This window comes from Coffea arabica, chromosome 11e (assembly GCF_036785885.1).
Source record: "Coffea arabica cultivar ET-39 chromosome 11e, Coffea Arabica ET-39 HiFi, whole genome shotgun sequence".
Lineage (NCBI taxonomy): Eukaryota > Viridiplantae > Streptophyta > Magnoliopsida > Gentianales > Rubiaceae > Coffea > Coffea arabica.
In genome coordinates, this window is record NC_092331.1 from 20345196 (window position 1) to 20488281 (window position 143086).

Here is a 143086-nt window from a genome sequence, read left to right on the forward strand (position 1 = left end):
TACTACCCAGAGTTGGTGCGCGAGTTTTACGCCAACATTGAAAGTAAGGCGCGCCATAGTGGAGAAATAGTTGAGTCCTGGGTGCGTGGAAGACGAATCACCTTGTCACGGCAAGATTTGGCTGCTATTTTGGGGTGTATGGATGACGGACGTCCAGTAGACTTGAAGAAGGAGTTTGTTCCCCCGAATAGGAGGTGGGATCCCTCATTGGCCATGGCTAGGTTTGGTCTCGAGTACCAACCTTTTCGCTCTACCAGAAAGGAGACCATATTGGCGAATGTATTCGAACCTCGTCATCGTCTTATCATTTACATGATGGCTCACAATGTCATCCCAAAGAAGACGGGGCACACGGAGGTCCGCAAGAACGATATCTACTTCTTGGATTACATGTTCCATAACCGGACATCTCCATATGCTCGGATTTCATTGCCTAACATCATCATCAGCCACATTAGGTCTACGGCGAGGCGTAAGACAACTTCCTTCAAACTATCATTTCCTCGTCTACTGACTTTAATCTTTCCCCGTTTTGAGGTTCCCTTGGAAGGCATGCGGCGGGAGTATGTTCCACCACGTGCTGAGATGACTATCACTACTCTTCGCCGCCTTGGTATTGGCACGGGAGACATTCCACGCCCTGTTCAGGAGCGGAGACAAAAGGCTAGACATGGTCGGGATGAAGCTGGACCTTCTACTGCAGCACCACCTCCTCCTCCACCACAAACTAATTGGCAGCGACTTTTTGATCATATGGAGGACTTTGCATTCCAGTTCGCTGACGTTAGGAATCGTCTAAGCCGAATTGAAGATCATTTGGGCATTCATCCACCGCCCAATCGTGATGCACAGGATGACGATGATGCTGAGGGGGATAACTGACTTGGCACACTGCAGAAGCTATCTTTAGTTGATGAACTTGCTTGCCTAATTATCTTAACTTGTGGAACTTAAGATGTTTAACTTCATTTTATTTTCTATGTGGTAGGTACTTGTATTTTGACAGTGGTTCGTGATTAGTGGCTGATAAGGATCTCAGCCATTGACTTGGGGAGTACTTCTTTCTTTTCTTTTCTTCTTTTGTTTCATTTCTTCCCTACACATTGAGGACAATGTGTAATTTAAGTGTGGGGGGAGAAATATGTGTGATACTTGTGGTTTTAGTTGTGTTTGATATAATTCTTGTGCTTAAATGGTGTTTCTTGTGGTTGCTGGCAGGGAGATTTAGTCCACTTTTAAGGGGAGACTCTGTCAAAATTTTTCCAAAACCTTATATATATATATATGTTATTAACTATAATAAATAAATAAAATTTTGTCACTTATCCTTTTGAAATAAATATATGCGGTTTTGATACTTCTTTTCTCATGAAATTTGGAAATGATTTTTATGTGATTATAATTTTTACATCTATAGGAAAGTATATCTAGTAAAGTGGAGAAAATTATGCCTACATTTTGTATATTTGATGAAAATTCTTCTTTTTATCTAATTTTATAAGATAAGAAATTAATATGGTTAATAAGTGTCATACTCTTCTCATGATTACTCTTAGAGGGAATTTTATTATATATTGTTAAAAAAAAAAAAGAAAAAAAAAATTGGTTATTCTACTCCAATGATTCTCGTACCGAGTAACCGGGGGTTGGCATCTACAAATGTCGACATTCGCGTAAAAAGGTACTTGAATTAAGAGTATGCAAAGCAACTTGAGTATGTGAAATGTTGAGTAACCGGGGATCTGCATCTAAAAATGTTGATCTTCGCGTCAAAAGGCATTTTTCACAACTTAAGCAATATTTAACCCTTAAAATATCAAAAAAAAAAAAAAAAAAAGAAGTAAATTAAATCCCTCTTTAAGAAAAATAAGAAGTTGATCATGAGATTAGTTAGCATCTTTATTGACTATAGGAGTTGCTTGCTTGCGAAATTAGATAAAAATAAGAAGTTGAGTTGAATTGGTAAAATTATGGTATACTTGGCTCTTCTTTGCTTGATATTATGAGTACTTGAACTTAATGGAAAGATCACATAAGGGTTATTTACCTTGATTCAAGGAAATGGAGTTGAAATACTACATATGTTTATTTTCAATTTTTGGATCATTGATGGTTGGAATTTTATATTGCTTGAGGACAAGCAATGATTCAAGTGTGGGGGTATTTGATAAGAGTTTATTTTACGTATTTTTAAGTGCATTTTATTAGTTAATTTTGAGTTGATTATTTAGTTTTATAATTAAAATAAAGAGGTTTTTGGTAAAATTATATATTTTTGGTAAAAGTGGATAATATTGCATTTCTATTGATTTTAATGGTAAAAACTTCATTTTTATGCAGGAATGATGATTCAATCACCAAAGGATGTCAAATGAGGTAAAAAATAGAGATTTGGTGATAAATTCAAGTGGCAACAAGAAGAATGAAGTGAAAAACGTTCAAGTGAGGAAATGCAATACAAGTCAGTTTTGACACTCTTCAGTATTTCGATCATATCTCAGGCTACAAAGCTCCGATTTGGATGATTCTTGAAGCATTGGAAAGCTAACTCAAAGGGCTACAACTTTTGTGTTTTGCACAAAAGCTAGTTCGGCCTTTATGATAGAGAAAATCGCAGATGAAGTAAGGCCAAAGTGAATACGCGAGTACACAAAACGTGACTTGTAACCGCGTTTTGTGTAGGCGCGTTTTATAGCCGAAATTCTGCAATTTGACTCAGCCAATTCTCTTGTGTTCACACCACTTTCCAGCTATAAGATGCAAGGGAATTCGGTGCACATGCTTCAGAAGACAAAAGGGCAAGAAAAGTGGCTTATTTTCAAGTCAAAAATATTGGTTTTTGACTATGCTAACAAAGTGGAGATTTGGGAATCAAAGGATAGAATTTGACTTGGAAAAATGGAGCCTTTGAGTACTTTTTATGCAGAAATATGGGGAGAGATCTGAGATCCATTCGTAGCTTAGTTTCTTACAGAAAAACATATTCTCTCTACCTAGGACTTGCAAGGGGCAATTGGGATTTCATCTTGTAATCATCTAAGTTCAAGACAAAGGAGATTTTTGGAAGGCTTCACCATATCTTGGCTAAGACTTTCTTTACTCTGTTTGTATTTGTAATTCATGATGATTTACATTAATGAAGTTATGAGTGTTTTATCATTCATGAGTAGCTAATTTTCTTTATCTAGGGAGTAGATGAGGCTTATGGCCAAATGATATGAAGTGATTGTTATTCATTCTTGTTATGTCTTGTATTAACTTATCTACTTGTGTATGTTGGATTACTTGTTGTTGCTTGATCACCAATAGCAGGTTTATAGTTATTTTTATTCATTGAGAAATGGTAAAAATAATGGAATGACACAAGTAGAACTTGAGTTGTATATTCATGAGAATAGAAATACATTCAAGTGGATGAAATCTGCATTTCATGTGTGAATAAGAACAGATTTAGTATTTACCAAGAGATTAGGAAAAACTAATCTGTTTTAACCCATTATTATCATGAGAATGTGATTTCGGTATTTCTGGAAATGAATCCTTGGTTAAACAAGAGCAGTAACAAGTGTTGAATTAATTCATTTTAGATCTTTTGTGTCATAAGTGGAATCTACATCCCTAGATCTTAATATTTAGTGAATTCTACTCCTATTGTGAGATTGCATTTATCTAGTTAAGAACTCTTGTAGTTGAATTAAAATATGAAGTTTCTGCTCAAATTAATTGTGAGTCTAAATAATAGAGTAAATTAGTATCTAATAATTGTTTTAAATTGCTCCTCGTGGGATCGACCCGATACACATCTTGTACTACAATTGCGACCTGTATACTTGCAGTCCAACGGGTGTAAATTCGGAATTAAACTTGCACTTAAAGTAAAAACCCGTCAAGTTTTTGGCGCCGCTGCCGGGGAGCGGCAATATTAGAGCCTAATCATCTTTATTAATTTAGACAGCTTTATTTTTTAGATTATATTTAATCTTATATTGTAATCAGTTTTTTTACCATTGAAGTTGCATAATATCCCTTATTTCTGTTTGTAGTGTATGCACCGGGAGTCTCGAGAAGTCGCACCTTTCAATCCAGAAATTGAGAGGACACTACGTAGACAAAGGAGGCATCCACCACAGCAAGAGGAACACGAGATTTGGCAACCAATAGAGGAAATTTTGATAGAACTACCATTTGAAGAAGAAATGGCTGAAAATGAAGCAAATAGGCGAGTTCTACGAGATTTTGCTCTACCGGGAACACAAGGATCTCAAACAAGCATAGTAAGGCCTACGGTAAATGCTAACAACTTTGAGATTAAACCATCACTTATCCAAATGGTTCAACAATCTCAATTTGGAGGTAATGCAGTAGAAGATCCTAATACACACTTAGCTACATTCTTGGAAATTTGTGATACAATTAAAATGAATGGAGTTAGTGATGATGCTATAAGACTAAGGTTGTTCCCATTTTCATTGAGAGATAAGGCCAAACTTTGGCTACACTCTCATGCTCCTAATACTTTCACTGGATGGGATGAACTATCAAGAGCATTCTTAAATAAGTATTTTCCACCAGGTAAGACTGCTAAGTTTAGAATGGATATCACTAGTTTTAGCCAATTGGAAGGAGAATCATTATATGAGGCATGGGAAAGGTTTAGAGATTTGCTTCGGAAATGTCCACATCATGGACTGCCGGAATGGTTAATCATACAAACCTTCTATAATGGTTTATCTTTCTCCACTAAAACTATTATTGATGCAGCCGCAGGTGGAGCTTTAATGGGTAAATCACCCCAAGAAGCTCAGAATTTGATAGAAGAAATGGCCGCAAATAACTACCAATGGGCCAATGAAAGAGGTAATACGAGACGTCACGCAGGTATGATAGAAATGGACACTCTCAATATGCTGAGTGCTCAAATGAATGATGTGATGAAATTGCTAAGTAGACAAGGTGGAGTTGGTCCAAGTTCATCTAATGCACACGTAGCTTGTTGCTCTTTCTGTGGAGGTGAACATGATATTAATGAGTGTGTTGATTCTGAGCAGGTACAATTTGTCAATAATTACAACCGAAATGCTCCAAATAATCCCTACTCGAATACTTACAATCCGGGGTGGAAAAATCATCCAAACTTTGGATGGAAAGATCAAGGCAATCAACAAAGGCCAACCAATCCGCCGGGATTTCAACCAAGGCAACCACAGGCTGAAACTAAACCAAGTTGGGAGATCGCGGTGGAAAAACTTGCTAAGGTGACTTCGGATAGATTTGAGCGAGTTGAGGGGCGGTTGGACCAATTAGCTGGGATGTACAGAAACTTGGAGGTTCAAATTGGTCAAATTGCCAATGTGATCAACAATAGAAACCCTGGTGAATTACCAAGTAAAACCGAAGTGAATCCGAGAGAGCATGTCAATGCAATCATTCTTAGAAGCGGTAAAACGGTTGAGGGATTCGATTTTGAAAATTCAGGTGGTGAAAAAGACAAGAAGCAAGCAATTGAAGGGGAGCAAGAAAGTCAAAATGATCATGTTATCATTGATATTGATGCACTTCATCCCAAATTAAATTCTAATGTGATACCTTTTCCTCACAGGTTGAAGAAAGATGGACAGGATCGGGAGTTTGAAAAGTTCTTCAAAATGTTTAAACAATTGCACATTAACATTCCTTTCATTGATGCTATAACACAAATTCCCTCTTATGCACGTTTCTTGAAAGACATCATGTCAAAGAAGAGGAAAATTGTAGATAATGAGATGATAGCATTAACGGAAGAGTGTAGTGCATTGATTAAGAATAAACTCCCTCCTAAATTGAAAGATCCGGGAAGTTTTTCTATTCCTTGCACTATTGGTCAATTACATTTTTCTAATGCTTTATGTGATTTAGGTGCAAGTGTGTCACTTATGCCGTTATCGGTTGCCCGGAGATTGGGACTTCAAGAGCTAAAAGCTACCAATATTACATTGCAATTGGCGGATCGGTCAATCACACGTCCCATGGGTATTTTGGAAAATGTGCTCATAAAGGTAAGACAATCTATAATACCTGTGGATTTTGTTGTCTTAGATATTGAAGAAGATGTGAGAATGCCAATTATTCTAGGACGACCGTTTTTAGCCACTGCACGAACTATAATTGATGTAGAAAAAGGTAAGCTTATATTACGGGTTAATGGTGAGGAATTGGAATTCAATTTGGATAATAAAGAAGGGAATATAGAGCCTACTGCTCTTGTTTCTAATATGCCATATGATGAAAAGGTTAACCAAGAAAGGACCGAAGAAGTTAAATTTATAAATGTCCTTGGTACTAACTTTCATGGTGTAGGAACAAAGGAGGAGAAGATAAGGATGGAAGTTGGCTTAATAAATTCTCCATTCCATGAAGAAAATGGTGAAAAGTTGAGCCAATTCAGAAAAGACAAGCAAAATCCACTCCAAGGTGAAGTTGAGCCTCTCTATGACAAGTCTAATATCCCTCCTTGGCATTTGAGGAAATTGGACTATGAAGATCAATGCATGGTTCACCACATGGTGGATTGGCTCGGGAGTTTCGACCCATGGGGAGAAAATCTCTCTCTAATGCTCTAAAGTGATTCAACTTTTTCAGTCGAGCCAACGACTATAAACAAAAGCGCTAATTGGGAGGCAACCCAATATTTAGGTTATATTTGTTAACTTGGTGTGATTTTGTGGTTTGAATCAATGTTTTAGCTAAATTGTTGTTTTTGTAATGTAGGGTTGGCAATTGAAGGCAAGGATGACCAATTGAGTACAAAAAAGGCGAACTTTGATCAAACAACTCAACCCCTCGATTTGCGTTAAAGGTGTTTTTGATTCATTATAAAGGGGTAAAATGCATGTTTTTAATGTTTTACATTTGTTCCAGCCATTAAAATTGGCAAACAAATGATCTATGATGCATTTTGAGTCATTGGGGTACCTTTTGTAATTTTTCAAAAGTTGAAATTCTGCTAAAAATCGAAGCAGAAAACGCGTTTTCAAAGTAAACGCGACTACAAGTCGCGTTTCTAGGAATCGCGTTTTCAATCCTGCACCTGCAGAACAGAAAACGCGCCTTCAAAACGCGACCCAAAGTCGCGTTTTAATGGAATTCGCGTTTTCAAGCCCGGATCAAGACTCAAAAACGCGACTTCAGAAACGCGACTCGAAGTCGCGTTTTCCATCACAGTCGCGTTTTCAGTCCTGCAAGATTTGTGCAGGAAACGCGACTTCAAAAACGCGAGTTGAAGGCGCGTTTTTAGTCGCGTTTTATGTGTCTGAATATAACCCTCAGAAACGCGATTTCAGCTTCAAATTTTTTTCCTCTCTTCCCAATTTTTCCAGCCGCGTTTTTCCCTCTTCCTTCTACCCAACTCACAAATTTTCATTTATACTCCATAATCTTGCTAGAAATCATCACCCCAACACCTTTTGAGCTTCATACAACCTTTTTAACCGATTAAAATCCAAGAAAAACACCTAAAATCAGGTTTTTGAGGGATTGAAGGTTAGGGTTCTTAAACTCTAATTTCTTCAATTGGAGGTCAATTGGAGGTTGTTTCATAGGGCTTTTTGCATTTTTAGCATCACCAAACATCCTTCTACGTGATTGAGGTAAGTTTCTTCATCAAATCTTTTGATTTTAGAAGTTCATATTTTTTATCCTGAGCTATCTGACATCTTTTAATTTCGAAAATTTGATGAGGTTCATGGCTATTTTTTATTTTATTCATGATTATTATGATTGTTTAAGCATGTTTAAATGTTTAAATGTAGCAATTTATTGGTTTTCAAGTACTTTAAAATTCACAATTGCTATATTTAGATGAAATTGGAAAAAGGAACTAGGATGTTTTTGAGTCATTGGTGATGTTAAATTATGGTTAAAAATGGTTAGTTGATGATGTTTAAGCATGTGCATTGTGTATAGTGAGTAATTTGGTTGATTTGGTGAGTTAATTAGTTTAATTTTTGCCTAAACATGATTATAGCTAAAAGCATATTATTATTGTTAATTCTAAATAGTTATAATCATAATTGTTCCTATTTTCACTAATTAAAGTATAATTGATACATATCTTGTGTAATTTGGTGATTTTGGGCAACTTTAGGCAGAAAATATGTCTTGTACGATCATTGAATGATTAGAACTTGAGCAATTGTATTTGACGTTATTTGGATTAATGCTGAACTTTTGTTGCCAAATAATGAGTTGTAGTACATGTGGATAATTGAAATATTTTTTAGGTACTATGCCAAGGGGAAGAAGAGCGGTACTTTCATCCTCTAGTAGTGAGGAGAGGGAGGTTAATGAAGAGATGGAGGTGACTGAAGAGGAGAATTCACCTTCTCCTCCACCAGTTAACCGTCGACCTGGTGAGGGCACCTCCCGTGGAGCGGGAAAATCGGTATTTGACAGTGCTAGGTTCAACACTCGCAGGAATCAGGAGTGGCATGAGGCGCGTGCTAATTTGGAGTTTTTGTTTGAGATGCACGTCAGTCCACCAGTTGAGATGATGTACAACATCTCAGAAGCTTTTGCTCAGCTAGGATGGGCTCCGATTCTCACCCTTCCAAACCATTACTACCCAGAGTTGGTGCGCGAGTTTTACGCCAACATTGAAAGTAAGGCGCGCCATAGTGGAGAAATAGTTGAGTCCTGGGTGCGTGGAAGACGAATCACCTTGTCACGGCAAGATTTGGCTGCTATTTTGGGGTGTATGGATGACGGACGTCCAGTAGACTTGAAGAAGGAGTTTGTTCCCCCGAATAGGAGGTGGGATCCCTCATTGGCCATGGCTAGGTTTGGTCTCGAGTACCAACCTTTTCGCTCTACCAGAAAGGAGACCATATTGGCGAATGTATTCGAACCTCGTCATCGTCTTATCATTTACATGATGGCTCACAATGTCATCCCAAAGAAGACGGGGCACACGGAGGTCCGCAAGAACGATATCTACTTCTTGGATTACATGTTCCATAACCGGACATCTCCATATGCTCGGATTTCATTGCCTAACATCATCATCAGCCACATTAGGTCTACGGCGAGGCGTAAGACAACTTCCTTCAAACTATCATTTCCTCGTCTACTGACTTTAATCTTTCCCCGTTTTGAGGTTCCCTTGGAAGGCATGCGGCGGGAGTATGTTCCACCACGTGCTGAGATGACTATCACTACTCTTCGCCGCCTTGGTATTGGCACGGGAGACATTCCACGCCCTGTTCAGGAGCGGAGACAAAAGGCTAGACATGGTCGGGATGAAGCTGGACCTTCTACTGCAGCACCACCTCCTCCTCCACCACAAACTAATTGGCAGCGACTTTTTGATCATATGGAGGACTTTGCATTCCAGTTCGCTGACGTTAGGAATCGTCTAAGCCGAATTGAAGATCATTTGGGCATTCATCCACCGCCCAATCGTGATGCACAGGATGACGATGATGCTGAGGGGGATAACTGACTTGGCACACTGCAGAAGCTATCTTTAGTTGATGAACTTGCTTGCCTAATTATCTTAACTTGTGGAACTTAAGATGTTTAACTTCATTTTATTTTCTATGTGGTAGGTACTTGTATTTTGACAGTGGTTCGTGATTAGTGGCTGATAAGGATCTCAGCCATTGACTTGGGGAGTACTTCTTTCTTTTCTTTTCTTCTTTTGTTTCATTTCTTCCCTACACATTGAGGACAATGTGTAATTTAAGTGTGGGGGGAGAAATATGTGTGATACTTGTGGTTTTAGTTGTGTTTGATATAATTCTTGTGCTTAAATGGTGTTTCTTGTGGTTGCTGGCAGGGAGATTTAGTCCACTTTTAAGGGGAGACTCTGTCAAAATTTTTCCAAAACCTTATATATATATATATGTTATTAACTATAATAAATAAATAAAATTTTGTCACTTATCCTTTTGAAATAAATATATGCGGTTTTGATACTTCTTTTCTCATGAAATTTGGAAATGATTTTTATGTGATTATAATTTTTACATCTATAGGAAAGTATATCTAGTAAAGTGGAGAAAATTATGCCTACATTTTGTATATTTGATGAAAATTCTTCTTTTTATCTAATTTTATAAGATAAGAAATTAATATGGTTAATAAGTGTCATACTCTTCTCATGATTACTCTTAGAGGGAATTTTATTATATATTGTTAAAAAAAAAAAAGAAAAAAAAAATTGGTTATTCTACTCCAATGATTCTCGTACCGAGTAACCGGGGGTTGGCATCTACAAATGTCGACATTCGCGTAAAAAGGTACTTGAATTAAGAGTATGCAAAGCAACTTGAGTATGTGAAATGTTGAGTAACCGGGGATCTGCATCTAAAAATGTTGATCTTCGCGTCAAAAGGCATTTTTCACAACTTAAGCAATATTTAACCCTTAAAATATCAAAAAAAAAAAAAAAAAAAAGAAGTAAATTAAATCCCTCTTTAAGAAAAATAAGAAGTTGATCATGAGATTAGTTAGCATCTTTATTGACTATAGGAGTTGCTTGCTTGCGAAATTAGATAAAAATAAGAAGTTGAGTTGAATTGGTAAAATTATGGTATACTTGGCTCTTCTTTGCTTGATATTATGAGTACTTGAACTTAATGGAAAGATCACATAAGGGTTATTTACCTTGATTCAAGGAAATGGAGTTGAAATACTACATATGTTTATTTTCAATTTTTGGATCATTGATGGTTGGAATTTTATATTGCTTGAGGACAAGCAATGATTCAAGTGTGGGGGTATTTGATAAGAGTTTATTTTACGTATTTTTAAGTGCATTTTATTAGTTAATTTTGAGTTGATTATTTAGTTTTATAATTAAAATAAAGAGGTTTTTGGTAAAATTATATATTTTTGGTAAAAGTGGATAATATTGCATTTCTATTGATTTTAATGGTAAAAACTTCATTTTTATGCAGGAATGATGATTCAATCACCAAAGGATGTCAAATGAGGTAAAAAATAGAGATTTGGTGATAAATTCAAGTGGCAACAAGAAGAATGAAGTGAAAAACGTTCAAGTGAGGAAATGCAATACAAGTCAGTTTTGACACTCTTCAGTATTTCGATCATATCTCAGGCTACAAAGCTCCGATTTGGATGATTCTTGAAGCATTGGAAAGCTAACTCAAAGGGCTACAACTTTTGTGTTTTGCACAAAAGCTAGTTCGGCCTTTATGATAGAGAAAATCGCAGATGAAGTAAGGCCAAAGTGAATACGCGAGTACACAAAACGTGACTTGTAACCGCGTTTTGTGTAGGCGCGTTTTATAGCCGAAATTCTGCAATTTGACTCAGCCAATTCTCTTGTGTTCACACCACTTTCCAGCTATAAGATGCAAGGGAATTCGGTGCACATGCTTCAGAAGACAAAAGGGCAAGAAAAGTGGCTTATTTTCAAGTCAAAAATATTGGTTTTTGACTATGCTAACAAAGTGGAGATTTGGGAATCAAAGGATAGAATTTGACTTGGAAAAATGGAGCCTTTGAGTACTTTTTATGCAGAAATATGGGGAGAGATCTGAGATCCATTCGTAGCTTAGTTTCTTACAGAAAAACATATTCTCTCTACCTAGGACTTGCAAGGGGCAATTGGGATTTCATCTTGTAATCATCTAAGTTCAAGACAAAGGAGATTTTTGGAAGGCTTCACCATATCTTGGCTAAGACTTTCTTTACTCTGTTTGTATTTGTAATTCATGATGATTTACATTAATGAAGTTATGAGTGTTTTATCATTCATGAGTAGCTAATTTTCTTTATCTAGGGAGTAGATGAGGCTTATGGCCAAATGATATGAAGTGATTGTTATTCATTCTTGTTATGTCTTGTATTAACTTATCTACTTGTGTATGTTGGATTACTTGTTGTTGCTTGATCACCAATAGCAGGTTTATAGTTATTTTTATTCATTGAGAAATGGTAAAAATAATGGAATGACACAAGTAGAACTTGAGTTGTATATTCATGAGAATAGAAATACATTCAAGTGGATGAAATCTGCATTTCATGTGTGAATAAGAACAGATTTAGTATTTACCAAGAGATTAGGAAAAACTAATCTGTTTTAACCCATTATTATCATGAGAATGTGATTTTGGTATTTCTGGAAATGAATCCTTGGTTAAACAAGAGCAGTAACAAGTGTTGAATTAATTCATTTTAGATCTTTTGTGTCATAAGTGGAATCTACATCCCTAGATCTTAATATTTAGTGAATTCTACTCCTATTGTGAGATTGCATTTATCTAGTTAAGAACTCTTGTAGTTGAATTAAAATATGAAGTTTCTGCTCAAATTAATTGTGAGTCTAAATAATAGAGTAAATTAGTATCTAATAATTGTTTTAAATTGCTCCTCGTGGGATCGACCCGATACACATCTTGTACTACAATTGCGACCTGTATACTTGCAGTCCAACGGGTGTAAATTCGGAATTAAACTTGCACTTAAAGTAAAAACCCGTCAAGTTTTTGGCGCCGCTGCCGGGGAGCGGCAATATTAGAGCCTAATCATCTTTATTAATTTAGACAGCTTTATTTTTTAGATTATATTTAATCTTATATTGTAAATAAGGGATATTATGCAACTTCAATGGTAAAAAAACTGATTACAATATAAGATTAAATATAATCTAAAAAATAAAGCTGTCTAAATTAATAAAGATGATTAGGCTCTAATATTGCCGCTCCCCGGCAGCGGCGCCAAAAACTTGACGGGTTTTTACTTTAAGTGCAAGTTTAATTCCGAATTTACACCCGTTGGACTGCAAGTATACAGGTCGCAATTGTAGTACAAGATGTGTATCGGGTCGATCCCACGAGGAGCAATTTAAAACAATTATTAGATACTAATTTACTCTATTATTTAGACTCACAATTAATTTGAGCAGAAACTTCATATTTTAATTCAACTACAAGAGTTCTTAACTAGATAAATGCAATCTCACAATAGGAGTAGAATTCACTAAATATTAAGATCTAGGGATGTAGATTCCACTTATGACACAAAAGATCTAAAATGAATTAATTCAACACTTGTTACTGCTCTTGTTTAACCAAGGATTCATTTCCAGAAATACCAAAATCACATTCTCATCAAGTTCTACTTGTGTCATTCCATTATTTTTACCATTTCTCAATGAATAAAAATAACTATAAACCTGCTATTGGTGATCAAGCAACAACAAGTAATCCAACATACACAAGTAGATAAGTTAATACAAGACATAACAAGAATGAATAACAATCACTTCATATCATTTGGCCATAAGCCTCATCTACTCCCTAGATAAAGAAAATTAGCTACTCATGAATGATAAAACACTCATAACTTCATTAATGTAAATCATCATGAATTACAAATACAAACAGAGTAAAGAAAGTCTTAGCCAAGATATGGTGAAGCCTTCCAAAAATCTCCTTTGTCTTGAACTTAGATGATTACAAGATGAAATCCCAATTGCCCCTTGCAAGTCCTAGGTAGAGAGAATATGTTTTTCTGTAAGAAACTAAGCTACGAATGGATCTCAGATCTCTCCCCATATTTCTGCATAAAAAGTACTCAAAGGCTCCATTTTTCCAAGTCAAATTCTATCCTTTGATTCCCAAATCTCCACTTTGTTAGCATAGTCAAAAACCAATATTTTTGACTTGAAAATAAGCCACTTTTCTTGCCCTTTTGTCTTCTGAAGCATGTGCACCGAATTCCCTTGCATCTTATAGCTGGAAAGTGGTGTGAACACAAGAGAATTGGCTGAGTCAAATTGCAGAATTTCGGCTATAAAACGCGCCTACACAAAACGCGGTTACAAGTCACGTTTTGTGTACTCGCGTATTCACTTTGGCCTTACTTCATCTGCGATTTTCTCTATCATAAAGGCCGAACTAGCTTTTGTGCAAAACACAAAAGTTGTAGCCCTTTGAGTTAGCTTTCCAATGCTTCAAGAATCATCCAAATCGGAGCTTTGTAGCCTGAGATATGATCGAAATACTGAAGAGTGTCAAAACTGACTTGTATTGCATTTCCTCACTTGAACGTTTTTCACTTCATTCTTCTTGTTGCCACTTGAATTTATCACCAAATCTCTATTTTTTACCTCATTTGACATCCTTTGGTGATTGAATCATCATTCCTGCATAAAAATGAAGTTTTTACCATTAAAATCAATAGAAATGCAATATTATCCACTTTTACCAAAAATATATAATTTTACCAAAAACCTCTTTATTTTAATTATAAAACTAAATAATCAACTCAAAATTAACTAATAAAATGCACTTAAAAATACGTAAAATAAACTCTTATCAAATACCCCCACACTTGAATCATTGCTTGTCCTCAAGCAATATAAAATTCCAACCATCAATGATCCAAAAATTGAAAATAAACATATGTAGTATTTCAACTCCATTTCCTTGAATCAAGGTAAATAACCCTTATGTGATCTTTCCATTAAGTTCAAGTACTCATAATATCAAGCAAAGAAGAGCCAAGTATACCATAATTTTACCAATTCAACTCAACTTCTTATTTTTATCTAATTTCGCAAGCAAGCAACTCCTATAGTCAATAAAGATGCTAACTAATCTCATGATCAACTTCTTATTTTTCTTAAAGAGGGATTTAATTTACTTCTTTTTTTTTTTTTTTTTTTTGATATTTTAAGGGTTAAATATTGCTTAAGTTGTGAAAAATGCCTTTTGACGCGAAGATCAACATTTTTAGATGCAGATCCCCGGTTACTCAACATTTCACATACTCAAGTTGCTTTGCATACTCTTAATTCAAGTACCTTTTTACGCGAATGTCGACATTTGTAGATGCCAACCCCCGGTTACTCGGTACGAGAATCATTGGAGTAGAATAACCAATTTTTTTTTTCTTTTTTTTTTTTAACAATATATAATAAAATTCCCTCTAAGAGTAATCATGAGAAGAGTATGACACTTATTAACCATATTAATTTCTTATCTTATAAAATTAGATAAAAAGAAGAATTTTCATCAAATATACAAAATGTAGGCATAATTTTCTCCACTTTACTAGATATACTTTCCTATAGATGTAAAAATTATAATCACATAAAAATCATTTCCAAATTTCATGAGAAAAGAAGTATCAAAACCGCATATATTTATTTCAAAAGGATAAGTGACAAAATTTTATTTATTTATTATAGTTAATAACATATATATATATATAAGGTTTTGGAAAAATTTTGACAGAGTCTCCCCTTAAAAGTGGACTAAATCTCCCTGCCAGCAACCACAAGAAACACCATTTAAGCACAAGAATTATATCAAACACAACTAAAACCACAAGTATCACACATATTTCTCCCCCCACACTTAAATTACACATTGTCCTCAATGTGTAGGGAAGAAATGAAACAAAAGAAGAAAAGAAAAGAAAGAAGTACTCCCCAAGTCAATGGCTGAGATCCTTATCAGCCACTAATCACGAACCACTGTCAAAATACAAGTACCTACCACATAGAAAATAAAATGAAGTTAAACATCTTAAGTTCCACAAGTTAAGATAATTAGGCAAGCAAGTTCATCAACTAAAGATAGCTTCTGCAGTGTGCCAAGTCAGTTATCCCCCTCAGCATCATCGTCATCCTGTGCATCACGATTGGGCGGTGGATGAATGCCCAAATGATCTTCAATTCGGCTTAGACGATTCCTAACGTCAGCGAACTGGAATGCAAAGTCCTCCATATGATCAAAAAGTCGCTGCCAATTAGTTTGTGGTGGAGGAGGAGGTGGTGCTGCAGTAGAAGGTCCAGCTTCATCCCGACCATGTCTAGCCTTTTGTCTCCGCTCCTGAACAGGGCGTGGAATGTCTCCCGTGCCAATACCAAGGCGGCGAAGAGTAGTGATAGTCATCTCAGCACGTGGTGGAACATACTCCCGCCGCATGCCTTCCAAGGGAACCTCAAAACGGGGAAAGATTAAAGTCAGTAGACGAGGAAATGATAGTTTGAAGGAAGTTGTCTTACGCCTCGCCGTAGACCTAATGTGGCTGATGATGATGTTAGGCAATGAAATCCGAGCATATGGAGATGTCCGGTTATGGAACATGTAATCCAAGAAGTAGATATCGTTCTTGCGGACCTCCGTGTGCCCCGTCTTCTTTGGGATGACATTGTGAGCCATCATGTAAATGATAAGACGATGACGAGGTTCGAATACATTCGCCAATATGGTCTCCTTTCTGGTAGAGCGAAAAGGTTGGTACTCGAGACCAAACCTAGCCATGGCCAATGAGGGATCCCACCTCCTATTCGGGGGAACAAACTCCTTCTTCAAGTCTACTGGACGTCCGTCATCCATACACCCCAAAATAGCAGCCAAATCTTGCCGTGACAAGGTGATTCGTCTTCCACGCACCCAGGACTCAACTATTTCTCCACTATGGCGCGCCTTACTTTCAATGTTGGCGTAAAACTCGCGCACCAACTCTGGGTAGTAATGGTTTGGAAGGGTGAGAATCGGAGCCCATCCTAGCTGAGCAAAAGCTTCTGAGATGTTGTACATCATCTCAACTGGTGGACTGACGTGCATCTCAAACAAAAACTCCAAATTAGCACGCGCCTCATGCCACTCCTGATTCCTGCGAGTGTTGAACCTAGCACTGTCAAATACCGATTTTCCCGCTCCACGGGAGGTGCCCTCACCAGGTCGACGGTTAACTGGTGGAGGAGAAGGTGAATTCTCCTCTTCAGTCACCTCCATCTCTTCATTAACCTCCCTCTCCTCACTACTAGAGGATGAAAGTACCGCTCTTCTTCCCCTTGGCATAGTACCTAAAAAATATTTCAATTATCCACATGTACTACAACTCATTATTTGGCAACAAAAGTTCAGCATTAATCCAAATAACGTCAAATACAATTGCTCAAGTTCTAATCATTCAATGATCGTACAAGACATATTTTCTGCCTAAAGTTGCCCAAAATCACCAAATTACACAAGATATGTATCAATTATACTTTAATTAGTGAAAATAGGAACAATTATGATTATAACTATTTAGAATTAACAATAATAATATGCTTTTAGCTATAATCATGTTTAGGCAAAAATTAAACTAATTAACTCACCAAATCAACCAAATTACTCACTATACACAATGCACATGCTTAAACATCATCAACTAACCATTTTTAACCATAATTTAACATCACCAATGACTCAAAAACATCCTAGTTCCTTTTTCCAATTTCATCTAAATATAGCAATTGTGAATTTTAAAGTACTTGAAAACCAATAAATTGCTACATTTAAACATTTAAACATGCTTAAACAATCATAATAATCATGAATAAAATAAAAAATAGCCATGAACCTCATCAAATTTTCGAAATTAAAAGATGTCAGATAGCTCAGGATAAAAAATATGAACTTCTAAAATCAAAAGATTTGATGAAGAAACTTACCTCAATCACGTAGAAGGATGTTTGGTGATGCTAAAAATGCAAAAAGCCCTATGAAACAACCTCCAATTGACCTCCAATTGAAGAAATTAGAGTTTAAGAACCCTAACCTTCAATCCCTCAAAAACCTGATTTTAGGTGTTTTTCTTGGATTTTAATCGGTTAAAAAGGTTGTATGAAGCTCAAAAGGTGTTGGGGTGATGATTTCTAGCAAGATTATGGAGTATAAATGAAAATTTGTGAGTTGGGTAGAAGGAAGAGGGAAAAACGCGGCTGGAAAAATTGGGAAGAGAGGAAAAAAATTTGAAGCTGAAATCGCGTTTCTGAGGGTTATATTCAGACACATAAAACGCGACTAAAAACGCGCCTTCAACTCGCGTTTTTGAAGTCGCGTTTCCTGCACAAATCTTGCAGGACTGAAAACGCGACTGTGATGGAAAACGCGACTTCGAGTCGCGTTTCTGAAGTCGCGTTTTTGAGTCTTGATCCGGGCTTGAAAACGCGAATTCCATTAAAACGCGACTTTGGGTCGCGTTTTGAAGGCGCGTTTTCTGTTCTGCAGGTGCAGGATTGAAAACGCGATTCCTAGAAACGCGACTTGTAGTCGCGTTTACTTTGAAAACGCGTTTTCTGCTTCGATTTTTAGCAGAATTTCAACTTTTGAAAAATTACAAAAGGTACCCCAATGACTCAAAATGCATCATAGATCATTTGTTTGCCAATTTTAATGGCTGGAACAAATGTAAAACATTAAAAACATGCATTTTACCCCTTTATAATGAATCAAAAACACCTTTAACGCAAATCGAGGGGTTGAGTTGTTTGATCAAAGTTCGCCTTTTTTGTACTCAATTGGTCATCCTTGCCTTCAATTGCCAACCCTACATTACAAAAACAACAATTTAGCTAAAACATTGATTCAAACCACAAAATCACACCAAGTTAACAAATATAACCTAAATATTGGGTTGCCTCCCAATTAGCGCTTTTGTTTATAGTCGTTGGCTCGACTGAAAAAGTTGAATCACTTTAGAGCATTAGAGAGAGATTTTCTCCCCATGGGTCGAAACTCCCGAGCCAATCCACCATGTGGTGAACCATGCATTGATCTTCATAGTCCAATTTCCTCAAATGCCAAGGAGGGATATTAGACTTGTCATAGAGAGGCTCAACTTCACCTTGGAGTGGATTTTGCTTGTCTTTTCTGAATTGGCTCAACTTTTCACCATTTTCTTCATGGAATGGAGAATTTATTAAGCCAACTTCCATCCTTATCTTCTCCTCCTTTGTTCCTACACCATGAAAGTTAGTACCAAGGACATTTATAAATTTAACTTCTTCGGTCCTTTCTTGGTTAACCTTTTCATCATATGGCATATTAGAAACAAGAGCAGTAGGCTCTATATTCCCTTCTTTATTATCCAAATTGAATTCCAATTCCTCACCATTAACCCGTAATATAAGCTTACCTTTTTCTACATCAATTATAGTTCGTGCAGTGGCTAAAAACGGTCGTCCTAGAATAATTGGCATTCTCACATCTTCTTCAATATCTAAGACAACAAAATCCACAGGTATTATAGATTGTCTTACCTTTATGAGCACATTTTCCAAAATACCCATGGGACGTGTGATTGACCGATCCGCCAATTGCAATGTAATATTGGTAGCTTTTAGCTCTTGAAGTCCCAATCTCCGGGCAACCGATAACGGCATAAGTGACACACTTGCACCTAAATCACATAAAGCATTAGAAAAATGTAATTGACCAATAGTGCAAGGAATAGAAAAACTTCCCGGATCTTTCAATTTAGGAGGGAGTTTATTCTTAATCAATGCACTACACTCTTCCGTTAATGCTATCATCTCATTATCTACAATTTTCCTCTTCTTTGACATGATGTCTTTCAAGAAACGTGCATAAGAGGGAATTTGTGTTATAGCATCAATGAAAGGAATGTTAATGTGCAATTGTTTAAACATTTTGAAGAACTTTTCAAACTCCCGATCCTGTCCATCTTTCTTCAACCTGTGAGGAAAAGGTATCACATTAGAATTTAATTTGGGATGAAGTGCATCAATATCAATGATAACATGATCATTTTGACTTTCTTGCTCCCCTTCAATTGCTTGCTTCTTGTCTTTTTCACCACCTGAATTTTCAAAATCGAATCCCTCAACCGTTTTACCGCTTCTAAGAATGATTGCATTGACATGCTCTCTCGGATTCACTTCGGTTTTACTTGGTAATTCACCAGGGTTTCTATTGTTGATCACATTGGCAATTTGACCAATTTGAACCTCCAAGTTTCTGTACATCCCAGCTAATTGGTCCAACCGCCCCTCAACTCGCTCAAATCTATCCGAAGTCACCTTAGCAAGTTTTTCCACCGCGATCTCCCAACTTGGTTTAGTTTCAGCCTGTGGTTGCCTTGGTTGAAATCCCGGCGGATTGGTTGGCCTTTGTTGATTGCCTTGATCTTTCCATCCAAAGTTTGGATGATTTTTCCACCCCGGATTGTAAGTATTCGAGTAGGGATTATTTGGAGCATTTCGGTTGTAATTATTGACAAATTGTACCTGCTCAGAATCAACACACTCATTAATATCATGTTCACCTCCACAGAAAGAGCAACAAGCTACGTGTGCATTAGATGAACTTGGACCAACTCCACCTTGTCTACTTAGCAATTTCATCACATCATTCATTTGAGCACTCAGCATATTGAGAGTGTCCATTTCTATCATACCTGCGTGACGTCTCGTATTACCTCTTTCATTGGCCCATTGGTAGTTATTTGCGGCCATTTCTTCTATCAAATTCTGAGCTTCTTGGGGTGATTTACCCATTAAAGCTCCACCTGCGGCTGCATCAATAATAGTTTTAGTGGAGAAAGATAAACCATTATAGAAGGTTTGTATGATTAACCATTCCGGCAGTCCATGATGTGGACATTTCCGAAGCAAATCTCTAAACCTTTCCCATGCCTCATATAATGATTCTCCTTCCAATTGGCTAAAACTAGTGATATCCATTCTAAACTTAGCAGTCTTACCTGGTGGAAAATACTTATTTAAGAATGCTCTTGATAGTTCATCCCATCCAGTGAAAGTATTAGGAGCATGAGAGTGTAGCCAAAGTTTGGCCTTATCTCTCAATGAAAATGGGAACAACCTTAGTCTTATAGCATCATCACTAACTCCATTCATTTTAATTGTATCACAAATTTCCAAGAATGTAGCTAAGTGTGTATTAGGATCTTCTACTGCATTACCTCCAAATTGAGATTGTTGAACCATTTGGATAAGTGATGGTTTAATCTCAAAGTTGTTAGCATTTACCGTAGGCCTTACTATGCTTGTTTGAGATCCTTGTGTTCCCGGTAGAGCAAAATCTCGTAGAACTCGCCTATTTGCTTCATTTTCAGCCATTTCTTCTTCAAATGGTAGTTCTATCAAAATTTCCTCTATTGGTTGCCAAATCTCGTGTTCCTCTTGCTGTGGTGGATGCCTCCTTTGTCTACGTAGTGTCCTCTCAATTTCTGGATTGAAAGGTGCGACTTCTCGAGACTCCCGGTGCATACACTACAAACAGAAATAAGGGATATTATGCAACTTCAATGGTAAAAAAACTGATTACAATATAAGATTAAATATAATCTAAAAAATAAAGCTGTCTAAATTAATAAAGATGATTAGGCTCTAATATTGCCGCTCCCCGGCAGCGGCGCCAAAAACTTGACGGGTTTTTACTTTAAGTGCAAGTTTAATTCCGAATTTACACCCGTTGGACTGCAAGTATACAGGTCGCAATTGTAGTACAAGATGTGTATCGGGTCGATCCCACGAGGAGCAATTTAAAACAATTATTAGATACTAATTTACTCTATTATTTAGACTCACAATTAATTTGAGCAGAAACTTCATATTTTAATTCAACTACAAGAGTTCTTAACTAGATAAATGCAATCTCACAATAGGAGTAGAATTCACTAAATATTAAGATCTAGGGATGTAGATTCCACTTATGACACAAAAGATCTAAAATGAATTAATTCAACACTTGTTACTGCTCTTGTTTAACCAAGGATTCATTTCCAGAAATACCGAAATCACATTCTCATGATAATAATGGGTTAAAACAGATTAGTTTTTCCTAATCTCTTGGTAAATACTAAATCTGTTCTTATTCACACATGAAATGCAGATTTCATCCACTTGAATGTATTTCTATTCTCATGAATATACAACTCAAGTTCTACTTGTGTCATTCCATTATTTTTACCATTTCTCAATGAATAAAAATAACTATAAACCTGCTATTGGTGATCAAGCAACAACAAGTAATCCAACATACACAAGTAGATAAGTTAATACAAGACATAACAAGAATGAATAACAATCACTTCATATCATTTGGCCATAAGCCTCATCTACTCCCTAGATAAAGAAAATTAGCTACTCATGAATGATAAAACACTCATAACTTCATTAATGTAAATCATCATGAATTACAAATACAAACAGAGTAAAGAAAGTCTTAGCCAAGATATGGTGAAGCCTTCCAAAAATCTCCTTTGTCTTGAACTTAGATGATTACAAGATGAAATCCCAATTGCCCCTTGCAAGTCCTAGGTAGAGAGAATATGTTTTTCTGTAAGAAACTAAGCTACGAATGGATCTCAGATCTCTCCCCATATTTCTGCATAAAAAGTACTCAAAGGCTCCATTTTTCCAAGTCAAATTCTATCCTTTGATTCCCAAATCTCCACTTTGTTAGCATAGTCAAAAACCAATATTTTTGACTTGAAAATAAGCCACTTTTCTTGCCCTTTTGTCTTCTGAAGCATGTGCACCGAATTCCCTTGCATCTTATAGCTGGAAAGTGGTGTGAACACAAGAGAATTGGCTGAGTCAAATTGCAGAATTTCGGCTATAAAACGCGCCTACACAAAACGCGGTTACAAGTCACGTTTTGTGTACTCGCGTATTCACTTTGGCCTTACTTCATCTGCGATTTTCTCTATCATAAAGGCCGAACTAGCTTTTGTGCAAAACACAAAAGTTGTAGCCCTTTGAGTTAGCTTTCCAATGCTTCAAGAATCATCCAAATCGGAGCTTTGTAGCCTGAGATATGATCGAAATACTGAAGAGTGTCAAAACTGACTTGTATTGCATTTCCTCACTTGAACGTTTTTCACTTCATTCTTCTTGTTGCCACTTGAATTTATCACCAAATCTCTATTTTTTACCTCATTTGACATCCTTTGGTGATTGAATCATCATTCCTGCATAAAAATGAAGTTTTTACCATTAAAATCAATAGAAATGCAATATTATCCACTTTTACCAAAAATATATAATTTTACCAAAAACCTCTTTATTTTAATTATAAAACTAAATAATCAACTCAAAATTAACTAATAAAATGCACTTAAAAATACGTAAAATAAACTCTTATCAAATACCCCCACACTTGAATCATTGCTTGTCCTCAAGCAATATAAAATTCCAACCATCAATGATCCAAAAATTGAAAATAAACATATGTAGTATTTCAACTCCATTTCCTTGAATCAAGGTAAATAACCCTTATGTGATCTTTCCATTAAGTTCAAGTACTCATAATATCAAGCAAAGAAGAGCCAAGTATACCATAATTTTACCAATTCAACTCAACTTCTTATTTTTATCTAATTTCGCAAGCAAGCAACTCCTATAGTCAATAAAGATGCTAACTAATCTCATGATCAACTTCTTATTTTTCTTAAAGAGGGATTTAATTTACTTCTTTTTTTTTTTTTTTTTTTGATATTTTAAGGGTTAAATATTGCTTAAGTTGTGAAAAATGCCTTTTGACGCGAAGATCAACATTTTTAGATGCAGATCCCCGGTTACTCAACATTTCACATACTCAAGTTGCTTTGCATACTCTTAATTCAAGTACCTTTTTACGCGAATGTCGACATTTGTAGATGCCAACCCCCGGTTACTCGGTACGAGAATCATTGGAGTAGAATAACCAATTTTTTTTTTCTTTTTTTTTTTTAACAATATATAATAAAATTCCCTCTAAGAGTAATCATGAGAAGAGTATGACACTTATTAACCATATTAATTTCTTATCTTATAAAATTAGATAAAAAGAAGAATTTTCATCAAATATACAAAATGTAGGCATAATTTTCTCCACTTTACTAGATATACTTTCCTATAGATGTAAAAATTATAATCACATAAAAATCATTTCCAAATTTCATGAGAAAAGAAGTATCAAAACCGCATATATTTATTTCAAAAGGATAAGTGACAAAATTTTATTTATTTATTATAGTTAATAACATATATATATATATAAGGTTTTGGAAAAATTTTGACAGAGTCTCCCCTTAAAAGTGGACTAAATCTCCCTGCCAGCAACCACAAGAAACACCATTTAAGCACAAGAATTATATCAAACACAACTAAAACCACAAGTATCACACATATTTCTCCCCCCACACTTAAATTACACATTGTCCTCAATGTGTAGGGAAGAAATGAAACAAAAGAAGAAAAGAAAAGAAAGAAGTACTCCCCAAGTCAATGGCTGAGATCCTTATCAGCCACTAATCACGAACCACTGTCAAAATACAAGTACCTACCACATAGAAAATAAAATGAAGTTAAACATCTTAAGTTCCACAAGTTAAGATAATTAGGCAAGCAAGTTCATCAACTAAAGATAGCTTCTGCAGTGTGCCAAGTCAGTTATCCCCCTCAGCATCATCGTCATCCTGTGCATCACGATTGGGCGGTGGATGAATGCCCAAATGATCTTCAATTCGGCTTAGACGATTCCTAACGTCAGCGAACTGGAATGCAAAGTCCTCCATATGATCAAAAAGTCGCTGCCAATTAGTTTGTGGTGGAGGAGGAGGTGGTGCTGCAGTAGAAGGTCCAGCTTCATCCCGACCATGTCTAGCCTTTTGTCTCCGCTCCTGAACAGGGCGTGGAATGTCTCCCGTGCCAATACCAAGGCGGCGAAGAGTAGTGATAGTCATCTCAGCACGTGGTGGAACATACTCCCGCCGCATGCCTTCCAAGGGAACCTCAAAACGGGGAAAGATTAAAGTCAGTAGACGAGGAAATGATAGTTTGAAGGAAGTTGTCTTACGCCTCGCCGTAGACCTAATGTGGCTGATGATGATGTTAGGCAATGAAATCCGAGCATATGGAGATGTCCGGTTATGGAACATGTAATCCAAGAAGTAGATATCGTTCTTGCGGACCTCCGTGTGCCCCGTCTTCTTTGGGATGACATTGTGAGCCATCATGTAAATGATAAGACGATGACGAGGTTCGAATACATTCGCCAATATGGTCTCCTTTCTGGTAGAGCGAAAAGGTTGGTACTCGAGACCAAACCTAGCCATGGCCAATGAGGGATCCCACCTCCTATTCGGGGGAACAAACTCCTTCTTCAAGTCTACTGGACGTCCGTCATCCATACACCCCAAAATAGCAGCCAAATCTTGCCGTGACAAGGTGATTCGTCTTCCACGCACCCAGGACTCAACTATTTCTCCACTATGGCGCGCCTTACTTTCAATGTTGGCGTAAAACTCGCGCACCAACTCTGGGTAGTAATGGTTTGGAAGGGTGAGAATCGGAGCCCATCCTAGCTGAGCAAAAGCTTCTGAGATGTTGTACATCATCTCAACTGGTGGACTGACGTGCATCTCAAACAAAAACTCCAAATTAGCACGCGCCTCATGCCACTCCTGATTCCTGCGAGTGTTGAACCTAGCACTGTCAAATACCGATTTTCCCGCTCCACGGGAGGTGCCCTCACCAGGTCGACGGTTAACTGGTGGAGGAGAAGGTGAATTCTCCTCTTCAGTCACCTCCATCTCTTCATTAACCTCCCTCTCCTCACTACTAGAGGATGAAAGTACCGCTCTTCTTCCCCTTGGCATAGTACCTAAAAAATATTTCAATTATCCACATGTACTACAACTCATTATTTGGCAACAAAAGTTCAGCATTAATCCAAATAACGTCAAATACAATTGCTCAAGTTCTAATCATTCAATGATCGTACAAGACATATTTTCTGCCTAAAGTTGCCCAAAATCACCAAATTACACAAGATATGTATCAATTATACTTTAATTAGTGAAAATAGGAACAATTATGATTATAACTATTTAGAATTAACAATAATAATATGCTTTTAGCTATAATCATGTTTAGGCAAAAATTAAACTAATTAACTCACCAAATCAACCAAATTACTCACTATACACAATGCACATGCTTAAACATCATCAACTAACCATTTTTAACCATAATTTAACATCACCAATGACTCAAAAACATCCTAGTTCCTTTTTCCAATTTCATCTAAATATAGCAATTGTGAATTTTAAAGTACTTGAAAACCAATAAATTGCTACATTTAAACATTTAAACATGCTTAAACAATCATAATAATCATGAATAAAATAAAAAATAGCCATGAACCTCATCAAATTTTCGAAATTAAAAGATGTCAGATAGCTCAGGATAAAAAATATGAACTTCTAAAATCAAAAGATTTGATGAAGAAACTTACCTCAATCACGTAGAAGGATGTTTGGTGATGCTAAAAATGCAAAAAGCCCTATGAAACAACCTCCAATTGACCTCCAATTGAAGAAATTAGAGTTTAAGAACCCTAACCTTCAATCCCTCAAAAACCTGATTTTAGGTGTTTTTCTTGGATTTTAATCGGTTAAAAAGGTTGTATGAAGCTCAAAAGGTGTTGGGGTGATGATTTCTAGCAAGATTATGGAGTATAAATGAAAATTTGTGAGTTGGGTAGAAGGAAGAGGGAAAAACGCGGCTGGAAAAATTGGGAAGAGAGGAAAAAAATTTGAAGCTGAAATCGCGTTTCTGAGGGTTATATTCAGACACATAAAACGCGACTAAAAACGCGCCTTCAACTCGCGTTTTTGAAGTCGCGTTTCCTGCACAAATCTTGCAGGACTGAAAACGCGACTGTGATGGAAAACGCGACTTCGAGTCGCGTTTCTGAAGTCGCGTTTTTGAGTCTTGATCCGGGCTTGAAAACGCGAATTCCATTAAAACGCGACTTTGGGTCGCGTTTTGAAGGCGCGTTTTCTGTTCTGCAGGTGCAGGATTGAAAACGCGATTCCTAGAAACGCGACTTGTAGTCGCGTTTACTTTGAAAACGCGTTTTCTGCTTCGATTTTTAGCAGAATTTCAACTTTTGAAAAATTACAAAAGGTACCCCAATGACTCAAAATGCATCATAGATCATTTGTTTGCCAATTTTAATGGCTGGAACAAATGTAAAACATTAAAAACATGCATTTTACCCCTTTATAATGAATCAAAAACACCTTTAACGCAAATCGAGGGGTTGAGTTGTTTGATCAAAGTTCGCCTTTTTTGTACTCAATTGGTCATCCTTGCCTTCAATTGCCAACCCTACATTACAAAAACAACAATTTAGCTAAAACATTGATTCAAACCACAAAATCACACCAAGTTAACAAATATAACCTAAATATTGGGTTGCCTCCCAATTAGCGCTTTTGTTTATAGTCGTTGGCTCGACTGAAAAAGTTGAATCACTTTAGAGCATTAGAGAGAGATTTTCTCCCCATGGGTCGAAACTCCCGAGCCAATCCACCATGTGGTGAACCATGCATTGATCTTCATAGTCCAATTTCCTCAAATGCCAAGGAGGGATATTAGACTTGTCATAGAGAGGCTCAACTTCACCTTGGAGTGGATTTTGCTTGTCTTTTCTGAATTGGCTCAACTTTTCACCATTTTCTTCATGGAATGGAGAATTTATTAAGCCAACTTCCATCCTTATCTTCTCCTCCTTTGTTCCTACACCATGAAAGTTAGTACCAAGGACATTTATAAATTTAACTTCTTCGGTCCTTTCTTGGTTAACCTTTTCATCATATGGCATATTAGAAACAAGAGCAGTAGGCTCTATATTCCCTTCTTTATTATCCAAATTGAATTCCAATTCCTCACCATTAACCCGTAATATAAGCTTACCTTTTTCTACATCAATTATAGTTCGTGCAGTGGCTAAAAACGGTCGTCCTAGAATAATTGGCATTCTCACATCTTCTTCAATATCTAAGACAACAAAATCCACAGGTATTATAGATTGTCTTACCTTTATGAGCACATTTTCCAAAATACCCATGGGACGTGTGATTGACCGATCCGCCAATTGCAATGTAATATTGGTAGCTTTTAGCTCTTGAAGTCCCAATCTCCGGGCAACCGATAACGGCATAAGTGACACACTTGCACCTAAATCACATAAAGCATTAGAAAAATGTAATTGACCAATAGTGCAAGGAATAGAAAAACTTCCCGGATCTTTCAATTTAGGAGGGAGTTTATTCTTAATCAATGCACTACACTCTTCCGTTAATGCTATCATCTCATTATCTACAATTTTCCTCTTCTTTGACATGATGTCTTTCAAGAAACGTGCATAAGAGGGAATTTGTGTTATAGCATCAATGAAAGGAATGTTAATGTGCAATTGTTTAAACATTTTGAAGAACTTTTCAAACTCCCGATCCTGTCCATCTTTCTTCAACCTGTGAGGAAAAGGTATCACATTAGAATTTAATTTGGGATGAAGTGCATCAATATCAATGATAACATGATCATTTTGACTTTCTTGCTCCCCTTCAATTGCTTGCTTCTTGTCTTTTTCACCACCTGAATTTTCAAAATCGAATCCCTCAACCGTTTTACCGCTTCTAAGAATGATTGCATTGACATGCTCTCTCGGATTCACTTCGGTTTTACTTGGTAATTCACCAGGGTTTCTATTGTTGATCACATTGGCAATTTGACCAATTTGAACCTCCAAGTTTCTGTACATCCCAGCTAATTGGTCCAACCGCCCCTCAACTCGCTCAAATCTATCCGAAGTCACCTTAGCAAGTTTTTCCACCGCGATCTCCCAACTTGGTTTAGTTTCAGCCTGTGGTTGCCTTGGTTGAAATCCCGGCGGATTGGTTGGCCTTTGTTGATTGCCTTGATCTTTCCATCCAAAGTTTGGATGATTTTTCCACCCCGGATTGTAAGTATTCGAGTAGGGATTATTTGGAGCATTTCGGTTGTAATTATTGACAAATTGTACCTGCTCAGAATCAACACACTCATTAATATCATGTTCACCTCCACAGAAAGAGCAACAAGCTACGTGTGCATTAGATGAACTTGGACCAACTCCACCTTGTCTACTTAGCAATTTCATCACATCATTCATTTGAGCACTCAGCATATTGAGAGTGTCCATTTCTATCATACCTGCGTGACGTCTCGTATTACCTCTTTCATTGGCCCATTGGTAGTTATTTGCGGCCATTTCTTCTATCAAATTCTGAGCTTCTTGGGGTGATTTACCCATTAAAGCTCCACCTGCGGCTGCATCAATAATAGTTTTAGTGGAGAAAGATAAACCATTATAGAAGGTTTGTATGATTAACCATTCCGGCAGTCCATGATGTGGACATTTCCGAAGCAAATCTCTAAACCTTTCCCATGCCTCATATAATGATTCTCCTTCCAATTGGCTAAAACTAGTGATATCCATTCTAAACTTAGCAGTCTTACCTGGTGGAAAATACTTATTTAAGAATGCTCTTGATAGTTCATCCCATCCAGTGAAAGTATTAGGAGCATGAGAGTGTAGCCAAAGTTTGGCCTTATCTCTCAATGAAAATGGGAACAACCTTAGTCTTATAGCATCATCACTAACTCCATTCATTTTAATTGTATCACAAATTTCCAAGAATGTAGCTAAGTGTGTATTAGGATCTTCTACTGCATTACCTCCAAATTGAGATTGTTGAACCATTTGGATAAGTGATGGTTTAATCTCAAAGTTGTTAGCATTTACCGTAGGCCTTACTATGCTTGTTTGAGATCCTTGTGTTCCCGGTAGAGCAAAATCTCGTAGAACTCGCCTATTTGCTTCATTTTCAGCCATTTCTTCTTCAAATGGTAGTTCTATCAAAATTTCCTCTATTGGTTGCCAAATCTCGTGTTCCTCTTGCTGTGGTGGATGCCTCCTTTGTCTACGTAGTGTCCTCTCAATTTCTGGATTGAAAGGTGCGACTTCTCGAGACTCCCGGTGCATACACTACAAACAGAAATAAGGGATATTATGCAACTTCAATGGTAAAAAAACTGATTACAATATAAGATTAAATATAATCTAAAAAATAAAGCTGTCTAAATTAATAAAGATGATTAGGCTCTAATATTGCCGCTCCCCGGCAGCGGCGCCAAAAACTTGACGGGTTTTTACTTTAAGTGCAAGTTTAATTCCGAATTTACACCCGTTGGACTGCAAGTATACAGGTCGCAATTGTAGTACAAGATGTGTATCGGGTCGATCCCACGAGGAGCAATTTAAAACAATTATTAGATACTAATTTACTCTATTATTTAGACTCACAATTAATTTGAGCAGAAACTTCATATTTTAATTCAACTACAAGAGTTCTTAACTAGATAAATGCAATCTCACAATAGGAGTAGAATTCACTAAATATTAAGATCTAGGGATGTAGATTCCACTTATGACACAAAAGATCTAAAATGAATTAATTCAACACTTGTTACTGCTCTTGTTTAACCAAGGATTCATTTCCAGAAATACCGAAATCACATTCTCATGATAATAATGGGTTAAAACAGATTAGTTTTTCCTAATCTCTTGGTAAATACTAAATCTGTTCTTATTCACACATGAAATGCAGATTTCATCCACTTGAATGTATTTCTATTCTCATGAATATACAACTCAAGTTCTACTTGTGTCATTCCATTATTTTTACCATTTCTCAATGAATAAAAATAACTATAAACCTGCTATTGGTGATCAAGCAACAACAAGTAATCCAACATACACAAGTAGATAAGTTAATACAAGACATAACAAGAATGAATAACAATCACTTCATATCATTTGGCCATAAGCCTCATCTACTCCCTAGATAAAGAAAATTAGCTACTCATGAATGATAAAACACTCATAACTTCATTAATGTAAATCATCATGAATTACAAATACAAACAGAGTAAAGAAAGTCTTAGCCAAGATATGGTGAAGCCTTCCAAAAATCTCCTTTGTCTTGAACTTAGATGATTACAAGATGAAATCCCAATTGCCCCTTGCAAGTCCTAGGTAGAGAGAATATGTTTTTCTGTAAGAAACTAAGCTACGAATGGATCTCAGATCTCTCCCCATATTTCTGCATAAAAAGTACTCAAAGGCTCCATTTTTCCAAGTCAAATTCTATCCTTTGATTCCCAAATCTCCACTTTGTTAGCATAGTCAAAAACCAATATTTTTGACTTGAAAATAAGCCACTTTTCTTGCCCTTTTGTCTTCTGAAGCATGTGCACCGAATTCCCTTGCATCTTATAGCTGGAAAGTGGTGTGAACACAAGAGAATTGGCTGAGTCAAATTGCAGAATTTCGGCTATAAAACGCGCCTACACAAAACGCGGTTACAAGTCACGTTTTGTGTACTCGCGTATTCACTTTGGCCTTACTTCATCTGCGATTTTCTCTATCATAAAGGCCGAACTAGCTTTTGTGCAAAACACAAAAGTTGTAGCCCTTTGAGTTAGCTTTCCAATGCTTCAAGAATCATCCAAATCGGAGCTTTGTAGCCTGAGATATGATCGAAATACTGAAGAGTGTCAAAACTGACTTGTATTGCATTTCCTCACTTGAACGTTTTTCACTTCATTCTTCTTGTTGCCACTTGAATTTATCACCAAATCTCTATTTTTTACCTCATTTGACATCCTTTGGTGATTGAATCATCATTCCTGCATAAAAATGAAGTTTTTACCATTAAAATCAATAGAAATGCAATATTATCCACTTTTACCAAAAATATATAATTTTACCAAAAACCTCTTTATTTTAATTATAAAACTAAATAATCAACTCAAAATTAACTAATAAAATGCACTTAAAAATACGTAAAATAAACTCTTATCAAATACCCCCACACTTGAATCATTGCTTGTCCTCAAGCAATATAAAATTCCAACCATCAATGATCCAAAAATTGAAAATAAACATATGTAGTATTTCAACTCCATTTCCTTGAATCAAGGTAAATAACCCTTATGTGATCTTTCCATTAAGTTCAAGTACTCATAATATCAAGCAAAGAAGAGCCAAGTATACCATAATTTTACCAATTCAACTCAACTTCTTATTTTTATCTAATTTCGCAAGCAAGCAACTCCTATAGTCAATAAAGATGCTAACTAATCTCATGATCAACTTCTTATTTTTCTTAAAGAGGGATTTAATTTACTTCTTTTTTTTTTTTTTTTTTTGATATTTTAAGGGTTAAATATTGCTTAAGTTGTGAAAAATGCCTTTTGACGCGAAGATCAACATTTTTAGATGCAGATCCCCGGTTACTCAACATTTCACATACTCAAGTTGCTTTGCATACTCTTAATTCAAGTACCTTTTTACGCGAATGTCGACATTTGTAGATGCCAACCCCCGGTTACTCGGTACGAGAATCATTGGAGTAGAATAACCAATTTTTTTTTTCTTTTTTTTTTTTAACAATATATAATAAAATTCCCTCTAAGAGTAATCATGAGAAGAGTATGACACTTATTAACCATATTAATTTCTTATCTTATAAAATTAGATAAAAAGAAGAATTTTCATCAAATATACAAAATGTAGGCATAATTTTCTCCACTTTACTAGATATACTTTCCTATAGATGTAAAAATTATAATCACATAAAAATCATTTCCAAATTTCATGAGAAAAGAAGTATCAAAACCGCATATATTTATTTCAAAAGGATAAGTGACAAAATTTTATTTATTTATTATAGTTAATAACATATATATATATATAAGGTTTTGGAAAAATTTTGACAGAGTCTCCCCTTAAAAGTGGACTAAATCTCCCTGCCAGCAACCACAAGAAACACCATTTAAGCACAAGAATTATATCAAACACAACTAAAACCACAAGTATCACACATATTTCTCCCCCCACACTTAAATTACACATTGTCCTCAATGTGTAGGGAAGAAATGAAACAAAAGAAGAAAAGAAAAGAAAGAAGTACTCCCCAAGTCAATGGCTGAGATCCTTATCAGCCACTAATCACGAACCACTGTCAAAATACAAGTACCTACCACATAGAAAATAAAATGAAGTTAAACATCTTAAGTTCCACAAGTTAAGATAATTAGGCAAGCAAGTTCATCAACTAAAGATAGCTTCTGCAGTGTGCCAAGTCAGTTATCCCCCTCAGCATCATCGTCATCCTGTGCATCACGATTGGGCGGTGGATGAATGCCCAAATGATCTTCAATTCGGCTTAGACGATTCCTAACGTCAGCGAACTGGAATGCAAAGTCCTCCATATGATCAAAAAGTCGCTGCCAATTAGTTTGTGGTGGAGGAGGAGGTGGTGCTGCAGTAGAAGGTCCAGCTTCATCCCGACCATGTCTAGCCTTTTGTCTCCGCTCCTGAACAGGGCGTGGAATGTCTCCCGTGCCAATACCAAGGCGGCGAAGAGTAGTGATAGTCATCTCAGCACGTGGTGGAACATACTCCCGCCGCATGCCTTCCAAGGGAACCTCAAAACGGGGAAAGATTAAAGTCAGTAGACGAGGAAATGATAGTTTGAAGGAAGTTGTCTTACGCCTCGCCGTAGACCTAATGTGGCTGATGATGATGTTAGGCAATGAAATCCGAGCATATGGAGATGTCCGGTTATGGAACATGTAATCCAAGAAGTAGATATCGTTCTTGCGGACCTCCGTGTGCCCCGTCTTCTTTGGGATGACATTGTGAGCCATCATGTAAATGATAAGACGATGACGAGGTTCGAATACATTCGCCAATATGGTCTCCTTTCTGGTAGAGCGAAAAGGTTGGTACTCGAGACCAAACCTAGCCATGGCCAATGAGGGATCCCACCTCCTATTCGGGGGAACAAACTCCTTCTTCAAGTCTACTGGACGTCCGTCATCCATACACCCCAAAATAGCAGCCAAATCTTGCCGTGACAAGGTGATTCGTCTTCCACGCACCCAGGACTCAACTATTTCTCCACTATGGCGCGCCTTACTTTCAATGTTGGCGTAAAACTCGCGCACCAACTCTGGGTAGTAATGGTTTGGAAGGGTGAGAATCGGAGCCCATCCTAGCTGAGCAAAAGCTTCTGAGATGTTGTACATCATCTCAACTGGTGGACTGACGTGCATCTCAAACAAAAACTCCAAATTAGCACGCGCCTCATGCCACTCCTGATTCCTGCGAGTGTTGAACCTAGCACTGTCAAATACCGATTTTCCCGCTCCACGGGAGGTGCCCTCACCAGGTCGACGGTTAACTGGTGGAGGAGAAGGTGAATTCTCCTCTTCAGTCACCTCCATCTCTTCATTAACCTCCCTCTCCTCACTACTAGAGGATGAAAGTACCGCTCTTCTTCCCCTTGGCATAGTACCTAAAAAATATTTCAATTATCCACATGTACTACAACTCATTATTTGGCAACAAAAGTTCAGCATTAATCCAAATAACGTCAAATACAATTGCTCAAGTTCTAATCATTCAATGATCGTACAAGACATATTTTCTGCCTAAAGTTGCCCAAAATCACCAAATTACACAAGATATGTATCAATTATACTTTAATTAGTGAAAATAGGAACAATTATGATTATAACTATTTAGAATTAACAATAATAATATGCTTTTAGCTATAATCATGTTTAGGCAAAAATTAAACTAATTAACTCACCAAATCAACCAAATTACTCACTATACACAATGCACATGCTTAAACATCATCAACTAACCATTTTTAACCATAATTTAACATCACCAATGACTCAAAAACATCCTAGTTCCTTTTTCCAATTTCATCTAAATATAGCAATTGTGAATTTTAAAGTACTTGAAAACCAATAAATTGCTACATTTAAACATTTAAACATGCTTAAACAATCATAATAATCATGAATAAAATAAAAAATAGCCATGAACCTCATCAAATTTTCGAAATTAAAAGATGTCAGATAGCTCAGGATAAAAAATATGAACTTCTAAAATCAAAAGATTTGATGAAGAAACTTACCTCAATCACGTAGAAGGATGTTTGGTGATGCTAAAAATGCAAAAAGCCCTATGAAACAACCTCCAATTGACCTCCAATTGAAGAAATTAGAGTTTAAGAACCCTAACCTTCAATCCCTCAAAAACCTGATTTTAGGTGTTTTTCTTGGATTTTAATCGGTTAAAAAGGTTGTATGAAGCTCAAAAGGTGTTGGGGTGATGATTTCTAGCAAGATTATGGAGTATAAATGAAAATTTGTGAGTTGGGTAGAAGGAAGAGGGAAAAACGCGGCTGGAAAAATTGGGAAGAGAGGAAAAAAATTTGAAGCTGAAATCGCGTTTCTGAGGGTTATATTCAGACACATAAAACGCGACTAAAAACGCGCCTTCAACTCGCGTTTTTGAAGTCGCGTTTCCTGCACAAATCTTGCAGGACTGAAAACGCGACTGTGATGGAAAACGCGACTTCGAGTCGCGTTTCTGAAGTCGCGTTTTTGAGTCTTGATCCGGGCTTGAAAACGCGAATTCCATTAAAACGCGACTTTGGGTCGCGTTTTGAAGGCGCGTTTTCTGTTCTGCAGGTGCAGGATTGAAAACGCGATTCCTAGAAACGCGACTTGTAGTCGCGTTTACTTTGAAAACGCGTTTTCTGCTTCGATTTTTAGCAGAATTTCAACTTTTGAAAAATTACAAAAGGTACCCCAATGACTCAAAATGCATCATAGATCATTTGTTTGCCAATTTTAATGGCTGGAACAAATGTAAAACATTAAAAACATGCATTTTACCCCTTTATAATGAATCAAAAACACCTTTAACGCAAATCGAGGGGTTGAGTTGTTTGATCAAAGTTCGCCTTTTTTGTACTCAATTGGTCATCCTTGCCTTCAATTGCCAACCCTACATTACAAAAACAACAATTTAGCTAAAACATTGATTCAAACCACAAAATCACACCAAGTTAACAAATATAACCTAAATATTGGGTTGCCTCCCAATTAGCGCTTTTGTTTATAGTCGTTGGCTCGACTGAAAAAGTTGAATCACTTTAGAGCATTAGAGAGAGATTTTCTCCCCATGGGTCGAAACTCCCGAGCCAATCCACCATGTGGTGAACCATGCATTGATCTTCATAGTCCAATTTCCTCAAATGCCAAGGAGGGATATTAGACTTGTCATAGAGAGGCTCAACTTCACCTTGGAGTGGATTTTGCTTGTCTTTTCTGAATTGGCTCAACTTTTCACCATTTTCTTCATGGAATGGAGAATTTATTAAGCCAACTTCCATCCTTATCTTCTCCTCCTTTGTTCCTACACCATGAAAGTTAGTACCAAGGACATTTATAAATTTAACTTCTTCGGTCCTTTCTTGGTTAACCTTTTCATCATATGGCATATTAGAAACAAGAGCAGTAGGCTCTATATTCCCTTCTTTATTATCCAAATTGAATTCCAATTCCTCACCATTAACCCGTAATATAAGCTTACCTTTTTCTACATCAATTATAGTTCGTGCAGTAGCTAAAAACGGTCGTCCTAGAATAATTGGCATTCTCACATCTTCTTCAATATCTAAGACAACAAAATCCACAGGTATTATAGATTGTCTTACCTTTATGAGCACATTTTCCAAAATACCCATGGGACGTGTGATTGACCGATCCGCCAATTGCAATGTAATATTGGTAGCTTTTAGCTCTTGAAGTCCCAATCTCCGGGCAACCGATAACGGCATAAGTGACACACTTGCACCTAAATCACATAAAGCATTAGAAAAATGTAATTGACCAATAGTGCAAGGAATAGAAAAACTTCCCGGATCTTTCAATTTAGGAGGGAGTTTATTCTTAATCAATGCACTACACTCTTCCGTTAATGCTATCATCTCATTATCTACAATTTTCCTCTTCTTTGACATGATGTCTTTCAAGAAACGTGCATAAGAGGGAATTTGTGTTATAGCATCAATGAAAGGAATGTTAATGTGCAATTGTTTAAACATTTTGAAGAACTTTTCAAACTCCCGATCCTGTCCATCTTTCTTCAACCTGTGAGGAAAAGGTATCACATTAGAATTTAATTTGGGATGAAGTGCATCAATATCAATGATAACATGATCATTTTGACTTTCTTGCTCCCCTTCAATTGCTTGCTTCTTGTCTTTTTCACCACCTGAATTTTCAAAATCGAATCCCTCAACCGTTTTACCGCTTCTAAGAATGATTGCATTGACATGCTCTCTCGGATTCACTTCGGTTTTACTTGGTAATTCACCAGGGTTTCTATTGTTGATCACATTGGCAATTTGACCAATTTGAACCTCCAAGTTTCTGTACATCCCAGCTAATTGGTCCAACCGCCCCTCAACTCGCTCAAATCTATCCGAAGTCACCTTAGCAAGTTTTTCCACCGCGATCTCCCAACTTGGTTTAGTTTCAGCCTGTGGTTGCCTTGGTTGAAATCCCGGCGGATTGGTTGGCCTTTGTTGATTGCCTTGATCTTTCCATCCAAAGTTTGGATGATTTTTCCACCCCGGATTGTAAGTATTCGAGTAGGGATTATTTGGAGCATTTCGGTTGTAATTATTGACAAATTGTACCTGCTCAGAATCAACACACTCATTAATATCATGTTCACCTCCACAGAAAGAGCAACAAGCTACGTGTGCATTAGATGAACTTGGACCAACTCCACCTTGTCTACTTAGCAATTTCATCACATCATTCATTTGAGCACTCAGCATATTGAGAGTGTCCATTTCTATCATACCTGCGTGACGTCTCGTATTACCTCTTTCATTGGCCCATTGGTAGTTATTTGCGGCCATTTCTTCTATCAAATTCTGAGCTTCTTGGGGTGATTTACCCATTAAAGCTCCACCTGCGGCTGCATCAATAATAGTTTTAGTGGAGAAAGATAAACCATTATAGAAGGTTTGTATGATTAACCATTCCGGCAGTCCATGATGTGGACATTTCCGAAGCAAATCTCTAAACCTTTCCCATGCCTCATATAATGATTCTCCTTCCAATTGGCTAAAACTAGTGATATCCATTCTAAACTTAGCAGTCTTACCTGGTGGAAAATACTTATTTAAGAATGCTCTTGATAGTTCATCCCATCCAGTGAAAGTATTAGGAGCATGAGAGTGTAGCCAAAGTTTGGCCTTATCTCTCAATGAAAATGGGAACAACCTTAGTCTTATAGCATCATCACTAACTCCATTCATTTTAATTGTATCACAAATTTCCAAGAATGTAGCTAAGTGTGTATTAGGATCTTCTACTGCATTACCTCCAAATTGAGATTGTTGAACCATTTGGATAAGTGATGGTTTAATCTCAAAGTTGTTAGCATTTACCGTAGGCCTTACTATGCTTGTTTGAGATCCTTGTGTTCCCGGTAGAGCAAAATCTCGTAGAACTCGCCTATTTGCTTCATTTTCAGCCATTTCTTCTTCAAATGGTAGTTCTATCAAAATTTCCTCTATTGGTTGCCAAATCTCGTGTTCCTCTTGCTGTGGTGGATGCCTCCTTTGTCTACGTAGTGTCCTCTCAATTTCTGGATTGAAAGGTGCGACTTCTCGAGACTCCCGGTGCATACACTACAAACAGAAATAAGGGATATTATGCAACTTCAATGGTAAAAAAACTGATTACAATATAAGATTAAATATAATCTAAAAAATAAAGCTGTCTAAATTAATAAAGATGATTAGGCTCTAATATTGCCGCTCCCCGGCAGCGGCGCCAAAAACTTGACGGGTTTTTACTTTAAGTGCAAGTTTAATTCCGAATTTACACCCGTTGGACTGCAAGTATACAGGTCGCAATTGTAGTACAAGATGTGTATCGGGTCGATCCCACGAGGAGCAATTTAAAACAATTATTAGATACTAATTTACTCTATTATTTAGACTCACAATTAATTTGAGCAGAAACTTCATATTTTAATTCAACTACAAGAGTTCTTAACTAGATAAATGCAATCTCACAATAGGAGTAGAATTCACTAAATATTAAGATCTAGGGATGTAGATTCCACTTATGACACAAAAGATCTAAAATGAATTAATTCAACACTTGTTACTGCTCTTGTTTAACCAAGGATTCATTTCCAGAAATACCGAAATCACATTCTCATGATAATAATGGGTTAAAACAGATTAGTTTTTCCTAATCTCTTGGTAAATACTAAATCTGTTCTTATTCACACATGAAATGCAGATTTCATCCACTTGAATGTATTTCTATTCTCATGAATATACAACTCAAGTTCTACTTGTGTCATTCCATTATTTTTACCATTTCTCAATGAATAAAAATAACTATAAACCTGCTATTGGTGATCAAGCAACAACAAGTAATCCAACATACACAAGTAGATAAGTTAATACAAGACATAACAAGAATGAATAACAATCACTTCATATCATTTGGCCATAAGCCTCATCTACTCCCTAGATAAAGAAAATTAGCTACTCATGAATGATAAAACACTCATAACTTCATTAATGTAAATCATCATGAATTACAAATACAAACAGAGTAAAGAAAGTCTTAGCCAAGATATGGTGAAGCCTTCCAAAAATCTCCTTTGTCTTGAACTTAGATGATTACAAGATGAAATCCCAATTGCCCCTTGCAAGTCCTAGGTAGAGAGAATATGTTTTTCTGTAAGAAACTAAGCTACGAATGGATCTCAGATCTCTCCCCATATTTCTGCATAAAAAGTACTCAAAGGCTCCATTTTTCCAAGTCAAATTCTATCCTTTGATTCCCAAATCTCCACTTTGTTAGCATAGTCAAAAACCAATATTTTTGACTTGAAAATAAGCCACTTTTCTTGCCCTTTTGTCTTCTGAAGCATGTGCACCGAATTCCCTTGCATCTTATAGCTGGAAAGTGGTGTGAACACAAGAGAATTGGCTGAGTCAAATTGCAGAATTTCGGCTATAAAACGCGCCTACACAAAACGCGGTTACAAGTCACGTTTTGTGTACAGATTTAGTATTTACCAAGAGATTAGGAAAAACTAATCTGTTTTAACCCATTATTATCATGAGAATGTGATTTCGGTATTTCTGGAAATGAATCCTTGGTTAAACAAGAGCAGTAACAAGTGTTGAATTAATTCATTTTAGATCTTTTGTGTCATAAGTGGAATCTACATCCCTAGATCTTAATATTTAGTGAATTCTACTCCTATTGTGAGATTGCATTTATCTAGTTAAGAACTCTTGTAGTTGAATTAAAATATGAAGTTTCTGCTCAAATTAATTGTGAGTCTAAATAATAGAGTAAATTAGTATCTAATAATTGTTTTAAATTGCTCCTCGTGGGATCGACCCGATACAAGGTAATGCAGTAGAAGATCCTAATACACACTTAGCTACATTCTTGGAAATTTGTGATACAATTAAAATGAATGGAGTTAGTGATGATGCTATAAGACTAAGGTTGTTCCCATTTTCATTGAGAGATAAGGCCAAACTTTGGCTACACTCTCATGCTCCTAATACTTTCACTGGATGGGATGAACTATCAAGAGCATTCTTAAATAAGTATTTTCCACCAGGTAAGACTGCTAAGTTTAGAATGGATATCACTAGTTTTAGCCAATTGGAAGGAGAATCATTATATGAGGCATGGGAAAGGTTTAGAGATTTGCTTCGGAAATGTCCACATCATGGACTGCCGGAATGGTTAATCATACAAACCTTCTATAATGGTTTATCTTTCTCCACTAAAACTATTATTGATGCAGCCGCAGGTGGAGCTTTAATGGGTAAATCACCCCAAGAAGCTCAGAATTTGATAGAAGAAATGGCCGCAAATAACTACCAATGGGCCAATGAAAGAGGTAATACGAGACGTCACGCAGGTATGATAGAAATGGACACTCTCAATATGCTGAGTGCTCAAATGAATGATGTGATGAAATTGCTAAGTAGACAAGGTGGAGTTGGTCCAAGTTCATCTAATGCACACGTAGCTTGTTGCTCTTTCTGTGGAGGTGAACATGATATTAATGAGTGTGTTGATTCTGAGCAGGTACAATTTGTCAATAATTACAACCGAAATGCTCCAAATAATCCCTACTCGAATACTTACAATCCGGGGTGGAAAAATCATCCAAACTTTGGATGGAAAGATCAAGGCAATCAACAAAGGCCAACCAATCCGCCGGGATTTCAACCAAGGCAACCACAGGCTGAAACTAAACCAAGTTGGGAGATCGCGGTGGAAAAACTTGCTAAGGTGACTTCGGATAGATTTGAGCGAGTTGAGGGGCGGTTGGACCAATTAGCTGGGATGTACAGAAACTTGGAGGTTCAAATTGGTCAAATTGCCAATGTGATCAACAATAGAAACCCTGGTGAATTACCAAGTAAAACCGAAGTGAATCCGAGAGAGCATGTCAATGCAATCATTCTTAGAAGCGGTAAAACGGTTGAGGGATTCGATTTTGAAAATTCAGGTGGTGAAAAAGACAAGAAGCAAGCAATTGAAGGGGAGCAAGAAAGTCAAAATGATCATGTTATCATTGATATTGATGCACTTCATCCCAAATTAAATTCTAATGTGATACCTTTTCCTCACAGGTTGAAGAAAGATGGACAGGATCGGGAGTTTGAAAAGTTCTTCAAAATGTTTAAACAATTGCACATTAACATTCCTTTCATTGATGCTATAACACAAATTCCCTCTTATGCACGTTTCTTGAAAGACATCATGTCAAAGAAGAGGAAAATTGTAGATAATGAGATGATAGCATTAACGGAAGAGTGTAGTGCATTGATTAAGAATAAACTCCCTCCTAAATTGAAAGATCCGGGAAGTTTTTCTATTCCTTGCACTATTGGTCAATTACATTTTTCTAATGCTTTATGTGATTTAGGTGCAAGTGTGTCACTTATGCCGTTATCGGTTGCCCGGAGATTGGGACTTCAAGAGCTAAAAGCTACCAATATTACATTGCAATTGGCGGATCGGTCAATCACACGTCCCATGGGTATTTTGGAAAATGTGCTCATAAAGGTAAGACAATCTATAATACCTGTGGATTTTGTTGTCTTAGATATTGAAGAAGATGTGAGAATGCCAATTATTCTAGGACGACCGTTTTTAGCCACTGCACGAACTATAATTGATGTAGAAAAAGGTAAGCTTATATTACGGGTTAATGGTGAGGAATTGGAATTCAATTTGGATAATAAAGAAGGGAATATAGAGCCTACTGCTCTTGTTTCTAATATGCCATATGATGAAAAGGTTAACCAAGAAAGGACCGAAGAAGTTAAATTTATAAATGTCCTTGGTACTAACTTTCATGGTGTAGGAACAAAGGAGGAGAAGATAAGGATGGAAGTTGGCTTAATAAATTCTCCATTCCATGAAGAAAATGGTGAAAAGTTGAGCCAATTCAGAAAAGACAAGCAAAATCCACTCCAAGGTGAAGTTGAGCCTCTCTATGACAAGTCTAATATCCCTCCTTGGCATTTGAGGAAATTGGACTATGAAGATCAATGCATGGTTCACCACATGGTGGATTGGCTCGGGAGTTTCGACCCATGGGGAGAAAATCTCTCTCTAATGCTCTAAAGTGATTCAACTTTTTCAGTCGAGCCAACGACTATAAACAAAAGCGCTAATTGGGAGGCAACCCAATATTTAGGTTATATTTGTTAACTTGGTGTGATTTTGTGGTTTGAATCAATGTTTTAGCTAAATTGTTGTTTTTGTAATGTAGGGTTGGCAATTGAAGGCAAGGATGACCAATTGAGTACAAAAAAGGCGAACTTTGATCAAACAACTCAACCCCTCGATTTGCGTTAAAGGTGTTTTTGATTCATTATAAAGGGGTAAAATGCATGTTTTTAATGTTTTACATTTGTTCCAGCCATTAAAATTGGCAAACAAATGATCTATGATGCATTTTGAGTCATTGGGGTACCTTTTGTAATTTTTCAAAAGTTGAAATTCTGCTAAAAATCGAAGCAGAAAACGCGTTTTCAAAGTAAACGCGACTACAAGTCGCGTTTCTAGGAATCGCGTTTTCAATCCTGCACCTGCAGAACAGAAAACGCGCCTTCAAAACGCGACCCAAAGTCGCGTTTTAATGGAATTCGCGTTTTCAAGCCCGGATCAAGACTCAAAAACGCGACTTCAGAAACGCGACTCGAAGTCGCGTTTTCCATCACAGTCGCGTTTTCAGTCCTGCAAGATTTGTGCAGGAAACGCGACTTCAAAAACGCGAGTTGAAGGCGCGTTTTTAGTCGCGTTTTATGTGTCTGAATATAACCCTCAGAAACGCGATTTCAGCTTCAAATTTTTTTCCTCTCTTCCCAATTTTTCCAGCCGCGTTTTTCCCTCTTCCTTCTACCCAACTCACAAATTTTCATTTATACTCCATAATCTTGCTAGAAATCATCACCCCAACACCTTTTGAGCTTCATACAACCTTTTTAACCGATTAAAATCCAAGAAAAACACCTAAAATCAGGTTTTTGAGGGATTGAAGGTTAGGGTTCTTAAACTCTAATTTCTTCAATTGGAGGTCAATTGGAGGTTGTTTCATAGGGCTTTTTGCATTTTTAGCATCACCAAACATCCTTCTACGTGATTGAGGTAAGTTTCTTCATCAAATCTTTTGATTTTAGAAGTTCATATTTTTTATCCTGAGCTATCTGACATCTTTTAATTTCGAAAATTTGATGAGGTTCATGGCTATTTTTTATTTTATTCATGATTATTATGATTGTTTAAGCATGTTTAAATGTTTAAATGTAGCAATTTATTGGTTTTCAAGTACTTTAAAATTCACAATTGCTATATTTAGATGAAATTGGAAAAAGGAACTAGGATGTTTTTGAGTCATTGGTGATGTTAAATTATGGTTAAAAATGGTTAGTTGATGATGTTTAAGCATGTGCATTGTGTATAGTGAGTAATTTGGTTGATTTGGTGAGTTAATTAGTTTAATTTTTGCCTAAACATGATTATAGCTAAAAGCATATTATTATTGTTAATTCTAAATAGTTATAATCATAATTGTTCCTATTTTCACTAATTAAAGTATAATTGATACATATCTTGTGTAATTTGGTGATTTTGGGCAACTTTAGGCAGAAAATATGTCTTGTACGATCATTGAATGATTAGAACTTGAGCAATTGTATTTGACGTTATTTGGATTAATGCTGAACTTTTGTTGCCAAATAATGAGTTGTAGTACATGTGGATAATTGAAATATTTTTTAGGTACTATGCCAAGGGGAAGAAGAGCGGTACTTTCATCCTCTAGTAGTGAGGAGAGGGAGGTTAATGAAGAGATGGAGGTGACTGAAGAGGAGAATTCACCTTCTCCTCCACCAGTTAACCGTCGACCTGGTGAGGGCACCTCCCGTGGAGCGGGAAAATCGGTATTTGACAGTGCTAGGTTCAACACTCGCAGGAATCAGGAGTGGCATGAGGCGCGTGCTAATTTGGAGTTTTTGTTTGAGATGCACGTCAGTCCACCAGTTGAGATGATGTACAACATCTCAGAAGCTTTTGCTCAGCTAGGATGGGCTCCGATTCTCACCCTTCCAAACCATTACTACCCAGAGTTGGTGCGCGAGTTTTACGCCAACATTGAAAGTAAGGCGCGCCATAGTGGAGAAATAGTTGAGTCCTGGGTGCGTGGAAGACGAATCACCTTGTCACGGCAAGATTTGGCTGCTATTTTGGGGTGTATGGATGACGGACGTCCAGTAGACTTGAAGAAGGAGTTTGTTCCCCCGAATAGGAGGTGGGATCCCTCATTGGCCATGGCTAGGTTTGGTCTCGAGTACCAACCTTTTCGCTCTACCAGAAAGGAGACCATATTGGCGAATGTATTCGAACCTCGTCATCGTCTTATCATTTACATGATGGCTCACAATGTCATCCCAAAGAAGACGGGGCACACGGAGGTCCGCAAGAACGATATCTACTTCTTGGATTACATGTTCCATAACCGGACATCTCCATATGCTCGGATTTCATTGCCTAACATCATCATCAGCCACATTAGGTCTACGGCGAGGCGTAAGACAACTTCCTTCAAACTATCATTTCCTCGTCTACTGACTTTAATCTTTCCCCGTTTTGAGGTTCCCTTGGAAGGCATGCGGCGGGAGTATGTTCCACCACGTGCTGAGATGACTATCACTACTCTTCGCCGCCTTGGTATTGGCACGGGAGACATTCCACGCCCTGTTCAGGAGCGGAGACAAAAGGCTAGACATGGTCGGGATGAAGCTGGACCTTCTACTGCAGCACCACCTCCTCCTCCACCACAAACTAATTGGCAGCGACTTTTTGATCATATGGAGGACTTTGCATTCCAGTTCGCTGACGTTAGGAATCGTCTAAGCCGAATTGAAGATCATTTGGGCATTCATCCACCGCCCAATCGTGATGCACAGGATGACGATGATGCTGAGGGGGATAACTGACTTGGCACACTGCAGAAGCTATCTTTAGTTGATGAACTTGCTTGCCTAATTATCTTAACTTGTGGAACTTAAGATGTTTAACTTCATTTTATTTTCTATGTGGTAGGTACTTGTATTTTGACAGTGGTTCGTGATTAGTGGCTGATAAGGATCTCAGCCATTGACTTGGGGAGTACTTCTTTCTTTTCTTTTCTTCTTTTGTTTCATTTCTTCCCTACACATTGAGGACAATGTGTAATTTAAGTGTGGGGGGAGAAATATGTGTGATACTTGTGGTTTTAGTTGTGTTTGATATAATTCTTGTGCTTAAATGGTGTTTCTTGTGGTTGCTGGCAGGGAGATTTAGTCCACTTTTAAGGGGAGACTCTGTCAAAATTTTTCCAAAACCTTATATATATATATATGTTATTAACTATAATAAATAAATAAAATTTTGTCACTTATCCTTTTGAAATAAATATATGCGGTTTTGATACTTCTTTTCTCATGAAATTTGGAAATGATTTTTATGTGATTATAATTTTTACATCTATAGGAAAGTATATCTAGTAAAGTGGAGAAAATTATGCCTACATTTTGTATATTTGATGAAAATTCTTCTTTTTATCTAATTTTATAAGATAAGAAATTAATATGGTTAATAAGTGTCATACTCTTCTCATGATTACTCTTAGAGGGAATTTTATTATATATTGTTAAAAAAAAAAAAGAAAAAAAAAATTGGTTATTCTACTCCAATGATTCTCGTACCGAGTAACCGGGGGTTGGCATCTACAAATGTCGACATTCGCGTAAAAAGGTACTTGAATTAAGAGTATGCAAAGCAACTTGAGTATGTGAAATGTTGAGTAACCGGGGATCTGCATCTAAAAATGTTGATCTTCGCGTCAAAAGGCATTTTTCACAACTTAAGCAATATTTAACCCTTAAAATATCAAAAAAAAAAAAAAAAAAAAGAAGTAAATTAAATCCCTCTTTAAGAAAAATAAGAAGTTGATCATGAGATTAGTTAGCATCTTTATTGACTATAGGAGTTGCTTGCTTGCGAAATTAGATAAAAATAAGAAGTTGAGTTGAATTGGTAAAATTATGGTATACTTGGCTCTTCTTTGCTTGATATTATGAGTACTTGAACTTAATGGAAAGATCACATAAGGGTTATTTACCTTGATTCAAGGAAATGGAGTTGAAATACTACATATGTTTATTTTCAATTTTTGGATCATTGATGGTTGGAATTTTATATTGCTTGAGGACAAGCAATGATTCAAGTGTGGGGGTATTTGATAAGAGTTTATTTTACGTATTTTTAAGTGCATTTTATTAGTTAATTTTGAGTTGATTATTTAGTTTTATAATTAAAATAAAGAGGTTTTTGGTAAAATTATATATTTTTGGTAAAAGTGGATAATATTGCATTTCTATTGATTTTAATGGTAAAAACTTCATTTTTATGCAGGAATGATGATTCAATCACCAAAGGATGTCAAATGAGGTAAAAAATAGAGATTTGGTGATAAATTCAAGTGGCAACAAGAAGAATGAAGTGAAAAACGTTCAAGTGAGGAAATGCAATACAAGTCAGTTTTGACACTCTTCAGTATTTCGATCATATCTCAGGCTACAAAGCTCCGATTTGGATGATTCTTGAAGCATTGGAAAGCTAACTCAAAGGGCTACAACTTTTGTGTTTTGCACAAAAGCTAGTTCGGCCTTTATGATAGAGAAAATCGCAGATGAAGTAAGGCCAAAGTGAATACGCGAGTACACAAAACGTGACTTGTAACCGCGTTTTGTGTAGGCGCGTTTTATAGCCGAAATTCTGCAATTTGACTCAGCCAATTCTCTTGTGTTCACACCACTTTCCAGCTATAAGATGCAAGGGAATTCGGTGCACATGCTTCAGAAGACAAAAGGGCAAGAAAAGTGGCTTATTTTCAAGTCAAAAATATTGGTTTTTGACTATGCTAACAAAGTGGAGATTTGGGAATCAAAGGATAGAATTTGACTTGGAAAAATGGAGCCTTTGAGTACTTTTTATGCAGAAATATGGGGAGAGATCTGAGATCCATTCGTAGCTTAGTTTCTTACAGAAAAACATATTCTCTCTACCTAGGACTTGCAAGGGGCAATTGGGATTTCATCTTGTAATCATCTAAGTTCAAGACAAAGGAGATTTTTGGAAGGCTTCACCATATCTTGGCTAAGACTTTCTTTACTCTGTTTGTATTTGTAATTCATGATGATTTACATTAATGAAGTTATGAGTGTTTTATCATTCATGAGTAGCTAATTTTCTTTATCTAGGGAGTAGATGAGGCTTATGGCCAAATGATATGAAGTGATTGTTATTCATTCTTGTTATGTCTTGTATTAACTTATCTACTTGTGTATGTTGGATTACTTGTTGTTGCTTGATCACCAATAGCAGGTTTATAGTTATTTTTATTCATTGAGAAATGGTAAAAATAATGGAATGACACAAGTAGAACTTGAGTTGTATATTCATGAGAATAGAAATACATTCAAGTGGATGAAATCTGCATTTCATGTGTGAATAAGAACAGATTTAGTATTTACCAAGAGATTAGGAAAAACTAATCTGTTTTAACCCATTATTATCATGAGAATGTGATTTCGGTATTTCTGGAAATGAATCCTTGGTTAAACAAGAGCAGTAACAAGTGTTGAATTAATTCATTTTAGATCTTTTGTGTCATAAGTGGAATCTACATCCCTAGATCTTAATATTTAGTGAATTCTACTCCTATTGTGAGATTGCATTTATCTAGTTAAGAACTCTTGTAGTTGAATTAAAATATGAAGTTTCTGCTCAAATTAATTGTGAGTCTAAATAATAGAGTAAATTAGTATCTAATAATTGTTTTAAATTGCTCCTCGTGGGATCGACCCGATACACATCTTGTACTACAATTGCGACCTGTATACTTGCAGTCCAACGGGTGTAAATTCGGAATTAAACTTGCACTTAAAGTAAAAACCCGTCAAGTTTTTGGCGCCGCTGCCGGGGAGCGGCAATATTAGAGCCTAATCATCTTTATTAATTTAGACAGCTTTATTTTTTAGATTATATTTAATCTTATATTGTAATCAGTTTTTTTACCATTGAAGTTGCATAATATCCCTTATTTCTGTTTGTAGTGTATGCACCGGGAGTCTCGAGAAGTCGCACCTTTCAATCCAGAAATTGAGAGGACACTACGTAGACAAAGGAGGCATCCACCACAGCAAGAGGAACACGAGATTTGGCAACCAATAGAGGAAATTTTGATAGAACTACCATTTGAAGAAGAAATGGCTGAAAATGAAGCAAATAGGCGAGTTCTACGAGATTTTGCTCTACCGGGAACACAAGGATCTCAAACAAGCATAGTAAGGCCTACGGTAAATGCTAACAACTTTGAGATTAAACCATCACTTATCCAAATGGTTCAACAATCTCAATTTGGAGGTAATGCAGTAGAAGATCCTAATACACACTTAGCTACATTCTTGGAAATTTGTGATACAATTAAAATGAATGGAGTTAGTGATGATGCTATAAGACTAAGGTTGTTCCCATTTTCATTGAGAGATAAGGCCAAACTTTGGCTACACTCTCATGCTCCTAATACTTTCACTGGATGGGATGAACTATCAAGAGCATTCTTAAATAAGTATTTTCCACCAGGTAAGACTGCTAAGTTTAGAATGGATATCACTAGTTTTAGCCAATTGGAAGGAGAATCATTATATGAGGCATGGGAAAGGTTTAGAGATTTGCTTCGGAAATGTCCACATCATGGACTGCCGGAATGGTTAATCATACAAACCTTCTATAATGGTTTATCTTTCTCCACTAAAACTATTATTGATGCAGCCGCAGGTGGAGCTTTAATGGGTAAATCACCCCAAGAAGCTCAGAATTTGATAGAAGAAATGGCCGCAAATAACTACCAATGGGCCAATGAAAGAGGTAATACGAGACGTCACGCAGGTATGATAGAAATGGACACTCTCAATATGCTGAGTGCTCAAATGAATGATGTGATGAAATTGCTAAGTAGACAAGGTGGAGTTGGTCCAAGTTCATCTAATGCACACGTAGCTTGTTGCTCTTTCTGTGGAGGTGAACATGATATTAATGAGTGTGTTGATTCTGAGCAGGTACAATTTGTCAATAATTACAACCGAAATGCTCCAAATAATCCCTACTCGAATACTTACAATCCGGGGTGGAAAAATCATCCAAACTTTGGATGGAAAGATCAAGGCAATCAACAAAGGCCAACCAATCCGCCGGGATTTCAACCAAGGCAACCACAGGCTGAAACTAAACCAAGTTGGGAGATCGCGGTGGAAAAACTTGCTAAGGTGACTTCGGATAGATTTGAGCGAGTTGAGGGGCGGTTGGACCAATTAGCTGGGATGTACAGAAACTTGGAGGTTCAAATTGGTCAAATTGCCAATGTGATCAACAATAGAAACCCTGGTGAATTACCAAGTAAAACCGAAGTGAATCCGAGAGAGCATGTCAATGCAATCATTCTTAGAAGCGGTAAAACGGTTGAGGGATTCGATTTTGAAAATTCAGGTGGTGAAAAAGACAAGAAGCAAGCAATTGAAGGGGAGCAAGAAAGTCAAAATGATCATGTTATCATTGATATTGATGCACTTCATCCCAAATTAAATTCTAATGTGATACCTTTTCCTCACAGGTTGAAGAAAGATGGACAGGATCGGGAGTTTGAAAAGTTCTTCAAAATGTTTAAACAATTGCACATTAACATTCCTTTCATTGATGCTATAACACAAATTCCCTCTTATGCACGTTTCTTGAAAGACATCATGTCAAAGAAGAGGAAAATTGTAGATAATGAGATGATAGCATTAACGGAAGAGTGTAGTGCATTGATTAAGAATAAACTCCCTCCTAAATTGAAAGATCCGGGAAGTTTTTCTATTCCTTGCACTATTGGTCAATTACATTTTTCTAATGCTTTATGTGATTTAGGTGCAAGTGTGTCACTTATGCCGTTATCGGTTGCCCGGAGATTGGGACTTCAAGAGCTAAAAGCTACCAATATTACATTGCAATTGGCGGATCGGTCAATCACACGTCCCATGGGTATTTTGGAAAATGTGCTCATAAAGGTAAGACAATCTATAATACCTGTGGATTTTGTTGTCTTAGATATTGAAGAAGATGTGAGAATGCCAATTATTCTAGGACGACCGTTTTTAGCCACTGCACGAACTATAATTGATGTAGAAAAAGGTAAGCTTATATTACGGGTTAATGGTGAGGAATTGGAATTCAATTTGGATAATAAAGAAGGGAATATAGAGCCTACTGCTCTTGTTTCTAATATGCCATATGATGAAAAGGTTAACCAAGAAAGGACCGAAGAAGTTAAATTTATAAATGTCCTTGGTACTAACTTTCATGGTGTAGGAACAAAGGAGGAGAAGATAAGGATGGAAGTTGGCTTAATAAATTCTCCATTCCATGAAGAAAATGGTGAAAAGTTGAGCCAATTCAGAAAAGACAAGCAAAATCCACTCCAAGGTGAAGTTGAGCCTCTCTATGACAAGTCTAATATCCCTCCTTGGCATTTGAGGAAATTGGACTATGAAGATCAATGCATGGTTCACCACATGGTGGATTGGCTCGGGAGTTTCGACCCATGGGGAGAAAATCTCTCTCTAATGCTCTAAAGTGATTCAACTTTTTCAGTCGAGCCAACGACTATAAACAAAAGCGCTAATTGGGAGGCAACCCAATATTTAGGTTATATTTGTTAACTTGGTGTGATTTTGTGGTTTGAATCAATGTTTTAGCTAAATTGTTGTTTTTGTAATGTAGGGTTGGCAATTGAAGGCAAGGATGACCAATTGAGTACAAAAAAGGCGAACTTTGATCAAACAACTCAACCCCTCGATTTGCGTTAAAGGTGTTTTTGATTCATTATAAAGGGGTAAAATGCATGTTTTTAATGTTTTACATTTGTTCCAGCCATTAAAATTGGCAAACAAATGATCTATGATGCATTTTGAGTCATTGGGGTACCTTTTGTAATTTTTCAAAAGTTGAAATTCTGCTAAAAATCGAAGCAGAAAACGCGTTTTCAAAGTAAACGCGACTACAAGTCGCGTTTCTAGGAATCGCGTTTTCAATCCTGCACCTGCAGAACAGAAAACGCGCCTTCAAAACGCGACCCAAAGTCGCGTTTTAATGGAATTCGCGTTTTCAAGCCCGGATCAAGACTCAAAAACGCGACTTCAGAAACGCGACTCGAAGTCGCGTTTTCCATCACAGTCGCGTTTTCAGTCCTGCAAGATTTGTGCAGGAAACGCGACTTCAAAAACGCGAGTTGAAGGCGCGTTTTTAGTCGCGTTTTATGTGTCTGAATATAACCCTCAGAAACGCGATTTCAGCTTCAAATTTTTTTCCTCTCTTCCCAATTTTTCCAGCCGCGTTTTTCCCTCTTCCTTCTACCCAACTCACAAATTTTCATTTATACTCCATAATCTTGCTAGAAATCATCACCCCAACACCTTTTGAGCTTCATACAACCTTTTTAACCGATTAAAATCCAAGAAAAACACCTAAAATCAGGTTTTTGAGGGATTGAAGGTTAGGGTTCTTAAACTCTAATTTCTTCAATTGGAGGTCAATTGGAGGTTGTTTCATAGGGCTTTTTGCATTTTTAGCATCACCAAACATCCTTCTACGTGATTGAGGTAAGTTTCTTCATCAAATCTTTTGATTTTAGAAGTTCATATTTTTTATCCTGAGCTATCTGACATCTTTTAATTTCGAAAATTTGATGAGGTTCATGGCTATTTTTTATTTTATTCATGATTATTATGATTGTTTAAGCATGTTTAAATGTTTAAATGTAGCAATTTATTGGTTTTCAAGTACTTTAAAATTCACAATTGCTATATTTAGATGAAATTGGAAAAAGGAACTAGGATGTTTTTGAGTCATTGGTGATGTTAAATTATGGTTAAAAATGGTTAGTTGATGATGTTTAAGCATGTGCATTGTGTATAGTGAGTAATTTGGTTGATTTGGTGAGTTAATTAGTTTAATTTTTGCCTAAACATGATTATAGCTAAAAGCATATTATTATTGTTAATTCTAAATAGTTATAATCATAATTGTTCCTATTTTCACTAATTAAAGTATAATTGATACATATCTTGTGTAATTTGGTGATTTTGGGCAACTTTAGGCAGAAAATATGTCTTGTACGATCATTGAATGATTAGAACTTGAGCAATTGTATTTGACGTTATTTGGATTAATGCTGAACTTTTGTTGCCAAATAATGAGTTGTAGTACATGTGGATAATTGAAATATTTTTTAGGTACTATGCCAAGGGGAAGAAGAGCGGTACTTTCATCCTCTAGTAGTGAGGAGAGGGAGGTTAATGAAGAGATGGAGGTGACTGAAGAGGAGAATTCACCTTCTCCTCCACCAGTTAACCGTCGACCTGGTGAGGGCACCTCCCGTGGAGCGGGAAAATCGGTATTTGACAGTGCTAGGTTCAACACTCGCAGGAATCAGGAGTGGCATGAGGCGCGTGCTAATTTGGAGTTTTTGTTTGAGATGCACGTCAGTCCACCAGTTGAGATGATGTACAACATCTCAGAAGCTTTTGCTCAGCTAGGATGGGCTCCGATTCTCACCCTTCCAAACCATTACTACCCAGAGTTGGTGCGCGAGTTTTACGCCAACATTGAAAGTAAGGCGCGCCATAGTGGAGAAATAGTTGAGTCCTGGGTGCGTGGAAGACGAATCACCTTGTCACGGCAAGATTTGGCTGCTATTTTGGGGTGTATGGATGACGGACGTCCAGTAGACTTGAAGAAGGAGTTTGTTCCCCCGAATAGGAGGTGGGATCCCTCATTGGCCATGGCTAGGTTTGGTCTCGAGTACCAACCTTTTCGCTCTACCAGAAAGGAGACCATATTGGCGAATGTATTCGAACCTCGTCATCGTCTTATCATTTACATGATGGCTCACAATGTCATCCCAAAGAAGACGGGGCACACGGAGGTCCGCAAGAACGATATCTACTTCTTGGATTACATGTTCCATAACCGGACATCTCCATATGCTCGGATTTCATTGCCTAACATCATCATCAGCCACATTAGGTCTACGGCGAGGCGTAAGACAACTTCCTTCAAACTATCATTTCCTCGTCTACTGACTTTAATCTTTCCCCGTTTTGAGGTTCCCTTGGAAGGCATGCGGCGGGAGTATGTTCCACCACGTGCTGAGATGACTATCACTACTCTTCGCCGCCTTGGTATTGGCACGGGAGACATTCCACGCCCTGTTCAGGAGCGGAGACAAAAGGCTAGACATGGTCGGGATGAAGCTGGACCTTCTACTGCAGCACCACCTCCTCCTCCACCACAAACTAATTGGCAGCGACTTTTTGATCATATGGAGGACTTTGCATTCCAGTTCGCTGACGTTAGGAATCGTCTAAGCCGAATTGAAGATCATTTGGGCATTCATCCACCGCCCAATCGTGATGCACAGGATGACGATGATGCTGAGGGGGATAACTGACTTGGCACACTGCAGAAGCTATCTTTAGTTGATGAACTTGCTTGCCTAATTATCTTAACTTGTGGAACTTAAGATGTTTAACTTCATTTTATTTTCTATGTGGTAGGTACTTGTATTTTGACAGTGGTTCGTGATTAGTGGCTGATAAGGATCTCAGCCATTGACTTGGGGAGTACTTCTTTCTTTTCTTTTCTTCTTTTGTTTCATTTCTTCCCTACACATTGAGGACAATGTGTAATTTAAGTGTGGGGGGAGAAATATGTGTGATACTTGTGGTTTTAGTTGTGTTTGATATAATTCTTGTGCTTAAATGGTGTTTCTTGTGGTTGCTGGCAGGGAGATTTAGTCCACTTTTAAGGGGAGACTCTGTCAAAATTTTTCCAAAACCTTATATATATATATATGTTATTAACTATAATAAATAAATAAAATTTTGTCACTTATCCTTTTGAAATAAATATATGCGGTTTTGATACTTCTTTTCTCATGAAATTTGGAAATGATTTTTATGTGATTATAATTTTTACATCTATAGGAAAGTATATCTAGTAAAGTGGAGAAAATTATGCCTACATTTTGTATATTTGATGAAAATTCTTCTTTTTATCTAATTTTATAAGATAAGAAATTAATATGGTTAATAAGTGTCATACTCTTCTCATGATTACTCTTAGAGGGAATTTTATTATATATTGTTAAAAAAAAAAAAGAAAAAAAAAATTGGTTATTCTACTCCAATGATTCTCGTACCGAGTAACCGGGGGTTGGCATCTACAAATGTCGACATTCGCGTAAAAAGGTACTTGAATTAAGAGTATGCAAAGCAACTTGAGTATGTGAAATGTTGAGTAACCGGGGATCTGCATCTAAAAATGTTGATCTTCGCGTCAAAAGGCATTTTTCACAACTTAAGCAATATTTAACCCTTAAAATATCAAAAAAAAAAAAAAAAAAAGAAGTAAATTAAATCCCTCTTTAAGAAAAATAAGAAGTTGATCATGAGATTAGTTAGCATCTTTATTGACTATAGGAGTTGCTTGCTTGCGAAATTAGATAAAAATAAGAAGTTGAGTTGAATTGGTAAAATTATGGTATACTTGGCTCTTCTTTGCTTGATATTATGAGTACTTGAACTTAATGGAAAGATCACATAAGGGTTATTTACCTTGATTCAAGGAAATGGAGTTGAAATACTACATATGTTTATTTTCAATTTTTGGATCATTGATGGTTGGAATTTTATATTGCTTGAGGACAAGCAATGATTCAAGTGTGGGGGTATTTGATAAGAGTTTATTTTACGTATTTTTAAGTGCATTTTATTAGTTAATTTTGAGTTGATTATTTAGTTTTATAATTAAAATAAAGAGGTTTTTGGTAAAATTATATATTTTTGGTAAAAGTGGATAATATTGCATTTCTATTGATTTTAATGGTAAAAACTTCATTTTTATGCAGGAATGATGATTCAATCACCAAAGGATGTCAAATGAGGTAAAAAATAGAGATTTGGTGATAAATTCAAGTGGCAACAAGAAGAATGAAGTGAAAAACGTTCAAGTGAGGAAATGCAATACAAGTCAGTTTTGACACTCTTCAGTATTTCGATCATATCTCAGGCTACAAAGCTCCGATTTGGATGATTCTTGAAGCATTGGAAAGCTAACTCAAAGGGCTACAACTTTTGTGTTTTGCACAAAAGCTAGTTCGGCCTTTATGATAGAGAAAATCGCAGATGAAGTAAGGCCAAAGTGAATACGCGAGTACACAAAACGTGACTTGTAACCGCGTTTTGTGTAGGCGCGTTTTATAGCCGAAATTCTGCAATTTGACTCAGCCAATTCTCTTGTGTTCACACCACTTTCCAGCTATAAGATGCAAGGGAATTCGGTGCACATGCTTCAGAAGACAAAAGGGCAAGAAAAGTGGCTTATTTTCAAGTCAAAAATATTGGTTTTTGACTATGCTAACAAAGTGGAGATTTGGGAATCAAAGGATAGAATTTGACTTGGAAAAATGGAGCCTTTGAGTACTTTTTATGCAGAAATATGGGGAGAGATCTGAGATCCATTCGTAGCTTAGTTTCTTACAGAAAAACATATTCTCTCTACCTAGGACTTGCAAGGGGCAATTGGGATTTCATCTTGTAATCATCTAAGTTCAAGACAAAGGAGATTTTTGGAAGGCTTCACCATATCTTGGCTAAGACTTTCTTTACTCTGTTTGTATTTGTAATTCATGATGATTTACATTAATGAAGTTATGAGTGTTTTATCATTCATGAGTAGCTAATTTTCTTTATCTAGGGAGTAGATGAGGCTTATGGCCAAATGATATGAAGTGATTGTTATTCATTCTTGTTATGTCTTGTATTAACTTATCTACTTGTGTATGTTGGATTACTTGTTGTTGCTTGATCACCAATAGCAGGTTTATAGTTATTTTTATTCATTGAGAAATGGTAAAAATAATGGAATGACACAAGTAGAACTTGAGTTGTATATTCATGAGAATAGAAATACATTCAAGTGGATGAAATCTGCATTTCATGTGTGAATAAGAACAGATTTAGTATTTACCAAGAGATTAGGAAAAACTAATCTGTTTTAACCCATTATTATCATGAGAATGTGATTTCGGTATTTCTGGAAATGAATCCTTGGTTAAACAAGAGCAGTAACAAGTGTTGAATTAATTCATTTTAGATCTTTTGTGTCATAAGTGGAATCTACATCCCTAGATCTTAATATTTAGTGAATTCTACTCCTATTGTGAGATTGCATTTATCTAGTTAAGAACTCTTGTAGTTGAATTAAAATATGAAGTTTCTGCTCAAATTAATTGTGAGTCTAAATAATAGAGTAAATTAGTATCTAATAATTGTTTTAAATTGCTCCTCGTGGGATCGACCCGATACACATCTTGTACTACAATTGCGACCTGTATACTTGCAGTCCAACGGGTGTAAATTCGGAATTAAACTTGCACTTAAAGTAAAAACCCGTCAAGTTTTTGGCGCCGCTGCCGGGGAGCGGCAATATTAGAGCCTAATCATCTTTATTAATTTAGACAGCTTTATTTTTTAGATTATATTTAATCTTATATTGTAATCAGTTTTTTTACCATTGAAGTTGCATAATATCCCTTATTTCTGTTTGTAGTGTATGCACCGGGAGTCTCGAGAAGTCGCACCTTTCAATCCAGAAATTGAGAGGACACTACGTAGACAAAGGAGGCATCCACCACAGCAAGAGGAACACGAGATTTGGCAACCAATAGAGGAAATTTTGATAGAACTACCATTTGAAGAAGAAATGGCTGAAAATGAAGCAAATAGGCGAGTTCTACGAGATTTTGCTCTACCGGGAACACAAGGATCTCAAACAAGCATAGTAAGGCCTACGGTAAATGCTAACAACTTTGAGATTAAACCATCACTTATCCAAATGGTTCAACAATCTCAATTTGGAGGTAATGCAGTAGAAGATCCTAATACACACTTAGCTACATTCTTGGAAATTTGTGATACAATTAAAATGAATGGAGTTAGTGATGATGCTATAAGACTAAGGTTGTTCCCATTTTCATTGAGAGATAAGGCCAAACTTTGGCTACACTCTCATGCTCCTAATACTTTCACTGGATGGGATGAACTATCAAGAGCATTCTTAAATAAGTATTTTCCACCAGGTAAGACTGCTAAGTTTAGAATGGATATCACTAGTTTTAGCCAATTGGAAGGAGAATCATTATATGAGGCATGGGAAAGGTTTAGAGATTTGCTTCGGAAATGTCCACATCATGGACTGCCGGAATGGTTAATCATACAAACCTTCTATAATGGTTTATCTTTCTCCACTAAAACTATTATTGATGCAGCCGCAGGTGGAGCTTTAATGGGTAAATCACCCCAAGAAGCTCAGAATTTGATAGAAGAAATGGCCGCAAATAACTACCAATGGGCCAATGAAAGAGGTAATACGAGACGTCACGCAGGTATGATAGAAATGGACACTCTCAATATGCTGAGTGCTCAAATGAATGATGTGATGAAATTGCTAAGTAGACAAGGTGGAGTTGGTCCAAGTTCATCTAATGCACACGTAGCTTGTTGCTCTTTCTGTGGAGGTGAACATGATATTAATGAGTGTGTTGATTCTGAGCAGGTACAATTTGTCAATAATTACAACCGAAATGCTCCAAATAATCCCTACTCGAATACTTACAATCCGGGGTGGAAAAATCATCCAAACTTTGGATGGAAAGATCAAGGCAATCAACAAAGGCCAACCAATCCGCCGGGATTTCAACCAAGGCAACCACAGGCTGAAACTAAACCAAGTTGGGAGATCGCGGTGGAAAAACTTGCTAAGGTGACTTCGGATAGATTTGAGCGAGTTGAGGGGCGGTTGGACCAATTAGCTGGGATGTACAGAAACTTGGAGGTTCAAATTGGTCAAATTGCCAATGTGATCAACAATAGAAACCCTGGTGAATTACCAAGTAAAACCGAAGTGAATCCGAGAGAGCATGTCAATGCAATCATTCTTAGAAGCGGTAAAACGGTTGAGGGATTCGATTTTGAAAATTCAGGTGGTGAAAAAGACAAGAAGCAAGCAATTGAAGGGGAGCAAGAAAGTCAAAATGATCATGTTATCATTGATATTGATGCACTTCATCCCAAATTAAATTCTAATGTGATACCTTTTCCTCACAGGTTGAAGAAAGATGGACAGGATCGGGAGTTTGAAAAGTTCTTCAAAATGTTTAAACAATTGCACATTAACATTCCTTTCATTGATGCTATAACACAAATTCCCTCTTATGCACGTTTCTTGAAAGACATCATGTCAAAGAAGAGGAAAATTGTAGATAATGAGATGATAGCATTAACGGAAGAGTGTAGTGCATTGATTAAGAATAAACTCCCTCCTAAATTGAAAGATCCGGGAAGTTTTTCTATTCCTTGCACTATTGGTCAATTACATTTTTCTAATGCTTTATGTGATTTAGGTGCAAGTGTGTCACTTATGCCGTTATCGGTTGCCCGGAGATTGGGACTTCAAGAGCTAAAAGCTACCAATATTACATTGCAATTGGCGGATCGGTCAATCACACGTCCCATGGGTATTTTGGAAAATGTGCTCATAAAGGTAAGACAATCTATAATACCTGTGGATTTTGTTGTCTTAGATATTGAAGAAGATGTGAGAATGCCAATTATTCTAGGACGACCGTTTTTAGCCACTGCACGAACTATAATTGATGTAGAAAAAGGTAAGCTTATATTACGGGTTAATGGTGAGGAATTGGAATTCAATTTGGATAATAAAGAAGGGAATATAGAGCCTACTGCTCTTGTTTCTAATATGCCATATGATGAAAAGGTTAACCAAGAAAGGACCGAAGAAGTTAAATTTATAAATGTCCTTGGTACTAACTTTCATGGTGTAGGAACAAAGGAGGAGAAGATAAGGATGGAAGTTGGCTTAATAAATTCTCCATTCCATGAAGAAAATGGTGAAAAGTTGAGCCAATTCAGAAAAGACAAGCAAAATCCACTCCAAGGTGAAGTTGAGCCTCTCTATGACAAGTCTAATATCCCTCCTTGGCATTTGAGGAAATTGGACTATGAAGATCAATGCATGGTTCACCACATGGTGGATTGGCTCGGGAGTTTCGACCCATGGGGAGAAAATCTCTCTCTAATGCTCTAAAGTGATTCAACTTTTTCAGTCGAGCCAACGACTATAAACAAAAGCGCTAATTGGGAGGCAACCCAATATTTAGGTTATATTTGTTAACTTGGTGTGATTTTGTGGTTTGAATCAATGTTTTAGCTAAATTGTTGTTTTTGTAATGTAGGGTTGGCAATTGAAGGCAAGGATGACCAATTGAGTACAAAAAAGGCGAACTTTGATCAAACAACTCAACCCCTCGATTTGCGTTAAAGGTGTTTTTGATTCATTATAAAGGGGTAAAATGCATGTTTTTAATGTTTTACATTTGTTCCAGCCATTAAAATTGGCAAACAAATGATCTATGATGCATTTTGAGTCATTGGGGTACCTTTTGTAATTTTTCAAAAGTTGAAATTCTGCTAAAAATCGAAGCAGAAAACGCGTTTTCAAAGTAAACGCGACTACAAGTCGCGTTTCTAGGAATCGCGTTTTCAATCCTGCACCTGCAGAACAGAAAACGCGCCTTCAAAACGCGACCCAAAGTCGCGTTTTAATGGAATTCGCGTTTTCAAGCCCGGATCAAGACTCAAAAACGCGACTTCAGAAACGCGACTCGAAGTCGCGTTTTCCATCACAGTCGCGTTTTCAGTCCTGCAAGATTTGTGCAGGAAACGCGACTTCAAAAACGCGAGTTGAAGGCGCGTTTTTAGTCGCGTTTTATGTGTCTGAATATAACCCTCAGAAACGCGATTTCAGCTTCAAATTTTTTTCCTCTCTTCCCAATTTTTCCAGCCGCGTTTTTCCCTCTTCCTTCTACCCAACTCACAAATTTTCATTTATACTCCATAATCTTGCTAGAAATCATCACCCCAACACCTTTTGAGCTTCATACAACCTTTTTAACCGATTAAAATCCAAGAAAAACACCTAAAATCAGGTTTTTGAGGGATTGAAGGTTAGGGTTCTTAAACTCTAATTTCTTCAATTGGAGGTCAATTGGAGGTTGTTTCATAGGGCTTTTTGCATTTTTAGCATCACCAAACATCCTTCTACGTGATTGAGGTAAGTTTCTTCATCAAATCTTTTGATTTTAGAAGTTCATATTTTTTATCCTGAGCTATCTGACATCTTTTAATTTCGAAAATTTGATGAGGTTCATGGCTATTTTTTATTTTATTCATGATTATTATGATTGTTTAAGCATGTTTAAATGTTTAAATGTAGCAATTTATTGGTTTTCAAGTACTTTAAAATTCACAATTGCTATATTTAGATGAAATTGGAAAAAGGAACTAGGATGTTTTTGAGTCATTGGTGATGTTAAATTATGGTTAAAAATGGTTAGTTGATGATGTTTAAGCATGTGCATTGTGTATAGTGAGTAATTTGGTTGATTTGGTGAGTTAATTAGTTTAATTTTTGCCTAAACATGATTATAGCTAAAAGCATATTATTATTGTTAATTCTAAATAGTTATAATCATAATTGTTCCTATTTTCACTAATTAAAGTATAATTGATACATATCTTGTGTAATTTGGTGATTTTGGGCAACTTTAGGCAGAAAATATGTCTTGTACGATCATTGAATGATTAGAACTTGAGCAATTGTATTTGACGTTATTTGGATTAATGCTGAACTTTTGTTGCCAAATAATGAGTTGTAGTACATGTGGATAATTGAAATATTTTTTAGGTACTATGCCAAGGGGAAGAAGAGCGGTACTTTCATCCTCTAGTAGTGAGGAGAGGGAGGTTAATGAAGAGATGGAGGTGACTGAAGAGGAGAATTCACCTTCTCCTCCACCAGTTAACCGTCGACCTGGTGAGGGCACCTCCCGTGGAGCGGGAAAATCGGTATTTGACAGTGCTAGGTTCAACACTCGCAGGAATCAGGAGTGGCATGAGGCGCGTGCTAATTTGGAGTTTTTGTTTGAGATGCACGTCAGTCCACCAGTTGAGATGATGTACAACATCTCAGAAGCTTTTGCTCAGCTAGGATGGGCTCCGATTCTCACCCTTCCAAACCATTACTACCCAGAGTTGGTGCGCGAGTTTTACGCCAACATTGAAAGTAAGGCGCGCCATAGTGGAGAAATAGTTGAGTCCTGGGTGCGTGGAAGACGAATCACCTTGTCACGGCAAGATTTGGCTGCTATTTTGGGGTGTATGGATGACGGACGTCCAGTAGACTTGAAGAAGGAGTTTGTTCCCCCGAATAGGAGGTGGGATCCCTCATTGGCCATGGCTAGGTTTGGTCTCGAGTACCAACCTTTTCGCTCTACCAGAAAGGAGACCATATTGGCGAATGTATTCGAACCTCGTCATCGTCTTATCATTTACATGATGGCTCACAATGTCATCCCAAAGAAGACGGGGCACACGGAGGTCCGCAAGAACGATATCTACTTCTTGGATTACATGTTCCATAACCGGACATCTCCATATGCTCGGATTTCATTGCCTAACATCATCATCAGCCACATTAGGTCTACGGCGAGGCGTAAGACAACTTCCTTCAAACTATCATTTCCTCGTCTACTGACTTTAATCTTTCCCCGTTTTGAGGTTCCCTTGGAAGGCATGCGGCGGGAGTATGTTCCACCACGTGCTGAGATGACTATCACTACTCTTCGCCGCCTTGGTATTGGCACGGGAGACATTCCACGCCCTGTTCAGGAGCGGAGACAAAAGGCTAGACATGGTCGGGATGAAGCTGGACCTTCTACTGCAGCACCACCTCCTCCTCCACCACAAACTAATTGGCAGCGACTTTTTGATCATATGGAGGACTTTGCATTCCAGTTCGCTGACGTTAGGAATCGTCTAAGCCGAATTGAAGATCATTTGGGCATTCATCCACCGCCCAATCGTGATGCACAGGATGACGATGATGCTGAGGGGGATAACTGACTTGGCACACTGCAGAAGCTATCTTTAGTTGATGAACTTGCTTGCCTAATTATCTTAACTTGTGGAACTTAAGATGTTTAACTTCATTTTATTTTCTATGTGGTAGGTACTTGTATTTTGACAGTGGTTCGTGATTAGTGGCTGATAAGGATCTCAGCCATTGACTTGGGGAGTACTTCTTTCTTTTCTTTTCTTCTTTTGTTTCATTTCTTCCCTACACATTGAGGACAATGTGTAATTTAAGTGTGGGGGGAGAAATATGTGTGATACTTGTGGTTTTAGTTGTGTTTGATATAATTCTTGTGCTTAAATGGTGTTTCTTGTGGTTGCTGGCAGGGAGATTTAGTCCACTTTTAAGGGGAGACTCTGTCAAAATTTTTCCAAAACCTTATATATATATATATGTTATTAACTATAATAAATAAATAAAATTTTGTCACTTATCCTTTTGAAATAAATATATGCGGTTTTGATACTTCTTTTCTCATGAAATTTGGAAATGATTTTTATGTGATTATAATTTTTACATCTATAGGAAAGTATATCTAGTAAAGTGGAGAAAATTATGCCTACATTTTGTATATTTGATGAAAATTCTTCTTTTTATCTAATTTTATAAGATAAGAAATTAATATGGTTAATAAGTGTCATACTCTTCTCATGATTACTCTTAGAGGGAATTTTATTATATATTGTTAAAAAAAAAAAAGAAAAAAAAAATTGGTTATTCTACTCCAATGATTCTCGTACCGAGTAACCGGGGGTTGGCATCTACAAATGTCGACATTCGCGTAAAAAGGTACTTGAATTAAGAGTATGCAAAGCAACTTGAGTATGTGAAATGTTGAGTAACCGGGGATCTGCATCTAAAAATGTTGATCTTCGCGTCAAAAGGCATTTTTCACAACTTAAGCAATATTTAACCCTTAAAATATCAAAAAAAAAAAAAAAAAAAAGAAGTAAATTAAATCCCTCTTTAAGAAAAATAAGAAGTTGATCATGAGATTAGTTAGCATCTTTATTGACTATAGGAGTTGCTTGCTTGCGAAATTAGATAAAAATAAGAAGTTGAGTTGAATTGGTAAAATTATGGTATACTTGGCTCTTCTTTGCTTGATATTATGAGTACTTGAACTTAATGGAAAGATCACATAAGGGTTATTTACCTTGATTCAAGGAAATGGAGTTGAAATACTACATATGTTTATTTTCAATTTTTGGATCATTGATGGTTGGAATTTTATATTGCTTGAGGACAAGCAATGATTCAAGTGTGGGGGTATTTGATAAGAGTTTATTTTACGTATTTTTAAGTGCATTTTATTAGTTAATTTTGAGTTGATTATTTAGTTTTATAATTAAAATAAAGAGGTTTTTGGTAAAATTATATATTTTTGGTAAAAGTGGATAATATTGCATTTCTATTGATTTTAATGGTAAAAACTTCATTTTTATGCAGGAATGATGATTCAATCACCAAAGGATGTCAAATGAGGTAAAAAATAGAGATTTGGTGATAAATTCAAGTGGCAACAAGAAGAATGAAGTGAAAAACGTTCAAGTGAGGAAATGCAATACAAGTCAGTTTTGACACTCTTCAGTATTTCGATCATATCTCAGGCTACAAAGCTCCGATTTGGATGATTCTTGAAGCATTGGAAAGCTAACTCAAAGGGCTACAACTTTTGTGTTTTGCACAAAAGCTAGTTCGGCCTTTATGATAGAGAAAATCGCAGATGAAGTAAGGCCAAAGTGAATACGCGAGTACACAAAACGTGACTTGTAACCGCGTTTTGTGTAGGCGCGTTTTATAGCCGAAATTCTGCAATTTGACTCAGCCAATTCTCTTGTGTTCACACCACTTTCCAGCTATAAGATGCAAGGGAATTCGGTGCACATGCTTCAGAAGACAAAAGGGCAAGAAAAGTGGCTTATTTTCAAGTCAAAAATATTGGTTTTTGACTATGCTAACAAAGTGGAGATTTGGGAATCAAAGGATAGAATTTGACTTGGAAAAATGGAGCCTTTGAGTACTTTTTATGCAGAAATATGGGGAGAGATCTGAGATCCATTCGTAGCTTAGTTTCTTACAGAAAAACATATTCTCTCTACCTAGGACTTGCAAGGGGCAATTGGGATTTCATCTTGTAATCATCTAAGTTCAAGACAAAGGAGATTTTTGGAAGGCTTCACCATATCTTGGCTAAGACTTTCTTTACTCTGTTTGTATTTGTAATTCATGATGATTTACATTAATGAAGTTATGAGTGTTTTATCATTCATGAGTAGCTAATTTTCTTTATCTAGGGAGTAGATGAGGCTTATGGCCAAATGATATGAAGTGATTGTTATTCATTCTTGTTATGTCTTGTATTAACTTATCTACTTGTGTATGTTGGATTACTTGTTGTTGCTTGATCACCAATAGCAGGTTTATAGTTATTTTTATTCATTGAGAAATGGTAAAAATAATGGAATGACACAAGTAGAACTTGAGTTGTATATTCATGAGAATAGAAATACATTCAAGTGGATGAAATCTGCATTTCATGTGTGAATAAGAACAGATTTAGTATTTACCAAGAGATTAGGAAAAACTAATCTGTTTTAACCCATTATTATCATGAGAATGTGATTTCGGTATTTCTGGAAATGAATCCTTGGTTAAACAAGAGCAGTAACAAGTGTTGAATTAATTCATTTTAGATCTTTTGTGTCATAAGTGGAATCTACATCCCTAGATCTTAATATTTAGTGAATTCTACTCCTATTGTGAGATTGCATTTATCTAGTTAAGAACTCTTGTAGTTGAATTAAAATATGAAGTTTCTGCTCAAATTAATTGTGAGTCTAAATAATAGAGTAAATTAGTATCTAATAATTGTTTTAAATTGCTCCTCGTGGGATCGACCCGATACACATCTTGTACTACAATTGCGACCTGTATACTTGCAGTCCAACGGGTGTAAATTCGGAATTAAACTTGCACTTAAAGTAAAAACCCGTCAAGTTTTTGGCGCCGCTGCCGGGGAGCGGCAATATTAGAGCCTAATCATCTTTATTAATTTAGACAGCTTTATTTTTTAGATTATATTTAATCTTATATTGTAATCAGTTTTTTTACCATTGAAGTTGCATAATATCCCTTATTTCTGTTTGTAGTGTATGCACCGGGAGTCTCGAGAAGTCGCACCTTTCAATCCAGAAATTGAGAGGACACTACGTAGACAAAGGAGGCATCCACCACAGCAAGAGGAACACGAGATTTGGCAACCAATAGAGGAAATTTTGATAGAACTACCATTTGAAGAAGAAATGGCTGAAAATGAAGCAAATAGGCGAGTTCTACGAGATTTTGCTCTACCGGGAACACAAGGATCTCAAACAAGCATAGTAAGGCCTACGGTAAATGCTAACAACTTTGAGATTAAACCATCACTTATCCAAATGGTTCAACAATCTCAATTTGGAGGTAATGCAGTAGAAGATCCTAATACACACTTAGCTACATTCTTGGAAATTTGTGATACAATTAAAATGAATGGAGTTAGTGATGATGCTATAAGACTAAGGTTGTTCCCATTTTCATTGAGAGATAAGGCCAAACTTTGGCTACACTCTCATGCTCCTAATACTTTCACTGGATGGGATGAACTATCAAGAGCATTCTTAAATAAGTATTTTCCACCAGGTAAGACTGCTAAGTTTAGAATGGATATCACTAGTTTTAGCCAATTGGAAGGAGAATCATTATATGAGGCATGGGAAAGGTTTAGAGATTTGCTTCGGAAATGTCCACATCATGGACTGCCGGAATGGTTAATCATACAAACCTTCTATAATGGTTTATCTTTCTCCACTAAAACTATTATTGATGCAGCCGCAGGTGGAGCTTTAATGGGTAAATCACCCCAAGAAGCTCAGAATTTGATAGAAGAAATGGCCGCAAATAACTACCAATGGGCCAATGAAAGAGGTAATACGAGACGTCACGCAGGTATGATAGAAATGGACACTCTCAATATGCTGAGTGCTCAAATGAATGATGTGATGAAATTGCTAAGTAGACAAGGTGGAGTTGGTCCAAGTTCATCTAATGCACACGTAGCTTGTTGCTCTTTCTGTGGAGGTGAACATGATATTAATGAGTGTGTTGATTCTGAGCAGGTACAATTTGTCAATAATTACAACCGAAATGCTCCAAATAATCCCTACTCGAATACTTACAATCCGGGGTGGAAAAATCATCCAAACTTTGGATGGAAAGATCAAGGCAATCAACAAAGGCCAACCAATCCGCCGGGATTTCAACCAAGGCAACCACAGGCTGAAACTAAACCAAGTTGGGAGATCGCGGTGGAAAAACTTGCTAAGGTGACTTCGGATAGATTTGAGCGAGTTGAGGGGCGGTTGGACCAATTAGCTGGGATGTACAGAAACTTGGAGGTTCAAATTGGTCAAATTGCCAATGTGATCAACAATAGAAACCCTGGTGAATTACCAAGTAAAACCGAAGTGAATCCGAGAGAGCATGTCAATGCAATCATTCTTAGAAGCGGTAAAACGGTTGAGGGATTCGATTTTGAAAATTCAGGTGGTGAAAAAGACAAGAAGCAAGCAATTGAAGGGGAGCAAGAAAGTCAAAATGATCATGTTATCATTGATATTGATGCACTTCATCCCAAATTAAATTCTAATGTGATACCTTTTCCTCACAGGTTGAAGAAAGATGGACAGGATCGGGAGTTTGAAAAGTTCTTCAAAATGTTTAAACAATTGCACATTAACATTCCTTTCATTGATGCTATAACACAAATTCCCTCTTATGCACGTTTCTTGAAAGACATCATGTCAAAGAAGAGGAAAATTGTAGATAATGAGATGATAGCATTAACGGAAGAGTGTAGTGCATTGATTAAGAATAAACTCCCTCCTAAATTGAAAGATCCGGGAAGTTTTTCTATTCCTTGCACTATTGGTCAATTACATTTTTCTAATGCTTTATGTGATTTAGGTGCAAGTGTGTCACTTATGCCGTTATCGGTTGCCCGGAGATTGGGACTTCAAGAGCTAAAAGCTACCAATATTACATTGCAATTGGCGGATCGGTCAATCACACGTCCCATGGGTATTTTGGAAAATGTGCTCATAAAGGTAAGACAATCTATAATACCTGTGGATTTTGTTGTCTTAGATATTGAAGAAGATGTGAGAATGCCAATTATTCTAGGACGACCGTTTTTAGCCACTGCACGAACTATAATTGATGTAGAAAAAGGTAAGCTTATATTACGGGTTAATGGTGAGGAATTGGAATTCAATTTGGATAATAAAGAAGGGAATATAGAGCCTACTGCTCTTGTTTCTAATATGCCATATGATGAAAAGGTTAACCAAGAAAGGACCGAAGAAGTTAAATTTATAAATGTCCTTGGTACTAACTTTCATGGTGTAGGAACAAAGGAGGAGAAGATAAGGATGGAAGTTGGCTTAATAAATTCTCCATTCCATGAAGAAAATGGTGAAAAGTTGAGCCAATTCAGAAAAGACAAGCAAAATCCACTCCAAGGTGAAGTTGAGCCTCTCTATGACAAGTCTAATATCCCTCCTTGGCATTTGAGGAAATTGGACTATGAAGATCAATGCATGGTTCACCACATGGTGGATTGGCTCGGGAGTTTCGACCCATGGGGAGAAAATCTCTCTCTAATGCTCTAAAGTGATTCAACTTTTTCAGTCGAGCCAACGACTATAAACAAAAGCGCTAATTGGGAGGCAACCCAATATTTAGGTTATATTTGTTAACTTGGTGTGATTTTGTGGTTTGAATCAATGTTTTAGCTAAATTGTTGTTTTTGTAATGTAGGGTTGGCAATTGAAGGCAAGGATGACCAATTGAGTACAAAAAAGGCGAACTTTGATCAAACAACTCAACCCCTCGATTTGCGTTAAAGGTGTTTTTGATTCATTATAAAGGGGTAAAATGCATGTTTTTAATGTTTTACATTTGTTCCAGCCATTAAAATTGGCAAACAAATGATCTATGATGCATTTTGAGTCATTGGGGTACCTTTTGTAATTTTTCAAAAGTTGAAATTCTGCTAAAAATCGAAGCAGAAAACGCGTTTTCAAAGTAAACGCGACTACAAGTCGCGTTTCTAGGAATCGCGTTTTCAATCCTGCACCTGCAGAACAGAAAACGCGCCTTCAAAACGCGACCCAAAGTCGCGTTTTAATGGAATTCGCGTTTTCAAGCCCGGATCAAGACTCAAAAACGCGACTTCAGAAACGCGACTCGAAGTCGCGTTTTCCATCACAGTCGCGTTTTCAGTCCTGCAAGATTTGTGCAGGAAACGCGACTTCAAAAACGCGAGTTGAAGGCGCGTTTTTAGTCGCGTTTTATGTGTCTGAATATAACCCTCAGAAACGCGATTTCAGCTTCAAATTTTTTTCCTCTCTTCCCAATTTTTCCAGCCGCGTTTTTCCCTCTTCCTTCTACCCAACTCACAAATTTTCATTTATACTCCATAATCTTGCTAGAAATCATCACCCCAACACCTTTTGAGCTTCATACAACCTTTTTAACCGATTAAAATCCAAGAAAAACACCTAAAATCAGGTTTTTGAGGGATTGAAGGTTAGGGTTCTTAAACTCTAATTTCTTCAATTGGAGGTCAATTGGAGGTTGTTTCATAGGGCTTTTTGCATTTTTAGCATCACCAAACATCCTTCTACGTGATTGAGGTAAGTTTCTTCATCAAATCTTTTGATTTTAGAAGTTCATATTTTTTATCCTGAGCTATCTGACATCTTTTAATTTCGAAAATTTGATGAGGTTCATGGCTATTTTTTATTTTATTCATGATTATTATGATTGTTTAAGCATGTTTAAATGTTTAAATGTAGCAATTTATTGGTTTTCAAGTACTTTAAAATTCACAATTGCTATATTTAGATGAAATTGGAAAAAGGAACTAGGATGTTTTTGAGTCATTGGTGATGTTAAATTATGGTTAAAAATGGTTAGTTGATGATGTTTAAGCATGTGCATTGTGTATAGTGAGTAATTTGGTTGATTTGGTGAGTTAATTAGTTTAATTTTTGCCTAAACATGATTATAGCTAAAAGCATATTATTATTGTTAATTCTAAATAGTTATAATCATAATTGTTCCTATTTTCACTAATTAAAGTATAATTGATACATATCTTGTGTAATTTGGTGATTTTGGGCAACTTTAGGCAGAAAATATGTCTTGTACGATCATTGAATGATTAGAACTTGAGCAATTGTATTTGACGTTATTTGGATTAATGCTGAACTTTTGTTGCCAAATAATGAGTTGTAGTACATGTGGATAATTGAAATATTTTTTAGGTACTATGCCAAGGGGAAGAAGAGCGGTACTTTCATCCTCTAGTAGTGAGGAGAGGGAGGTTAATGAAGAGATGGAGGTGACTGAAGAGGAGAATTCACCTTCTCCTCCACCAGTTAACCGTCGACCTGGTGAGGGCACCTCCCGTGGAGCGGGAAAATCGGTATTTGACAGTGCTAGGTTCAACACTCGCAGGAATCAGGAGTGGCATGAGGCGCGTGCTAATTTGGAGTTTTTGTTTGAGATGCACGTCAGTCCACCAGTTGAGATGATGTACAACATCTCAGAAGCTTTTGCTCAGCTAGGATGGGCTCCGATTCTCACCCTTCCAAACCATTACTACCCAGAGTTGGTGCGCGAGTTTTACGCCAACATTGAAAGTAAGGCGCGCCATAGTGGAGAAATAGTTGAGTCCTGGGTGCGTGGAAGACGAATCACCTTGTCACGGCAAGATTTGGCTGCTATTTTGGGGTGTATGGATGACGGACGTCCAGTAGACTTGAAGAAGGAGTTTGTTCCCCCGAATAGGAGGTGGGATCCCTCATTGGCCATGGCTAGGTTTGGTCTCGAGTACCAACCTTTTCGCTCTACCAGAAAGGAGACCATATTGGCGAATGTATTCGAACCTCGTCATCGTCTTATCATTTACATGATGGCTCACAATGTCATCCCAAAGAAGACGGGGCACACGGAGGTCCGCAAGAACGATATCTACTTCTTGGATTACATGTTCCATAACCGGACATCTCCATATGCTCGGATTTCATTGCCTAACATCATCATCAGCCACATTAGGTCTACGGCGAGGCGTAAGACAACTTCCTTCAAACTATCATTTCCTCGTCTACTGACTTTAATCTTTCCCCGTTTTGAGGTTCCCTTGGAAGGCATGCGGCGGGAGTATGTTCCACCACGTGCTGAGATGACTATCACTACTCTTCGCCGCCTTGGTATTGGCACGGGAGACATTCCACGCCCTGTTCAGGAGCGGAGACAAAAGGCTAGACATGGTCGGGATGAAGCTGGACCTTCTACTGCAGCACCACCTCCTCCTCCACCACAAACTAATTGGCAGCGACTTTTTGATCATATGGAGGACTTTGCATTCCAGTTCGCTGACGTTAGGAATCGTCTAAGCCGAATTGAAGATCATTTGGGCATTCATCCACCGCCCAATCGTGATGCACAGGATGACGATGATGCTGAGGGGGATAACTGACTTGGCACACTGCAGAAGCTATCTTTAGTTGATGAACTTGCTTGCCTAATTATCTTAACTTGTGGAACTTAAGATGTTTAACTTCATTTTATTTTCTATGTGGTAGGTACTTGTATTTTGACAGTGGTTCGTGATTAGTGGCTGATAAGGATCTCAGCCATTGACTTGGGGAGTACTTCTTTCTTTTCTTTTCTTCTTTTGTTTCATTTCTTCCCTACACATTGAGGACAATGTGTAATTTAAGTGTGGGGGGAGAAATATGTGTGATACTTGTGATTTTAGTTGTGTTTGATATAATTCTTGTGCTTAAATGGTGTTTCTTGTGGTTGCTGGCAGGGAGATTTAGTCCACTTTTAAGGGGAGACTCTGTCAAAATTTTTCCAAAACCTTATATATATATATGTTATTAACTATAATAAATAAATAAAATTTTGTCACTTATCCTTTTGAAATAAATATATGCGGTTTTGATACTTCTTTTCTCATGAAATTTGGAAATGATTTTTATGTGATTATAATTTTTACATCTATAGGAAAGTATATCTAGTAAAGTGGAGAAAATTATGCCTACATTTTGTATATTTGATGAAAATTCTTCTTTTTATCTAATTTTATAAGATAAGAAATTAATATGGTTAATAAGTGTCATACTCTTCTCATGATTACTCTTAGAGGGAATTTTATTATATATTGTTAAAAAAAAAAAAAGAAAAAAAAAATTGGTTATTCTACTCCAATGATTCTCGTACCGAGTAACCGGGGGTTGGCATCTACAAATGTCGACATTCGCGTAAAAAGGTACTTGAATTAAGAGTATGCAAAGCAACTTGAGTATGTGAAATGTTGAGTAACCGGGGATCTGCATCTAAAAATGTTGATCTTCGCGTCAAAAGGCATTTTTCACAACTTAAGCAATATTTAACCCTTAAAATATCAAAAAAAAAAAAAAAAAAAAAGAAGTAAATTAAATCCCTCTTTAAGAAAAATAAGAAGTTGATCATGAGATTAGTTAGCATCTTTATTGACTATAGGAGTTGCTTGCTTGCGAAATTAGATAAAAATAAGAAGTTGAGTTGAATTGGTAAAATTATGGTATACTTGGCTCTTCTTTGCTTGATATTATGAGTACTTGAACTTAATGGAAAGATCACATAAGGGTTATTTACCTTGATTCAAGGAAATGGAGTTGAAATACTACATATGTTTATTTTCAATTTTTGGATCATTGATGGTTGGAATTTTATATTGCTTGAGGACAAGCAATGATTCAAGTGTGGGGGTATTTGATAAGAGTTTATTTTACGTATTTTTAAGTGCATTTTATTAGTTAATTTTGAGTTGATTATTTAGTTTTATAATTAAAATAAAGAGGTTTTTGGTAAAATTATATATTTTTGGTAAAAGTGGATAATATTGCATTTCTATTGATTTTAATGGTAAAAACTTCATTTTTATGCAGGAATGATGATTCAATCACCAAAGGATGTCAAATGAGGTAAAAAATAGAGATTTGGTGATAAATTCAAGTGGCAACAAGAAGAATGAAGTGAAAAACGTTCAAGTGAGGAAATGCAATACAAGTCAGTTTTGACACTCTTCAGTATTTCGATCATATCTCAGGCTACAAAGCTCCGATTTGGATGATTCTTGAAGCATTGGAAAGCTAACTCAAAGGGCTACAACTTTTGTGTTTTGCACAAAAGCTAGTTCGGCCTTTATGATAGAGAAAATCGCAGATGAAGTAAGGCCAAAGTGAATACGCGAGTACACAAAACGTGACTTGTAACCGCGTTTTGTGTAGGCGCGTTTTATAGCCGAAATTCTGCAATTTGACTCAGCCAATTCTCTTGTGTTCACACCACTTTCCAGCTATAAGATGCAAGGGAATTCGGTGCACATGCTTCAGAAGACAAAAGGGCAAGAAAAGTGGCTTATTTTCAAGTCAAAAATATTGGTTTTTGACTATGCTAACAAAGTGGAGATTTGGGAATCAAAGGATAGAATTTGACTTGGAAAAATGGAGCCTTTGAGTACTTTTTATGCAGAAATATGGGGAGAGATCTGAGATCCATTCGTAGCTTAGTTTCTTACAGAAAAACATATTCTCTCTACCTAGGACTTGCAAGGGGCAATTGGGATTTCATCTTGTAATCATCTAAGTTCAAGACAAAGGAGATTTTTGGAAGGCTTCACCATATCTTGGCTAAGACTTTCTTTACTCTGTTTGTATTTGTAATTCATGATGATTTACATTAATGAAGTTATGAGTGTTTTATCATTCATGAGTAGCTAATTTTCTTTATCTAGGGAGTATATGAAGCTTATGGCCAAATGATATGAAGTGATTGTTATTCATTCTTGTTATGTCTTGTATTAACTTATCTACTTGTGTATGTTGGATTACTTGTTGTTGCTTGATCACCAATAGCAGGTTTATAGTTATTTTTATTCATTGAGAAATGGTAAAAATAATGGAATGACACAAGTAGAACTTGAGTTGTATATTCATGAGAATAGAAATACATTCAAGTGGATGAAATCTGCATTTCATGTGTGAATAAGAACAGATTTAGTATTTACCAAGAGATTAGGAAAAACTAATCTGTTTTAACCCATTATTATCATGAGAATGTGATTTTGGTATTTCTGGAAATGAATCCTTGGTTAAACAAGAGCAGTAACAAGTGTTGAATTAATTCATTTTAGATCTTTTGTGTCATAAGTGGAATCTACATCCCTAGATCTTAATATTTAGTGAATTCTACTCCTATTGTGAGATTGCATTTATCTAGTTAAGAACTCTTGTAGTTGAATTAAAATCTGAAGTTTCTGCTCAAATTAATTGTGAGTCTAAATAATAGAGTAAATTAGTATCTAATAATTGTTTTAAATTGCTCCTCGTGGGATCGACCCGATACACATCTTGTACTACAATTGCGACCTGTATACTTGCAGTCCAACGGGTGTAAATTCGGAATTAAACTTGCACTTAAAGTAAAAACCCGTCAATAGCATTTACGCCACCATCATTATTTGGACCATCATCATCCATTCTATCTTCCTCATCTGCATCTTCATCTTCCATTTTGGGTCTATTTGGTTCAGATGAAAATCTTTTCCAGAAAAATATTTTCCTAATTTCTCTTGTTTGGTTGCACAAAAATTATTGAAAATATTTTACTGTATAAAAGATTTTCACTCATCCTATGAAAAACAACTTCTCTTCTAAACTTATTGAAATTGTTTTCCTAATCGCACGCATCTCACCTGATAAAGGTACTTGCCAAACTTTCAAAGATTATAGTATGTTCAAAATCAAAAAAGGTCTCACCTTGCTCACCTTATTCTAGTAATTAATTATGTATAATAGCGACATTCTTTTCTAAAGGAGCTTTTAGCAGTGAGAGTGCAAGACATATGTCACAATAAGCATTGCATGTGATTGATATTTGACAATGAATGGCTAGCAATTTGTTTATTGCTTAAGGAGAAATTTTTGAGTCATATTTACATTTCTCTAAGTTTTTTTAAAGTTAAACAATGAGATAATTTTTTTATTTTTCATGGAAGAAGTATTTGGTTATAATGTGTAGAAAGTAAAGATAGAGGTAAAGTGAAAATATTTCAAAGTTGGAAAATATTTCAAAAGTCAAACAAACACCAGAAAATGAAGTAAGAAAATATTTTCAATAGGCTAACCAAACACCTGAAAATGATGAAAGGGAAATGATTTTCTTGGAAAATTACTTCCATGGAAAATATTTTCTCAAGGAAAACATTTTACTCCCAACCAAACGGACCCTTCATCTTCATCATCAACCTCATGTTGTACTCTTCGCATCTCAACATCAACTTCATCCAAGGATCATTTGGTTGTTCTACTCAAATAAGATTATGAAGGATGGCACATGCATTAATTATCATGACATGAGTCTTGACATCAAAAAAAATGCATCTCTCAAAATGGCCCATCACTTCTTGAACAAACCAAATGTCCTTTCAATCACATTTCTAGCAATTGAATGTCGAAGGTTGAATAACTCTTTAAAATTTTGAGGCTTGTTCCCACTAGGAAACCATTCATTAAGATGATATCTAACTCCACCATACAGAGCGAAGAAACCTGGGCTATTTGCATAACCTGCATCAACAAGAAAGTACTTGCCTATAATGTTAGACAACAAATTGTTACTCATTTATAATTGAAAAAAAACACTCGATAAGTCTAATTGTCACATACCCTTGGGAACAATTAATGGATCTGATCTACCTAACGCAACATGTAAAACTGCTATCTACTGCAGAACCTTCCCATCCAGACAATACATATGTAAATCTCATGTCACGGGAGCATACACCTAAAACATTTGTTGCTATCTCATTCTTCCTATTTCTGTACCTTCCTTGGTCTCTAAGAAGAACATGTACTTACATAAGTACCGTCTAACGCTCCAAGACAATCCTGTATTACATACAAAATATCATAAGTTGATGAATTTGTAAATATTATCTTCACTAACAAATATAAAAAAATATTGATTACTTGAAACCATTCCCATTTTTCATGCTCGTAACCTTCCATTTCCTTTTCATGCTGGATAAAATAGTGTCTCCCCAATTTTATGATAGCACGTAGAACTATATTAAAGTATCGACTCTCTGTCTCACATGATCTTATGAGATTAAATTGACAGTGCGATTCTTAAAGTTATGAGCAAGAACATGGAGAAACATTGCAGCTGCCTCTTCAAGTGTAATATTTATAGTATCTCTCAACTCACAATGCTCTGTTAAATTTGTACACAAACTAGTAAAACAATGTTTATTCAGTCGAAGTTGCTCTACACAAACTCTATTGTTTCCATAGTAAAGACGCCTTAAATATATTTCACGTGCTACTTTAGAGTCAAAATAAGGTTCCTTTACTATATGTTTCTCATGCCACCAAACTACCAATGTAGCTACCGTTACCATATAATTTGCAACTACCACTTTTTTCTTTTTTGCTTTTTGCTCGTCTCCTTGATCTGTGTCGATATCCAAATTCTGCAATTCAAAATCACGACAATGTAGTGATAAAACATTGATTATTTGACATTGCTTATAAGACATCAGTTTGTGATTAAGCATCAATATTATCATATTGCATTGCTCAAATAATTCTCTATTATCCCAAACGTTCTATCTATGTATGTTTCTGTCTATCCAAAGAAAAGGAAATAGTAGGAAGGTTCATGGTACATATTTGTTATATTCTGTCTTTCATCCCACAATATTTTTTCGAGAATATCCATGCATCTCACTACCGACTAGGATATTAAAACTTTAATTTCTTTCATTCATCATATACAACTGAATTTGCAAATGGTTTTTACAAGAAAGATAAGAAAAACCGAAATCCTGTCCATTATTTAACAACTTTATCAAGATAGCAAGTAATATTGAGCCAGGACTCCAATTAGAAAACCAAGAGAATTTTCATGTGGGATGAGCAGGAACATTTGAGAGAAGAAGAAAAATGTAGAAGTTTTGAACGCAAAAGTAGCAATGTTAGGCCTGATCCTATGTTCCAATATCCTGTTAAACCACTTTGCTCCCAAATCCACAAGCCCCCGCTTGTAACAAGCATAAATCAGAGTGTTAAAAATTTGATACTCGATCTCACACCCTGAATCAGCAATCTCTCTAATCATGTCCTCTGCCACATCCCACTCCTCCCTCCTACCTATCACTCTAAATATTAAATTATATGCAGTCAAATTCTTCTTCAACTTCCCATTTTCTCTCATCCACTAAAAAAAACTTAAAGCTTTATTGTCACTACTACCACTTTCCAGCTGCTTCAAAATTCCATTACAAGGCTTCAAGCTCAAATCACACTCCAAATTACTAATATCAAAATCTAATGCCAGTTCATTATCCGATAAACTACGATCCATAATATCTTTCCTGTCAGTTTTCATAGCCTTCTCTCCACCTTTTGCCTTATTAACACCCTTCCACAAATTTGACCTCAAATTATGAATCTTTCTTCACTCTCTTTACACCCCTAAATCTTTTCCAATCATTAAACCCACCCTTCCTAAACTTCCATCAAAATCCCTCTGCTAGAATCTAAACTCTCGGAATCCATATCATCATATGACTCGAAAACCAATTCATCAACCAAATTGAATCATAAGTATCCAAAACCTCAGCATCTATCTGAGAAATCTTAATGGGATGCACCTTGCAAAATGGTTTGGTTACACATGATCCAGATATATGCAAGCATCCAGGAAACAAGGAAATCGAAAAGGGATCAACAATTCAGACAGAATTCACTGTAAACTTGTGTTTTTCATATGAAGGATTTTCCAGTGATATTGTGAGCTTAAAAGAGGCCATGAAGTTCAGTTCAGTGGCCTCTCAAGACATGCCTTGCTTAACTCATTGAGTCATATGAAAAATGTAGAGCAAAATTAGGTCGAGATTGTGATCTCGAAGGAATGGTAAACTTGAGTGAGTTATAGTAATGATCAAAGACTACACCAAAGAGCATTTTGGATATGATTCAGAATTTATGGGCTTTGTAGCTATAGTAATTGTGGCTTTTGCGGTCTTATTTGCTTTCATGTACTGCACGAAGAAATTAAACTTCCAAACAAGGTAGAACAAAAATCCGAGACGCACATAGACATGCATGAAGATTCCAAATACAGACCTATGTCACAAATGTGAATCTCTAAATGCATAGTCAAATCTAAATTACAGAGCTTAAACTTACTTCTCTGGAAGTTTTACGAAAGGATAAATTTCACGCAAGATGTTCACAATTTCGGAGTAGTGTTCACAATTTCACGCAAGACAGTATCTTCCACTGGCAGATGGATTTTGAGGTGGCACCTTGAAACAGAACAAACCGTGGCAATGTATCAAATGAAACAAAGTTTTGTAATAAAGCCCACAACCAATGATTAATTGAAAAAGTTTCAAAGATAAAGTTACCTTTTACAAGCCCTAAGTATTTCTAAAATTTGGGGAAAGCAAAAGAGCTGAAGGAAAGAACCCAAAAAGTAAGGATGAGAGGAATAAAGGTGACTGCAACCGCAATGGTGGAGCAGCAGAAGTAAGTGTGGAGACAAAGAGAAAAAAATTGGACGCGTAGGTCTTGCGATTGGCGAGGTGATGGGTGGAGGGGTGGCGGGAGTGGAGAAGGATAGAAAAAGTGGGCGGAGAATTGGAAGGCGGAGAGGGAGATGGTGGTAGCTAGGAGAGGTAAAATGTTAGAGTGGAGGTTGCAGCGACGGTGGAGAAAGGGCACCTGCGAGGCTCAGCAAGCGATTGGGACAGAGAGGCGCCTCTGTTTCTTGCAACTTTGTGTTTGACCCGATTTTAATTTTTACCTACATTGGATCCGTGTGTAGACCCGTTTCTTAGGGTTTAATTGTGTGGAATTGGAATTAGAATTTTTTTATCCGGTCAAAAATTCAACTCATGAAATTGGACACAAATTCAATTCAGATTAAATTCTAATTCTTTAAGTGGAGCAGAATCCAAACAACAGATTTGAAATTGGAGCCCCAATTCCAATTCTAATCCCCAATTCCATGGGAACCAACCATATCCTAAGTTTGGTATAAATCCTTTACTTTCAATATTTTCATCATTGCATGAGAATTTTGAGAATTTTAATGAAATACCCAAAGAACGAAAACTAGAAACATATATTTGGAAATGCAGAGCATGTCACTATATTAATTGGAGATATCCTTTTAGTATCACTTAATATATTAAATGGAGAACGTTAGAACTACTAAATGGATCATATGTCCATTAAAACTAAATGTGTGTTAGGGAAGGCGATATATGGGCAGACTAATCCCTAAAGGCAACCTCCAGGATTCTGTATGCCATAGGAAGTACCAATAACATTAGAGCAAGATGCAATGGCAAGCACTCCTAGGCCTTTGTAAGCTAAGTCAATATCCACAAGCTTCACGTTTTGGCATGGCACCAATTTGCTACATTGCAAAGATAGTGCAACCTTTGAACTGGATGTGCCCGAAATGTCGTTGAATTCTACATCTCTGATTTGAACTTTTGAGACTGATTCACCACCCTAAAAGCAACAAAAGCAGTTATTGAGAAATGTTTTATTAAAAAGACAGAAAAAAAGGTGATTGGCTTCAGTCTACTATTTGCCCACTGAAGATATTTGCCCACTATTAATCCATTTAGATCTACTTTAGATCTTTTTTTTTCAAGACATTTTGGATTATAGATGAAGACTATATGATGAAGAAGAAGAGATAGGAAATCTGACGAAGAAGAAGAACAGAAGGTGCGTCATGTGATGGAGAGAGGACAGGTCCGTCATAAAAGTTGAGGGTTTTGTCCAAAACCTCCCAATTTGCTCAGGAATGGGATAGCTCCAATTTTTTAGAAATGATTCCAAAATTTACATTCCAATAAACTTAACCCAAGCAACAAATAAAGAGTTCATTCTTTTTTGTGATTCCTAAACCCTTTAACCAAGCAGCCCCTCGAAGTTCAAGTTGGTTGGAAAGGACATTAATATAATCGTAGGATCTCTCAAACTTTCCTCTTTCCCCATTTGCCTCTAAGTCTTTAAGTCTCCTCTTGGACGCAAATACACACACACACATACCTGGACATATATATACATCAAATAATAAAACATCAATAAAAGATACCATACCGATGGTGGGCAATGTGGGCAGTACTTCTGATCAATAATGATGGGGTTGCCAACGTTTTTCATTATGATGTTCTGGAAACTAATATTTGAAGTCAAACTGGACCAAGAAGGTGACCAAGTCTTGATCCTCACACCATTTTCAGTGTTCCAGAAAGTGGCGTTCCTGACGCTTATGCCCATAACATTTTGGTTTTGAGAGCCTTTACCAAGGCTTCCGATGCTGATGCCATGACCAGGGCCGCAAATAACTTCAGAAATGTCAATGTTCTGGCTGCCGGAAACCATGGATATACAATCATCGCCTGTTCCAATGCTTACTCTTGATATCTTGATGTTGGTCGATGCCCCAATGTGGATTCCATCTGTGTTTGGACTGTTCTCCGGAGCAGACACCCTAACGTAACTGATGTCTATGTTGTTGCATGCAAAAAGGTTGATATGGACCTTTTTGCTGTTGATTGAACTTAGGTACTGTATTTTGGAATTTCTGATAAAGTCGAACCTCAAGCTCTGATAGGATCCGCATTAAAAAAACAAAACAAAACAAAACAAAAGGAAGGGACCTAATATTAGGATGGATTGATGGGGAAGGGGATAAAAAAGATGTAGTAATGGAGATTGAAAAGGAAAAAATTATAAAGTAAAGCCTAATAATACATGTCTCTGGCAGTGGGAGTAAATTATAAAGTATTTTATCATTGGGTATGTCTAATGTATGTCCGATGTCAGATTTTTTTAAATGTAAAATTAATTAGGAAGAGAATGTAAATATAAATAAGGATAATAATTATAAGCATTTGCCTCTAAGTCTTTAAGTCTCCTCTTGAACTCATAATTACACAAAAACAGTTAAATTTGTACTATAAATGATTACCATGAATGAGAGAAGATGATTTTAATAATTCCTCCTTAATTGACTCCTGATTCCAATCAAAACAATGATGTATAATCTAATAGATAAGGAAAGACTAATAATACTACCAATTAGGGAACAAAGTTGCCTTCCATCAATAAGGAAGGTGTTTAAGGAGAATGTTACTTCCGTGATCACAAAATTCACCTCACAACTGAGCAACAATCTTTCAAGAATTTAAGATGACAAAAGGGTTTAGGCAACTGATGATTATAGATCCCCAGCCCTATACTTTGTTTAGGGAAAAAAAAAATCTTCTTTGCTAAACGCACTGACCCAAAAAAAAAATTTTGATTTTTTCCCATAAAGAATTTCTATGAAGAAATTAAACTCACAGAAGGGAGGGGCAAGCATTGCGAGTTCTTGAAGCAATCATTATAATGCCAAGCAGAAGCACCTTGACCATCCAAATATCCACTCCCAGTCACAGTCAAATTATCAACAGAATGAAATCCAATCCAAGTATCTGTGAAGAACAAAGCAGGAATAGTAGGAGCCTTAAGAGTCCCTCTAATAAAAAATGTCATTTCTCCAAGACATGGCCCCGAAAATGTGATTGAATGCAGCATATAGGTTCCCCCTGGAATCAAGACCGTGCTGCTTCCTTTCCATTGACATGCATCACTCCATGCTCTAAGGAATGCCTTCTCAAAAGTACCCACAAAACAAAAAAAGAAGAAAATAAAGAAAAAAGTTAATTCACTTTCCAACAATCACAAATGCACGGCTACCTTTGCCTTTTTTGCGGGCAAATTTCACATAATAACACAAATCTTTTTTCATAATAAAAAGTTTTGATAGTTTGAGTTCTGGTCACTATCGTAGACTAGAGTATATCTCGAGGTACTTAAAAAATATCCATGAACCAATATAACAATCATATTGGAAGTGAATTCGGACACACAATATTTTATTAGAAAGTGGTCTGCTCTTATCAATTCAACAACTGTTTTGGCATAATAACAGTGATTATAGTACATAATACAAATACTTCAACAAAGATTTGAGATTTTGGAAAAGAGGTTGTGTAAAAAAAATCAAGTTCATAACATAAAATTAATTTTTCCAATCTTTTAAGGCGGTGAACCCTTTCTTTCTTTATTGGAAAACCCCATGAATAGGCTAATTTACTATGCATAAACTAACCTGACTGTCATCTGTGTTTCCGTCAGCTCTTGCACCATAGTTCACCACATTGAAGATTTTAGGTGGTGAATACACAAAAGCATCAGCAACACTCCAGAGGAAGATGAGAACTATAGCTATGCAAAAAGCCAATCTTGAAGCCATGATTCTTGAATTCTGGGAAATGTATTGTGCTTCTAACTGCATATTTATACACATGTTTCGTTTGTTGCCAAATACAGGACTGGTTAATGTTATAATTTTCATTACATTTATATTATTTTTTGTGAATCTTTTCTCCTATATACAAGGAAGACGCTTAAATACATGCTTTTTAATTGCTTCCCAACTTCATTTAATCAAACCCTAGAATCACTCTCGGGAGATATATTTTCCATTTTACCATTTTTAACATCTATACTTTCTTGTCTGAATGGGCATATCTTTTTGAATCTCAAGAATCTTTATTTGAGATATTATCTTTTCCTTATTATTTTGTCTTTTAATTTTTGCTATGTCACATGGAAATTATTTCTGACTTTTTCTCCAAAGCTACTTAATTAAGTCTACGGTAGTTTAGACTTTACCACAATAGTTTCTATTTCTACTACTATATCGAAGTTTTTTCTTCCCTACAAGTCCGAGTACCCCAAGAGAAGGCAATCTTCATGATGTGATATGCATCGGAATATTTGGGATTTGATTCTATATGTACTCAATATATTGTATCCCAATTATTTTCTTGAAGAAAATTTCATTTCTCGAATAGAAAGTTTACGGGCCGTCCTTTTATAAATAAATGAGCATTCAAAGAGTGGAATTCGATTACTTGGGAGTAGGCATATCAATGGGTAGGGACTGAGTTAGATCCTTTTGATTCAGATTCAGACCTATTTAATTTAGTTAGATCCAGATCCAGACCCAAATCCTTTTGGGTCAGAAAAAGTAAGTCCATACCCAAAGTCTTATGGATCTGGGTATCCAATGGCATTCATGGGTATTTTCTGAATATACTAAAGTAAAAATGTATTTAAAATATATAAAGTTTATAAATAATATAAATGCCATCTAATTTTTGTTTTCAAATAATAAAATTAACATTCAACAAGTTGAATGCAATAGTGTGAACTCAAAGAAAGAATTATTATTGACTACTTCTATATATTTTCAAAGATTCAACTGCATCCACATCCAATATTTTATTTATTTGCCTTTGCCTTTTCTCCTTTTTTTTGAAAAAGTTTATACCAATTATAATGATAACTAGGATTAGTTTTTAAAAAAGAAAACAACCATAACATATATAAATATTTAGTCTTATTAAAAAATGTAATTTTGTACCTCTTTTTCTTATTTAAATCTCAATGTTGGTAGATGGCTTGCAATCGAGCACTAAAATAATGAATGAGATAAAAGTCATTTGACTAAGGACCGATGACAAATAAATAATAGAATAAGAAGATTTATAAACACTTACTCATTTTTTCTTTGATTCTATCCAATCATCAGTAGTCACTAATGTTTCAACCATATTTAGAAGCAATTTGACGTGAGTCTCATCAATCACCCAACCACCAATACCAAATGCAGATTCTGATGTCATAAAATCTTACCATATTCGATCCAATAACCATAAAATATTAAATTATTTTACAATTTTACTTATATATATTATTTAATTAAATATATATGAGTCTGGATAAGATCTGGTATAGGTCTGGATTTGGATATAGATTCTAGAAAACCAAACCCTACCCAGATGCATGACTCTCTCACAGGGTCTGGATTTGGGTAGGGTCTGAATTTGAGAAATTAAATCCAAACCTTATCCAAATATATTGGGTCTGGATTGGATCTAGATAAGACCCGACCCATTGACATGCTGACTTAAGAGTAAAGATTTTTAAGGCCGTCCCTTTTTATAAATAAAAAAATAAAAATTTATTAGAAAATTAGAAAACGAGTATCTTTCAATTTTCCAAATTAAGTACATTATAATTATTTGAGAAATTTAACTATTGCTTGGGAAATTCATTATTTATCAAGAATTCACATAACTTTCTCCAATGCAACATCCATTATTTTCTTTATCCGCATATTAAAGGAGTTTTTTTCAAAATTTTTCTAAGTAGGGAAGAGGTGGGATTTAAGAAGCAAGAAGGGAGAGGAGGACTAAAAAGGAGCTTTTTTCTCTCTTTTTTTTTGGGAACTTTTATTAATATCACCAATGAATGCTTGCAGGAAAAACTTTCTTAAGTACACTAGAGAAAAAAGCTCTGTAACTAACAAAAGTAACGAAGAGGCTTGGTAAAAAGACTATTCCCCATTGGATGTCGAATAAAAGTTCAAGTCCAATCTTAAACCAGCCAGAAAATACCGTTATCCATTGGTAAAAAAATTTATCTCAATAAGTTCCACAAAAAAAACAAAAACAAAACAAAGAAAGGTTCCCAAAATGCGTTGTTATTTGTGTCCTATTTTGACCTTAAACGATGTGCTCATCCTCTTTTTACACAGCAGCCACAATACACAAATAGCTTTAGACATTCCCTTCCAATATCAGGCCTCAATTAAAAAAAAAAAATTTAAGCGGAACATTTTACTCCTAGTGCAGCAAAAAAAGTGCTTGTCACAAAAATCATTTTAGTCGGTAGAGACATTACCTATATGACTATAAGGTCTTTGGCACGGCTTTCAAGCCAAGTTTTAAAGTCTCGCTTTTGACCAATAAAATAAGAGTTAATTTTATATACACCAATAGTGTACATATTATCACGGTTAGATGTAAAATATATACATAATTTGAGTTTGAAATTCAAATTATGTGTTATGCATCCAATGATAAAAATGTATACATTATTAGTGTATAGAAAAATAATCCATAAAATAGTAATAACAGTTTTATTTCTTTCAAAAATTTCTATGACGCTATCTAGGAACTAAGCGAGGACTTGCAATCATGTCTTGCACCTCAGTTGCAATTTGCACACTTAAATTAAAAAAAATAATAATTTGCTCTTTTGATTTACGGTCAATCTAATTGAATACAAGTTCCATCATTTCATGGCATAATGACTAATGTACCACATGAATGAAAACCAGTTGACTATTATACTACATGATTAGGGATGGCAACAGGCGCGGGTACCCGCGGGCACCCGCCCCACGGGGGTCTATTGGGGCGGGGATCGGGGGGAATTTTTCTCCCCGTTTAGAAACGGGGCGGGGGTATACTCTCCCGCCTCACCCTCCGCCCCGCCATCCGTTTAGAAAAAAAAGATATATTTATATATGTGTATAATTATATATATAATTATATTATCAATTATACTACTAATTATACATGTCTATTAATAAAAATTATTAATTATTTATACTAAATTTATTAATACATTTATATTAAATTCCTAACTAAATTTAATACAATAAATATTTTTTTCTAAAAAATACAATAATAATTTAGTGATTATATTTGTATCAAAAATAAAAAATTGATTATTTTAGTTATATTTGTTTTATCATATTAGATTATATTCAAATAACTTTTATTTAATTATTTTTATGAGTTTCAATTGTAAAGTTGCAATGAATAATAATTTGTTGATATATTAATATTTTAGTACTTGATTATTTGTTCAAATTTAATTATAATGAAATTATATAATAAATTTTTTTTAACCCTCCCTCCCCCACCCCCGCCCCATTGCCACCCCTATACATGATAGAACATGTGTCTTACGTAGGTAAAAGTTTATGTTTACAATATCTTTTTCCTAAATAAAAATACTTTATAAATGTATAAACACTAAAATAATAAGTTCTAATATTCTCCCTTGGGAATTAATGCTGTTAAGACCAAATTCATCATCAAATATCCATTCTCTCGGTTAAGGAACCCAAAGTCTCAACTTGAAATAGTAAAATATCTATTCTCCAGCATGATGAATTCTGTACTTTTCTCCATTAAAATAATTTTTTACTTTGTCGCTTATCACTTATTTTAATTATTTAAATTGAACTTGTCAATTAGACATTACTACAGACGAAGACAAATCTTGAATTGTCATCCAATTCAGGAGATTCCAGTGATTGCAATATTATTAAAAACTATTCATTTGGATATTAAAGCTACACAGTTTTCAAGTTGATGCAGGGCATGTAAAAAAATCGTTTATTATCATCTTAATATTCATGAAAAAATTCGAAGATAATTGCAAAAAGGGTCCACCTGATTGATCAATCACTTTTAGTCATTGGACACTTAAAAAGAGAGGCAATTAACATCTATTTCGATAGTGAACCTTAATGCTCTTGAAAATATCACCATATAATTCTAAGTAATGTCTTTGGCACAATGTTACCTAGCATTTAAAAGATCACCTGAGAAAAATTGACAATGTTTTGGCCGTGAAATCACAACTAGCTAAAACAAGAAAGCAATGCCAAAAACAGCAATAACTAATAGCTTCCTAAATTGAAGAAACATTATTAATTCTTGCTTCAGCTAATGCTTCCATAAGCAACTGAAGGTGATATTCAAGGAACTATTATTGCTAAAATCACAAAAAGGTTCCATGTGAACTCTCTAATTTTAAAAAAAAAATTCTAAAACAATAAAAGACGCTTATGTGATTGTTAAATTTAGTTAAATTCTTACGTTTCTGTTGTGTATTAAATATTTCGATATTTCATACTCTCAAGGCTTCTGGTAACTCTTACTCTCCTCAATAAACTTGGAGGTTTTAGTTCTTAAGATTGCATTACTGAATTTTATCGATTTTGTTTTTGAGCAAAATTAGAACTTTTCCATTGATCAAGAAATGAAGTTTAACACTAGAGAATCCCTTCTTATTTACATCAACTAAGATTAGTACTATACGCTCTTCAAACTAAGAAAAGAAAAGCAGTGCAGAAACATTTGAACTAAGATAGCTTTGGTCAAAACTCCACTCAATAACTAAATCCCAATTCTCCTTAATCCTCGGTATCTTGGATCATGAAGCAACTATCAATCGAATAACATTCACAATCATAGTCACAACCTGCACCCTAGGTAGCCTAACCTTCTTTTATCCAATAAATAAATAAATAGCCTAACCTGTTGAAACACCATTTGATTCCTTACCTGCCCAAGATGATACACGATTGTTGATAGAGCCAACCTCCAAAACTTGTGACAAAAAGAATCAGATGTATTATGCTTACTCCATCAATATAGTTCATCTTGCCACACCAAAATTCTCTTGTACAATAAGCACAACTTCTGTATCTTCCCCCAAACACTATGAGTAAAGTCACATTCAAAAAACAAAAATTCTTGTGATTCATCATATATATCACAGAAAGCACAAGCAAGAGATATGGCAATTTTCCTAATTCTCAGTCTTGCTCGAAGGATTAATCGACAACTTCTGAGTCTTCCCCCAAACACTATGAGCAAAGTCACATTCAAAAAACAAATATTCTTGTGTTTCATCATATATATCACAGAAACCACAAGCAAAAGATATAGCAAATTCCCAAATTCTCAGTCTTGCTTTAATGTTTGATCGATTCCTGACTACTAGCCACAAAATAAACGCATATTGTGGGATATACCCTTTCCCCCACACTAATGTATAACGCTGCATCCTGTTTCTAGGTTCAATAAGCTGTTTAAGCACAGATTTAATGGTAAACTCACCAGATAAAGTTTTCGGTCCAGTTTACATGATCATCCCTATGTAAATTTTGTAATAGAATAATGAGTTAATTACAAGGTTCCTTGATCTCCTATGACCTTCTCACATAGGGCTACTTCCACCTATCACAATCAATGAATTTAGCTACCTTTGATCCTTGGCCAACCTTAAATTCTTCAGCAAATGTTTGAAAGTTTTGAGAAATAAAGCCCCAACTGTTGGAAGAAACCTAATAATGAGGGCATATATGTTCCATCAACCTTAAATTCTTCAGCAAAAGATCAGATCCCCTTGTCTCAATTCTCTTTCACTATGAAAGAAACCTAATAAGGAGCCATTCAGATTGATAGAAAATTGTGCAGTAGAAACATAATTATATTCCAGGACAAGAATATCATAGGAAAGCCCATATTGCACATAGCAGAAAACGAAAATTCCCAATCAGCTTTATGATACGCTTTCATTAAATCAACTTTAATAACAGCTCTGCGCTTGCCTCCGCTCCTGTGGTAACCTCTTACAAGTTCATGCAAAATCATGGATGCTATGAGATGCTTTCCTTTAACAAAAGTATTTTGCACTTTAGAAATCAAGGTAGGCAGGACTCTCTTCAATCTAGCAGCAAGAACGTAAGGGTAACACTTGTAGAGTACATTACAACATGATATTGGTGTAAAATCTGTCATCTACATAGCATTAGGCACCTTAGAGACAAGAGTAGTAGTAGTGCACTTCAGAGAATAGTACATACACTCATGATCAAAACAAAATTTCAAAGCTTCAATTACAATATCCCAGCTCTTCTTTAAAAATCCCATTGTAAAACCATTAGGCCCTGGGGCTTTTCCTGGTTTCATCCTAAAAATCACTTGCTTAATTTCCTCTTCCGTAATAGGAGCTTGCAATTCACCTGTTTGAAATAAAATCAGTAATAATTTGCTTGAACCTATATTGACCGTGAAATTCACTTATTTTTCCAAATAGATTGTGACAATATTTCATTACGGTTGTCTTTGTTTATTCATTATCCTCCACTATTTCATCTTCATCATTCTTCAATGTCAAAATTTTGTTTCTAGTAGTGTGATTAGATACCTTCCTATAGAAGTAGCTTATTTTTCAGTCCCCATCTTTTAAGCATTGAACACGAGAGTTATTCTTAAAAAATTGCTCCTCAAATATCAAAAGTTCTGCATGTTCCACTGTCAAAGATTTCTGCTTCTAAATTAACTTAGCACCAAATGGTTTGTTACAAAGTAAACTTTGTACAGTATGAAGCAAAACTTTCGTTTGCTCCACTCTTTCACTAATGCTGCTAACGAAATCACAAATTAAGTTTCTTCAAAGCAACTTTAACTTTCTCTAACTTCTCCTATACCGTTTTGATTAAATTCCCCTCAAGCTTCCGGTCCAAGTGCTGCTACAGCATTCTTATAACTATCATGCCTAGTTCAAAACTTGTGAAATTTGAAAAGTTTCAGCCTAAAAGAGCCGAAACTCAGTTATCTTGCATGGACACAGAAATTCGAGAATGATCACAAATAACAGGTGTAGACACCAAATTTTAATGTTTTTTAAGTTCTTTTTCATTTTTGTCATTTATTTATTTATTGGCCATTTTATTCTAACAAGGATTTTTCTTATTTTGTAGGATTCTTTTATTGAGAGAAAAATGAAAAAGCAAAAGCCCAAAACCCTAAACCCATTTCCTACAAATCAAGAAATAAGACGCATCAACCTCCTTATCTTCTTATTCTCATTCTTGATACTACTTGTACTACTTCATCTATCATTTTCTCTCTACAAGACTCCACACACAATGCACGCTCCCCCCTCTAACACTTCATTCCACTACTCTTTTTTCTTTACGCATACAAGACACCTTCCCCCCCCCCCTTCTCTCTCTTCACGCATGCCAACAACACACTTTTTCTCTAGACACACTTAACACACAATCTTTCTCTACAATAATCACACCAAGAACACACTCTTTCTCTGCAAACACTTACACACTAAAAATTGCACACATAAGAGTTGAGTTGGCAAAGATTCAAGGAAGAAGATTGAGGTGCAAGTACAGCCCTCACATTGCTACTCTAAGCTATAAAGCTGCTAAAGTCCATTCTTTTCTTCTTTCTAAGTTTGGTTTTACTTAATGGGTATATGTAATTCCAAACTCTTGGCTTTTAATTTATGGTCTTTTGGTGCTTTTGTTGCCTATTTCTTTACTTGTTTCCGTTGTATATGTTGTGAGAAGTGTTTTGATACAATTTTTGTAAGATTTGGACTTAATTTGGGTGAGTTTAAGAAAATAAGATCTGATTGTAAATTGCACATTTGACTATGTTACATTGCTTTCTTACAAAAATTAAGTTCAAAAATAGAATCTATGCAAAAATTGAATAGGCAGTGAATTTTGTTGAAATTTGGTAACAGGCGGTGCTAGTGGCCAAGGATTAGCCAATGGTGGCCGGTAGCAGCACCGCCAATGGAAGCTGCCATATCCAATAGCTAAAGTCTAGTAAAGAAGGAGGAAAAAGAAAAGAGTCAAAAATATATTAAAAAAATAAAAAAATAAAAATGGGCTTTTTTTTTTTTTAGATTGGACTTATTTTGTCTTCATGGTTTGGGCTTGTTGGGTTTTAAGTTAAGTTTGTTCCTTTTTCAAGACTAAACTGTTTTGAGTTTTAATTGGACTTATTTATTTTTCACACGATTTTTTTTATATTTTCTTCTAGGCTAAGGTAACATGGCCCAAGCGATCAATTTTACTAAGTATAAAATGGGTCAAGGTGACATGATCTAAATACTAGAAGTAGCCTGGACTGCTTGTTTCTTGATTTGGATTGGGTCAACCCCATCCATATTAGTAAACCCGATCTAGACCTAATTTTCTTGCTCTGTCTTTATTTTGGCTTGTAATTTGACCCCTAAACTTTTAAATAACTTCATTATAGCCTTAAAACTTTGATTCTTTTGCTTCTAGCCCCTTATTTTCAATTACATTGGTCCCTAAACTTTTAAATTATGATGAATCTCAAGACTCAAAATTGGGATAAAGATGTTGACTATTTGGGGCTTGTGGGTCAATTTTGGAGCTGGTGTGCTAGGTTTTTAAGGGCTCATGTGCATGTGACATGATGGCTCTTTTAGTGTTACACAGTAATATGTTAGAAGACCTATACTGGCTTTGAAATGCAAACATAATGATGTGTGCACGGACCTTAGCCCAAGTAATGACCCAGTCCGAGTTCCATTGGGCCCAGTCACACGTGCACGAGCCAAGCTCTTCAAAGAATCCCTCCAAGCCCTTGTTCGAATTGTCCAAAACCAACATGGAGTCCATAGAGATATTGAAGGCTTGAAGGATTTTTAATTGAGTTATCTACACCATGACCCAAGCCCATGAAGAGTCAAGTGGGCCTCCAAATGAGTTGGCCGAATAGGGCCTTAGGCCTTAGTAGTTATTTAGCAATTGATTAGTGTTTAAGTAAGAGTATGGGCCGGCCCATCTTGTCCCAAGACCATGGGCCGACTTTTCCCTTTCCTAGTCCCTTTAGGGTTTCAGTCACTTTAGCCTATAAATAGGCTTGCTTTGTAAGGTTTTAGGGGAGACGTTTTATCAATAAAGTTTTGCATATTTTCGATTCTTCTTGAGAGAGAGATTCGACCCCCTTTACTTGCTTTGGCAAGGGTTTTGAGCAGTCTTGCGTTCTGTCCTAGATTGTTCTACCGACCTATTCCCCTGGAGTATTCACCTTCATCGGAGTGTCGTCTACCGTCTTGAATCATATTGTGTCGTCCGTTTGGTTCTAGACCCCGCAATTCCAAGCGTTGGACATCCTCGCTAGATCCTTGGGCAAACGTGCTACGTGTCTCGAAACGTGTTGATCGAGGAACGTATCAGTTGGCTTCAGAGCTTTGGTGGAGGTATCTTCTGTTATATCCGTAGTTTTGTCTTAGTTTTCCTTGTGTCCGCTGCCTTGTTTAAAAAAAAAAAAAAAAAACGTCACTGTTCATCCGCTACTGTTCATCCGGAACTGTTCATAGCTACTGTTCATACGACACTGTTCACGTTACTGTTCATCCGAACACAAAAATCTGTTGGTGTGTTATCTCCTTTGTGTTGTGTCTAGTTTGTTGATAATTTCTGTCCACAACTTGTTTCTTGCGTTTGAGTCGTTTGTTGCATCAAAAATTCTGGTTGTTGGTGTTTCAACGTTGCTCCCAAATCTGTCTCGTTAGTTGGTTGTCGCTTGGGCAGCAAGAACAATAACGTGACGGCTGCTAGGGTTTCCTTATCTTGCTAGGGTTATCCTTGCGGCTAGGGTTTTCTACTTGCGGCTAGGATGTCTACTTGCGGCTAGGGTTTCTTTGTACTCACTTGGACACTCTCTCTCCTACCTTTTTAGGAAACTTTCCCAAACTCTCTCATCCATTTTTTTTTTGGAAACTTTCCTAAATTCTCTCATCCATTTTTTAGGAAACTTTCCTAAACTCTCATCCATTTTTTTTTTTTTTTTTGGAAACTTTCTTAAAGTCTCTCATCTATTTTTAGGAAACTTTCCTAAATTCTCTCATCCATTTTTTTGGAAACTTTCCTAAATTCTCTCATCCATTTTTAGGAAATTTTCCTAAACTCTCTCATCCATTTTTTTGGAAACTTTCCTAAATTCTCTCATCCATTTTTAGGAAACTCACCTAAAATTCTCTCATCCATTTTTAGGACCTTTCCTATATTCTCTCATCCACTTTAGGAAACTCTCCTATATTCTCTTCCTAGATTTTAGGAACACTCTCCTACACTTTCTCCTATATTTTCTCCTAGTTTTTAGGAACACTTCCCTACACTTTCTCCTACATCTCCGTGATTACTCTTGAGGAAGAAGTTGGTGACATTTATTGGACTTGAGCGGCCTTTCTCAACTACCTAACCCAACAGGTTCCCTCATACATTCATGGCGAGTACAAGACGCATAAAAGTTAGCTCACCACATTGGCTTCCTGATCCTAAGGGAGTCAAAGAAGTGGCATTACGTGGTGTAGATGAGCAATTGGACATCGTCAAATCTCAGTTGCTTGGTTGGTTTTATACTCGTTGTGGTGTCAAAGATAAAATCTGTAGCTTGGCCATTGATGGGAGTTGTGAAGTCAACCTTGCAAGTGCTATCATGGTTGAGAAATTAAATCTTCCAACCATTGATCATCTTCAACCATACAAGTTGACGAGCACTCATGGTAATGTTTGGGTTACTAAGTACACACTTGTACCTATTCAAATCGGCAAATATGTGGATGAGGTGTTGTGTGATGTAGTCCCAATTCAAGTGACACATGTGTTATTGGGCAAAGCATGGATGTCGAGGCGAGAAATTAAATATGACGGACATACTAATAAGTATTCCTTCTTATTTAATAGTCGTCGTCTTGCACTTGTATCACTTACTTATGACCAACTTTGTAGTGATCTAGCATGCATGAAAAGTGAGCTTGAGCGTTATAGAATGGAGAAAAAGCTAGATGAGGAAATTGTGCCTGAAGAGGTAAAACCCGAGGGAGTTGGAAGTAATGAGATGAAAGGGTCAGCTGTTGAACTAGAAAAAGAGATGGAAAAATCTAATGAGATGGGTGGTAAAAAGGAAGAAAGGAGAGAAAGTGGGCTGATCTTGAGCAACCCGGTGAAGGCCTATTATTTTCCTAACGAACTTACCTTCGCGTTGTTTAGTGTTTCTACTTTTATACAGATCAAGCAAAGGCAAGTTGAGTTGATCTTGGTGTGTTCCATTCCAAAATCAATTGTAGACTTTGCAAGCCTCCATGAAGTTGGCACTCCAAGAGTTAAACCCCGTTGGTATCCATTCATGGAACAATATCAACTCAAATCAGTCCACACCAAAGGGGAGTTGATTCGAGCTCGTCTTGAAGGGAACACTCCACATTTTGGGGATCGTTGTGTACCAAGGGTTCGTTTAAAGAACAAGTACCTCAATGACCATTATGATTTTCGTCTTGCTCTTAGTCCACATGAAGCTCCAACATCACCAAATCCGCCTTGGTGCCTTGCAAGTGTGTTCGAGCCGGAGTTCGATTTCATGGGATACACTTCATACCACTTTGAGGACCCTTACCTCATGACCACAAACGATCAAGTTGAGCATACATTGAATATGGTTTGTGAGATTCAAGGTTCGACAAGGGTTATGTTCCAACTTAGCCCATGGGCTTTGCATTGGATGCCATCTGTAGCCATCATAACAAGATTGAGTCGAAGGCATGTAACTCGTCTTGTCACCATTCGTGCTTCAATTTGTGGGCAAATTGCTTTCAAGAGGGGGGGAATGATACGAACAAGAGGAGCCACTGGAGCCATGATACCAACCCTTGTTCGTGTCATTCATTTCCATCCAGATTTGAGGACAAATCCTGCTCAAGTGGAGGGGACTGATGTGTGCACGGACCTTAGCCCAAGTAATGACCCAGTCCGAGTTCCATTGGGCCCAGTCACACGTGCACGAGCCAAGCTCTTCAAAGAATCCCTCCAAGCCCTTGTTCGAATTGTCCAAAACCAACATGGAGTCCATAGAGATATTGAAGGCTTGAAGGATTTTTAATTGAGTTATCTACACCATGACCCAAGCCCATGAAGAGTCAAGTGGGCCTCCAAATGAGTTGGCCGAATAGGGCCTTAGGCCTTAGTAGTTATTTAGCAATTGATTAGTGTTTAAGTAAGAGTATGGGCCGGCCCATCTTGTCCCAAGACCATGGGCCGACTTTTCCCTTTCCTAGTCCCTTTAGGGTTTCAGTCACTTTAGCCTATAAATAGGCTTGCTTTGTAAGGTTTTAGGGGAGACGTTTTATCAATAAAGTTTTGCATATTTTCGATTCTTCTTGAGAGAGAGATTCGACCCCCTTTACTTGCTTTGGCAAGGGTTTTGAGCAGTCTTGCGTTCTGTCCTAGATTGTTCTACCGACCTATTCCCCTGGAGTATTCACCTTCATCGGAGTGTCGTCTACCGTCTTGAATCATATTGTGTCGTCCGTTTGGTTCTAGACCCCGCAATTCCAAGCGTTGGACATCCTCGCTAGATCCTTGGGCAAACGTGCTACGTGTCTCGAAACGTGTTGATCCTTGGGCAAACGGATGAACAGTAGCGGATGAACAGTACGTGTTGATACTGTTCATCATTGTTCCTCGATCAACACGTTTCGAGACACGTAGCACGTTTGCCCAAGGATCTAGCGAGGATGTCCAACGCTTGGAATTGCGGGGTCTAGAACCAAACGGACGACATGATATGATTCAAGACGGTAGACGACACTCCGATGAAGGTGAATACTCCAGGGGAATAGGTCGGTAGAACAATCTAGGACAGAACGCAAGACTGCTCAAAACCCTTGCCAAAGCAAGTAAAGGGGGTCGAATCTCTCTCTCAAGAAGAATCGAAAATATGCAAAACTTTATTGATAAAACGTCTCCCTAAAACCTTACAAAGCAAGCCTATTTATAGGCTAAAGTGACTGAAACCCTAAAGGGACTAGGAAAGGGAAAAGTCGGCCCATGGTCTTGGGACAAGATGGGCCGGCCCATGCTCTTACTTAAACACTAATCAATTGCTAAATAACTACTAAGGCCTAAGGCCCTATTCGGCCAACTCATTTGGAGGCCCACTTGACTCTTCATGAGCTTGGGTCATGGTGTAGATTACTCGATTAAAATCCTTCAAGCCTTCAATATCTCTATGGACTCCATGTTGGTTTTGGACAATTCGAACAAGGGCTTGGAGGGATTCTTTGAAGAGCTTGGCTCGTGCACGTGTGACTGGGCCCAATGGAACTCGGACTGGGTTATTACTTGGGCTAAGGTCCGTGCACACATCAGTCCCCTCCACTTGAGCAGGATTTGTCCTCAAATCTGGATGGAAATGAATGACACGAACAAGGGTTGGTATCATGGCTCCAGTGGCTCCTCTTGTTCGTATCACATAAGGTGCTAATTTGGCAAATAGCATGCATAATGGATAAAAATGGCCAAAATCTCAAAGATATGAGACCAAAACGGCCATTTTCCCGAAGGAGTAACATCAAAAGAACGAGTTAACTGTACATTTCAACTAAACCATTGTTGTCAAATTCACAAACTATTCGAAGTTTCAAATTTGTCAATTGGTCTATGGCTTCTTTTTTCTTTTCATGGAAGAAATATAATTTTGTTCCCAATATTTGACCGTGTGCAAAATTGATCCCAATGTTTTGGCCAAACTAAATTTAGCCTCAGAGTTTGTGATTTTAGGCAAATTTCAAATAACTAACAGAAAATTATCATAAATTAGAATCAACAACAAATTGGCGTTAGTCAAAAGTTTTGAATTTACATTTTTAGTCCCTAATGTTTCAAGTTTCGATCATTATGGTCTCTCAGATTTTAAGTAGTTACAACTAAGGCTTTTAAACTAAAACGATATGTGAATTGAATTGAATATACAGCAAATATGTTCTTAAATTTCTATAAAAATATTTCTTGAAAATATTTTATATTGACACAAAATGATAATAGCTTAAATAGCATATCCTTGTTAAATAAGCTATAATTGGATGACAAAAACTAATAATAATTAAAATATAAAGTAATGAAAGGAAAGAAGAATTCTACTTTTGTAAACTAAATTTATTATAGTTATGTCGCGCCCCATTTTTAATGAAAAATATAACGTGTTTAGAAAAATGAATTTTTGATTAATTTTTGAGTGAAAAATGAGTTTCTGATTTTTAGAAAATAAATAAAGAAAACGGGCCTAAATGGGACTTTAAAAATACGACGATTTTGGCCTAAAATAATAGTTTAAAAAGGGTTTTTAATGAAAAAATAGGAGTCGCCAGTTGGTATTGAGTTAAGATGTACCAAGTCACCTAAAATAAATCTTTAAAGAAAAAGTAGAGAAAACCCTTTTTAAACGACTCCAAGTCTGCGAAAATCAAGAGAAAAAGGGACGGGAGTCATATTTAAAGAAAGGGAAGGCAGGGATAAAATCCAAGGCACCCTTTCAACCTAACCAAGGCTAGTTGCGTGATTTAGTCAAAAATTTTCTTAATTTAACCTAAAAACTTATCACATTTGGATGTTTACTATATGAATGCAAACCTAAACCTAATGTATATCGGAAGGGTCAATATGTCTCTTCGAATTTTAGTTGGTGCAAATCGTATTGAATTGCAACGCCCAAAAGTGACTCTTTGAAGAGGTCACGAGTATGCAAAATATGAGACTCGAAGAAAAGAAAAGAAAATAATAATTATACAAATATACATGATTTAAAGGAATGTATCATAACGGGTGCGGGGGCTAACATTTGTGACTTCAATTTTCCCTTTTTATAGAGGAGATACGAGCGTGCTAAGGTTACGAAGCCATACTCATCCATATCCCATATTTGAAGGGTTATTTCTCCTATCTAATCAAGCAAATGATCTAACCTAGTTTTAATTTTCTTAAATGGAATGCAAGTCTACATGTCATGTTTCACACATAGGGGTAAGGAATATACATATAAAGGAAATATAGGATAAGGGATATACATATAGTAGGAATATGAGATAAGGGATACACATATAAGGGGAATATGGGATAAGGGATATACATATAAGGGAAATGTCATGCAAAATGAAGAAATCCTAAAAAGTAGAAAATATGTATGAAAATTCTAGCGCGTGGATGGCCCCTAAGGGTCTAGCGTTGGACTAGCCCATGTCTATAAGTTCTCACTAACGTTGGACTAGTGAGAAATTAGAAAGGAGGGAGGGCCACAACTAGCGTTGGACTAGTGTGAAATCGGAAAAATGGGCCACAACTAGTGTTGGATTAGTATGGTGACATCATGCATCTATTACAATCAAATAAATCATGTAAAACATAATAAAGCAAATAAACATATAAATCACATATAGCACATAATATATAAGCATGATATCTAGATGCAACAACCCTAAGAAAGCAAGTAAACACATAGGCACAGAAGCATGCAAGCACACATAAAATAAAAACGAACAAATACCTAACTATTACATTCGGGGGGTCCTAACTACAATCTAAAAGGGGAAAGAATGAAATGAAATAAAATAATAACCTAACCATTAAAATTTGGCATTTAATCGCCTTTCAAATAATCAAAAATTAAATTAAAATAAATATACAAAATTAAAAGAAACAAATAAAATGCATAAATAAACAAAACAAAACAAAATAAAAACATTCAAAAAAAAACATGCAATTACACACATAAAATTATATAGGAGTACATAGGATCAAATAAAATCAAAATAGAGGAGTAGAGTGTACCTCCCTTGAATTGGTGACCTAATGAAATGAAATTTCTCTTATTCACCCTCTAACACAAAGAAAATGATTAAGGTACCACTTTAATTAACAAATAATCATAAAAGATGGAAATGAACATGAAATTGAACAATTAAAGTATTTAAATGAAAGTAAACAACCCATATTCAAGAAATTAAAACAAGCAAAGACCCCATTGAAAGAATTAAAGAAGTTTGAGAGGTCAAATCATTATTATTACAAATATTAAGGGTCTAAATTAAAATAAAATTAAAATTAAGGACTTAAGATGAAGCATACCAAAATCAAATGCTAAACTTCACAAAATGAATGAAAACCCATTTGCTATAATTAAACAACAAAATTACCCAAAATTTTACTAAAATCCAAATCAAAACTATAAATATATCAAAAATTATTAAAGCTTCAAATTCTCTCCTAAAACTCATGAATAATTTGTCCAAAAATCACATTAAAACATATCAAAGAAAAATAACATGTTAAAGGGGCAAAATTGATTAATTTTTTCCAATTTTTGGGCCAAATTAGCATTACTTGAAAAATTAGGGGTTAGAGTGCAATTTCTGAAAAATTTTCATGCATAACCGCGAAGCTTTCTTCTTCTTCTTCGCTGGTTTCTTTCCTCTGCAACTAGGTTCTCAAATGCAACATCCTTCGCAACTGATGTCTCACCCAACGACCATTTAGACTAAAGCAACAAAATTACCAAGTATTTTTCTCACTTTTCACCATTGATGCGGCTGCCAAAAACGAGATCCGAGCTGAGCTGTGGCCTGTGAAGCGAGCTGGCGGGGGGCGAGCTGACGAGCTGGAGAGGTAACCGGCCGACCTGCAAATGGACAGACGGCGGGGCTAGTTCCCACGATCCGAGCCGAGCAGCTACGAGTGGGGCGAACAGGGAACAGCTGAGCTGAAGAGGGGATGCCGGACGAGCTGCCCTGCAATGAAAGACGAGCGGAGGGGCTGGTTACCCCGGTATAGCTCCGATGATTAAGTTAGCGAGAGCTTGAGAATGAAACCACAGTATAGAGAACTGTAGATGGTGTACCTTGTGTCGTCTTGTGGCGTTGTATTTACAGGCCGGAAGGAGAGAGTTTCCTTATAGGATTTTGAGTCCTAGTCAAGGGGGAGTCTTGCTAGGGTTTCACCCATGGATCCCGAAAGACTTGGGAGGCGCGGCCCATTAAGCCCACACGGCTTACGGGGCGGCCGAACTGATGCTCTCTATGTCCGAGCTGCTCTGCCCGAGCTGCCATATCACAGCATCCGAACTAACACGTGGCATTCGTAGATTGGTTGGCCGAGCTGACAGGTCATCATGGCCGAACTGACACATGGCTACTGGGAAATTTGCCCCACTACAACCATAAAACTCTTATATTTAAACACAAAATTCAGAGGAAAAGAGCATGCAAAAATCTGGAAAAATATCCGCAACTTCAAAAGCCTTCTAGAACTTTCTTCTGGGTTAGTTTCCAGCAAAATTTTTCCATCCAAATAGCCAAGTTCAGAAACAAAATGGAATCATAATGCAACTTCTAACGATACCCAAATCTCATTTACTCAAATATCACATACAATCACAAGAAAACATGGAGGAAATTTGTGGATGAAAACAGCAAGAAAGATGCAAACGGCAAGAACAAATGAAGCAACATTTTGGCATGCTTGTTGCATCTTCAGGAATAGATGAGAGAAAAAGGAAGCATGGGATACCTTTCGACAGCTTTGGGCTTCAAACGAACGTGGAAAAATTCACGAAAAACATGTTTCAATGTTGGAATCTGACCATCAAACCTATTGCAGAAAACTTCAAGAACTGATGAGCTAAGGTTTTGGGGCTTTGATTTGACACCCTTAGAGTTGTTTTTATTAAATGTTTGCTGCACAAAAGTTCTTACCATGCGTCTCAAGATGATGAGAAGTGAATAAACTCTCCTAAAAGCTGGAGATTTAATCAGAAATCCCCTCTGAACATGGCTGCTTCGTCAGCCTGATAATGGGTTTTGAAGAAAGATTTTCTGCACTTTCTGTTTTCTCTTTTGCCTCTCTTTTTCGTTCTTTTGTTTTGCTGTTTTCCTTCCTAACCTTCCCCAGATTCTTTCCCTTTCTTCCTTATCCTCCTCAGCCCCGAAGCTCTCTTTTTTTTTCTTGGCAGCCTCCACCCTCTCTCAATCTCCTCCCTCTCAGCCGCGAAACCCCCCTTGTTTCCTCTCTTTTCCAGGTTCTCTTTGTCTTCCTTTCCTCCCAGTTTCTCTCTTTCTTTCTTGCCTCTGTTTCTTGTAAATCGCTCTATCACTTTTCCAGATTTTTTTCCTTTGGTTCCTCAGCTTTTTTTTTTTCTTTCGGCCGTAAAACCACTTGTTTTTCTCCCTTTTGCTTCAGCCGACCCTTCTCAATCTTCCCTCTCGGTTCCTCTCCCTTTCCCTCAGCTTTTTCCCTCCTTTCCTTTGTTGCCCGCCACCTCTCTTTCCCTTGCTATTTCCTTTCTTCATTTTTCTGCCCGTAGCTCTTTCTCTTCCTTTCTTTCTTGTTTTTCCTTTTCTAATCCCCCCAGATTCTCCCCAAGTTCTCCTTTTTTGTTTTTTAGCTGCTACCCCCTCTCAATCTCTCCTCCCTCTCTTGGTTTTTTCTTCTTTTCCTCCCCCAGAAACCCTCTTTTTTCTTTTCTTGTTCCTCAGCCGCCACTCTCGGCTCTCTCTCTCTTGCCTGGTTTTTTTTTCCTTTTTCTTCTTTTCCTTCTCTACCCGAAGCTTCCCTTGTTTTCCTTTTTTCTTTTGTTTTTTTTTTTCAAATTTTCCCTAGACTTCCAAGTGTCCTAGCCACCTATCCTCCAGATATTATGGTGTCAAAAGCAAAATAGAGACACTTGTCTCATTTGCATGCACTCCACCTAACTATTGTGCATGTGCTCCACATATTTTTGCATTTTCTTTTATTTTGTTTATTTTATTTTTCAAAACAAAATTACCTTGCAAATTTTATTTGGAAGAAATTGAACTTAAAAAGATTGAAAATAAATTTTTGTGAGATTTTTCTTTTTTCAGAAATTTAATGCAAAAATGTTTTTAAAAGAAAAAATGATGAGCCTAATTTACTAAAATAAATAAACACTAACTATCAATTTCCAAACCTAGTTAACTAAAATAAGATAAAAACAAGAATAAATAATAAGAAATAAAGCTAAAATTGAATTAAATAAAATGAAAATTTTGGTGTCTACAACTTACCCCTCTTTGTCAGAGTTTCGAAGAGACTCGAGACAAAGACGTCGACACCAAATACTTACCTGTAGTTATTCTGCCGTGAGTTGAACCTGCCGTAAATAAAAAAAAGGTTAGTGGAATAAAACCCGAACCTGCCAGAACATCGGTCAGTGGGATAAAAGCTCGAGCCTGCCGTAAAATTGGTCAGTGTGATAATACCCGAGCCTGCCATAACATCAGTCAGTGGGATAAAAACCCGAGCCTGACGTAAAATTGGTCAGTGGGATAAAATCCAATCCTGCCATACCATTGGTCAGTGGGCTAATACCCGATCCTGCCATACCATTGGTCAGTGGGATAATACCTGATCCTACCATTCCATTGGTCGGCTCACTCTCCCTCTCTGACTCTTTTTTTTTTTCCTTTAAAACACAAGACACAAACTAGCAAAAATTTCTGATCATCTCCCTCACTCTAATCTCGGCTCTCTCTCAATCTCACAAGTCACAGAATGAAAATAAAGAAAAGAGAAGGTGAAGGACATGGATACTATCACCGAGTCCGAACCATTATCACCACCATCTATTGGTTTGCCTTTTCTACTACAAAAACAAGGTGATGTTTTGTGCCTCATTGTCTTACCCAGACATCTTGTTTTCTTTATCCTTGCTCTTCATTTTTTTTTTCTCTTTTCACTTTTTCTTCTTGTTCTCTTTCTTTTATGCTTGTGGTTGTAAATGGAATGTTTCATATGAGTTGCTACGGATTGTTATAGTAATTTGTTGGTGAAAATGTGGAGTTTAAGTCTGCCTAAGTTCCATGGATTGTATAGGCTAGAATTATGCATATAATTTGTTTGCGAAAATGTTTGAGCGAAAAAATGAATTGAAAGACTAAATTGAGTGTGTATATTCTTGCTAAAATTGATGGTTATGGCTAGTGCAAGGCCTAAAAAATGTTGGGTTGTTCAAATATTCTGAAGTTTTGAACCTTAGAAGCATGTGAATATTTTTTTTGGACTATTTTGCTTTAATTTGTCATATTGTTGTTGTTTTTTATTGATTTCATGTCATAGTTATATTGTTAGAATCATAAAGAGTGTACTGGTATAAATTTTATGAATTTTGGTGGTGATTATAGTGATTTAAAGAATAAAAACTGCTCTTTTTTTTGGAAATTTCATCACTTTTGGTTCATTTTTTGTAAAAATTATACCCAAAAACGGATTCTATGTGAAAAATTGAATTGGGGTGTGTATTTCGGTGATATTTCATGATCGAAGAGATCGCCGACGGCCATGTCTCGCTGGAGAAAAAGAAGAAAAAAAGAAGAAGAAGAAGAAGAGAAGGAAAAAAGAAAGAAATATTGGGCTGGTTTTTTTTTATTATTTTCTGGTGGGCTTGTTTCTTTAATTTCATTTTGGTTAGATTTTTTTTCTGGGCTTTCGTCTGGGTTCTAGGGTTATTTTCCACTTGGGCTTGCTTTTGTTTTTAATGAAAATAGCCTGCATTTTTCTTTTGGGCCAAAGCAGTCCAGTCCAAGCAAAAATAAATGGCCCAATTTCATTTGATTGTGATTTACCCAAATCAGAAACAAATTTTGTACTTTGGCTCTTGATTTTTTGAGTAGTTTTATTGTGGCCTCGAAATTTTAAATTTCTTTCACTTTAGTCCTTAATTTAATTGCATTTTGATCCCTAAACTTTATCTTGATTTAATTTTGACCCTAACACTTTTGAAAAATTATATTTTTGATCCTAAAAATTTTCTAATTTCTATAATTTAGTCCCTAGTAACTTTTTGACTCTCTCTATTATGATTATTTCCTTTCTTTAATAGCTAATTATGTTACTCTTGAATGTATTCAACTTGTAATTTTTAAATGTCCTAAAGTTTCTTTATATTTGACATATTAATATGAGTTTAGTACTTTTATATTAGTATTATTTCCAATTAAATTGGTGTCATGATACTTTTGTTCATTTTGAGTATAAATAGGGCAATTTGACTCTATTTAGTTACCACTTCAAAAGGGAGGTACCCCTATTATCATTTAGATTTTAATTACGTGCTCTTATGTGCTCCTATATGTTTATATATTTTTACATGTTTTGTTATTTATTTAATTCAAATGTTCATTCAAATTTTCTTATAATTATTTGGAAGGTATTTAAATACCTCAGGATGTAAAAGATAGGTAATATTTTTGAAAACTTGTAATTAGATAGACTAATGTAATAGATAAGATAGATAGGTTTATTTCATTATATTTTTCTATTTTAGATTGTAATTAGGTCCTTTATTGTAATAGATAGAATAGATATGTTTATTTTATTATATTTTTCCATTTTAGATAGTAGTTAGACTCCCCGCTATAATAGATAGGTTTTGTATGTTTATGTGGCTTTATGTATTTATATGCTTTATCCACTTTTTTTAAGATTTTTGCATCTAGATTTTATGTTTATGTGTTATGTGCTACGTGCGCTTACACGTTTATTTGTTTTACTATATATTATGAATGCATGACGTCACCACACTGATCCAATGCTAGTTGTGATTTTTCCCTCCGTTTACTTGTTTGTCCAACGCTAGTAAGGACTTTTAGAAATGGACTAGTTTAACGCTAGTCTCTTAGGATTTTTTTCTCATCTGCATGATATTCCCTATTATATTATCCCTTACCCTCTATATGTATTAATCATATCATTTAGCATTGTATCTCATTTGAGAAATTGTAAAATAAGTTAGTTCATTTACTTGTCTAGGTTAGGTAAATTACTCTTCGAACATGGGAAATGGGCGATTATAACTCTTTGGTTTAACTACCCTGTTAATCCCTATATAAGAAAAATTATGTCACAAGTTTTGCGTCTCGTACCCATTATGTTGCATCCCTTTTTTCTTGATCACTTATACCTATATGTAATTTAATTCTCTTTTCTTCGAATTTCATTTTTGCATACTCGTGACCCCCTTAAGGGATTATTTTGGCTTTCGCAATTAATGCGATTGATATCAATTAAACCCTTGAATGGACATTTTGTCCCTTTCGATATTTTTTATAAATTTAGATTTGCGTCCATGTAGGAAACATTCAAATGTGATAAATTTAAAGGTTAGATTAAGAAATTTTTTTAAACTAAATCTTACAATTAGCTTAGACTAGATTGAAAGGATGGCTTAGGTTTGAATCAATCGAACCTTTGCTTTCTTTTTCTTCAACCATGACACCCGAACTTATTTTCTCTTATTTTCAAAGATCTGGAATTGTCGAAAAGGGTTTTATTTTTATTTTTATTTTATTTAAATTTTTAAAAACATTTTGGGTGATTTAGTACATCCAAACTCAATACCAAGTGACAATTCCTATTTTTCTTAAAAACCCTTTTTAGACTAAATTTTGGGTTCAAACTGTCGCATTCTTCAAAGTCCTATTTTAGACCCTTTTCACTTATTTTTAAATGAAAAACCATATCTTTTGTAAACATCCTTTTTCATCGTGAAAAATGGGGCACGACATTGCCAATCCAAGAAATTGAAAATATTAATTATTCGAGAATAATATGCAATTACTCATAATTTCTATTATAGGTAGTAAAGATAAAAAGGAACTGCTATTTATGTAACAACAAAATCAAGTAAAAATGACATAAAAAATGAGTTTGATTTTGCACCCCTAGTTTATTCAAATCTACAACCGTCTTGTATAGATTCTTAGATTTCAAAAATTGCTCGTAGGTTAGAATCCCATTTAGTTATTTTGATCTTCAGTGTGCTTAACAAACCAAAATAATTTCAACTGGTAGGTACTTATTACCAATTACAACTCCTACAACTTCTAAATAGTTGAATTATCAACTCTTAATAAACTACATCATATGTGTTATGTGACGACCCCACCTCCCCCCAGGGCGTACCCAAGGGTTTGACAAATCGCCTATCCAATTCTCGACAGGACTTATCCATACACCATAAAATTTATAAAATAATAATCTCAACAGTAAGAGCAATAGCAATTTCAACCTTAGATGTATACAATCAGGGATATCAAATGCCCAAACAATCCATAAATATAGTCAGGACTCCAAGCATACAAAGTAAAAACCAAGCAAATCCAATATGGAAGTAAGAAGTGCTCACTCGAGCAACTAACAAAATTTAGACAAAGACTATACCTTCTTCAACTCCCACTCTCACGTTCTCACCCGCCCGTAATGAGAACAAACTAAAGGAATGGGATTTCGCCTAATGAGGTTCCATGAATCATGCAAGTAAACCAGTAGGCATGGTATAATTCACAGGATATCAAGAAACAGGTCAAATCCAGATAGATCATGCAATAATGTATAATAAAGAACACATTCATGTCAAAGGATATGATCTGCTCTCAGGAACAGGTTCCACAGTAGCATGTCCAGGGGCCGTTGATACTCAGTCAACCAATTATAATGTCCGTAGACTATCACTTGTCTCCAACTCCGTTTCTACGATCATTCCCCTGTACCGGGTCCACACGTCAAATGTGAGGACCGGAAAACTTATTTTATATTGTATCTTATTTTCTTGGATACATTTTCTTTTACTTTACTTTATTTGCCTTAATTTCTTGGATACTTTATAAGTGAGTCAAGATTTTATTATTTGTCTTCTACAAGTTAGTGCATTTATGAAAGTGGGACCCACTAGTGAGGTGTGTGTGATAAATTTGAAAGATTAGGAGGAGTTGGATGCAAAGAGATATTATTTATAAGGAGTCAAGAGATAACTAGAAGTTGGCTAGATATTTTAGTGCTTGAAAGATAATAGATAAGGATTAGCTCTTGGTTTACCATTTGTCATAAAACCATAGAATTTTAACTTTGACTAAGACCAAATTTTCTTCTTATCCAACCAAAATAATTAGATCATTAATTAGACACTAATCATTGCCTTGCCAAGTGTCACTAATCTATGAAACTTTGACCAAGACTTCTCTTGAACTTTCTCTTAGAAGTTTGGTCAAAATTCCCTTCCTTTCTTTCTACTTCTTGGCCGAACTTCCTAGCAAGAAAAGAGAGGGAAAAACTCCAAAATTGCAACTTTGTCCCTTGCTTGAATCCTTGAAAAATTTATCCTAGAATCTTACTTCAATCCATAGAAAGTTGTAACAAGGAAGGAAGAAAGGCTCTTGTGGAGAGATTTGGAGAAAAAGAAAGCTCTTGGTTGTATTTCTTCGTAGGGTTTGAAGGTATCGAGTTAAGAAACCTTCTTTTCTTTCTTATCTTTCTTTTTTGATAGATATATGACTTGATTATGGAAGGTTTGACAAAGATTTCATGGTTTTGTGAGGTTGATTGAATTTTTCAGCTTTGAATTATAATTTTCCAGCCTTGAGATGAAAACTTCTAGCTTTGATATGACTTGTGGGCTTGGATATCTTGTTGGAGATGCATTTTTAGCTTTGTTATATGAATTTCCAGCTCTAGTAGTCAATTTTCAGCCTTGGAATGTAATTTTCAGCTTTGTTTCCCTTTTAGGTCTTGACATGGGAATTTCCAGTTTTACTATGAATTTTTAGCTTTGCTATAGAATTTTTCAACTTTGGGTTGTAATTCTAGCTTAGGGCAAAAATTTCCAGCCTTGACATAGTTAGTTTTGTAAGCGATTTCTTTGTTAGAAATTGACACTATATGCCTTATAACATGTTAGTTAGTTTAATTTGTGGATTTGTTATATCAACATGAAAGAAAGTTGGGGAGTTTGGCTAGAGGAGAGTTTGGAAAAAATATTCTTTGGCTTGCTGGAAATTTCCACAGAGAGCTTTGCATAGATTTGGGAAATTGGTTATAACTTCATGTAGAAAAGTCAGAATTGAGTTCCGTTTGTTGCGCTTGAAACTAGATTCAGAGTACTTTCTACCATGAAAGTTTCAGAAATTTTCTCAATTCCTATGAATATCTGTGATTTTTCAAAATTGACAAAATTTCCACACCTGTTCTATTTTTCTACCGGATGAAGCAGCAACTTGAGACTAAAATTTGACTGAATTGTGGACAGAATCTTACAAATGTTCTTTTGGGAAATTGTAACCCCTTGAATCTATTTTCCAACGGTATAAATTTTATAAATTTTGAACTTAAGAAACTTGAGATATGATTTTTCAAATAGCATCATGTAAAACTGGAGAAAATTCTGTTCTTCAAAAGCTGTTCTTGCTTTCATTTCCAACTTCAAGTTGGAGTTGTAAAACCATTTTGAGCTTGGTTTTATGATTGGAGTTGAGATAATTTGGTTGGTTTGAAAGTGTTTTCCTTTGAATATTGTAGCTTGGAGTAATGGATCTCATGGCACTTCACATACTTGATTTTAGAACTTGAAAATGAGGCCAGAAGTGCTCCTAAAGCAAACACTTAAGCTTGTTGCCGTAGTGAGTGTTCCAATTGCATGTTCCATGCTACTTGTGGTTCAAAAATGACTTGTTGCTTGAACTGGCTTATTACCGCTTAGGCGAGTGTGTGCTTTATCACACTCGTCCTCCTCTCCTTGAATGATCTTGTACTTGTTTGAACTTGATTGACCTGTACTTGTGTTTGTATTTGTGCTTGGCTTGTAAGTACTAAGCGGCAGCATGTACCACATTCAATCCGATTGGGAGGTGCCTCTCATCCCATCTCAGTACTTTTATCCTGATTAAGTCGATTGGAGAGTTATTTTGTCGACCCTTGCGCTGAGGGGCAGCATGTACCACACTCAATCTGAGTGGGAGGTACCTCTCATCCCATCTCAGTACCGCTATCTTGTTCTGTCGAGTGGAGTGCTATCTTCTCGATTAATTGGTATGCTCGAGTATTACCGCTACTGTTTCTGTTTGGTGTTCGGGCCCGGTAAGGGGTTGGTCGGCGGATGGAGATTGGAGATAAGTGGTGTTTTATTGGACTTGTTACTATATTTCAAACGTTGACGGAGTGTCAACGGACTTGAAAAATGCTACTCCAGGACTGGCTGCATGTGAAACACTGTACGGGACTAAGTGCTACGCTTGAAATCTGGCAGGAGCACCATATTAGCTGTATCAACGTTTGAATCCTAGGTGCTCTGCCTAGAACTTGGCGGAAGCCTCTGTATCAGTACCGTATCCTTTTCTGGCTGGTGTTGAAGTGCTTATCTGAATGTGTGAACTGTCCATGACATTATGTGTAACTGTTTACTGTCTTCGCTTTGAGATTTTGATATATATGAAAGATATTTTGCCAATTTGATTGCATGTTTTCTTGAAACGTCACTGGACTTTTAGCTCATTCCGTTAAATTTGTTTTCCTTACAGGGATGAGAACAGGAGAGGTTGAATTGGGGAAGGCATAGACTTTGTCTAAGTTTTGTTAGTTGCTCACATGAGCACTCCTTAGAAATTCTAGCTTGCTTGCGTGGTTTTGATTTTGTAAATTCGACTCCGTGGCTGTATTCATAGATTGTACGGGTTTTTGAGATCCATAACTGTACACATTGGAGGTTGTATTTGTTATCGCCTTTATTATTGATGTTATTATTCTAAAATTTTGTAGTGCGTGACCGAGTCCTGGGGAGAGTTGGGCAGGCGGTCCACCAAACCCTTAGCTATGCTCTAAGGGGAGATGGGACTGTTACATCAAACAAGTACTCAAGATTCGTCAATCTCCTCGACCAAACCCTTGCTGGTTCGATTCAACCAACTATCCACGGGGTGGAGGTTAGAGTCCCAACTATTCAAGTATTCATTATTTGGACTTGAAACCCCAAGTGTTCAAGTATTCACAAGTGGAGTTGTTGGTTGTCACCCAATGCTCACGCATGTCACGATTAGAGACGTTAGCTATCACCTAAAGCTCCGTATTCAAGCATGTCACGAGTTCAAGTCACGAGTAAACAGGTTAAGAAATTCTTTCTTTACCCAAGGTTGTACTATTTACCCAACCACTCTAAGGCTGATCTCAAGTAATAGTTCCAACGACGGGCCAAATTCAGCTGTTACCTGCTTATATTCAAGCATACGCATGAGTAACTCAAAGCTGTCTAGTTTAGCCAATGTCTCAGATAAGGGTGCTAGCGAAGAGTCCAGTTCAGCCACTGCAAGGAGATATACAGCCGGCCTACATTCATGCATATGTACATGTAAGTCCACATGTAGGGTCATATAATTCAACTTCATAGAGGTCAAGTGCAAATAAGTACACATTCACCTAGCCAAGATCAAATCAAGTAAGCTCAGTATGTCAAGTATTTTAAGCATTTTAACTATTTCAAGGTCAAGTGTTTCAAGTCAAGCCACAAGTCACATGTGTATCAAATTAGTTGTACATGCATAAACAAGATATCAAGAGTTTAGTCAAGTTAGGTTGAGTGCAATAAAGTACACATTCGCCTATACAATAACAATTCAAGTGCCTAGCAATTTCTAGCAACAAATCATATTTAATCAAATAACATGAAACATGCAGTTGAAACACTCACCACTTGACCTCACCAATTGGTCACCCTGGTTCTTCCTCTAGAATATTCTCAAGTCCTATGATCATGTAATCCATCAAGAGTCTAGCTACTTAAAACCAAGATGATGAGAAAATATGAGATTCGAAACTTCACTTAACAACCCCAAAAACTACAAGTTTAACCCTAATATTAGAAAAGCAAAAGGGCCACGGTTTCTTGTTAAAATCAAGTTCCTATCAAGTTCAAATCAAGTGAAATAGTTCACGCATGCTAAGGTTAACACATATCTAAGTATTTCAAATCAAAATATACAGGATACCAAGGAAAGTTAGGTTTAAAACTCAGAAAAGTTTTCTAAAGCTTTCCCAAGTCCCACTTAATACATTTGATAAAATTCCCAGCTTTGGTGACATTATTTGAAAATGTATAACTTGAGTTCTGTAGGTCAAAAAATCACAAAACTCACATCGTTAGAAAATAGACTCAAATCACTAATAGGTTTTAGAAACATCTTCATGAAATTCAGCTCATAGATTAGTCAAATTTCAATTTAAAACTCATTGCTATCACAAGTGTAGAAACAGAACAGTCATGATTTTCAAGAAACTTTGCAGATTTTCTGGTATTTATAGAAATTGAACCAAACCGTGAATTTTATACCATTGGAAGCTCTATGAGTCTAATTTCAAACACAACAAACGGAACTCAATTCCGACTTTCCTATACGAAGTTATAGCCAATTTCCCAAAACTGCACAGAGCTTCCTGCGAAAACTTTCAGATTTCTAACAACTTGAGAAAATGAAACTTTTCTTAACAAAATCTCACTCTCTTGGCTCAGATTCAACATACATGTGAAGATTAAGGTTTAAAAAATATCTTAAACAAAAACCTTGCCAAATCACCATAAATTTTTGAGTTGAAAAATTCACAAACAACTCAAGAAGAAATGAAAGCCTCCATAAAAGTCATCCCTTTTAACTTCTATAACATCATCCATAAACTAAACTCCAAAGTAAAGGAAGAAAACTAAGGTTTCTAGCAAGATTCACCTCCTACCTTCAAATTCAAGGATGACAAGCAAATCAAGAAGATGCAAGGCTTTTCTTCCTCCAAAAACTCCACCAAGAGCTTCCCTCCAACCTTGATTCAAGATTTATTGGAGTAGATTAGAGTTTTCCTTTGGATTTCTCACTAATTTGGACAAGAATCAAGGATAGAATTTTTTTGTGGTTTTCTCCCTCTTTTCTTCTTCCCAAATTCATCCAAGGCCAAGGAACAAGAAAAAGAAATAGTGAAATGATAAGAGTTCAAGTTGGATAAGAAGAAAACTTGGTCTTGGTCAAGGGTATTGGTCAAACTTTGAGTGACAAATGACAAATGACAAGATCACAAGATCACAAGATCACAAGGGTATTGGCCATTATAGAATGTTTGAACAACCAACCAATTGGGGAGACCATGGTGAGGACATCTTCTTTGAAGATCCTTAAATATCTCCCAAACTTCACATAATGACTCGCCTTCATGTTGAGTGAAACCTGTAATATCCATGCGAAGTTTAGCTATTTTTTTTAGGAGGAAACATTTATTTAAGAATGCTTTGTCAACTCACTCCAAGAAGTGAAAGTATTAGCTGGATAAGAGTTAAACCATACCTTTGCTTTGTTACAAAATGAAAAAGCAAATAACCTTAACTTAATTGCATCTTCACTTACTCCATTTACTTTGATTGTACCGCATAAATCCATGAAGTTAGTTAGATGAGTATTAGGATCCTCCATTGCATTTCCTCTAAATTGACTTTGTTGAACCATTTGGATGAATGAGGGTTTAATTTCAAAATTATTTGCATTAATTGCTAGTCTTGCAATGCTAGTTTGTGCTTCTAATTCATTTGGCAAGGCATAGTCCCTCAGAGGTTTTGGCCTTTACTCCTCCATTTCGATGAAAGTTTCACTTATACATTCCACCTCAATTCGCTCTTGTTGGGTGCGTTTTCTTCCTCTTCTCGCCGTGTTTAATTCTTGAAGATAAATTGTGCCTTTAGTGAAGAATTTAGTCCCTAAAAATAAGCAAAATGAACAACTAAAAGATATATAATATAAGATTAACACAATAAAGATAAAGTCTAGATTAATAAAACTTGCTTTAACTCTAGTGTTGCGCCGAAATCTAAGTCTAAGTCCCCGGTAACGATGCTAAAAACTTAATAGGGTATTTTACTACACTACAAATTTTAAAACCTTATTACTCTATTTTTGCAAGTATACGGTTCGTTTATTGAGTATAGGGATAATAGGTATCGATCCCACAAGGACTTAGAGTTTGGCAATCATTTGAGCTTAATCACTTGCTTTATTATCTAGATAATCAAAGTTTAAGTAAGTAAAACCAAAGAAAGTTAATTAGGTGGTACAACTGGCCATAAGAGTTAGAATTTAGCTTAAGCAAATAATGTAAAATCGGCCATTAGGTGGTAAAACCAACCATACAGGCAATAAGTTGCAAGAAAATAAATAAAAGTAAAGAAAATTTATATTAGAATTGCTGAAACATTAGGTGAGAGGATCCTAGGGATTAGAATCCTTTGTTATGTTAAGATTAGAAGTTAGTTAAGGTGATTATGCATATGCTTCCATGGATTGTCAAGGAATAACTTCCAATTGTATGTCCTAGCTTTCACCAATGGACATTGAAAAAAAACCGCTTTGGCTAATTTCTTGAGAAATTGCTTTCGCCAATTCCTTTAACTTCTTGAATCATCCTTTACCTATGTTCATAGAGAAAGGGTAAGAAACAAATTAAATAAACTCAGTGAAGTTATTATATGAATCCAACCAATCATTATTCACTACTTTCGTGAGAATAAGGCTAATGTTTACGAATTTAGATCTATTAGAAGGCAACTTTCTTGCTCAACTTTATCAAATCATTTATAGTTGAAGGCCAAATAACTATGAAGTAGAAGCACAAGTTCTCAAGCTAACAAATCATGAAAAAGCATAATCATCCCTTAACTACTTCAAATCAAGACTATAACAAGTTCATCTTCACTCTAGGATATGAAAAAGCTTAGCTAGACATCATAGTAAGAACATCTAAATATGAAACAAACTTGTAACAAAGCATGGCAAATAAGAATAAGAGACAAAGTTTAGGAAGAAGAATTCTTATTCAATCTTGAAGTTTGAATTCTTGAATTCCTTCACAAGTTGATCTCTCAAATAAGTTTAATACAAGAGTGTTTACACCTCCCTCTCAAAGCTCTTTAAACAAAGAAAGAAACTCTCAATATGAAACTAAAGCTAAACTACTTCTATCTCTACTTCTACTCTACTCTATAAGGTGCTATCTCTTACTAACATTCCTCTCAAATGAATGAGATTTAAGGGATATTTATAGATGTTTTGGAAGAGAAGATGTTCTCATAATGTAGACACAAAGTTATTTTCTACTTCTCCAACTCAATTCTAGTTGTTTCCAGTCGTTTTTCTTGCAGAGGAATTGGTCAAAAAGATTATGTGAACAAAATGCAAATTGTAGAGTAAGTTGTAGCTGTGAATCAGGGATCCGTGACCCTATACCTCACAAATCACCTCTTGGATCTTTGTTGCACTCAGTTTTGTGCTTTCAGCTTCAATCTCAACTTTGCTCTATTTTTTGTCCAAATTCAATTGTGACTTTCTTGATGATGGAGGCTGAATTAGCTCTTGCACAAAACATAAGAATTGTAGCTCTTTGAGTTGGGTTTCCAATGGATCAATAATCATCTCATTTGGATTTGTATTGACTGAGAAATGATCAAAATACCCGTAATTGATAAATGCTCTATTTCAACTTTTGATGAAAACTTTTCCCCACTGTATTTTGACTTTTTGACTAGGAAGCTTAATGAACTGGATTTCGATGTCTGCACAAGAATTATAGAGCTATGTCTTAACTTCAAAATGGTTTAATAATCACCTCAATCCGATACTTGTAGCTCAAGATATCACCAAAATATCACGATGTGTTAAAGTTGTGAAACTCCTTTTGTCCTCAATCAATTCATATGAGACCAAAACCTACAAAAAACAACATAAACTTACATATTAACCTACACTTTTACATGTTTTGGTTAAGAAAAACTACTTTATGAAAATTAAATTATAAAGGAATTCAAATCTTCCATTTTAACTTAAAACACACAAAAACCTAACCTAAAAAGTAACTAAAAATAGGTAAAATAAAGACTAATCAGAAAGAGTGATCATTTTACCTAAATGCTGATCCTAAATAAGGAAGAGATATATTGAAATTTGGTCTTGTTTTGAGAGATTCATCATGGAGTCTTCTACATGAATTTAAACATGACATATTTTAGCTTCTTTGTCATTTGAAGAATGCAATTCTATTGTATTGCCTGTCCTTGATGATACACCAATGCACATTGCATGCTAGCTTATGATTGTTTTCTAAATTTTAGGGAGCACAATTTTCTTGTATTTGTCAAAAAAATGGAAAGTTATTCAAACAAAAATTTTTGTAATCTGATGGCCTAAATTGAGGCGAAGTTTTATAATACATTTGTGGAGTACGCCTGAGAGTCAAATGGTCTTCAAATCTGTTGTTCAAAATTTATAAATCAACATTTTTATGAGTAGTAATTGTTGCATCATTTTTTCAAATAAAGAAAGAAATTTTTACCAAAAAAATTCAAGTGTATGTTGTATTTTGGCAAACCCCTCTTTGTAGGAGTTTACAGCTAAGATGGAGGAAGAACTACAAGTTAAAATCTAGCAAATTTGAAGGTCAACCATGAATAAAAAAAAGCAATGATGAGACATTTCAAAGTGGAGGGAAACATTTTAGTCTCTTATGTTTGGAACGGAAGTGGCAATACCTACCAAATTTGAGATCCCATCCTTGCGCATCTTAATGAAAGCCTAGGTAAAAGAAACAAAATGGTGACTTGGTACACTTATACTCGATACCGAGTGGTGACTCCCTTTTTCCTAAAACCCTTTTAGACTAAATTTTGGTCCCAAACTATCTCATTTTTTTAAATTCCCATTTTAGACACCTTTTCATTTATTTTTTAAATGAAAACACATTTTTTGTAAATACTTTTTTATTATGAAAAATAGGGCACAATACTCTTTAAAAGTAGATACTTATTATCCTTCTTTTCAATTTAGTTCTTTTAAGTTCTCATATATTAAATATCTGGTATTTCATACCCAAGGAACTTAACTTAGAAGGAAATATACTAATTAATCTCAATTATAAATTTAACATGAAACTTTCACAAAGTTACATTTTATTCAAGTTAAAACTATACAATGAAAGTTTACATTATAAGGCTTATTCTTTAAAATCTTTTAATTTATCAACTCTTGATAATTAATTCACATTTTCAACTCTTGATATCTTTTTAGTCAACTCTTGACTTATAGTCAATGACAAAATTTGATTGAACTAATTTTTCAATATAGCCAATCATTCTCTAATAAATCAATATCTATTTAAAGAAAAATTGTCATTTTTAGTAATGAAATTATTGTTGAAGGATTTCATATATGTTAAATCTTGATTATCCATCATTCAATTCTTTGAGATGTCTAATTATGGTGAAATAAAATGAATCCTTGTAACATAGGAGATTTAGAAAGCATCTATGATACACTATCATTAGCTCTTTTATACTTACTATACTTTTAATTCTATTCCATCTTCTATGATTGGAAGTATTAAGGTTTTAAAAAATATAGCCAAATTTATTTGAGAACTTTTCTCAATTCATGTTGCCTACAGACACCAAATTTTTATCAATTTTTAACATTTTCTTGAATTTTATCTATTTAATGAGTTGTTTATTTTCTTGCCTTTTAATATGTATTTTTCCTATATTATAGGTTTGTTTCAAGAAAATAAAAAACACAAACAAAACAAAAACAAAAACAAAAAAGAAAAAGAAAAAAAATTACGCTCTCTAATAATTTTCCCCTACCAAAACCACTATTAACCCATTTTACACTCAATTTCTATTGACATTTCTTTTTATTTGGGACAGAAATTCATCATTTTTACACAACTACTCCACCCATTTTTTTCTTTGACTCTTCCTCGGCTCTCTTTTTTTTTTTTTCTCACCAACACATTGGCACAATAACAACTCCAAACCCTTTCCCTAAATCTCTAAACTCTCGGCTCTCTTTGTCTCTCAGTTTTTTCCCCTTTTTGGTTCAAGAAGACAGGACACAAGAAAAAAGCAACAAAATCCCCAACTCCTCTGATTCTCTTCGCTCGCTTTCCCTCTCTGGCTCTTTTTTTTTTTTTTTCTTTAAAACACAAGACACAAACTAGCAAAAATTTCTGATTATCTCCCTTACTCTGATGTCGGCTCTCTCTCAATCTCACAAGTCACACAAAGAAAAGAAAGAAAATAAAAGCTGAAGGACGTGGATTCTATTACCGAGTTCAAACCATCATCACCACCATCTATTGGTTTGCCTTTTTCTACTACAAAAACAAAGTGATTTTTTTGCATCATTGTCTTACCCAAACATTTGTTTTCTTTATCCCTGCTCTTCATTTTTTTTTGTCTTCTCTCTTTTTTTTTTCTTGTTCTCTTTCTTTTATGCTTGTGGTTGTAAATGGAATGTTTCACATGAGTTGATATGTGGGGTCTAAGTCTGCCTAAATTCCATGGATTGTATAGGCCAGAATTATGCATATAATGTGTTTGAGAAAATGTCTAAGTGAAAAAATGAATTGAAAGACAAAATTGAGTGTGTATATTCTTGCTAAAATAGATGGTTATGGCTAGTGCAAGGCTTGAAAAACGTTGGGTTGTTCAAATATTTTGAAGTTTTGAACCTTAGAAGCATGTGAATATTTGTTTTGGACTGTTTTGCTTTAATTTGTCATATTGTTGTTGTTTTTTATTGATTTCTGGTCATAGCTATATTGTATGAATCATAAGGAGTGTATTGGTATAAATTTTATGAATTTTAGCGATGATTATAGTGATTTTAAAGAATAAAAATGGACTATTTTTTTTTGGCAATTTCATCACTTTTGGTTCATTTTTTCTAAAAACTAAACCCAAAAATGGATTCTATGCGAAAAATTGATTTGGGGTGTGTATTTTGGTGATTTTTCGTGATTGGACAAGTCGCCGGCGACCGGCGGCGCCACCGGCTGAGGAAGCTTCAACCTTGCCGGAGAAAAAGAAGAAAAATAAAAGAAGAAGAAGAGAAGGAAAAAGAAAGATCAAATAAAGAAAGCAATATTGGGCTAGTTTTTTTTTTATTTTCTGGTGGGCTTGTTTCTTTAATTTCATTTGGGTTAGAGTTTTTTTCTGGGCTTTCGTCTGGGTTCTGGGGTTATTTTCCACTTGGGCTTGCTTTTGTTTTTAATAAAAATAGCCTGCATTTTTCTTTTGGGCCAGAGCAGTCCAGCCCAAATAAAAATACATGGCCCAATTTCGCTTGGTTGTGCTTTATCCAAATTAGAAATGAATTTGGCACTTTAGCCCCTGATCTTGTGAGTAATTTTACTGTGGCTCAGAAATTTTAAATTTCTTTCAACTTGATCCTTAATTTAATTGCATTTAGACCCCAAAAATTTATCTTGATTTAATTTTGACCCCTAAACTTTTGAAAAATTATATTTTTGATCCAAAAATTTTCTATTTTTGCAATTTAGTCTCTAGTGACTTTTTGACTCTCTCTATTATGATTATTTCTTATTTTTTTAATAGCTAATTATGTTACTTTGAATGTATTCAACATATAATTTTAAGATGTTCTTGAGTTTCTTTATGTTTGACATATTAATATGAGTTTAGTACTTTTATTATTATTATTATTATTATTATTATTTCCAATTAAATTGGTGTCATGATCTTTTTGTTGATTTTGAGTATAAATAGGGTAATTTGACTCCATTTAGTCACCACTTCAAAAGGGAGGTACCCTTATTATCATTTCAATTTCAATTACGTGCTCTATGTGCTTTTGTGATACACCGAATGTTTGGAGGTTGTTTGTAAAGAAAATACTGGAGTTTATTTTTTTTTGGGTTTGATTTAACACCTTATTTTGTTTTAAAGGACTAGAAAACCCTAAATTCTAATAAAAAACCCTAGTTTACTTGTGACTAACCGGTTTTCTTAAATCTTTCATTTTTAATGTAATCAATGGAATTGTAAAATCCCTCACCATTTGCTTAAAATTCCTTTTATTTGGCATTTATTTATTTCTAATAGCTTTACTACTCATTCACACCCTCAGTAATTGCAATCAACCACAGAATTAAGGGTTTTCCATTTCATTTTCGAATTATCGCAAATTAGGATTTTTTTCTCGCCTTTTCGTAGTGTGACCATTCGGTACGGAGTGTGTATCAAATTTGGTGATTAAGAGTGAGTTTTAGATGATATTAAGTGTGTGATTAGAAGTGATAATAATAAGTTGGTGAATTATAAGATAAAACCCTAGTATACGCGATTTAAGAAAAAACGGGTTGAACCGACGGGTACCGTTTGTTACCGAGTGAGTGCACAACTTGAACACTACTTTATTACCTTAATCTCCTTGCAATTAATTGATTAAAATCAGCCCCAAAATATCCTCAAGGCAGCTGAAATTATTGACCAAGAAAAGGGAGGAAAAAGAAAAAAATTAAGATTGAATCTTGTGGTGACACTTGTTGGCAATCCATGGACCTTTGACCAAATGAGTTTCCTTCCTTCTTATCTTTCTTCTTGGCTCCATTCCCTTCCATTTTTCTTCCATCTTGGCTGAAAATAAGAGAGGGAAAAAGAGAGAAAAACAACTTCACCTCCAACCTTGATTCTTCCTTGTTGAGTTGAAATTAACCGAACCAAACCGATTAAACTTACCTTTTGGTGCTTGGAAGGCTTGGTGTACTGAAATTTTTGGAAGAAAGTGGTGTCTTTCTCACCTCCAAGGAGCTTTTGGAAGCTACCATGGCTGCCTATCCCTTTACTCTTCCTTAATCTTGTTTAAGTGTGAATAGAAACTCATATTCTTGGTTTATGACGGTTAATCGGTTAGTTTTGATTGATTTGTTGGGTATGGAGCTAGGGTTTACATTTTCAGCTTTGATTATAGTTATCTATCTCTTAATTGATATTATTGAGTTAGTAATTGGTGGGTTTGATGATAGAGCACTTGTTAGATATGGATTTCTAGAGTAAAGGTGCAAAAGCCAGAAATTGGAAACCAATCTGCCCTGTTCTGTCCGGTTCTGGTTGACTATGAGGGAGGCTAAATTAGGCATAGCATAAAACATGAAAGTTATAGGGAATGATGTTTTATAACTGCCTTCACCAATCTTACCGCATCTGTTCACCCTGATCCGTACTGAATTAGCATTTGGCCAAAACATAGAAATTGTAGTACTATGTCATAGCTTTCTAACCCCCCTGAAAACGTCTTAATCGGACTTCGGTAGCCTGAGTTATTGTCATTTACGCATAGTGCGGTTGACTAGCCCGAATGTGAGATTCTGGTTCTGTAATTTGAGATTTTGACTTAGATACACTATAAATTGGACTGAGTGGTCTTCATCAAAGTTGTAGGCCTTTGTCTTAGCTTCGAAACAGTATAAATTAAACCTCAATCCGATAAGCATAGCTTTGGTTGTGATCGTTACACTAAGTGACGGCAAATCTGTCTTTTGATTTATGCCTTACATTTCATTTCCGGACATGCACCTAGTTTAATTTTGTACTTGTATGACTTTGAACCTATTGAACGGCTATTGAAATGAGATTATTTTGTATGTGACTTTGGGACTGTTTGAGGAAAATATTGAAGCCAGAAATGGCTGGAAAATAGGTAAACACAAGGGGCATGCCGCCAAATTTTCACTAGAGGACTAACCTAGCCTTTGGAGTTCTAGTTCTGTAGTTTGCAAATTTGACTTGGATACACTGAAAACTGGGTCGAGGTGTCTTCATGGAAGTTGTAACCTTTTGTTTAAGTTTCGAGACACTACCTAGTACATTTTGATCCGATAACCACAGCTCCAGTTATGGTCAAAATCGTGTAACCCATTTTGTACCATTTTCATTTTTGCCCGCGCGCATGTGCATTTCTCAACCGTTTTTGCCATTTTGGATCGTTTAGGATTATTTTTGTTATTTTGTTACCATTCCGGCCGTTTCGGCCAATTTCGACATTCTTTTGGCCTTAACGTCATTTTTGACCGTTTTCGATCGTTTAAGTTATAAACTGCTATTGTATGGCCGTTTCACTTATGTGTGTATATAATTTGTCAATACAGACTGTGAGACTTTTGACGGTGACAGTCAAGCTCAATGAATTGTATCATTTTTCGTGCCAAACTTTATCAAGTGAGTAATTGGGTTGTTTATTGATGTGAAATTATCAAAGTTTTTTGTATATGTTAAATGGGTACTTAGGCGAGGGTGTACTTTATATCACTCGACTTAAGCCCATCCTTTGTTTTGATTTCATATGTGTGAATACATGTCTTATGTTGAGTATCACCCTCTTGCTGTGTGTTGATGGCGGTGGTTACATGATTTGAGTTGAACCCCTTTTTGCTGTGTGCTGTTGGGGTAAGTACTTTGTTGTGTACTTTATTAAGAGATATCATCTATTGAGAGATTGGATATCTCAGAGCTTGTTTCTAGCCCGGTTCCAAGGGTAGACGAACTATTCGAGCCAGTCGGGGTTTGGTCGAAGTTAGTTCCATGCTAACTTTGAGATTTCGTTCTTTGTTAAAGCTTTGATGAAAGCTAAGTGATTTTGTTTCGCTCGAGCTGCTGTGCGCTGTTGACTGGCTAGCGGCGGTTGATAGGGTGAACGGGGAAAGTAAGTGGAGTCTACGGACCATGAGTATTTTGGTTGACAGAGTGTCAACAGGCGTTCAAGCTCAGGGAATTGAACTGGTTTTGAAGCCACCCGTATCCTACCATTGTGATGTTACATTTCTGTCTATTGATGTGAAATATCTTGGTTTACATGTTTATTTGGATGTGATTTTACGTTTTTACCCCCGATTATTCGCTAAGGATATAGCGTACCCCATTCCATTTGTTTTCCTTAGCAGGGGGTACGACCGATGCGTGAGACTTGTACAGAGTAGTCTAGTTGTTTTGAATTTTGACTTGTACTCGCGCTATCACTCGCTTAGGATGATTTGTACTTGGATTGTATACACTTTGAAGTATTTTGTGCATCGATGTATATTATAAGGTTGAATTGCGATGTTACTTATTGTCTATGGATGTATGCGTGAGATACGAGTGAGTGAATCCTAGCGAGAGTTGGGCAGGCGGTCCGCCGAACCCTTTGGTACGCCCTAGGGGGAGGTAGGGCCGTCACAGCTTCCACGTATTCCTATGTGTTTATAATTTTTTACATGCTTTATTATTTATTTAATTGAAATTTTCATTCAAATTTTCTTATGTTTGTTTAGTTAATTTTATAATTATTTGAGAGGTATTTAATTACCTCAAAATGTAATAGATAGGTAATAATTTTAAAAAATTGTAATTAGATAGACCAATGTCATAGATAACATAGATATGTTTATTTCATTATATTTTCCTATTTTAGATTGTAATTAGGTCCCCTATTGTAATAGATAGAATAGATAAGTTTATTTTATTTTATTTTTCCATTTTAGATTGTAGTTAGACTCCTCGTTGTAATAGATAGGTTTCGTGTGTTTATGTGGCTTATGTGTTAATATGTTTTATCTGCTTTCCTTAGAATTTTTATATATAAATATTATGTTTATGTGTTACGTACTACGTGCTCTTACGTGTTTATTTGTTTTAATTTATGCCTTATTTGTTTTACTATATATTTTAAATACATAACGTCGCCACACTAGTCTAATACTAGTTGTTGCTTCTCCCTCCACTTACTTGCTAGTCCAACGCTAGTAAGGTTTTTAGAAATGAATAGTCCAATGCTAGAGTTTTAGATCATTCACGCGTTAGATTCATCTTTTGTGTGACATTCAAAAAATTTGATGCATATTTTTTTTTATTTTAGGATCTTTTCTCGTTTGCATGATATTTTCTATTATATTATCCCCTACCTTCTATATGTGTTAATCATATCATTTAGGATTACATCTCATTTGAAAAATTGTAAAATAAGTTAGTTCATTTGCTTGTTTAGATTAGGAGAAGTACTCTTCGAACATAAAAAATGGACGGTTATAACTCTTTAGTTTAAATACCTCGTTAATCCTTGTATAAGAAAAATTATGCCACGAGTTTTGCCTCCCGTACCCATTATATTGCATCCCTGTTTCCTTGATCACTTATATCTATATATAATTTAATTCTCTTTTCTTCGAATTTTATTTTTGCATATACGTGACCCTCTCAAGGGATTATTTTAGCTTTTGCAATTAATTCGATTGATATCAATTAAATCCTTGAATGAAATGTCCCTCTCGATATTTTTTTTTATAAATTCAGATTTGCATCCATGTAGGAAATATTCAAACGTGATAAATTTAAGAGTTAGATTAGAAAATTTTTTTGACTAGATCTTGCAACTAGTTTAGACTAAGTTGAAAGGGTGTCTTATATTTGAGTCAATCAAACATTTGCCTTCCATTTCTTCAATCATGACTCCCAAACTTATTTTCTCTTATTTTCAAAGACCTGGAGTTGTCGAAAAGTGTTTTATTTTATTTTTATTTTATTTAAATTTTGTTAAAAATATTTTGGGTGATTTGGTACATCCAAACTCAATACCAAGTGGTGACTTCTATTTTTTTTTTTTATAAAAAATTTAAACTAAATTTTGGACCCAAACTGTCGTATCTTTAAAGTCCTATTTTAGATCTTTTTCATTTATTTTTAAATGAAAAATTACATATTTTGTAAACATCCTTTTCATCGCAAAAATTTGGGCGCGACAGCTTGACGACTCCACTGGGGAACCTAGTGAATCCAAGCACTTGGTTTAGTTATTTTTTCTCTTTTTAACCCTTTCACTTATCATATTTGGATGTCTTAGATTGTATTTTTCTTGTTTTAGAATGTTTTGCATTTCACACTCATATTCGTTCCTTTTTTTCGTATATGTAATGAATGATTTGTCTATTTACTTTTGTTTATTTATTTATATTTACTTATTTGTATCGCATTTTGCATTTGGGGATGAGGAGCAATATTACCCTTGAGTTTTCATGCATGTTTGATGGTATTACTCCCTCATCTCAAAGTAACACTTCATACGTGCATATGCGGTTTCTTTTCAACTCTTTATCTTATTTTCTTTTAGTGGTTGTCACACCGCTCCTCCCTATTATGATTAGAATCGATCCATTTGGACATGTGATCGTGACACAACGTGCACGTAATAATGTCTAAGGGATCACTCGAACCTCCAACTAAGAGTTTTTGGATTGATGACTCTTCGCCCTTTTGTCTGAAGTTTTGAGGATCTGAAACGTTATCGAGTTTAGATGCATTAGTGAGTACAATCTCATGCATTAATTTAGAAATCACCTGGGATAGAACCTTCATCTACCCTATTAGGAACACTAGATACAAGAGGAGGAATTTTACCCCTCTTTCTTTTTCTTTATCTTATATTTCTATATTATTTCGTTACTCCAATCTATTATGTATCGTTTATCAAATAAACTAACTATTGTTTTATTTTCTTATATTGCATTCATAAACCCTAAAAATAAGAGTTCTGGTATGGTACTCATTAAAGGCAGACCGTCTTTTGTAAATAGCACGTTTAAATTTCAGTCTATCGCATTAATACTATGTATATATATAAGCATGTCATTTTAGTCTTACTCCGGCATCTAAATGGGGCAACTTTAGGTCATGTTTCAATTATCGTATTACATATTTATTCATTTAATAAACTGTCATCATGCATTAATCCTAGAAGGAACGCTATTTAGCGAATTCCATTTTAGAAATATATCAATCTTGTTTTTCCTAGATATCTAACCCTCTATGGGATATTCATATTTAATTTTTTGTAAAATTGGAGAAGTGAGACCTGTAGGTAAGGTATTTAATCAAGGTTACATGGTTCAAATGGACAAACCTCAATGAATCAGTCAGCTGTTAGCAGTTCCAATAGAGGTTCGAAAATGGCCAGGGTTTCTCTCATTTAGTAAAATCAATCAAGTTGCCTCCTATCTCCAGCCAATTTGAGACTTCAAAGACATTGAATCTGATGGGTATTTGGTAGATGCTTTGAATCAACTGTGGGATCCCAACTGTTCAATGTTTAGGATAGGAAATACGGAGATGTCTTCGACAATTAAAGAGGTAGCCGATCTTCTAAATTTGTCAGTAAAGGGTACAATGGTGATATTTTTTGTTGCTTCTGGTCAAATAGAGTTTTGTTATTTTATTTGGTTAAAAGAGTCTGCAGTATAAGTATCAGATCAAAGCATAGATGTAAAATTTTTATTTGATAGATTCGCAATGAAAGACGGATTTGATAAGCATTTGGAAGATTTTTCATTTGCATCTAAGACAACATGGGAGCGTAAAAGGCCGCTGGTATATGAACTTGTTATGGCAGAGATTTATTTGATCTCCAAAAAAAATAAAAAAAATTGGTTTCAAAATCACTAAACTTCTATCTGACCTATTTTTTGGGATTAAGAATTGTCAAGGCTCTATAGTACCGATAGTGTTGACTGACATTTTTGTCGTTTGTACCAATTATCAAAAAGGATCAAAATTCGTCTATAAGTCAAATCGAATCCTACATATATAGGCCATGGAACATTTTTGGAGACAATTGCCTGCTCCTGATAGTCTACCGTTGATTGGGTATAATTGGATAGCTACACATCATAAAAGTGTTGAAAAAAGCAATTTGCCAAAGAATACATCAGAATGGTTGGACTTTCTGAGGGTATTACCAAATCAGAAGATTAGATGGATACTAGACTGGATCGATTGTTTCAACCCTACTCTTCACACAAAATTATTAGATTTTATACTGCTATTGAAAATTCAAGGCATCATGGCATACACTCCGAAAAGGTTTCTTAGACAGTTAGGACACGTTCAAGGAGCACCACTCACACCTGATTTGATCAGTTCTACCATCAGCTTTGACAAAGGAATCTGTCTAAACAAAATTTCGATGAAGATACCAATTATTGAAGTTTGGGAAAGATTGTCAAGTGATGAGCATATCATTTATATTCCACAACTTAAGCAGACGACTTTAGTTACCCCTCAATACGAGTGACTCAGAGATTTTAATACTAAGCGACCACTAATGAAATAGTCTAAGAAAGTCAAGAAATTAATGGCTATCATTGAGTCGAAGGATAGAGCAAATGCATAGTTGAGGCAATCTGTGGAAGTGAACAACGGTTTGGCAGAGAAGAATAAAAGACTGTGTGAGGAGAAACAAGAAAAATATCAGGAGTTGAAAAGAAAGTGTGGCAGCAGTATGATCAAATTAAACACATGCAAAACCCCTATTCCAGAGAGTCAAAAGACGTTGTGATAGATAGATTTAGAAAATTTAATGATCCTGCAAGAAATCACCTTCGGAAAATGATATAGATGATGTATGAGATTTTAAAGCCCATCAATGAAGTGATCATTATCTTTTACAATGTTATTTCTGAAACACAGGTTTTGTGAACAAGCCTCACTACAAAGGTGCTGCGTCATACTAGGCTGACCCTTGGCAGATAGGGCTCCCTATAGGATATGCATCCGAATTATTTAAAAACTTTCTAACTCTTTTCTTTTTATTTTTATTTTCTTCTTTTTGAAATAAAAGCTCAGCAAATTTAGTCAAGAATAAATTTCTAAACCAGTTTATCCTCTATATGTGACAGCCCCACCTTCCCCTAAGGCGTACCTAAGAGGTTAGCGGACTGCCTGCCCAACTCTAATCAGGACTATTAAGACGCAACTCAAAACGTGCCGGAATTCAGTAGCGCAATACAGTAGCGTGCGGAAAAAAAAACAAAAAAAAAACACGAAACAAAAATGAAAATCGAAACGGAAAGTGAATAGTGCCTGCCCCGTCACAATCCGACCAGGACCCAATCGAATACAAGTAACTTCATATAATTCTTGAAATGGACATATACAAACCAAATATAACATATGAACATGGGTACACGCTTTTATAAACCACATTCGTATTTTTACAAATCAAAAGGGAACATTAGAATCCAAGTACAATTAGGGTTTCCAACCATTGAGGAGCTATACAAAATCTCTAAACTAGCTCAACTCATGCTTCAAAATCACAATTCCAAAAGTGGTTCCCTGTAAGGAAAACAAGGATAACGGAACGGGGTGAGTTAGAAGCTCAATGAGGTACCAAAAGCATAACAGTGGAATCATGGGAAAACACTTTTAGGGCACATATACACATCAAGTAAGAGAAATAAATTAACACCACAATTAAAAGGATACAGGTGGCCCTCAGGAGCCAAATCCCCGTTGCAATACTTGATCTAGCCTCGTTGACTCTCCGTCAACGTTTAATAACACACTCATGTCCGTAGACCCCTCTTACGCCAAAATTCCATTCACCAAACATACCCCTTACCGGGCCCGAACGCCGAACAGGAATAGTAATGGTAATACTCAAGTATACCGGAATCAAGAGTCTCAATACCCAAAGATTCTCCAGGAACAGGTACCCATGGATTGTCAATTATCTCGACCAAGCCCTTGCTGACTCGATTTAATTAACTCCCCATGAGGTTGAACTCAAGTTTAACAGGAAGATCGTTGGACACACTTCCAAACGATCTCATAACAAGCGCAAGTAACAAGTTCAAGTACATAACAAGTACAAGTAATAGATTCCAGTTCATTCAGTACAGGCAAGATAACGAGTGTGATAAAGTACACCCTCGTCTCATTCAGAATAACAGAGTTCATAGTTATCCATGTCACACATTTCAAGTACAGATGAACCAATTAAACAACAATTCAGCAGAGTGGTACACTCACTAGTTAAAGCAGAGTTCAACCAAGGTAGGGTGCTAATCACCAAGAAACCCTAGAATAGCCAAGGTAAACAATTATGGTTCCCATAGCCACAATTTCAGTAAATAAAATGCACAAATGAGGCTCGACTACAAGTCGTAGACCTCGCCAACTAATTACTCATGCAAGTGTGCAAAACATGATTTCGGGAACGAAAAGGTAATATGAAAACTTAGGGCTCGAACAACCCCAAAAGCCTATCTTATATATCCCAAATCAAACCAAATTCGAAAGAATCCAACAATCCAAAATTTGGACAGCATATCCCCTACATTTTCTTACTTTTCCATCCTGCAAGCAACACCAATTCATCTCCAATCAACCACATACACATTATAGACTATAAAATACACCTTTCGGCACAAAAAGCACAACTGAAGCTACACTTATCGGATTGTAACGAATCTTATGGCGTTTCGAATCCAAAACATAAACCTACATTTATTATGAAGACCTCCAATGCGAAATCATGCATTTTCATGTTCAAAAATGGAAATCCCCACGAAAACAGAAATCGGTCGGCGAAACAGGGTTCATGGACAGTCAAGGGTATTTCGGTCATTTCAAAGGCTACAATACTCCGATTGAGCTGAAATGTAGTAGGCAGCTAGTTAACCTCATTTGCTACAACTTTCATGTTTTAAACTAAGCCTGATTCGGCCTCTAACATGCTCAAATAAAACCAGACAGAACAGGGAAAATTGGAACCCTAATGCTGAAATTTCCGCACAAAACTGAAATTTTCCGCAAATAACCGCAATTAACGTACAAGAGGTCTATTTAACACCATTTAGAGCCATCAATTCAAGCCAACCATATCCATCATAGGAAAACAGAAAAATTCTCACAAAAATCAGAAATTTAGCTAACTTCACTCTAATCCATAAAATCTTCCATAAAATCACATAACTAGCCACCACAAGTCATGAATTAGCCATTATTGGAAACAAACAATGAATCTTTACACACCATACCTTGATACCTCCCAAAAGGTAGTAGCTTAGGTCTCTTTCTTCCAAAACAACTCCACTAACTACCTCAATACTACTTAGCTAGGGGTTTTTATGGAGTAATTTCAAGTTGTAACGGTTAAGTTGTGAGATTGAGCAAGATTGAGAAGAAGAAAGTTGGAGGTTTTTCTTTCTTTTGATCTCTAAGAGAGTCGGCCAAGAGAGAGATGTATGATGATGAGTTTTGGGTCAATTTCTTGGTTATTTAGTAAAGTTGGTAAAATGGTCAAAGTCCAACCTTTAATCACAAAGTGACACTTGTCACCTTTTTGGTTTATAGCTATCCCTTTGTCTCTCTAATACTAATCCATATAGGTAACCTCTAATTATCTCTCAACACCTAGTAAATTACTCTCAGTATACAACACTTAACCTAATTGGCCGAAATTTCTCTCACTTAATGCACTAGCGGGTCCCACGTCCAATATACACTTCAAATATCTCATGAACTAACTTATATTAGAAAAATGAGTTAAGAACTGTATTTACTTATAAAAATATCTCTAAAGTTAACATAATAACAAAAATGTAGAAAACGGGTACAAACAAAAAAAATAAGGCCTAGAAATTCAGAAAATTTTCGATTTCTCACACTCTCTCCTCCGTAAAAGAATTTCGTTCTCGAAATTTCTTATCCTCGCCTTCTCCGGGATACAAAACTTTTATTACTTCCTTCTCACACTCAAATTGAGCACCGTACCTAGCCAATCAATCAGTATTCCTTCACTAGCCAAGCTCATTGAATTCTTTCATATAGTTTCTTTTTCCTTCTCAAATTGAACGTCTTATACACCATTCTAGTGGTCAAACGGTGGAATACCAGAATCTTATTTTCCACGTCTTCAAACGAGTCAGGGGCTTGATGTTGCTCTAGGGCATACGCCCGAGCCGACACCTTTGGTCCATTTTTCTCCCCCTTCGACTGGTCAGGGTTGGTCGTGGTGGGTTGTTGGCTCCTACTCCATTCTCGAGATCGGCTTGGGCAATTTACGATTTGATGATCTGCACTCCCACAACGCAGACATTTTCTTTCTTTCTTCAAACAGACCTTCTCCGTGTGATTCGGCTTCCCACAGTACCCGCAGGGACCACGGGAAGCGGAGACTAAGCCCCTCTGTGAGGCGCCACTTGACATCCCTGGTACTTGTACTGCCCCGTTGCCCCTTCCAATCTTAGGAGGCATACTCTTATTCCCTTACTCTGAACTACTTCCAGGAAATCCTCTTTTCTTAGCTTGAAAGTTTCTAACTTGTAACCTCGCGCTTTCAACTCGTTGAGCTTTCTCTACCGCATCACTAAAGGCATTGAGTTGAGCTACCACCAAGTCCTTCTGAATCTCAACATTTAATCCCTGGACAAAACGCCTTATCCTCCTTTGTTTGGTCACAATTAGTTCGGGAGAGAACTTAGACAACCTGGTGAACTGGCTCTCATATTCGGCGACAGTTTGAGTTCCCTGCCGAAGCCAAATGAATTCATCTTCTTTCTTTTCCTGAATCAGAGGTGGGAAATACTTCGTGTTGAACTCTCTCATGAAATTCACCCACGTTCTTGGAGTTTGTTCTCTTTTCCATTTCAGTCTTATGATATTCCACCAAGAACGGGCCGCTTCCTGCAGTTGAAAGACGGCAAATGTCACCTGTCGCTCCTTAGTATAGTGTAGCGTAGTAAAAATATCAATCATCTTCTCTACCACCACTCGACCACGTTAGGGTCGGGTCCTCCAAGAAATTTTGGTGGCGAGAACTTTTGAAATCGTTCAAGAGCTTTATCCTCATCCTCGGTATGATTACCAGGATTTTCCGACTAAGTAATAGGATTTTGGCCTTGATGTTCCACTACGTGAGCCAAAAGGTCGGTCATACGTTGGATAGCGACAGCTACCTGAATGTTAGGGTCCATTCCAGGTTCAGGGTTGGGTTCAGGCATTGGTTCCCGATTTTCCCCTTCATTTAAGGGTTGCCTACGTCCACGGCCCCGGCCTCGTCCACTTCGAGTTCCTTCCATTGGATTAACTAATCTAGGCTCGAGGCGCGAATACAATATATAACTAACGAGGTCAGTCAGTCAGATATATATCTAATATGTCCAAATCAATTCAAAAAAAAAACAAATATACATATAACACGACTATATCAAACAAATCACACAGTAACAGTCAGTCAGATACAAGCAAAGGAAATTCTATGGAAGTAAGGGGGTCATTCAATAGTACATACTACGAACTAGACCAGGAGTACAAAAGCAACTAACAAAAAAAATTCCACCCTAGGGTTCCATCCGTAATCTACAAGAAATAGCAATTTATCTCTTAGGCAGGGTTAATCATCCACACATCATATAAAGTTCCGTAGAATCAGATGTCTAATTCACCAAATCATTTCTAACCTAGGCATCCATCCCATTTCGTATTCGGGTACTAGAATCTAAAATAAGATAATTCACCACTTGAGCTGGCCAGTCCCAAGAGTAAATCATCTATATTTGAAATTCCTACCCGACATATGTATCTATAGTCTCCAAGTACCAAAATAATGTTTTAAAATCTATAATACACCGTGATTCATAACTTATGCTCAAAAGAGCACTTAGTCCCTTACACTCATTCATATGATCGAGACCACAACACCACTTGGTCCCAAACTCAATCCGCGCAGAGACCACGCGAACCTGGCTCTGATACCACCTGTGACAGCCCCACTATCCCCTAAGGCGTACCAAAGAGGTTAGCAGACTGTCTGCCCAACTCTCGCCAGGACTACTAAGACGCAACTCAAAACGTGCCGGAATTCAATAGCGCAATACAGTAGCGCGCGGAAAAAAAAAATGAAACAAAAATGAAAATCGAAACGTAAAGTGAATAGTGCCTACCACGTCACAATCCGACCAGGACCCAATCGAATACAAGTAATTTCATATAATCCTTGAAATGGACATATACAAACCAAATATAACACATGAACATGGGTACATGCTTCTATAAACCACATTCGTATTTTTACAAATCAAAAGGGAACATTAGAATCCAAGTACAATTAGGGTTTCCAACCATTGAGGAGCTATACAAAATCTCTAAACTAGCTCAACATGCTTCAAAATCACAGTTCCAAAAGTGGTTCCCTGTAAGGAAAACAAGGATAACGGAACGGGGTGAGCTAGAAGCTAATTGAGGTACCAAAAGCATAACAGTGGAATCATGGAAAAACACTTTTAGGGCACATATACACATCAAGTAAGAGAAATAAACGAACACCACAATTTAAAGGATACAGGTGGCCCTCAGGAGCCAAATCCCTGTTGCAATAATTGATCCAGTCTCGTTGACTCTCCGTCAACATTTAATAACACACTCATGTCCGTAGACCCCCCTTACGCCAAAATCCCGTTCACCAAACATACCCCTTACCGGGCCCGAATGCCGAACAGGAATAGTTATGGTATTACTCGAGTATACCGGAATCAAGAGTCTCAATACCCAAAGATTCCTCAGGAACAGGTACCCATGGATTGTCAATTACCTCGACCAAGCCCTTGCTGGCTCGATTTAATTAACTCCCCATGAGGTTGAACTCAAGTTTAACAGGAAGATCGTTCGACACACTTCTAAACGATCTCATAACAAGCGCAAGTAACAAGTTCAAGTACATAACAAGTACAAGTAATAGATTCCAGTTCATTCAGTGCAGGCAAGATAACGAGTGTGATAAAGTACACCCTCGTTTCATTCAGAATAACAGAGTTCATAGGTATCCATGTCACACATTTCAAGTATAGATGAACCAATTAAACAATAATTCAGCGGAGTGGTACACTCACCAGTTAAAGCAGAGTTCAACCAAGGTAGGGCTCTAATCACCAAGAAACCCTAGAATAGCCAAGGTAAACAATTATGGTTCCCATAGCCACAATTTCAGTAAATAAAATGCACAAATGAGGCTCGACTACAAGTCGTAGACCTCGCCAACTAATTACTCATGCAAGTGTGCAAAACATGATTTCGGGAACGAAAGGTAATATGAAAACTTAGGGCTCGAACAACCCCAAAAGCCAATCTTATATATCCCAAATCAAACCAAATTCGAAAGAATCCAACAATCCAAAATTTGGACAGCATATCCCCTACATTTCCTTACTTTTCCATCCTGCAAGCAACACCAATTCATCTCCAATCAACCACATACACATTATAGACTATAGAATACACCTTTCGGCACAATAAGCACAACTGAAGCTACACTTATCGGATTGAAACGAATCTTATGGCGTTTCGAAGCCAAAACATAAACCTACATTTATTATGAAGACCTCCAAAGCCAAATCAGGCATTTTCATGGTAAAAAATGGAAATCCCCACGAAAACAGAAATCGGCCGGCGAAACAGGGTTCATGGGCAGTCAAGGGTATTTCGGTCATTTCACAGGTTACAGTGCTCCGATTGAGCTGAAATGTTGTAGGCAGCTAGTTAACATCATTTGCTACAACTTTAATGTTTTAACCTGAGCCTGATTCGGCCTCTAACATGCTCAAATAAAACCGGACAGAACAGAGAAAATTGAAACCCTAATGCTGAAATTTCCGCACAAAACTGAAATTTTTCGCAAATAACCGCAATTAACGCACAAGAGGTCTATTTAACACCATTTAGAGCCATCAATTCAAGCCAACCATATCCATAATAGGAAAACAGAAAAATTCTCACAAAAATCAGAAATTTAGCTAACTTCACTCTAAACCATAAAATCTTCCATAAAATCACATAACTAGCCACCACAAGTCATGAATTAGCCATTATTGGAAACAAACAATGAATCTTTACACACCATACCTTGATACCTCACAAAAGGTAGTATCTTAGGTCTCTTTCTTCCAAAACAACTCCACTAACTACCTCAATACTACTTAGCTAGGGGTTTTTATGGAGTAATTTGAAGTTGTAACGGTTAAGTTGTGAGATTGAGCAAGATTGAGAAGAAGAAAGTTGGAGGTTTTTCTTTCTTTTGCTCTCTAAGAGAGTCGGCCAAGAGAGCGATGTATGATGATGAATTTTGGGTCAATTTCTTGGTTATTTAGTAAAGTTGGTAAAATGGTCAAAGTCCAACCTTTAATCACAAAGTGACACTTGTCACCTTTTTGGTTTATAGCTATCCCTTTGTCTCTCTACTACTAATCCATATAGATAACCTCTAATTGTCTCTCAACACCTAGTAAATTACTCTCAGTATACAACACTTAACCTAATTGGCCGAAATTTCTCTCACTTAATGCACTAGCGGGTCCCACGTCCAATATACACATCAAATATCTCATGAACTAACTTATACTAGAAAAATGAGTTAAGAACTGTATTTACTTATAAAAATATCTCTAAAGTTAACATAATAACAAAAATGTAGAAAACGGGTACAAAGAAAGAAAATAAGGCCTAGAAATTCAAAAAATTTTCGGGTTCTCACACTCTCTCCCCCTTAAAAGAATTTCGTCCTCGAAATTTCTTATCGTCGCCTTCTCCGGGATACAAAACTTTTATTACTTCTTTCTCACACTCAAATTGAGCACCGTACCTAGCCAATCAATCAGTATTCCTTCACTAGCCAAGCTCATTGAATTCTTTCGTATAGTTTCTTTTTCCTTCTCAAATTGAACGTCTTATACACCATTCTGGTGATCAAACGGTGGAATACTAGAATCTTACTTTCCACGTCTTCAAACGAGTCAGGGGCTTGATGTTGCTCTAGGGCATACGCCCGAGCCGACACCTTTGGTCCATTCTTCTCCCCCTTCGACTGGTCAGGGTTGGTCGGGGTGGGCTGTTGGCTCCTACTCCCTTCTCGAGATCGGCCTAGGCAATTTCCGATTTGATGATCTGTACTCCCACAACACAGACATTTTCTTCCTTTCTTCCAACAGACCTCCTCCGTGTGATTCGGCTTCCCACAGTACCCGCAGGGACCACGGGAAGAGGAGACTAAGCCCCTCTGTGAAGCGCCACTTGGCATCCCTGGTAGTTGTACTGCCCCGTTGCCTCTTCCAATCTTAGGAGGCATACTCTTATCCCCTTGCTCTGATTTACTTCCAGGAAATCCTCTTTTCTTAGCTTGGAAGTTTCTAACTTGTAACCTCGCGCTTTCAACTCGTTGAGCTTTCTCCACCGCATCACTAAAGGCATTGAGTTGAGCTACCACCAAGTCATTCTGAATCTCAACATTTAATCCCTGGACAAAACGCCTTATCCTCCTTTGTTCGGTCACAATTAGTTCGGGAGCGAACTTAGACAACCTAGTGAACTGGCTCTCATATTCGGCGACAGTTTGAGTTCCCTGCCGAAACCTAATGAATTCATCTTCTTTCTTTTCCTGGATCAGAGGTGGGAAATACTTCGTGTTGAACTCTCTCATGAAATTCACCCACGTCCTTGGAGTTTGTTCTCTTTTCCATTTCAGTCTTATGATATTCCACCAAGAACGGGCCGCTCCCTTCAGTTGAAAGATGACAAATGTCACCTGTCGCTCCTCAGTATAGTGTAGCATGGCAAAAATATCAATCATCTTCTCTACCACCTCTCGACCACGTTAGGGTCGGGTCCTCCACGAAATTTCGGTCGCGAGAACTTTTGAAATCGTTCAAGAGCTTTATCCTCATCCTCGGTATGATTACCAGGATTTTTCGACTGAGTAATAGGATTTTGGCCTTGATGTTCCACTACGTGAGCCAAAAGGTCGGTCATACATTGGATAGCGACAGCTACCTGAATGTTAGGGTCCATTCCAGGTTCAGGGTTGGGTTCAGGCATTGGTTCCCGATTTTCTCCTTCATTTAAGGGTTGCCTACGTCCACGGCCCCGGCCTCGTCCACTTCGAGTTCCTTCCATTGGATTAACTAATCTAGGCTCGAGGCGCGAATACAATATATAACTAACGAGGTCAGTCAGTCAGATATATATCTAATATGTCCAAATCAATTCAAAAAAAAAACAAATATACATATAACACGACTATATCAAACAAATCACACAGTAACAGTCAGTCAGATACAAGCAAAGGAAATTCTATGGAAGTAAGGGGGTCATTCAATAGTACATACTACGAACTAGACCAGGAGTACAAAAGCAACTAACAAAAAAAATTCCACCCTAGGGTTCCATCCGTAATCTACAAGAAATAGCAATTTATCTCTTAGGCAGGGTTAATCATCCACACATCATATAAAGTTCCGTAGAATCAGATGTCTAATTCACCAAATCATTTCTAACCTAGGCATCCATCCCATTTCGTATTCGGGTACAAGAATCTAAAATAAGATAATTCACCACTTGAGCTGGTCAGTCCCAAGAGTAAATCATCTACATTTGAAATTCCTACCCGACATATGTATCTATAGTCTCCAAGTACCAAAATAATGTTTTAAAGCCTATAATACACAGTGATTCACAGCTTATGCTCAGAAGAACACTTAGTCCTTTATACTCATTCACATGATCGAGACCACAACACCACTTGGTCCCAAGCTCACTCCGCGCAGAGACCACGCGAACCTGGCTCTGATACCACCTGAGACAGCCCCACCTTCCCCTAAGGCGTACCAAAGAGGTTAGCGGACTGTCTGCCCACCTCTCGCCAGGACTACTAAGACGCAACTCAAAACATGCCGAAATTCAGTAGCGCAAGACAGTAGCGTGCGGAAAAAAAAACAAAAAAAAAATACGAAACAAAAATGAAAATCGAAACGAAAAGTGAATAGTGCCTGCCACGTCACAATCCGACCAGGACCCAATCGAATACAAGTAACTTCTTATAATTCTTGAAATGGACATATACAAACCAAATATAACACATGAACATGGGTACACGCTTCTATAAACCACATTCGTATTTTTACAAATCAAAAGGGAACATTAGAATCCAAGTACAATTAGGGTTTCCAACCATTGAGGAGCTATACAAAATCTCTAAACTAGCTCAACTCATGCTTCAAAATCACAGTTCCAAAAGAGGTTCCCTGTAAGGAAAACAAGGATAACGGAACGGGGTGAGCTAGAAGCTCATTGAGGTACCAAAAGCATAACAGTGGAATCATGGGAAAATACTTTTAGGGCACATATACACATCAAGTAAGAGAAATAAACGAACACCACAATTTAAAGGATACATGTGGCCCTCAGGAGCCAAATCCCTGTTGCAATACTTGATCCAGCCTCGTTGACTCTCCGTCAACATTTAATAACACACTCATGTCCGTAGACCCCCCTTACGCCAAAATTTCGTTCACCAAACATACCCCTTACCGGGCCCGAACGCCGAACAGGAATAGTTATGGTAATACTCGAGTATACCGGAATCAAGAGTCTCAATACCCAAAGATTCCTCAGGAACAGGTACCCATGGATTGTCAATTACCTCGACCAAGCCCTTGCTGGCTCGATTTAATTAACTTCCCATGAGGTTGAACTCAAATTTAACAGGAAGATCGTTGGACACACTTCTAAACGATCTCATAACAAGCGCAAGTAAAAAGTTCAAGTACATAACAAGTACAAGTAATAGATTCCAGTTCATTCAGTACAGGCAAGAGAACGAGTGTCATAAAGTACACCCTCGTCTCATTCAAAATAACAGAGTTCATAGTTATCCATGTCACACATTTCAAGTATAGATGAACCAATTAAACAACAATTCAGCGGAGTGGTACACTCACCAGTTAAAGCAGAGTTCAACCAAGGTAGGGCTCTAATCACCAAGAGACCCTAGAATAGCCAAGGTAAACAATTATGGTTCCCATAGCCACAATTTCAGTAAATAAAATGCACAAATGAGGCTCGACTATAAGTCGTAGATCTCGCCAACTAATTACTCATGCAAGTGTGCAAAACATGATTTCGGGAACGAAAAGGAAATATGAAAACTTAGGGCTCGAACAACCCCAAAAGCCTATCTTATATATCCCAAATCAAACCAAATTCGAAAGAATCCAACAATACAAAATTTGGACAGCATATCCCCTACATTTCCTTACTTTTCCATCCTGCAAGCAACACCAATTCATCTCCAATCAACCACATACACATTATAGACTATAGAATACACCTTTCGGTACAATAAGCACAACTAAAGCTACACTTATCGGATTGAAACGAATCTTATGGTGTTTCGAAGCCAAAACATAAACCTACATTTATTATGAAGACCTCCAAAGCCAAATCATGCATTCTCAAGGTCAAAAATGGAAATCCCCACGAAAACAGAAATCGGCCGGCGAAACAGGTTTCATGGGCAGTCAAGGGTATTTCGGTCATTTCACAGGCTATAGAACTCCGATTGAGCTGAAATGTAGTAGGCAGCTAGTTAACATCATTTGCTACAACTTTAATGTTTTAACCTGAGCCTGATTCGGCCTCTAACATGCTCAAATAAAACCGGACAGAACAGGGAAAATTGGAACCCTAATGCTGAAATTTCCGCACAAAACTGAAATTTTTCGCAAATAACCGCAATTAACGCACAAGAGGTCTATTTAACACCATTTAGAGCCATCAATTCAAGCCAACCATATCCATCATAGGAAAACAGAAAAATTCTCACAAAAATCAGAAATTTAGCTAACTTCACTCTAAACCATAAAATCTTCCATAAAATCACATAACTAGCCACCACAAGTCATGAATTAGCCATTATTGGAAACAAACAATGAATCTTTACACACCATACCTTGATACCTCACAAAAGGTAGTAGCTTAGGTCTCTTTCTTCCAAAACAACTCCACTAACCACCTCAATACTACTTATCTAGGGGTTTTTATGGAGTAATTTCAAGTTGTAACGGTTAAGTTGTGAGATTGAGCAAGATTGAGAAGAAGAAAGTTGGAGGTTTTTCTTTCTTTTACTCTCTAAGAGATTCGGCCAAGAGAGAGATGTATGATGATGAATTTTGGGTCAATTTCTTGGTTATTTAGTAAAGTTGGTAAAATGGTCAAAGTCCAACCTTTAATCACATAGTGACACTTGTCACCTTTTTGGTTTATAGCTATCCCTTTGTCTCTCTAATACTAATCCATCTAGGTAACCTCTAATTATCTCTGAACACCTAGTAAATTACTCTCAGTATATAACACTTAACCTAATTGGCCGAAATTTCTCTCACTTAATGCCCAAGTGGGTCCCACGTCCAATATACACTTCAAATATCTCATGAACTAACTTATACTAGAAAAATAAGTTAAGAACTGTATTTACTTATAAAAATATCTCTAAAGTTAAAATAATAACAAAAATGTAGAAAACGGGTACAAAGAAAGAAAATAAGGCCTAGAAATTCAGAAAATTTTCGGGTTCTCACACTCTCTCCCCCTTAAAAGAATTTTGTCCTCGAAATTTCTTATCGTCGCCTTCTCCGGGATACAAAACTTTTATTACTTCCTTCTCACACTCAAATTGAGCACCGTACCTAGCCAATCAATCAGTATTCCTTCACTAGCCAAGCTCATTGAATTCTTTCGTATAGTTTCTTTTTCCTTCTCAAATTGAACGTCTTATACACCATTCTGGTGATCAAACGGTGGAATACCAGAATCTTACTTTCCACGTCTTCAAACGGGTCAGGGGCTTGATGTTGCTCTAGGGCATACGCCCGAGCCGACACCTTTGGTCCATTCTTCTCCCCCTTCGACTGGTCAGGGTTGGTCGGGGTGGGCTGTTGGCTCCTACTCCCTTCTCGAGATCGGCCTAGGCAATTTCCGATTTGATGATCTGTACTCCCACAACACAGACATTTTCTTCCTTTCTTCCAACAGACCTCCTCCGTGTGATTCGGCTTCCCACAGTACCCGCAGGGACCACGGGAAGCGGAGACTAAGCCCCTCTGTGAGGCGCCACTTGGCATCCCTGGTAGTTGTACTGCCCCGTTGCCTCTTCCAATCTTAGGAGGCATACTCTTATCCCCTTGCACTGATTTACTTCCAGGAAATCCTCTTTTCTTAGCTTGGAAGTTTCTAACTTGTAACCTCGCGCTTTCAACTCGTTGAGCTTTCTCCACCGCATCACTAAAGGCATTGAGTTGAGCTACCACCAAGTCATTCTGAATTTCAACATTTAATCCCTGGACAAAACGCCTTATCCTCCTTTGTTCGGTCACAATTAGTTCGGGAGCGAACTTAGACAACCTAGTGAACTGGCTCTCATATTCGGCGACAGTTTGAGTTCCCTGCCGAAACCTAATGAATTCATCTTCTTTCTTTTCCTGGATCAGAGGTGGGAAATACTTCGTGTTGAACTCTCTCATGAAATTCACCCACGTCCTTGGAGTTTGTTCTCTTTTCCATTTCAGTCTTATGATATTCCACCAAGAACGGGCCGCTCCCTTCAGTTGAAAGACGACAAATGTCACCTGTCGCTCCTCAGTATAGTGTAGCATGGCAAAAATATCAATCATCTTCTCTACCACCTCTCGACCACGTTAGGGTCGGGTCCTCCACGAAATTTCGGTCGCGAGAACTTTTGAAATCGTTCAAGAGCTTTATCCTCATCCTCGGTATGATTACCAGGATTTTTCGACTGAGTAATAGGATTTTGGCCTTGATGTTCCACTACGTGAGCCAAAAGGTCGGTCATACATTGGATAGCGACAGCTACCTGAATGTTAGGGTCCATTCCAGGTTCAGGGTTGGGTTCAGGCATTGGTTCCCGATTTTCCCCTTCATTTAAGGGTTGCCTACGTCCACGGCCCCGGCCTCGTCCACTTCGAGTTCCTTCCATTGGATTAACTAATCTAGGCTCGAGGCGCGAATACAATATATAACTAACGAGGTCAGTCAGTCAGATATATATCTAATATGTCCAAATCAATTCAAAAAAAAAACAAATATACATATAACACGACTATATCAAACAAATCACACAGTAACAGTCAGTCAGATACAAGCAAAGGAAATTCTATGGAAGTAAGGGGGTCATTCAATAGTACATACTAAGAACTAGACCAGGAGTACAAAAGCAACTAACAAAAAAAATTCCACCCTAGGGTTCCATCCGTAATCTACAAGAAATAGCAATTTATCTCTTAGGCAGGGTTAATCATCCACACATCATATAAAGTTCCGTAGAATCAGATGTCTAATTCACCAAATCATTTCTAACCTAGGCATCCATCCCATTTCGTATTCGGGTACAAGAATCTAAAATAAGATAATTCACCACTTGAGCTGGTCAGTCCCAAGAGTAAATCATCTACATTTGAAATTCCTACCCGACATATGTATCTATAGTCTCCAAGTACCAAAATAATGTTTTAAAGCCTATAATACACAGTGATTCACAGCTTATGCTCAGAAGAACACTTAGTCCTTTATACTCATTCACATGATCGAGACCACAACACCACTTGGTCCCAAGCTCACTCCGCGCAGAGACCACGCGAACCTGGCTCTGATACCACCTGAGACAGCCCCACCTTCCCCTAAGGCGTACCAAAGAGGTTAGCGGACTGTCTGCCCACCTCTCGCCAGGACTACTAAGACGCAACTCAAAACATGCCGAAATTCAGTAGCGCAAGACAGTAGCGTGCGGAAAAAAAAACAAAAAAAAAATACGAAACAAAAATGAAAATCGAAACGAAAAGTGAATAGTGCCTGCCACGTCACAATCCGACCAGGACCCAATCGAATACAAGTAACTTCTTATAATTCTTGAATTGGACATATACAAACCAAATATAACACATGAACATGGGTACACGCTTCTATAAACCACATTCGTATTTTTACAAATCAAAAGGGAACATTAGAATCCAAGTACAATTTGGGTTTCCAACCATTGAGGAGCTATACAAAATCTCTAAACTAGCTCAACTCATGCTTCAAAATCACAGTTCCAAAAGAGGTTTCCTGTAAGGAAAACAAGGATAACGGAACGGGGTGAGTTAGAAGCTCAATGAGGTACCAAAAGCATAACAGTGGAATCATGGGAAAACACTTTTAGGGCACATATACACATCAAGTAAGAGAAATAAATTAACACCACAATTAAAAGGATACAGGTGGCCCTCAGGAGCCAAATCCCCGTTGCAAAACTTGATCCAGCCTCGTTGACTCTCCGTCAACGTTTAATAACACACTCATGTCCGTAGACCCCTCTTACGCCAAAATTCCATTCACCAAACATACCCCTTACCGGGCCCGAACGCCGAACAAGAATAGTAATGGTAATACTCGAGTATACCGGAATCAAGAGTCTCAATACCCAAAGATTCTCCAGGAACAGGTACCCATGGATTGTCAATTATCTCGACCAAGCCCTTGCTGACTCGATTTAATTAACTCCCCATGCGGTTGAACTCAAGTTTAACAGGAAGATCGTTGGACACACTTCCAAACGATCTCATAACAAGCGCAAGTAACAAGTTCAAGTACATAACAAGTACAAGTAATAGATTCCAGTTCATTCAGTACAGGCAAGATAACGAGTGTGATAAAGTACACCCTCGTCTCATTCAGAATAACAGAGTTCATAGTTATCCATGTCACACATTTCAAGTACAGATGAACCAATTAAACAACAATTCAGCAGAGTGGTACACTCACTAGTTAAAGCAGAGTTCAACCAAGGTAGGGCGCTAATCACCAAGAAACCCTAGAATAGCCAAGGTAAACAATTATGGTTCCCATAGCCACAATTTCAGTAAATAAAATGCACAAATGAGGCTCGACTACAAGTCGTAGACCTCGCCAACTAATTACTCATGCAAGTGTGCAAAACATGATTTCGGGAACGAAAAGGTAATATGAAAACTTAGGGCTCGAACAACCCCAAAAGCCTATCTTATATATCCCAAATCAAACCAAATTCGAAAGAATCCAACAATCCAAAATTTGGACAGCATATCCCTTACATTTTTTTACTTTTCCATCCTGCAAGCAACACCAATTCATCTCCAATCAACCACATACACATTATAGACTATAAAATACACCTTTCGGCACAAAAAGCACAACTGAAGCTACACTTATCGGATTGTAACGAATCTTATGGCGTTTCGAATCCAAAACATAAACCTACATTTATTATGAAGACCTCCAATGCCAAATCATGCATTTTCATGTTCAAAAATGGAAATCCCCGCGAAAACAGAAATCGGTCGGCGAAAAAGGGTTCATGGACAGTCAAGGGTATTTCGGTCATTTCAAAGGCTACAATACTCCGATTGAGCTGAAATGTAGTAGGCAGCTAGTTAACCTCATTTGCTACAACTTTCATGTTTTAAACTAAGCCTGATTCGGCCTCTAACATGCTCAAATAAAACCGGACAGAACAGGGAAAATTGGAACCCTAATGCTGAAATTTCCGCACAAAACTGAAATTTTCCGCAAATAACCGCAATTAACGTACAAGAGGTCTATTTAACACCATTTAGAGCCATCAATTCAAGCCAACCATATCCATCATAGGAAAACAGAAAAATTCTCACAAAAATCAGAAATTTAGCTAACTTCACTCTAATCCATAAAATCTTCCATAAAATCACATAACTAGCCACCACAAGTCATGAATTAGCCATTATTGGAAACAAACAATGAATCTTTACACACCATACCTTGATACCTCCCAAAAGGTAGTAGCTTAGGTCTCTTTCTTCCAAAACAACTCCACTAACTACCTCAATACTACTTAGCTAGGGGTTTTTATGGAGTAATTTCAAGTTGTAACGGTTAAGTTGTGAGATTGAGCAAGATTGAGAAGAAGAAAGTTGGAGGTTTTTCTTTCTTTTGATCTCTAAGAGAGTCGGCCAAGAGAGAGATGTATGATGATGAGTTTTGGGTCAATTTCTTGGTTATTTAGTAAAGTTGGTAAAATGGTGAAAGTCCAACCTTTAATCACAAAGTGACACTTGTCACCTTTTTGGTTTATAGCTATCCCTTTGTCTCTCTAATACTAATCCATATAGGTAACCTCTAATTATCTCTCAACACCTAGTAAATTACTCTCAGTATACAACACTTAACCTAATTGGCCGAAATTTCTCTCACTTAATGCACTAGCGGGTCCCACGTCCAATATACACATCAAATATCTCATGAACTAACTTATACTAGAAAAATGAGTTAAGAACTGTATTTACTTATAAAAATATCTCTAAAGTTAACATAATAACAAAAATGTAGAAAACGGGTACAAACAAAAAAAATAAGGCCTAGAAATTCAGAAAATTTTCGGGTTCTCACACTCTCTCCTCCTTAAAAGAATTTCGTCCTCGAAATTTCTTATCCTCGCCTTCTCCGGGATACAAAACTTTTATTACTTCCTTCTCACACTCAAATTGAGCACCGTACCTAGCCAATCAATCAGTATTCCTTCACTAGCCAAGCTCATTGAATTCTTTCATATAGTTTCTTTTTCCTTCTCAAATTGAACGTCTTATACACCATTCTAGTGGTCAAACGGTGGAATACCAGAATCTTATTTTCCACGTCTTCAAACGAGTCAGGGGCTTGATGTTGCTCTAGGGCATACGCCCGAGCCGACACCTTTGGTCCATTTTTCTCCCCCTTCGACTGGTCAGGGTTGGTCGTGGTGGGTTGTTGGCTCCTACTCCATTCTCGAGATCGGCTTGGGCAATTTACGATTTGATGATCTGCACTCCCACAACGCAGACATTTTCTTTCTTTCTTCAAACAGACCTTCTCCGTGTGATTCGGCTTCCCACAGTACCCGCAGGGACCACGGGAAGCGGAGACTAAGCCCCTCTGTGAGGCGCCACTTGACA

General features: G+C 36.5%; 9 protein-coding genes, 2 long non-coding RNA genes and 9 other non-coding genes across 21 annotated transcripts; 10 read left to right on the forward strand and 10 right to left on the reverse strand.

The window, feature by feature from the left end:
* Nucleotides 1–4583: 4583 nt before the first annotated feature.
* LOC140026289 (small nucleolar RNA R71) lies at nt 4584–4690 on the reverse strand. The gene has a single exon (XR_011830235.1). It is a non-coding gene; the product is annotated as a small nucleolar RNA R71 (small nucleolar RNA).
* A 158-nt stretch (nt 4691–4848) lies between these two features.
* LOC140021214 (uncharacterized) lies at nt 4849–6780 on the forward strand. Its single transcript, XM_072071979.1, has 3 exons — nt 4849–4878; nt 5049–6365; nt 6748–6780. Exons 1-3 carry the CDS (start codon nt 4849–4851, stop codon nt 6778–6780), a joined length of 1380 nt encoding a protein of 459 aa, XP_071928080.1.
* Nucleotides 6781–18303: 11523 nt separating this feature from the next.
* LOC140021215 (uncharacterized) lies at nt 18304–20235 on the reverse strand. Its single transcript, XM_072071980.1, has 3 exons — nt 20206–20235; nt 18719–20035; nt 18304–18336 (listed from the first exon to the last, which is right to left on the reverse strand). Exons 1-3 carry the CDS (start codon nt 20233–20235, stop codon nt 18304–18306), a joined length of 1380 nt encoding a protein of 459 aa, XP_071928081.1.
* A 158-nt stretch (nt 20236–20393) lies between these two features.
* Nucleotides 20394–20500, forward strand: LOC113697692 (small nucleolar RNA R71). Its single transcript, XR_003449965.2, has one exon. It is a non-coding gene; the product is annotated as a small nucleolar RNA R71 (small nucleolar RNA).
* A 6396-nt stretch (nt 20501–26896) lies between these two features.
* Nucleotides 26897–28828, reverse strand: LOC140021216 (uncharacterized). Its single transcript, XM_072071981.1, has 3 exons — nt 28799–28828; nt 27312–28628; nt 26897–26929 (listed from the first exon to the last, which is right to left on the reverse strand). The coding sequence occupies exons 1-3, from the start codon at nt 28826–28828 to the stop codon at nt 26897–26899; spliced, it is 1380 nt and encodes a 459-aa protein (XP_071928082.1).
* Nucleotides 28829–28986: 158 nt separating this feature from the next.
* LOC140026290 (small nucleolar RNA R71) lies at nt 28987–29093 on the forward strand. The gene has a single exon (XR_011830236.1). It is a non-coding gene; the product is annotated as a small nucleolar RNA R71 (small nucleolar RNA).
* A 6396-nt stretch (nt 29094–35489) lies between these two features.
* Nucleotides 35490–37421, reverse strand: LOC140021217 (uncharacterized). Its single transcript, XM_072071982.1, has 3 exons — nt 37392–37421; nt 35905–37221; nt 35490–35522 (listed from the first exon to the last, which is right to left on the reverse strand). Exons 1-3 carry the CDS (start codon nt 37419–37421, stop codon nt 35490–35492), a joined length of 1380 nt encoding a protein of 459 aa, XP_071928083.1.
* Nucleotides 37422–37579: 158 nt separating this feature from the next.
* LOC140026291 (small nucleolar RNA R71) lies at nt 37580–37686 on the forward strand. Its single transcript, XR_011830237.1, has one exon. It is a non-coding gene; the product is annotated as a small nucleolar RNA R71 (small nucleolar RNA).
* Nucleotides 37687–40210: 2524 nt separating this feature from the next.
* LOC140026292 (small nucleolar RNA R71) lies at nt 40211–40317 on the reverse strand. The gene has a single exon (XR_011830238.1). It is a non-coding gene; the product is annotated as a small nucleolar RNA R71 (small nucleolar RNA).
* Nucleotides 40318–40475: 158 nt separating this feature from the next.
* On the forward strand, nt 40476–42407 carry LOC140021218 (uncharacterized). Its single transcript, XM_072071984.1, has 3 exons — nt 40476–40505; nt 40676–41992; nt 42375–42407. Exons 1-3 carry the CDS (start codon nt 40476–40478, stop codon nt 42405–42407), a joined length of 1380 nt encoding a protein of 459 aa, XP_071928085.1.
* Nucleotides 42408–48804: 6397 nt separating this feature from the next.
* On the reverse strand, nt 48805–48911 carry LOC140026294 (small nucleolar RNA R71). Its single transcript, XR_011830240.1, has one exon. It is a non-coding gene; the product is annotated as a small nucleolar RNA R71 (small nucleolar RNA).
* A 158-nt stretch (nt 48912–49069) lies between these two features.
* Nucleotides 49070–51001, forward strand: LOC140021219 (uncharacterized). Its single transcript, XM_072071985.1, has 3 exons — nt 49070–49099; nt 49270–50586; nt 50969–51001. Exons 1-3 carry the CDS (start codon nt 49070–49072, stop codon nt 50999–51001), a joined length of 1380 nt encoding a protein of 459 aa, XP_071928086.1.
* A 6396-nt stretch (nt 51002–57397) lies between these two features.
* Nucleotides 57398–57504, reverse strand: LOC140026295 (small nucleolar RNA R71). The gene has a single exon (XR_011830241.1). It is a non-coding gene; the product is annotated as a small nucleolar RNA R71 (small nucleolar RNA).
* Nucleotides 57505–57662: 158 nt separating this feature from the next.
* Nucleotides 57663–59594, forward strand: LOC140021220 (uncharacterized). The gene is made up of 3 exons (XM_072071986.1): nt 57663–57692; nt 57863–59179; nt 59562–59594. Exons 1-3 carry the CDS (start codon nt 57663–57665, stop codon nt 59592–59594), a joined length of 1380 nt encoding a protein of 459 aa, XP_071928087.1.
* A 6397-nt stretch (nt 59595–65991) lies between these two features.
* LOC140026296 (small nucleolar RNA R71) lies at nt 65992–66098 on the reverse strand. Its single transcript, XR_011830242.1, has one exon. It is a non-coding gene; the product is annotated as a small nucleolar RNA R71 (small nucleolar RNA).
* Nucleotides 66099–66256: 158 nt separating this feature from the next.
* On the forward strand, nt 66257–68188 carry LOC140021221 (uncharacterized). Its single transcript, XM_072071988.1, has 3 exons — nt 66257–66286; nt 66457–67773; nt 68156–68188. Exons 1-3 carry the CDS (start codon nt 66257–66259, stop codon nt 68186–68188), a joined length of 1380 nt encoding a protein of 459 aa, XP_071928089.1.
* Nucleotides 68189–74822: 6634 nt separating this feature from the next.
* On the reverse strand, nt 74823–78189 carry LOC140021729 (uncharacterized). 2 transcript variants are annotated; one of them, XR_011825675.1, is made up of 3 exons: nt 77871–78189; nt 77650–77768; nt 74823–75345 (listed from the first exon to the last, which is right to left on the reverse strand). It is a non-coding gene; the product is annotated as an uncharacterized lncRNA (long non-coding RNA). The 2 variants fall into 2 exon arrangements; XR_011825676.1 differs by lacking the exon at nt 74823–75345 and adding an exon at nt 75581–75929.
* A 558-nt stretch (nt 78190–78747) lies between these two features.
* LOC113708300 (exopolygalacturonase-like) lies at nt 78748–81829 on the reverse strand. The gene is made up of 4 exons (XM_027230762.2): nt 81644–81829; nt 80833–81141; nt 79585–80094; nt 78748–78984 (listed from the first exon to the last, which is right to left on the reverse strand). Exons 1-4 carry the CDS (start codon nt 81827–81829, stop codon nt 78748–78750), a joined length of 1242 nt encoding a protein of 413 aa, XP_027086563.2.
* Nucleotides 81830–110762: 28933 nt separating this feature from the next.
* LOC113709164 (small nucleolar RNA R71) lies at nt 110763–110869 on the forward strand. The gene has a single exon (XR_003452586.1). It is a non-coding gene; the product is annotated as a small nucleolar RNA R71 (small nucleolar RNA).
* A 4517-nt stretch (nt 110870–115386) lies between these two features.
* Nucleotides 115387–120560, forward strand: LOC140021030 (uncharacterized). Its single transcript, XR_011825008.1, has 2 exons — nt 115387–115795; nt 119606–120560. It is a non-coding gene; the product is annotated as an uncharacterized lncRNA (long non-coding RNA).
* The last annotated feature ends 22526 nt before the right edge of the window (nt 120561–143086 follow it).

Excerpts from the sequence above, each read along its gene's own strand:
- LOC140021221 (XM_072071988.1), top strand. The coding sequence starts at position 66,257 with ATGAAAGAGGTAATACGAGACGTCACGCAG. Across the intron at positions 66,287-66,456 it reads TAATACGAGACGTCACGCAG|GTACAATTTGTCAATAATTA; the intron begins GTATGATAGAAA and ends GATTCTGAGCAG. Across the intron at positions 67,774-68,155 it reads AGGAGAAGATAAGGATGGAA|GGTTGGCAATTGAAGGCAAG; the intron begins GTTGGCTTAATA and ends TTTGTAATGTAG.
- LOC140021214 (XM_072071979.1), top strand. The coding sequence starts at position 4,849 with ATGAAAGAGGTAATACGAGACGTCACGCAG. Across the intron at positions 4,879-5,048 it reads TAATACGAGACGTCACGCAG|GTACAATTTGTCAATAATTA; the intron begins GTATGATAGAAA and ends GATTCTGAGCAG. Across the intron at positions 6,366-6,747 it reads AGGAGAAGATAAGGATGGAA|GGTTGGCAATTGAAGGCAAG; the intron begins GTTGGCTTAATA and ends TTTGTAATGTAG.
- LOC140021218 (XM_072071984.1), top strand. The coding sequence starts at position 40,476 with ATGAAAGAGGTAATACGAGACGTCACGCAG. Across the intron at positions 40,506-40,675 it reads TAATACGAGACGTCACGCAG|GTACAATTTGTCAATAATTA; the intron begins GTATGATAGAAA and ends GATTCTGAGCAG. Across the intron at positions 41,993-42,374 it reads AGGAGAAGATAAGGATGGAA|GGTTGGCAATTGAAGGCAAG; the intron begins GTTGGCTTAATA and ends TTTGTAATGTAG.
- LOC140021220 (XM_072071986.1), top strand. The coding sequence starts at position 57,663 with ATGAAAGAGGTAATACGAGACGTCACGCAG. Across the intron at positions 57,693-57,862 it reads TAATACGAGACGTCACGCAG|GTACAATTTGTCAATAATTA; the intron begins GTATGATAGAAA and ends GATTCTGAGCAG. Across the intron at positions 59,180-59,561 it reads AGGAGAAGATAAGGATGGAA|GGTTGGCAATTGAAGGCAAG; the intron begins GTTGGCTTAATA and ends TTTGTAATGTAG.
- LOC113708300 (XM_027230762.2), bottom strand. The coding sequence starts at position 81,829 with ATGCAGTTAGAAGCACAATACATTTCCCAGAATTCAAGAATCATGGCT. Across the intron at positions 80,095-80,832 it reads AATGCTTGCCCCTCCCTTCT|AGCTTGAGGTTCGACTTTAT; the intron begins GTGAGTTTAATT and ends GGATCCTATCAG. Across the intron at positions 78,985-79,584 it reads GCCCACATTGCCCACCATCG|GGTGGTGAATCAGTCTCAAA; the intron begins GTATGGTATCTT and ends TGTTGCTTTTAG.
- LOC140021215 (XM_072071980.1), bottom strand. The coding sequence starts at position 20,235 with ATGAAAGAGGTAATACGAGACGTCACGCAG. Across the intron at positions 20,036-20,205 it reads TAATACGAGACGTCACGCAG|GTACAATTTGTCAATAATTA; the intron begins GTATGATAGAAA and ends GATTCTGAGCAG. Across the intron at positions 18,337-18,718 it reads AGGAGAAGATAAGGATGGAA|GGTTGGCAATTGAAGGCAAG; the intron begins GTTGGCTTAATA and ends TTTGTAATGTAG.
- LOC140021216 (XM_072071981.1), bottom strand. The coding sequence starts at position 28,828 with ATGAAAGAGGTAATACGAGACGTCACGCAG. Across the intron at positions 28,629-28,798 it reads TAATACGAGACGTCACGCAG|GTACAATTTGTCAATAATTA; the intron begins GTATGATAGAAA and ends GATTCTGAGCAG. Across the intron at positions 26,930-27,311 it reads AGGAGAAGATAAGGATGGAA|GGTTGGCAATTGAAGGCAAG; the intron begins GTTGGCTTAATA and ends TTTGTAATGTAG.
- LOC140021219 (XM_072071985.1), top strand. The coding sequence starts at position 49,070 with ATGAAAGAGGTAATACGAGACGTCACGCAG. Across the intron at positions 49,100-49,269 it reads TAATACGAGACGTCACGCAG|GTACAATTTGTCAATAATTA; the intron begins GTATGATAGAAA and ends GATTCTGAGCAG. Across the intron at positions 50,587-50,968 it reads AGGAGAAGATAAGGATGGAA|GGTTGGCAATTGAAGGCAAG; the intron begins GTTGGCTTAATA and ends TTTGTAATGTAG.
- LOC140021217 (XM_072071982.1), bottom strand. The coding sequence starts at position 37,421 with ATGAAAGAGGTAATACGAGACGTCACGCAG. Across the intron at positions 37,222-37,391 it reads TAATACGAGACGTCACGCAG|GTACAATTTGTCAATAATTA; the intron begins GTATGATAGAAA and ends GATTCTGAGCAG. Across the intron at positions 35,523-35,904 it reads AGGAGAAGATAAGGATGGAA|GGTTGGCAATTGAAGGCAAG; the intron begins GTTGGCTTAATA and ends TTTGTAATGTAG.